The 144179-nt window shown below is 34.9% G+C and overlaps 6 protein-coding genes and 1 long non-coding RNA gene across 9 annotated transcripts in view; 1 reads left to right on the top strand and 6 right to left on the bottom strand.

The window, feature by feature from the left end:
* Nucleotides 1-12598: 12598 nt before the first annotated feature.
* LOC110456443 (organic cation transporter protein-like) lies at nucleotides 12599-22157 on the bottom strand. The gene is made up of 10 exons (XM_021507215.1): nucleotides 22123-22157; nucleotides 19455-19704; nucleotides 19189-19292; nucleotides 18760-18914; nucleotides 17951-18119; nucleotides 17488-17703; nucleotides 17006-17232; nucleotides 16000-16181; nucleotides 15175-15326; nucleotides 12599-12865 (listed from the first exon to the last, which is right to left on the bottom strand). Exons 1-10 carry the CDS (start codon nucleotides 22155-22157, stop codon nucleotides 12766-12768), a joined length of 1590 nt encoding a protein of 529 aa, XP_021362890.1. The 3' UTR covers nucleotides 12599-12765.
* Nucleotides 22158-27410: 5253 nt separating this feature from the next.
* LOC110456493 (organic cation transporter protein-like) lies at nucleotides 27411-41738 on the bottom strand. Its single transcript, XM_021507281.1, has 10 exons — nucleotides 41559-41738; nucleotides 35882-36131; nucleotides 34976-35079; nucleotides 33500-33654; nucleotides 31769-31937; nucleotides 31246-31464; nucleotides 30568-30794; nucleotides 29305-29486; nucleotides 28561-28712; nucleotides 27411-28207 (listed from the first exon to the last, which is right to left on the bottom strand). The coding sequence occupies exons 1-10, from the start codon at nucleotides 41699-41701 to the stop codon at nucleotides 28087-28089; spliced, it is 1722 nt and encodes a 573-aa protein (XP_021362956.1). The 5' UTR covers nucleotides 41702-41738; the 3' UTR covers nucleotides 27411-28086.
* Nucleotides 41739-55641: 13903 nt separating this feature from the next.
* Nucleotides 55642-69879, bottom strand: LOC110456465. 2 transcript variants are annotated; one of them, XR_002463587.1, is made up of 5 exons: nucleotides 69821-69879; nucleotides 69464-69589; nucleotides 63279-63468; nucleotides 57047-57143; nucleotides 55642-56612 (listed from the first exon to the last, which is right to left on the bottom strand). It is a non-coding gene; the product is annotated as an uncharacterized LOC110456465 (long non-coding RNA). The 2 variants fall into 2 exon arrangements; XR_002463586.1 differs by having other exon boundaries at nucleotides 69464-69846.
* Nucleotides 69880-73895: 4016 nt separating this feature from the next.
* LOC110456457 lies at nucleotides 73896-83989 on the bottom strand. 2 transcript variants are annotated; one of them, XM_021507233.1, is made up of 11 exons: nucleotides 83925-83989; nucleotides 83373-83531; nucleotides 82295-82374; nucleotides 81606-81677; nucleotides 80638-81145; nucleotides 80072-80145; nucleotides 78733-78804; nucleotides 77382-77604; nucleotides 76039-76139; nucleotides 74593-74698; nucleotides 73896-74171 (listed from the first exon to the last, which is right to left on the bottom strand). In XM_021507233.1, the coding sequence occupies exons 1-11, from the start codon at nucleotides 83941-83943 to the stop codon at nucleotides 73927-73929; spliced, it is 1659 nt and encodes a 552-aa protein (XP_021362908.1). In that variant the 5' UTR covers nucleotides 83944-83989; the 3' UTR covers nucleotides 73896-73926. The 2 variants fall into 2 exon arrangements, with proteins under 2 accessions (XP_021362908.1, XP_021362909.1); XM_021507234.1 differs by having other exon boundaries at nucleotides 74599-74698.
* Nucleotides 83990-86177: 2188 nt separating this feature from the next.
* LOC110456467 lies at nucleotides 86178-97066 on the bottom strand. The gene is made up of 11 exons (XM_021507245.1): nucleotides 96944-97066; nucleotides 94326-94475; nucleotides 93202-93281; nucleotides 90416-90487; nucleotides 89764-90160; nucleotides 89502-89575; nucleotides 89099-89170; nucleotides 88706-88883; nucleotides 88455-88555; nucleotides 87957-88065; nucleotides 86178-86441 (listed from the first exon to the last, which is right to left on the bottom strand). Exons 1-11 carry the CDS (start codon nucleotides 96960-96962, stop codon nucleotides 86194-86196), a joined length of 1500 nt encoding a protein of 499 aa, XP_021362920.1. The 5' UTR covers nucleotides 96963-97066; the 3' UTR covers nucleotides 86178-86193.
* Nucleotides 97067-100328: 3262 nt separating this feature from the next.
* LOC110456481 lies at nucleotides 100329-112608 on the top strand. The gene is made up of 11 exons (XM_021507264.1): nucleotides 100329-100419; nucleotides 101423-101572; nucleotides 101867-101946; nucleotides 106142-106213; nucleotides 106496-107003; nucleotides 107228-107301; nucleotides 107584-107655; nucleotides 107749-107935; nucleotides 108075-108175; nucleotides 111792-111900; nucleotides 112325-112608. Exons 1-11 carry the CDS (start codon nucleotides 100401-100403, stop codon nucleotides 112564-112566), a joined length of 1614 nt encoding a protein of 537 aa, XP_021362939.1. The 5' UTR covers nucleotides 100329-100400; the 3' UTR covers nucleotides 112567-112608.
* Nucleotides 112609-122582: 9974 nt separating this feature from the next.
* The window catches only part of LOC110456452 (multidrug resistance-associated protein 1-like), a 31695-nt gene continuing 10098 nt past the window's right edge, over nucleotides 122583-144179 (bottom strand). The window contains exons 5-30 of the mRNA XM_021507227.1: nucleotides 144094-144179; nucleotides 143888-143949; nucleotides 143147-143281; nucleotides 142371-142607; nucleotides 141775-141964; nucleotides 140118-140438; nucleotides 139717-139854; nucleotides 139146-139292; nucleotides 138799-138883; nucleotides 136536-136602; nucleotides 135779-135905; nucleotides 135358-135534; nucleotides 134522-134689; nucleotides 133745-133937; nucleotides 132115-132187; nucleotides 131686-131878; nucleotides 131146-131383; nucleotides 130133-130443; nucleotides 129213-129412; nucleotides 127689-127821; nucleotides 127278-127379; nucleotides 126445-126591; nucleotides 125598-125756; nucleotides 125267-125433; nucleotides 123620-123814; nucleotides 122583-123319 (exon numbers count right to left, since the gene is read on the bottom strand). The exon at nucleotides 144094-144179 is cut by the window's right edge and continues 25 nt beyond it. Of these exons, the coding sequence (XP_021362902.1) occupies nucleotides 123208-123319; nucleotides 123620-123814; nucleotides 125267-125433; nucleotides 125598-125756; nucleotides 126445-126591; nucleotides 127278-127379; nucleotides 127689-127821; nucleotides 129213-129412; nucleotides 130133-130443; nucleotides 131146-131383; nucleotides 131686-131878; nucleotides 132115-132187; nucleotides 133745-133937; nucleotides 134522-134689; nucleotides 135358-135534; nucleotides 135779-135905; nucleotides 136536-136602; nucleotides 138799-138883; nucleotides 139146-139292; nucleotides 139717-139854; nucleotides 140118-140438; nucleotides 141775-141964; nucleotides 142371-142607; nucleotides 143147-143281; nucleotides 143888-143949; nucleotides 144094-144179 (4163 nt within the window). The 3' untranslated portion in view covers nucleotides 122583-123207. The remainder of the gene's footprint in view (nucleotides 123320-123619; nucleotides 123815-125266; nucleotides 125434-125597; nucleotides 125757-126444; nucleotides 126592-127277; nucleotides 127380-127688; nucleotides 127822-129212; nucleotides 129413-130132; nucleotides 130444-131145; nucleotides 131384-131685; nucleotides 131879-132114; nucleotides 132188-133744; nucleotides 133938-134521; nucleotides 134690-135357; nucleotides 135535-135778; nucleotides 135906-136535; nucleotides 136603-138798; nucleotides 138884-139145; nucleotides 139293-139716; nucleotides 139855-140117; nucleotides 140439-141774; nucleotides 141965-142370; nucleotides 142608-143146; nucleotides 143282-143887; nucleotides 143950-144093) is intronic.

Raw genomic sequence — 144179 nt, 5'->3', positions numbered from 1 at the left:
GTGCAAGAAGAATGTTACTCCAGGTGTATGACCTCACTGTGACCTATGCTTTGACCTTTGACCTTAACATTTGAAAATGTTTGCCCTGGGGCATATCATCTAAACTATTTCACATGCAGTAACCAGATTTGGTGTGCAAGGTTTAGGTTACTGTGATGTATGACTTGACTTTTGACCTTTACTTTTGAAATTGTTTGTCAGGGACATATGTTCTATACTATTTCACCTGGGGTAGCCAGATTTGGTGTCTTGGGATTGCAGAGTGTACAGAATTAGGTCATTGTGATCAATGACTTGACCTTTGACCTTTGCATTTGAAAATGTTTGTCCGTGGCATATCTTCTATAATATTTCACCCTGAGTAACCTGATTTGATGAACAATGACATCTTGGGATGGAGGAGTGAATTAGATCACTATAACCTCACTGTGACTTATGCTTCCTGACATAAGTGTACTGTTTGTTAAAGATAGCAATTCTTACCGGTCAGGGACTATGGATTGCATTGCAATATTTTGCCTTTTTAACAAATATTTTCTTTGCACAGTAGATCCTATTTCAGTCATTTTTTCTTGACAAATTTTGATGCTAAAAGAGATCAGGCGATATATTGACAAAGGTGTTGATATAATAGTAAATTAGTAACTGGCAGGTTTTCTTGATTAAGATACTATTTTTTATAACCACCATTTATTTCTTTTTTATGTCAGGTTATTCAACGCACCTTTGTCCTAAGGAGTGATTCTGTTCGTTTTGTAACCTTAAAGCCCTTACCTGGGGCGCCGCAGTCGCTCGAGATCTACACTATAATCACAAAGGTTACCGAACTATGTGCGCTCGCTTATAGGCAGTGCCTATTTCATATTAAGGAAATATGATTTTTCTTTGTTTGATTTGAAGGTCGATTTGTTTGTGTCTTTGTTGTCGCTATCTAATTTCTCTGTATAAGGACATGACGTTATTTGGATTGGAGCTAGATGTACATGGCGGGTGTAGTGGATGAAGCAAAAAACGCTTACTCTTCCGGAATACCTGGTCTTACTCTCCTTGTACCTTTGATCCTGGCGCCCACATGAAAGAATCTTTATCAAATCTACAAAAGATGATCTTTTACCTCCTTTGCTCTTCAGTTCCTTTCAGGTGCTATCACTCAGTTCTTTGGAAATTCTAAACGGGAATCTTGCACATCAAATTAACCTGGTAATGTCGTATGCTATTTGCCACCATGGTAAATTTCATTGTATAAGAATTAAAAAATTATATGTAAAAAGTCAACAACAACAAACCAAAAAATTTATTCTTACATAATTGGGAGTGTTGTCAATGAGGTGAATTCTCATATGGCCAGGGTAAATTTTAAAAGTTTATTTTTAAAATGTATTGGCAAATTATTGTTAAAAAGGGGCCAATATTACTTTCCAGTACTTTCTGAGAAATAAAGATAATCAAACTCAACTATCAAACTCCCATCTGCCTTTGCATCATCTATAAAACTAAATTAAACGTTTTACATAGATATTTTAACACTACGACTGAACTGTCATATACACTGTACGTGTACCACTCACATTGGTGTACTGTGACGAATTTAGTTTTAGTTTTGATGCGATGTCATTGCCCAGCTTATTTAATTAGTCTATAATGTACTATATGTAGTGTTCACTTATAAGTATTCTGTAATGTTTCTTTACTCCTTATTCGAATGTGAGGCACTTGTTAATACCTATTAAATATTTCATCTTAGCAATCTACTAAGATACATATTATAAAATATGATTATATATAATTACTAGTGATACATAAAGAATCGTTTTAAATTGCAAGATCGGTTAAATAAATATGATATGAAATATGACATGAATTACTGTTATCAAAAACACGAAATAATACCAAAATGTTTATTCAATAATATTAATCAGAGGAGGAGAAGGCACTTTGTAATAGGAAGTTTTGTAATGTTTTAAAATACATAAGCACTGTTGTGTGTAATATAAGCCTGTATTTGTGTGTCTTATAAGCCTGTATTTGGCTTGGCATAAATGTTTTGTATGATTTAAAAATATTTTAAATTGAAAACTTTTGTGAATGCATAAATGTTTGATAAATAAATAAATAAATAATCTGTTGACACTTTTTTAAGAAAAATACTTTAATCCGTATCAAATTTAAAACAAGCTGTCCGATAGGGAAACAACCGATATCCTGGTATGGAGATTCGCTTTTCAAAGGCCCGTTGTGGAACAAATAATGATAAAACATCAAGTGTCGTCCAGGGTAATGCTTAGTCTAATAAATTTGCATGTGTCACTAACACAGGAAAATGTATATGATGAAAAACATACTCTATAATAATATGACTCTGCAACCTTAGGTTGGTGACCTCTACCGTGTAGATTCTTTCAATTTAAAATATATATGATAGTATGTCCAGGATAACCTTGTTTGGTGGTCTGTTTCTTCAAAGTCCTATTGTCAAAAAGAATGAGGACAAAATTGTCAAGTGTAGGCGAAGGCAATGCTCAATTTTATAAATGTACGTGCGTCACTTACACAGAAAAAAGGCATACGAAGAAAAATAATACCTGTACAATGGTATGACTGCAATGTCATATTGTTAAAAATATTTAGGACAAAAATGTTAATTGTGGGCTAGGACAATGCTCAGGTATGCCTGTGCGCACGTCACTGACACAGAAAATCATAACGCTAAGACGCTCGAGTGATTCATTTCGTCGATGACCCATTTTCGCAAAATATGAGATAAAAATGTCAACTGTAGGCGAGGTCGGTGTCCCGATACATACATTTGTGTATCTTAATACACGGTGAATTGAAATGTGTGTCGAGGAACCTTGGTTACCATTGGCGTCTAAAGTGTCGCATGACTATGCATCTGATTAAGGTAATAATTTACCACACGCCTACTGCGTGTATTGAATAGCATGGCTTGAAATGTAACAGTGTTAACCGATATAATATATAAATACTAAAAGGACGGGTGCAAACTCAGTTTTATTAGGTACTTTTGAAGTCCTTGCCGTATAGAGGGACTATTACAGAGGCTGTTTCAGACTATTATATATAGATAGATAGTAGAAGTACCTGCCTGGTTTAGTATCTACCATATACAGACACTGTTACATACTCTGCTATAAACACGGACTGTAGCAGTCCGTAATATAAATGGACTGCTGCAGAGTCTCAAATATAGAAGATCTGGTTCAGACTTAACCGTAGAGAGACATCTGACGTATATACCAAAACAAAAGGACTATCCTTTGATCTCGATTTTCATTTCTATTTAGGAATGTTTTTGGAGCAATCCATTTTTAACGCAGTCTTATTTTCGAAATCATTAGCACAGTAAGCCATCGATGGCTTTTTCCCCAGTTCACAAGTAACTTCTTTTTGCAGGGAAAAATATAATGATTTTGTTTTCAACGGAACTACATCAATTGTTTTATCTTTTTTTTTTGCACTAGTAATTGATGTGATGTAATGTTTACCTTGCAAATCTGGTTATTCCAACAGGGAAAATATAGCTCTACCTGAATTAGAGACATGGTAGTGTAGTGGTAGGACGCCGGGCTCTTGACCGAAGTGTTGCGGGTTTGAGTCACGTCACGGCACTTTTTTGTATCTTTGAACAAGATACCTTACTCCGCTTTTTCCAGTCTGCTCAGCTGTAAATGAGTACGTGATTGGGCAGTGCTGGAGTTGTACAATGTTAGCTGTGTGCGATGAAATGTCAGCACCGACTATATGCTCCCCGGGGAGTTGAGAAAGATATTGGCTGGTTGTAAAGGCCCTTTTACTACGGATAATAACTTGTGAACCGCTTTGAGACATAAATATTTTGCATAGGTTATGGAAAGTCTACTAAATACGCTCACAGACAAATGTTCCCTATGCAAAATTACTAAGTTTGTTGCAGTGATACGAGTCTCTTTAAGTGTAAATGGTTGTGTATAGGAAACAAAAGAATTTTGAGAATAACACAGTTCTGAAACATGATTGGTGAAAAATAATGCATATATCGCTACACACAACTGATGCTCGGTTATCAAATTGTGTTATACTTTCAGCTTTAAAAGAAGTCTATGAAACGACAATGTATGGGCTCAGGAATAGGGCTGACTCCTTCAACGGAAGCTATTATCATAATACAGCTCTGTTTTATATTGAAAAGAAATCATTTTGTGTAATAGAATGAGGTTGTATTTATCAGTTGACCGTCTGTTGTATACTGTCAGATATATGATGAGACATACATGTTAATATATAGAAAAAATAGGATTAACGTCCGACTAAAAAACTAGCTGCTTTCACCCTTCACAGGGCTCTTCAGGTTTATTCAAAAGGCCCGTTGCGACTTGGTTTTAATATTTTTATTAATTGGTCTTCTTTTCTCTTAAAACAGTGTCTGATGAAAATAGTTGTAACAAAGGTAATGCATTAAATTTTACTCCAGCACATTCATGAATATGTTTGTTAACATATAGATTTCGTAAAGATTCAGTTCTAGTGTGTTGTCTATGTACAGTCATGCGTGTTCTGAGTTCATTACCAGTTTGACCGATATAAAAATCACCACATTTAGAACAAACTATTGCATAATCACATTTTTTTATTTACAATTCATATTTACCTTCACAGTAAATTTCAAACCATTCCTGAAAATAAAAGTATTACATTCGATAATCATAGGGCATATAGAACATCTTGGTGTCTTACATTTGGATACTTCTGGTGTTACACAAGAGTTAATAAACTTAGAACATGTCAACATACGTTTCAAGTTCTTAGGTTGGCGTCTACAATGTAAAATAGCATGTTTATTCAAATATATATATAGCAAATATTTTGTGTATGATTTCACCACTTCAAAGTGTTGTTATTTCGGTTTCTCGAAGGTATCCACTGTTTTGGTAACAAGGTTTCTTAAGCTGCTCATCCAGTCTTCTTGTTTTTGCTTTCCTGATTGGGTGCGCTGACTGCTAATAAAATAATGCATATTACACAGTACAAAACAAAAATAACTCAGCTGAGTCATATGTCCTACAAAAGTTCAATCTTGGACGACACTCGACTGTTTATCATATATTACATGCGTTTTCCTAGAAGTGCTTGATTGATTTTTGTTATTGTTGAAATATAGTGTCTACCGAGAGATTATACCAAACTTAATCATGGTGCGCATAGAAATCACCATGCTGGAATCAGTTTATGATCTGTAAACAAATTATCTATCAATTTTGATAAGCAACGTGTCTTGGCACAAAATGCGATTTTCAGATAAGAACATGCCTTACCCGGCCACTGGTACAAAACATACACGAACCTGTAGCATGCATTATGAAATGTCCTGGTGCATAAAACAGAAGCGATATAATAGCTGTGTATACAATGTTAAGCGGTATCGATATATTAGCTGTGTATACAATGTTAAGCGGTATCGATATATTAGCTGTGTATACAATGTAAATCGGTATCGATATTATAGCTTTGTATACACGATAAAGCGGTATCAATAAAGTAGCTGTGCATACAATGTTGAGCGCTATGAACATTAGCTGTGAATAGATGTTAGCGGTACCCATATACTAGCTATGGATATAATGTAAAGCGGTACCGATATACTAGCTATGGAGATAATGTAAAGCGGTACCGACATACTAGCTATGGATATACTAGCTATGAACATAATGTAAAGCGGTACAGATATACTAGCTATGAATTTAATGTAAAGCGGTACCGACATACTAGCTATGGATATATTGGAAAGCGCTACCGATATACTAGCTATGGACATAATGTAAAGCGGTACCGATATAATAACTATGAATATAATGTAAAGCGGTCCCGATATACTAGCTATGGATATAATTTAAAGCGGTACCGATATAATAACTATGAATATAATGTAAAGAGGTACAGATATAATAGCTATGAATATAATGTAAAGCGGTACCGATATAATAGCTATGAATATAATGTAAAGCGGTACCGATATACTAGCTATGGATATAATGTAAAGCGGTACCGATATAATAGCTATGGATATAATGTAAAGCGGTACCGATATACTAGCTATGAATATAATGTAAAGCAGTACCGATATAATAGCTATGAATATAATGTAAAGCAGTACCGATATAATAGCTTTGCATATAATGTAAAGCAGTACCGATATAATAGCTGTAAATACAATATAGATCAGCATCGTTATAAAAGCTTCGTGTACAATGTAAATATACTAGATTTGTATAAAAGGTTAGCAGTATAGATATATTAGCTGTGCTTACAAAGTCACCGGTATCGATATGATAGTTGTAATTACAATGATAAGCGGTATCGACATAATAGCTGTGTAAAGAATATAAGCTGCATATAGCTATGTATACAATGTAAGTGGTATTGATATACTACCTGTGTATGCAATGTTAAGCGGTAATGATATAATACCTGTGTATACAATGTAAGTGGTATTGATATAATACCTGTGTATACAATGTAAGTGGTATTGATAAAATACATGTGTATACAATGTAAGTGATATTGATATAATACCTGTGTATACAATGTAAGTGGTATTGATAAAATACCTGTGTATACAATGTAAGTGGTATTGATATAATACCTGTGTATACAATGTAAGTGGTATTGATATAATAGCTGTGTATACAATGTAAGTGGTATTGATTTAATAGCTGTGTATACAATGTAAATGGTATTGATATAATAACTGTGTATACAATGTAAGTGGTATTGATATAATAGCTGTGTATACAATGTAAATGGTATTGATATAATACCTGTGTACGCAATGTTAAGCGGTAATGATATACATGTGTATGCAATGTTAAGCGGCAATGATATAATAGCTGGGTATACAGTGTGAGTGGTATTGACATAATAGCTGTGTATACAATGTTAGAAGTACAAAATATATTTATATAATAACTTTGTATACAATATATAGAGAATAGTTCATGCCTTTTTCCATAGCACACCCAGTATCAACCCAAGACTGCAATATCAGCTCCAGGGCTGATATTGGTAGAGGGTTGATACTGGGTGTGATATGGAAAAAGGCGTGTTTCATTCTGTTTATTACATACTTACTAATAAAAGCTTCTATCTTATGATCTATTTTTCTTTTGAAATATTGAAAAACGAAAAAAAATCCAAAAGGGGTGTGATACGGGTTTTGCGGGCTGATACAGGTTTTGGGGTGTGATACGTCGGGGGCTGATACGGGGTTTGGGGTGTGATACGGCGAGGGCTGATATGGGTTAGAGCAATTGTGTCGTATCGCATATAAAAAAAAAAAAAAAAACGTATTTATTGGTAAGTATGTAATAAAAACCGTTACCGATATAATATCTGTGAATACAAAGTCAGCCGTATCAATACACTAGCTGTGTATACAACGCCAGCAATACCGATAAAGTATCCGTATACATAATGTTAAGCGATATAGATAAAATAGCTTTGCAAATAATGTAAAACGATATCAATGTTATAGTTGTGTATACATTGTCAAGCGGAACCAATATAAAAGCCTTGCTTACAAGGTAAAGCAGTACTGATTTAAAAGCCTTGTTTACAATGTAAAGCAGTACTGATTTAAAAGCCTTGTTAACAAGGTGAAGCGGTACGATATAGTAGCTTTGAAAACAAAATCAAACGTTATCTATATAATAGCTAATCGATAAGTCAGCGGTATCAATAAACTATCCGTGTATTCAACGTCAGCATTACCGATATAGTATCCGTATACATAATTTAAAGAGGTATAGATAGAATAGCTGTGCACACAACATAAAGCGATATCACTAACGATCTCCTTGACGTACTGATAAGATTTCGTGCTAGCAAATCACAGTGCTTGGAGATATCGAAACAATGTTCTACCAAGTTAAAGTTCCAGAGGACGCGAGAAACTACTTGAGGTTCTATTGGTGGGAAAATGGTAATACTGAAAACGAACTTAAGATCTTTCGGATGACAGTCCATCTGTTTGGAGCCACATCATCTCCTAGTGTATGTAACTATGCTCTTTAGAGTACTGTGGAAGATAGTGAAGGACAGTTCAAACGGGAAGTTCAGGACATGGTGAAGAAAAATCCCTATGTCGACGACTGTCTTGCATCCGTTCGTACAGAGAAGAAAGATATTAGCTTGGTACACAACGTGTCAAAAATGTGCAATTCAGGATGATTTAGAATTACTAAGTGGATGAACGATAGTCGCAATGTTTTTGAGTCAATACCAGAAGATGATCGAGGGAAGGAAGCTAAAGGTCATGGAGCTTGTATAGTCAACCACCAATTGAGAGAGCTCTCGGAGTTTACTGGTCCATAGAGAATGATTCGCTGGGATTCAAAATCCAAGTACAGAACAAACCAACATCAGACGAGGGATACTTTCGTTACCAGCTCTGTCCATGATCCTTTAGGAATTGTATCTCCCTTTGTCTTAAAAGCCAAGTCGGTATTGCAAAGACTTTTCAAGGATGGGAAAGAATGGGATGAGGAAATCACGGGAATGGATCTAAAGGACTGGCATGACTGTTTAATCAGCTTCAAGAGCTTGAGAACATAACCACTGACCGATGCTACAAGATGAATAAGTCAATGTCTGTTCCTGTCAACTTCATTGATTCGCCTACACAAGTGATGTGGGATTTGGTATGATGATTTCCCTACGACTCGTTGACGACTCAAACTTTTTTGTTCGTTTGTACTCGGAAAGGCCAGAGTCGATCCCCTGAAGACTGCGACTGTACTAGGATGTAGCTTACCGGGTCAGCGTCACTTGTGAGATTGTGCAAGATGGTCACCGAACATTTAAACTACAACGTAGATGAGACGTTCTTCTTGACTGACAGTACTTCGGTTCTTACGTACAATGTAAATAAAAACCTGCGATTTCATACGTTTGTTGCTAATCGTATTGCCCTTATTCATGAAGTAACCACCGACGATCAGTGGCACTACGTGAATACGAAGGATAATCCACCTAATATCGCCTCAAGAGACATGAACATTTCTAAGTTTTTGCAGAATTAGATGTGGCTTAATGGACCTGAATTCCAATGGAAACCTGAATCCGAATAGCCAATCTGTGACCTGTGGAGAACGACCCAGAGTTGAAGAAAACTGTTTGTTCTTCGCCTACACTTTCAGAAAATGCAAATTGTGATGAAATGAAGAGATTGCTTAACCAATTCTCTAACTGGTCAAAACTGCGAAGAGCTACAGGCTGGCTACTGACTGCCTTTGATACTTAAAATGTGCTGTTGAAAAAACCAAAAAGATCAGACAGAGTATCAGCCTTTCAGAAACAGATCTCACTCTACTCCAGCGAAAGATGAAAGAAAGCTCTCAAGACGACTGATCCTGAAACGGTCATCAAAACTGTATAAGTTGGACCCGTTCCTGACAGAAGGTCTAGTTCGAGTGGGAGGCATATTGGAGAGAATCCGCGTTGTCTAAGCTTCTCATAGATGACGCTCACAAAGCATACGGAAATTTAGGATAAATCCTGTGATAAAGATATTGGATTATTGGAGCTCGGACATACATTAAATCTATGATCTCGAAATGTGTGGTCTGCCGGAAATAAAGATATCCATGTAGTCAGCAAAAAATGTCGAACTTGCCGGTTAAGAAACTCAATGCAGATGAGCCTCTATTCAGCAGAATCAGAATGACTTCCTTCGGCCCATTTGAGCTGAAACGTGGAAGAAGTGTCGTGAAAAGGTATGGAGTACTTTACACTTGCCTAACTACCCGCGCAGTCCTCCTCGAGGTTGCTGCTTCGAAGGACACTGAATCATGTATTAACGCAATTCGTAGGTTCATTGCTCGTAGAGGAAAGCCGGTGTTTATCAGATCCGACAACGGAACTAATCTCATGGGAGCTCAAAGAGAGATACAAGAAAACATCCAAAAGTGGGACCGCGATGAGCTTAATCAGAATATGCTTCAAAGTGGTATATATTGGGAATGCAACCCTCCAGCAGGTTCCCACTTTGGCGGAGTCTGGGAAAGACTAATTAGATCTGTCAGGCAAGTGTTATATTCTCTTATGCAAGAACAGAACATCAAACTTGATGATGAAGGACTTCAAACCCTTTTCTGTGAAGTAGAGTCCATCTTAAATGGACGCCCATTGACTGAAGCATCGGACGACGTTAACTGATCTAGAGGTTCTTACTCCAAACAACCTACTACCTCTTCTTCCAGGAGAGTGGTTCCCTCCGGGAACGTTTGACAAAACAGACAACTACTGTAGAAGGAAATGGTGACAAATTCAGTATCTGGCAGATATGTTCTGGAGAAGGTGGACTGCAGAGTACCTACTCTTACAGCAAAAGAGACAGAAATGGATACAAAAGAAGCGAAACATGAAAACAGGAGACTTGGTGATGATTGCGGATAACACTCATTCTTGGGTCATCGGTAGGATTCAGGAGGTTGTGAAGGATAAACACGACGTAGTGCGATTTGTGAAATTAGAACAGCGACAAACGTGTTAACGTGTCCAGTAGCCAAACTTGTTCTTATTCTCGAAGCGGACACTTCCCATTAAGATCAACACAGTTCTGTGAGCGAGTTACAATCAGTCGAGAAGTACTTTGAACAGTTTAATTATATTAAGACTTAGTTACAAAGTATGTTTCCGTCTCTAATATGCTAAGTGAATTTATGATAATCTCGCCTTAAGTCTCGATTAAGGGGCCGGTATGTATTGGCCTATTTCAACGATTCCGGATCCAGGTAGGATCCTGTTCCAAATTTAGTAATTACGGATTTTGTTCTAATTTTACTCTCGCCCTGATTATGGGATGTACGATGGGAACATGGTCGCAAAGCATGCTGAATATAACTGAATATAAACCAGAATACTTGTGATACATCGGACTGTTTAATGACATAAAGTTAAAGATTGTAAACGATACGTGACAATCACTTAAACATTTTCATTACGATAAATTCGCATTTGTGCATGCTAGCTTGTTATATAGTGCAATGCGTTTGTAGGATTCATATGTGTAACTTTATAGTTTGTGTTAATTACAGTCAATCTGTTCAACAACTGAATACGAATTGGCGTCGTTTGTTCCCTTAGAATGATGAGATCTACAGCCGTGACCAATGGTATAAGATGTGTATCATCACACACAATGTTGAACTGCAATTGTAGACACTATGAATAGAATAAGAGAAAAAACATCTTTGTGAATTACTAATACTGACATTATCTTTATAAATTTGACAATAATAAAGACTGTTTTTTATTATTTTTTTGTGTTTATACAAGTAGGATCGGAACCCACTCGAAACAGTTCATAGAAAACACCCCCTAATTTTGACAATTGTAACCAATCAAAACCACGTTTACATAAGCACACAGGTCATCTATCGCGGCCTGGTGAATCATATATAGCGGAAATCTTTGACACAAAATTCGACTACAGATAAGATCAAAATTCACTCGAACCTGACAAACGAAAACACCCCTACTTTTGACATTATGGATTCACAATACTCGTCTACAAATAAAATCGTCTCCCATCCCACAGCGATCATCTAGTCAATCATATTTAGTGAAAGGTTTAACTATTGATAGACCCGAAATTCAATCGAAACCTGCGAGTGAGGCATTAATCGGCCTGATGGAGTTGTCGAACTTGATATTTTCGTTATCAAACGAGTACAGGTGGCACTGGTCATAGCTATGGATGGTATCCTCCGATGAAGGTGATATGTAGTTGTTGACAAGGTCCTGGTGATAGATACTTTGTACAGTATACATGTATGTATCATTCTTCAGTCCAAGGAGAACCATGATGTACCAGTAAGTTATTTACATATATTATCATAGAAAACTGTACTTTTTATGTAGGATTATAATGATTGGTCAAGAATGTTATACATTCATTTATTTATTCATTTGTTCTTAGTTTTTTATTTCATCTTTCATAAGTGATTTGGTATGAAATACGACGCTTATTTACAGAGCCATCAAAACGTCAAGACAGCTTAAAATTGATCCTTGAAATAATTAAACCTTAAATAGATACCGATAAATACTAATTAGTTAAATGTCGTTTACCTGTTATCAGGTTAATAAAGTAACATCATTGACATCATTTCATACAGTCCAGCAAACAGGGTGCTCGAACAAATCAAGATATAAACACGTTTCTGGTACAATACCATCTTTTCTATCTTTGTCAAAATGTTGTCCATTTTTATTTTGAGTTCCTGCTTGTATTGTGCGTGTAAAATAACAGGCGAAAAGTGTTACACCTTTAACGTTTAAAAACTAGAATGTACTGATAGTACCACAATAGTAGCAGGTTGTACTTTGATCGGACCTGACGTAGCAAAAGTATGTGCATTTTTTAAAAGGATACACTGTTGCAATTTTAAATGTCAATGACTCACATTGTTTCCAGCTTTTTGGGTAGTTTTTTTTACAGGCAGACTCTATTGTCTGTTTTTTTGTGATTTACCACCCGAATGAAGTAATTGTTATATTAATGATATTTATATATATAATACTATTTATTGTTACATGATAATATAAATTATACCAGATATCAACACAATTAGGTTTGACAATAACCTCTAACTCATGTCTGCACAATGTAACCGTTTCTGATATACACAAAGAGGATTGTTGAATGCCGCTATGCGAAGAAGACAAATGATTTATATATGTTTTCCCGTTAAATGGATACAACTTTTACTAAAGTCGGGTAAGTCCCTCTTCTGAGAGGTATCCATTATTTTCATAGAAAGGTATCTTGTCTTTGCTTCCGTTGTCCTCTAGCGACATGTAGGTAGACCTGCGGGATAGAGAATGGTATGTAGGATAAATATTATGTGAGTCCTATTATTTCAAACAGGACTTAAAATGTCAGTTTATATCAAATGAGCACAGAATTTTCTCATTTCCGAAGTTAAGTTTGGAATGCTTATTTCTACCTCAGCCACATTATGTTTCCTCACTCCCGACTCAATGCATACACCTTCTAGGAGTTGGTAAACATGTTTGCATTCCCACTTGTTGCTAATACCTTGAACGTTATTGCATTGGTCAATCTTTTAGTTATGACGTAAAATAACAATTCTTTGTGACGTCATCTTCCAATGTGACTTCACACTGCATGGCAAATTGTCTCCGAAACAGGTATAATGAGTTTCCAGGGTAACCATGTGGTTTTCTAGATAAAATATCTGAACATAATTGGAGAAAAAAGTCCCCAAACTCGTGATGATTGGTTTTCATGTCTATCTAAATCTCATTTGTTAATTTTAAAATTGTAAGAGACACTCGATAAATCGCATGTCTTTATACTTTTTCAGAATTAACCGATGAGAGTTAGATAAACATGAAAACCAATTTTACCACCAACCATTATCATGATTAATTAATGATTACGGGTTGACAGTATGATAACACTTGAGAAGACGTTTAGAACGATTTGAGAATGGATTTTCTCAAAACGAAAAGGAAATAGTTTCAACACAACGGTGTTCCGCGTAAAAAACCCACCGTCATAAACAAATCATTATAAAATCATGGAAAAAATATTCCGATGATAACAGCACCATATCAATCGTAGCATTGCGTACTGAGATACTTTTGATAGGAATACTGTTTCAAAATATCCCTTTACACAATTTTAAGGTCCTTTGTATTCCTCCGCGTAAAAACTGATCATTAGGCTTAGAAGTCGTATGGATGGATGGAGAAATACACCAGATGGTAGTATATAGATAATAAAACAGTTTATTACAGTATTTTTAGGGTAGGTCGTTCGAGTCTACCTACGGTGGCCTCTCGATTTTATCCACGTGCTCGCAATGAAAAAACAATGTTTTCACGATAAACCCTGAAAATGCAGTGTGCTTATCTATAAATCACTCGTTAGTGAATCCTACATTTATACATGGTAAAAATTGTCAATAGCATCCGAAAATTAGATAGTGTCATGGTTAACTTAAAACAAATAACTGAAGGGTTATCTAGGGAGCTGAACTTTTTAAAAATCGTTTTGCATTCAGGAATTAAATATTTGTATACGTTATCTTAATTAGGACAACCAGTATTAATTATTTTCACTCAATTATACGCATACATATATTCGTGATTTTCTTGTGCTTAAAGATGAATTGATTAATTAAAACTTTAGGGTTAAGATATTTATACATATATATATATTACTCGTTATAGCGTTGAGAACAGTATCATATGTAACACCACAGACACTTACAGTACTAAAAATGTTTAACACACCTTTATAAAACTACACAGGACACAATGATTGGCATTTTGAATATCCAATATAATCATAATCAAGACAAAGCTTCTTTTAAACTTTTTACACAGTTACAATGATTCATGTCGTCAATGCTCCATTATCGACAACCAAATATCCACTGTAAGCGAGGTCGATGTTATACCTTATATATGTGCATTTCTCGTGTTACGGTGAATTGAAAATGTTCAAAGGCATGTGAAGTGGGTCATAAATAGGCATATGATATAGTTTACATACGTCAATAATATGTTAGTACATATAAAATGTAGCCTGCAGTGTCAGGCACGAGAAATGGAAAATACAAGTAACTCCTTTCATCAATACAATCTATTATCCACGATTACACACAGAAATATCTTAAAGTTACCCTCCCATCAACCTTTGCTCTCTTTTGTTATCAGCAGGATAAATCTGGCATTTTTTTTTATCTTTTTTATCTGATATAGTAAAATGATTAATTCTCCGTTGATACAACACTTAAGGTGTGAAACGTGTCGAAGTTATAAATAAAAAAAGGTATCAAGTTTGATACGTGCCATAAGGATTCTATAAGAACAGGGGAAACAAATTAAACTGTGGAATAGGCAAGACAATGGTCAGTTCGAGGAATAATTTAACATTATAAATTGATTTAGTATGACGTGGCAAAGCTTCGAAATATGAATTAAGGTAGTGAGCTGTATTTTACCCAATAATTCCCAAACGTATGTTTCACGTGCAATCACCCCATATTTAATACTATTTTTGTTTATACGTCAGGAGGTTATCTATGAGCAGTAATGAAAACATAACTCACAAATGACTTATGGATACTTAATATGAATACATACTTTCCAAGCAGTTTACTGTCTTCCATTGTTTCCGGTAATGTTTTGTTCAACGTTTCTGGTAAGGTCAAGGATGATAACCCAGCAATGATAGAAAACACTCCAAATAATCCCAAAGGAAATACTTTCCCGAACATGCCACCTATCAAGGCTGCCTGTAACATTCGAAGAAATGCTATGCATAAAGTAAACTAGGCACACATAAAAACAAACATTTTAAAGGTAAAGAATCGCTATGAGAGAATAACAGACAGGAACAGAGGAGACAAGAAATATATCACGAATCGGAACGGACCTGAATTCCTATAATCCGGTAAAAAAAACAACCAACGCTTGATATGCTCCATAGTTAGTACCTTTCCTGATGTGTCTCGTCATAATCTGAGAAGTATGACCGAGGCTTTATAGAAGTTCTGAGCCTAAATCATACAACCGAGGGTAGACTTTCACTATCCCACAAACCTAAACAATGATTGTTTTCTCTAAATTGTTAACCAGGAATTAAGGTACAAAGCAGCAATGATATTGCAAATGAAACAATGAATATCGTAACTTATCTAGATACCCGTCATACATACCAAGAACATATTTTCGAAAAGCAGGAAAAGGTATGGTATGTCAGAGATATACTTTAAAATTAAATGGGTTTCGAAAAGCTTCCCTGTGACTATGTTTAATTACTGAAGACAAAAAGCACTTTGTTAACACAAAAGGACAAATTTTGATCAATCGTTACAATTATAGGATCTGAGAAGACATTTAAAAAGGCATCATAATCCTGAAAGAAACGTTACCAAACACATGATAACTCCTTGTAACATCACTTACCGAGTCTGCGATGTAGGGTGCCACGATTCCTCCAATTCTCGCTGTACAAATACAGGCACCCATCCCTGCATTCCTGATTGCCGTAGGAAACAACTCAGCAGAATAGAGGTATAGCGTGCTGTATGCGGCTGACATACCAAACTTACCAATCATGGCAAGTGTTGTAATAATGGTCTGGTTCTCTAAATGAAATATTAAACAATTATAGAATTCAGGTGAGGTCTATCCCTGGTTTACGGACCTGGTCTGAACAATATTCACTGAGGCCGGTAAATCAGGGATAGACCGACACTAAAGTCAACGATTGTTTTATATGACATTTTACAATGTTTATCATTTTTCAAGTCATTGTCACATGGATGGCATGGACCATTTTCGAATTCGGATTGAAGAACCTCAAAATAACATTCATAACATCAGATTCAATTCATGTAATATTCAAGTTTATGTAAATATCATTTACATAATCGACATCATCAATAGCATCACATATTTCTGAATTTGATGAGATAATTCATTTGTAGTTGAATTCAGAAGTGTGATTTGTAACAGATTTACAGACTGCCTAGGAAATTACCTAATCCTATTTTTCAGTAGCGGTCTAACACTTTTTATAAGTCGAAGTCTGTAACACTTTTCTATTTATAAAACGAGGTCTGTAACAGATTACTTGAGTGTCTGTTAATCGATGGCTGGAGAATTACCTAGGCCTATTTTTAGTAGCGGTTTGTAACACTTTTCTATTTATAGGTCGAGGTCTATAACACTTTTCTATATATAGGTCGAGGTCTGTAACACTTTTCTATTCATAGCACGAGGTATGTAACAGATTTACAGTCTTGTCACATGATGTCGCTCCTCCAATCAGGGCTGGGAATTAGCACCATATCATATAATAAACATGTTTCGAATTAAATATAGCAGATGCAAGACTGTTTACTCAATACCGATAGGATTCCATCAAGATGATATCTTTTACTTTTAAAATTAATACATGTTAACTTACCAATTTCACTATCAGCAATGGGGAATATTGTCGATGCACATGCGCACCCTCCAAGTGTCAAACTGAGACTGTAAACTGTTTTCCTGCCTACTCGACCAATTAAAAGTAGGACCATGGTATGAGCTGGAATTTCTACCAGCCCCGATACAAACATGTTCACGTAGAAATTTCCTTCGAGGTTACCGGCAATTAGAGTCAGTCCGTAGTAGGTCATATACACTGTAAACCTGTAAAGAAAAACTTGCATAAAAATCAACTTTTATTTAAATATTAATTGTGCTCTGTGAGAGTCAGTCTTGGCTATTTTAGACATTGTAACACTAAAGATGTTTAAATGATCTCCATTTTGTCTACCAAACAGTTCTTTTTAACATTCATCATTAAGAACTAGAAAATACAAAAATAAAACAGAGTTAAACAAATATGCATGTCTGATAATTTCGCTTAAAAAAAAAATATACAAAATCATAAAGACAACTTGCCAGTTAAACAAAATAACGAGTGTGCGCAGAAGCATGCCGCTTGAGAACAATTGCCATACGCTTCCAGTTGGTTCAGACACTTTAGTCTCGCCTTCGTTCTCCCAAAGATCACTTTCTATTTTCCTTTTGTTCACCTTGGCCATCCTCTTGATAACCATGTCGGCGTCTTGATATCGGTGTTTATTGATTAGCCAACGAGGGGATTCAGGAATAAACCTGATAAAGAAGCGACAGTATCTCTTTATTCAACTAATTATATCATTTCTCCATAAATCAAAATAACATTTATATATATATCAAGTTCAAAAAGAATGATTTTGAATTGACAGACAGTTGCTGTTACTAAGATATGTTCACAATAAAACATTTTATATTTACTTGTATTTCCTATTTTTTAAAAAGCTACGGGTTTTCGAACTTGGTTCGAAAATAATAATGATAATAATAAAACCAATATACGTACCACCAGTAAAAAATGTACAAAACAGCCGGTGCCGAACAAACAATGTTAATATAGTGCCAATGACGGGCTAAGTAGCTGACACCGGCCAGAATCATCAATCCCACAGAAAAGAAATATTCGATAACTATGCCAGTGTATTTTCGTTTTGACGGACCAACTAGCTCAAGACCTAAAAGTATAGCATAAGATCATACCTAAATCGGTGTAAAAAAAGTGGTTATTCTTCCATTGTGAACTGACGACATAATGAATAATAAGTTAGCCAAAATTGATCCCAAATTACTAAGATATCATAATAGCTTCCAGCTAGTTTTAACAAAATACTGTGTTTCCGATTTGTAAATTTTCTTTTGGGTGAAATATTGATAGCAGATTGTCTCAGATGACATTTATGCAGTTCATTTTCAAATATACTACCGACCAAACAACGTGCAACATTTTGTTCTAATGAGCATTTTTGCTAAATGCATGTAATAATGTGTAAATATTGAATAGGATGTCGGGACATTGTATACTCTACCAAACTATTTCGGGCTGTTATAACACTGTTAGAATGCAAAGGGAACAAACCAACCTTCAGCAATGTGGTAAAGACATGAAAGACATTGTTAAATAAGCAGAAGAGAAATACTTCTAATGCAAGTGAAACTGACCCTTTCTTTTGGTTTAAAACCCCACATGAACAAATTTAACGATGCTATCAATCTCTACTTAACTTCGTCTGATGGGACTATTCTAGGGATTAACATAACAATTAATATTGAATATTAATTTCAAAATCCAACTTCTTATATACACTGTGTATTTACCAAGGACGAACCCGACAGGGAAGATTCCCTGTGTAGTTGCACCTATTGCCGTCATGATGACAGCGAACATGGTGTAGGACGAAGACCAAGACATTCCGAACGTCAGTCCAAACATCATCATAATGGCAACGAAAAATGTTATTTTACGACCAATCCTGAAGCGGCAAATATTATTATTGAATGAATGAATGTTTATTCATTCCATATATAAATATAGGAAATTACTCAATGACATCCTCGAGATTCACGAAAAAAAGGCCTTCCCCCATATTTTGGATGTTTTTTATATGTTTTTATTATTCCTAAATTAAGAATACATATATAAGAAAACTTCAATTTAAGCGATAATTTAAACTGAATTGTACAACATTAAGAAAACCCACTACATCTTCCTCTCTACTTGGAAAAAGACAACCCTATATTACTCACGCATCAGATAGATTACCAAACACACAAGCGCCGACAAACTTCCCGACGATATACATTGACTTTACCAACGGAATAAGGAAGGTATCATTGCACACGATATTGAACTGCAAATGTAAGATTATGTAAAGAATAAAGAATAAAGAACGTCGTTTGGGCATAGCGCTTTGCTTATATATTAATTTTGTTCGTGACAATAAAGGAATTTCTGTTTTCAAATGCAATTTAAAAGAAAAAAGACAAAACTGTTTAATCGTTGTCGGCTATACCTTCGATGTAAACGTTTCTTTGAACACAGAATCACTGTACACCCACTCGTGGCATTTAACGAGTGAAGCATTAATTGGTCTGCTGGGGTTGTCGAACTTGACATTGTTGTTATCAAACGAGTATAGATGGCACTGGTCATAGTCGAGGGTGTCATCATCTGTTGAGGGAGGTATGTAGTTGTTGACAAGGTTCTGCTGATAGGCACTGTGTATGTCGTACGTGTCATTCTCAAGGCCAGGGATTTTGCATCTGCACAAACAAACGCAACTTTAATTGAATGCCTTTTTAATTAATTATTATAACAAATTTCAAACAACGTTGCAGTTTATGTATTAGACTACCGTCGAAAGGTGTTGACAGTATTCCTGCAATTCCACCGTAAATCATTTTAAAACCAGATGTAAATTTAGTACAGCATAGTAACAATAATTCTTATACATTCCCGATTCAGTAGATGAACTTGTCTTCCAAGTACATCTGAAAATATCCTTCACATAAACTTCTACATACCGATGGCTCTAAGATCGATGACAAGGACCAGCAGCGTGTGTTATAAGTGTCACATACCGACATTTTAAAATACTATATCATGTGGTACATATTATAAGCATGATTGACCATGAAATAGCACTAGTGGGTATATAATCTTGTATTTTGTATTTCATGGGTTAAACTTACGTTTCCCTAAGTACGCACACAATTGTTTTGACAGATGTGTAAGACAGCCGTAATGGCGTGTCCCGTATTTTTATTACTACTTCTATCAATATGGAGTATTTGGGTGTAAGCGTGAAACACAGCTTACGGTAAGTTATTTTTCAATCATAGATAGATCTGTTTTTTTCTTGTGATTTTGATCGTTGACTCTGTGTAGGCTTGGCCGTGTAATAAACGGTATTTCTTACATTAAAAACAGATACAAAAATGTACATTGCACGGTAAGAGCGAATGCATTTGTGTGGTATCTGTTTATGTATTGAACTAGGTTCACTTTACCTATTTATACACAATATACATAGTAAGATAATGTTATGTAAATGCAGTTATATATCAATGTGAGTGTTGTAAGTGTATACAATTGAGCATAGAAGTGCATGCAGTCATTAGTGTTAATTGTGTTTTAAAGCTTATTTTCCTATCGAGAGGGTTGTCAGTTTTTGTCCGAGGAAAAATGACGGAAACCCCTAAAGACCGACGGTATTAGTTGATTACTTCTCACATCTACGGTTCCATTGAGGCTGCAGTTTATATAAACTGACTCATGTATGGATACGATTATCCAGAGAGGGAAATGCTTTGTTATTTATATCTTCCTTGTGAATAGAGACTCAGTACTCTTATATGGAGGCCAGGAGCATGATGATAGCATACTGTGATATGGAGGCCCGGTAGTAACCACTGAGTTGAATCCTGACAAAGCAACTAAGACTTCAGCGTCTAATATACAGTTCATTCGTACATGTCATCTGTCAGTTGACAAGAAGTTAATTTCTATTGTGCTTTGTAGACTGATTTGTGTTTGCCAGAGAACAGGAAGAAAGTTAACCTTAGCGGAACTTTGTAATATGTTCAGTGTGGACAAGCTACGAGACTGTTTATTGTTAAAATAGGTTTAGGTGCATTATAACATATATGTTTATTTGTAAGCGTAAGTAGATTATATATGCATTCCCCAATTATAATTGTATGAGAGTTATTCGTGAGTGTAAACAAGTATGCCGATATAAATTTTGAATATTGTATATATGTAAATATTTGCAGAACCTCCTCTTCTTATCAATTGAAAAAGCTGTAGTTCGGCAGCGGTGGGATGATTTCGTTTGCAGTTGTGGGAGGATTTGTGTATTGTATACTCTGAGAGCAGAGATTTTTTTATAAATCGAACCTCTTTTGTATCAACATGATTTTAATGTTCTATCATTTAATCTTAATTTGGATACCCGGTGATGACGGAATAACCGTTATTAAAAGAGTCAATAGGGATGCAAAAATAGCCATCAACCTACATACAAAAATGTATCATATCATATATATTGAACTGTTTACACTGATTCAAATCTTATATAGCAAATGATATTAATAGGAGTTGGCATCATAACAAATTAGAAGAAATAAGTTAGATATTAGCAATTCACCCTAGTGTGGGTTCATGTACAACAAGTAAAAGTTGACTGCTGATAGAAAGTTGTCCTCTCGCGACTACGAAAAGGTCATACCTACATTGCACATGGTTACATTTTACGTAAGGGAGATCAACTTTATTGTCATGCTTGTAGTTAACCATTTTTTAAAAAGCAAACTAAGACTTGGAACTCATAAAAGATATGTTTATAATGCAATAAATATAAACGTTTGTTTGGTACAGTTCTTGTGCCATTAACATAGGATTACAGTATTTAATTTCAATTAATCTGTGAGGTAAGATTCCATATTTTATAGCCAATCGGGTTGCATTGATTTTATCTTTTTTAAAACATTTTGGCGTTTATGTTTAAGTTTGATTTTTTTGTGAACTTTTTATTTTTAGTGTTGTTTAGTTCTAAATGACTCAAAATGCCGTAATCATAGAAAAAAAAGTAAACAAGTACGATGTTGAGAAATTCATATTTGCACATTCTGCAAATTGTAATGCAATCAAAATAATATTAAAAAAAAATTGGAACATACCTGTGCTCAGGTGAATTCAGAAATATCACCGACATTGTTTCATACAATCCACAAAACAGGGTACTCAAGCAAATTAATGTGAACACACATTTCTGGTATAAACCGAATTCTCCTACTTTTAGTAGAATGTTATCCATGTCTGTTTCCCCCTTTTCCACTCACAACTAACTCAAATGTATATCGGTTTTTGTAGCTGATATCAAATAATGTACTACTTATGACATTGAATACAAATGTTGTCCAATTTTTTAGAGTTTCAATATGTATTGCTCTCACTCATTTACATATTAACGCTGTTGCTCAAATATCATGGCGGTTTTCGAAGTTATCATTTCATGATGCATTATTACTGACAATGCATATACATATCAAATCTGAAATTCTCATTGGCTACTATAACCAGTTTTTTAAGGTTCAGAAATGGTGACAGTGCATCTTTTAAAATAACGTTAAATACGCAATACAGTATCGGCGATGCATAAAATACCATTTGAACGCTAAAATTATGCAAAAACATTCTGAGGATAAATCAATCGTGTTTAAATGCTTATTTTGACACCTGTATTTTAAGGAATACAGGTGCCTCAAAAATTATATATGTACTGAGATGTTATGCATGGACATGGTGTAGATTGATGTGTTGTGCCATGCATAGCAATACATGTTGATAAAGGCTATAGTGAACTCAAGGTTATGTTTTGTGACGTTATTCGATAATTGCCTAGAGATGACCAGGAAGTCGTATATAGAGATTCAATGCTGAAAAAAACTACTTATTTTAAGGGGGGTGTCGTTATAAATGTGGTATAAGATAAGACACATGACAGCTTTTTATCTGACGCGATTTACTGTAATGAAATTCCGTTTCATATTAACCTAAAATCATCCTGCCAGTGTTTAAATATTGCTCAGGTTGTTGACTTTTCTAAAAGCAAACAGTGTGCTGAAAAGTAATCTACTAAAGTTACTAACAGTAGTTAGGTATAACACCGATATTAATTTCATGATATTTGATAATCGTCATATTACTGCTTTCACTAGCTGGTACATGTTGTTGGGCCCAGTTCAGATACGTGCTGTTACATACAGTAGCATCATAGTTATGACAGGATAAGTATTGTGAATTGAACATATCACTGCGGGGAGGGTAGTCGGTCGAATGTGATGAGGCTTCTAAATGCATTCATGAGCCTAAGTAATGATTCAACAAAACGTTATATGAACGATTAACTTATTATAACATGGCTTTGTTATAACAGTAGCATGTGTATATGAAGATATCGAACTGTTAAAGAAGTATCTATTGGAAAATATCTCTTGCATACTCAATAATATTTGCCTTTAAAATCTGTCCCACCCTCCATCCCTCCCCAAGTGATGACAATAAGATCAGAAAAATAGATAAGACATTAAGGATGTACTCTTCTGAGGTTTAAATCACGTTCAAGTCTCGTTTTGATCTGGTGTAACGTGTTTTTGTAATATTTAACAAATTATGATCAAGTTTAATAGCAAACACGCATCTGAAAAATATGTAAAAAAAACTATATGCCTGTTGTTTGTAAAACTTTTAAAAAGAATTTTAAAAAATGACGAATTCAGCGGCCATTTTGAAAATGTGTATTAATGTATATTTCTTGCGCTTTACAAAAGGCCAAAATTTCAACTTTATAACGTTCAATATGATAAAAATAATATGCAACAAAGTGGAAAATTATACATTATTAGTATCTTATTTTTACATATTTAGTGTAGCTGAAGCACTTTTGATTTTGACCCCGAAAAAGGTGAAAAATAACACAAATAATAATGGGATAAAATAGAAGCACACCTCCATAATTTAAAAGAAAATATTATTTTTATCAATTGTACAGACATTCATACATATCTGATAACGACTTGGAAGAAATTGTATGAATTTGTTCTGCAAATGGTCAAAACCAAACAAATCACATAAAATCACATACAAAATGAAATTCGAACACTATGAAGTAGAGGATGTTATGATTCTGGATTAACGCTATTGAAACCAATATTACTTCGAGGTATCGGAGTTTTTCGACTTTTCAGGGTTCAAATTATCAGAGTTTTATTTACTAAGATAAAAAAGAGATTTGGCTGGGACCGGAGAAATACTTCGAGATAAACGAGGTCTTCGAGTTAAAAGAGTTCGAGATTACGAGGTTCGACTGTTTTGTGTTAAATTGGTATCTTTGACCGATCATCGTACAAAAACGAAAACACGGACATTAATTTGTTTTTGCATTTTCTACTATGCCATTAACTGCCTTTTCCAAAAATTCATTAAAGAAAAAAAAGTTTAATACAGGATTTTATTTACTTCTCAGAGGTGTACATCATTAAGTCCATTTGTTTTCGATAATTCTAAACCCCGTTTTTATTTTAAAGATTTCTCAATGCCATCCTCTGACTTGAATGTCAGATGCTCTTTATGAAATTGACATTTTAAATGAGCTGAAAGGTACCGAATACGACCACAGTTTGGGAAAATAACAAAAATAAGCAACTATTTAAGTATTTCTAGAAAGACGTTTAGGGAGGAAACAAAAAATGAAACAAAAATCATCAAAAGATTCATAAAATGTCAATATAGAGAAAAATCAATAACAATGGTATAAATAGGAACTAAACACCGTTATCTTACACTAAATATAACATGTCACGCTGAACCTCGATGATTCAGCAACATAATTCGTTGACGTGTTCAAACAGACATGTATAGTATTTTATTTGGTGAATCGAAAGCAAAAGGTAGAAGTAGACGACAGCATAGGTGCTACAGGAAAAGCTACATTTAAACTTCCCTGTGTTTTGGTTTGACCTCTCATGATTTTGTAGCAGAGAGACTTAACGATCTCTTTCCATTTGTTTCTTGTTTTCTCTACCGCTCTCCTACTCTTATGGTGATGGACGATGTGATTAACTTGTGTATCTGTTGACGCTCAAGTGCAATGAGTTGATTTTCCTTTTTTGCGTGTTGACAATATCGTATGTATATTTTTCTTTTGTGTTATATAGGGATTGAATTGATTTGTTTTCATGTACATTGCGGCAATGAAAAACAGTAGCTGATCTATATATATCCTGTGGATCACGTTAGCGCTCCTCAGAAGATTATGCAGATCAGCTAATGCTATTCATTGCCGCAATGTACATTAAAAAAAAATCAATTAATTTATTTGCGTTACGATGAATTACAATAAAAAAGTACAACTCTTTTTGTAAATTTAATATTTTTAATATTAGTATCGGATAGAAAACCATAAAAAAGGAACAGCCAGAACTCCAGCCTTCACACAAACTTCAAATGTTTGACTTCCGCCGATCACCTGATTTTGTTGAAACAAAAATATATGTCTAGAATCTAATAGTAACCAAAACTTGATATTTCTTTCGTTTTTGAAAGATGATCTTATTTTGCATTAAATACCGCATATTATATATATATTTGAAAAGTGTATGTTCGCACTATTTCAAATCATCTGTCACCATAGTTACCATCAAGAACACCAATCGGCAGTAGGCATAGAGCTCATTTGAAGGTAAATGTACAGCCGTTGAATATGCTGTATGCCAAAAACCCAGCATTTTAAAACATGATAAGTTGATGGATGAAGTGCCCTGTGTCTTTATAAAGTTATCTAGGTTTAATGTGCATGTTGATGTCACGGACGTTTGGGTGTTAGAAAGTTCGTGACCACGAGGAACCGATTGCGAGTCGGAAGTCAGTATTTGATATGACAATGTTATAAATAAAAAATAAAAAAATAAATTTAAAAGAATAATAATAATAGTACAATGGTGCAACATTTATGACTTTTGTTATATTTATTAGAAGTTCTCGCAACTACGTTATCTCGGAGAAGGGGATATAACTCTTTTCAGAAACGGTACTATGCGTATTAATATGAAGTTATGATTCTAATTCACTACGTTCCATATAAAGCATTTATCATATAAAACTCAACACCTATGCATGGTAGAGGCCATCGACGATCAACCATTTTATTAAAGGAAAGAGTATCAAATACAAAAGGCACGTGCCCGATCCTTCTTCCCTTCTCTCCGTCCTGAATCTGGATCCTGGCAGACACTAGAAAAATCGTGCCTGTCTCAAGGAAATTTCATAATTCTATGATTAAACAAAAAGAAATATTATTTCTTGAAGTGAACAGTTGAACCGTCAAGACTCGAATGACTATGTAACCCTCAAACTACATTTATTACTCTATAGACACCCGTGTCGCACCTGTAACACGTTCGGTTACACGTTACCCGTCCCGCCTCACGCGGCTACCTGTGTCACCTTGGCCTCATTTCCGGACGCTAGTACACCTGTACTACATGTATACGTACTACATACATTACAGTATACCGTGACTATAATACATATATTATTCATTGTGTGTGAAATCAGCTGAATGGTTGCAAGAGAATCGTTGTATTCATAGTGTATTCCTGGTCTAATGGCAGTTGTTTTTACTTGGCAGATTCATTTAGAATGTAAATATAAAGCTATGAATGCCATTTCCATTTCTTCATTTGTTAACCAAACAACACATATCGAGACTAAGTGCGTTCATTCATATTTCAAGTGAACCAAAACTCGGACAGTTATTACTTTGTTCTTGTGTTTACCAAAACAATTACTCCGAAAGGCAAAATATTCCCCCGAGCAGCATGATAATTATTTATTTATGAGCCCTAAATTTTGAAACAAGAATGGACATTTCAAATGGACAGCCTGAGATAGCGGACTACTAGCATTACGTCTAGTGCAACTATTTCTTTACGCAAGAAAATATTCTTCTGCCAATATATTAAAATAAAAAAATAAACGCTTATCCATTGACTGAGACAGCATGTAATATGAAACACAAATATGTGTTATGAATAATAATCGATTAGAATTCAAGCCAATATATTGCCTTGTATATTTCCTTCTAGTAAGAAACATTAAGTGAAATTCTGAAGCTGATAGTCGTAATACCCTAAATAAGGCTTTGGAACTGTGTTGTATATTTTTTTAGTAAAACCATATGAATAAAGAAATCAAATACCAACTACATAATGATATGATTGTTTTGCATTTCCTCTCATTTCAAAACAAATCATATTGTCACAAAGAAATAACAGATAATTACTGTAATTCTCTAATTTAGACATAGTATTTAATAACTGAAACGCAAACACAATTAATTGAATTTCAAACAACTCTTTTATTGCAGTAGAGAAATATTTCCAATTGATGGAACAGCATGCGATTAACAAAAGGAACACATATAACGATATAACATAGAAAAGGATGAATTCTTTTTAAGACAAAACATATCACATAACATAACGAGTAGGCATGAGTAATCACTAATATAAATGAACCTCAGATTATACTAGTTAAATATCAATCATGCTATATTTTAATATCACGAAACCATATAGCTTTGCTTTCTGTAATATAACTCGTGTCGTTCCTCAGTGCGAAATGGCATAAATGTGCGTTTTTATCTAGGATGTTCCACAATTGTATACTTTTCACGAAAAAATACAAAAAAAAAATAATCATAAAATGTATACATCATGAGAGTTGCAAAGTACACACACTGCCTCTGTTGTTACCGGTACAACTTCTTCTTATGCTTTCGCTACAGTTGTTGCTGACAGCGACTTCGTCGTTTTTATTGTTGCTGTTATTCACATTATCACTGCTGTTGCTTCTATTGCTAGCTTCTACAATATACATAATTTTACCAAAGCCAGGAAAATAAAATGAAATGTCATCTCTTTGTGGAAGATGGTTTTTACAAAACATTTGGAAAATTGATATATTTCATTGTGAAAGATGAATTTCCTATTTTGGTTTTGCTATAATGCCCGAGCAAAAACTTCAAGTTCTAATTGAATAAATGATTATTGAAGTTGCTAATATAATTCCATAATTAGCTTTCAAAGTTTGGTCATTTCTTTTTCTGCAATAAAACCACCGTTTTCATAGTAAGACTGCTTATGACCCATGTGTGCCATGTTTTCCTTGATTTCTTTCTTCTTTTGAGATATATCGGCGGACCTGTGAGAATGAGGATGGAGTTATAAGATAATATAAACCAAATGCTCATTTCCTTTCATACAGATAAATACATATTATATTCAATATGTCGGCCTGCTCCGTAAAAGTTAAAATAGTCATCGATGACAAAATGAAATGTTGACTAATATTTTACTTATTTATACATTTTCGAATCATGATTGGAACATAGACAAATTAGTGACGTTGTCGAGGAGCACCTGTTTTCATTGTTAATAGAGGACAGATGTGTAACAAAAGATTGATGCTAAATTTCTATCAACCAAATATTATATAAAACATGATAAGTTATATATGCTATCAATAATCCGAAGAGTATAAAAGGGTAAAGATACCTTCCAAATCGTTTCCCATCTTCAATAGTCTCTGGTAATGCTTTATTCAGAGTTTCCGGTAAATACAAGGACGACAACCCCGCTAAGATTGCCAACACTCCAAACAATCCTAACGGAAACACCTTGCCGACCATTCCACCTATTAACGCTGCCTGTAATAGTATATACGGCTTACTTTAAGGCATCGGAACAAAAACTTGATTTTTTTTTTTTTTCAATGAACTTTCCCCATGCACATACAATGATTTCATACATCAACGTTAATGTGTCCGTAAGAGTACGTGAACATGTGTTATTGTGAATTTCAACCCTTCTTTCTATCTAAAACTGACACCAAGCATGCAATGATTGAGGTTTATATAGTCTTGTTTACAGAACAAACGAAAGTTCTTCCGCATTTGCTCGTTAATTTTAACGACCTTGTGTAAGTTAATTACACGGAACGGATTTGAGCACATAGCAATTTTGAATAAAAATATCTCCGAAACGTGTTTTGCAGAAGGCTGCGGTATTTTTATGGAGATTTTTGTTTTGTGTCTCTTCAAGTTCTGTAGTGTTGTTTTGAATAATTTAATAGTTTCACGCCTACTCTTTGCTTTTGATGATGACTTCTCAAGTCTTTTACAATCAATTTTTGTCGTTTTTGCATCGACTTCGAATTTGACGTGCTTCTTCTGTGTTGGTGACAATTTCATATGAAATCATGCTATGAAGAAGTGTTCTGAGCTAATAATTTATACTTACGGAATCTGCAATGTATGGTGCAACGATTCCTCCAGCTCTAGCCGCGCACGAACTCGCACCCATCCCAGCATTCCGTACTACGGTAGGGAACAGCTCCGCAGAATAGAAGTAGATCGTATTGAATGCAGCAGTCGCACCAAACTTACCTAACATGGCGAGGACTATTATAATAGTCTGGTTTTCTGAAAGCAATTTCGCATTATTTACACATTAATTTATTTCAAAGGGTTAAATAAAATATGATACAAAATATCATTACATCTGACTTCCGAATATTCATGAGTGAAATTTCAGCAGCGGATCTTGATGGCAAAAACGAAAAAGCCGACACAGTTCTGCTGAGTCATTATTGTATACCAACGGTGCTTCCGACCCAAGATTATATACTAACCGCAGTCGTTCTATAAAGCCATAGTCACTCTAGAGACCGAATGAGCCGGAATGTCGTCGGAATGAAAATGTTTGGTATATTCCTGGATATTCGAATTGTATTATACAACGTCTGCCTGCATTCTGAAAGCATTACAAATAGTCTGGTCCATTCTTGTTGCCAGTCCTAATGTTTTGCTCATGCTCAAACCTTTTGAGGTGCATTCGTAGAGGAGAAATATTGAACAGCATTCGAAGTGTATTCAAACTTCATTCTGATTACATTCTAAATAGGCTTACGGCATTCTGACAGCATTCGAAACATTTTGATCGCATTCGAAGGAAAAACCAAACGGTGCGTTCTGACTGCATTTGAAGTGAATTCGTACAGCGTTTTGGGCGGTATTCGGGCAACAATCCAACCGTATTCGTACAGCGATTTGGGCGGTATTCGGGCAACAATCCAACCGTATTCGTACAGCGATTTGGGCGGTATTCAGGCAACAATCCAACCGTATTCGTACAGCGATTTGGGCGGTATTCAGGCAACAATCCAACCGTATTCGTACAGCGGTTGAAGTGCATTCTAAATATTTTGACTAAATTCTTAACAGCATTCTACATATTCCTTCTGTGTTCTAACTACATTCGAGCTGCATTCAGAAGCTAAGACACCCGGAATGTGTTAGAATGTAGGCCAATTTGATTTTTCCTCCCGAATGTGGCACGAATTTTAATTTTCGTTTTTCTTTCCGGCTTGTTACGCCTCATTCCTGCTGATTCTGAATAGTGTGACTAGGGCTTACGACTAGTAAGCAATGCCGACATAGAAACAAACATTGACAATGTGCATTGAATGATTAGTACATGTGCTCGAGGCTCCAGTACACCTACCTATTTCACCTTTCAGGATGGGAAATGTTGTCGAGGCACATGCTAACCCTCCTAATATCATACTGAGACAGTAGACTTTTTTCCTACCAACACGATCTACTAACAGTAGGACCATGGTATTAGCTGGAATTTCTACCAGTCCAGATAAAAACATGTTCAGATAAAAGTTTCCTCCGAGGTTCCCTGCATTTAGAGACAGGCCGTAGTAGATCATGCTTACTATGCACCTGTGAAAATAAGAAAAACTAATTTTAAAATCGTCATTTGTGTTTTGTCAATTTTCTTTCGGATTTTCCTATCGATAATCTAAACACGACAATGAGTTTCGGAAGTGATCGCGACTTGATCTCGATTTTTCCAAAATTCTTTTGAATCATTAACTAGATATGATTTTTGAAGTTTATCACTGGAACAATAAATAGGGCTTAAGCACATCATCTGAGTTTGAGCATGAGTACTGTTTTGTGAATACGGTCCCAGATATATTGAAACTTAATATGAATACCTGACGCCATGTGTCATACAATGTAGCTTATTCGTCCGCATCGCCTAAAACGTATTTAAATAAGATAAACGTCGTAGTTTTCAATATATATTATCATAACACATTTTTGATTAGCGACAACAATCACACAGATGATAACCTCACACATATTTCAGTATTAACACACTACTTGCCAGTTGAAGAGGATGACAAGTGTGCGCAGTAGCATGACCCGTGTAGAGAACAACTGCCACACCCTTCCAGTTGGTTGTGACGTTTTATTTTCTATCTCCTTTTCAAATAGGTTCTTTTCGATTTCCACCTTGTTGACCTTAGCTGCCTTCTGAAGAACTTTGTTTGCCTCTTCGTATCGCTGTCTACTTATCAACCAGCGTGGTGATTCCGAAATAAGCCTTATAATGAAAATCAGGTAGTTGAATCACATACTTCTATCAAACAAACTTCTACTTCATATTAATTTGCGATCGATTTAACAAAATAATTGACTGTTTTTAAAGAGTAAAAAACACCTATTTTTAGGTCGTATGATGTGGATCTTCAGTTAAGGAAACAAAACTTATTTGATTATAATACCACTTTCACCAGTGAAAGAAACAAACATGTTTTTGATAATAGATTAAGTTAAACAAGGAGAGAAAATAAGCAATTGACTGACCAAATAATATGTAATGCTACAGAGAAAAGAGTGACACCTACCACCAGTAAAGAATGAATAGAACTGCTGGTGCTGAACAGATGATGTTTATGTAGTACCAATGCCTGGCAAAGTAGCTGACACCGGCAAGCGTCATCAATCCAATGGAAAAGAAATATTCGATTACCATGCCAGCGTATTTCCGTTTTGATGGACCAACTAACTCAACACCTGGAAGCATGATATAAAAACTACTTTGCAAGGATCGTCATCATAGAATAATCAAAATAGATAAAACATATCAAAATCACAATTTAGTCTTCAACATGCTAAAAAGTAATATAATTTGACCAAAGGTTGTATAATGAACTCCTCCTACGCAGATCCATTTAGATTTTGGTCAAATTTACAACGACATAAATCAAGAAATGTGTTCCTTATCTATTCGTACGGTACTGACCGAAATATCACGTAAGCAATTTTGCAAACAGGTATGCTGTCAATCACCGGTACAATAGAAGTTGTTTTTGAGAGTTATATACATAGCATTTCCGATACACATATTTTCTCTGCACACTTAGAATATGTTATGCCAGAATCGAATGCTCGTTTCAAACCTCTGAAAACACCGACACCACGCTAGACTTACTTGTTCTTTAACAAATACTGAGGAGCCTCACTGAAATCATGGACCTTTTATCTGTTCGTTATGTTGCTGCTCGATCCCCTTTATCTGGTATCACAGAGGTCTCTTTATGAAGAAATACCTTACAGATTTCACCGAACGACAAAGGAATACGTAACAGATTCCAAACAAATGAACAAGGAATACGTAACAGATTCCAAACATATTAACAAGGAATACGTAACAGATTCCACACAAATGAACAAAGAATATGTAACAGATTCCACACAAATGAACAAAGAATACGTAACAGATTCCAAACAAATGAACAAGGAATACGTAACAGATTCCAAACATATTAACAAGGAATATGTAACAGATTCCACACAAATGCACAAAGAATACGTAACAGATTCCAAACATATAAACAAGGAATATGTAACAGATTCCACACAAATGAACAAGGACTACGTAACAGATTCCAAACATATTAACAAGGAATACGTAACAGATTCCAACAAATGAACAAGGAATACGTAACAGATTCCAAACAAATGAACAGGGACTACGTAACAGATTCAAAACAAAAGAACAAGGAATACGTAACAGATTCCAAACAAATGAACAAGGAATACGTAACAGATTCCAACAAATGAACAAGGAATACGTAACAGATTCCACACAAATGAACAAGGAATATGTAACAGATTCCACACAAATGAACAAGGAGTACGTAACAGATTCCACACAAATGAACAAGGAGTACGTAACAGATTCCGAACAAATGAACAAGGAATACGTAACAGATTCCACACAAATGAACAAGGAATACGTTACATATTCCACACAAATGAACAAGGAGTACGTAACAGATTCCACACAAATGAACAAGGAATACGTAACAGATTCCACACAAATGAACTTTCAAATTATCCACTTAGTGGAGTGTACAGAGCACTCGAGTTTGTCTTCACATATTTAAAGAAAGAAGAGTAAACATGAATAACAAAAAACGAAACCCTTAAGGTTTAAAAATGTGGTTGTTCGTTTTGGAAAATCATTGCATATTTCCCTCTATTGCTGTTATAACGGCCTGCAAACCGGAATGTAATAGGTATATCAAGTTAAGTTTTCTTGGGTATTTGAGAAATTCTCATTTCATACAAACCAAGGACAAATCCGACAGGAAAGACCCCTTGAGTAGAGGCACCAATGCCCGTCATGATGACAGCGTACACGATGTAGGAGGAAGACCAAGACATTCCGAACGTCAATCCAAACATCATCATAAGCGAAGCACAAAACGTGATTTTACGTCCTAGTCTAATAAAAAGACGAGAAAGTACCGAAGTGTAAAGGGAGTATTTCCGAGTTAAATGTCAATGACACTAGGGCTAATAAAACAATGGAAGATTGAACATATATTACCTATAAAATAACCAGGGATATAAGACCTAGTGTTCGGGAAGGGTAAAGAGTCTAATGATTCATCGACGCCACCAACAATGTTAATTCAGGCTATCTCCAAGTAATGGAACGGACTCGAAGTGAGATTTTGGAAGTGACAACTTAACAATATGGAGCGCTGGATGAGCAGAACACAAAAAGCATCGGACAGAATTTTGAAATCAAATAGTTTTGGTCTAGAAAAACATAATGCTCTACACATGAAGTCATGACAAGATCCAAGGTTCTAGCAGATGTCTTTGATCAATATGCATATTGAAAGCAATCAGTCAACTTATTGTGAGCCTTAGGTTTTGTCATGATATGTTCAAAGAGATAACAGAGGAGTCGATCATGAAAGCCTTGGATTTTGATGATGATCCGACAAGAAATAAGTATCTTTTCCTATCAGATAATGATGAAGATGGCAATACACTTAGCCCATATTCAACACCAGCATCGCTTGCAACATTGAACATTTGTTAGTGAGCAGTCTGCATAATCCAGGTTATTGTGACATGTCAGCACTGTAGTCGAGGGAATCAAGACTGTTACTGTCAAAAAAGGGTAATTTTATGGTTGGAAAAAATACATCGTAACGTTTATTATAATGCTTAGTAGTAAACCATCCCGTTCGGCCATGATGCAAGTAAAGTTAAAAAAAAAAAAAGGATAATGCAAAGGAGTCTGTATGATCCTTAATTTCAATTTCAGAAGGGTATAAACGATAAACGTTTAACGACACACTTTCGTGGCTTTCAAATTTGTTGGTGAGTAGCATCTGAAGGATCCAGTTAAACGAGGCAATCTGTTGGTCATTTCCTAAATTTGCTGCTTTAAAAATGTTAGACAAAAATCCTACAGCCATAACATAATTATCGTTATTGCGGGGCGATAAACATAATCTTCGTCATGTCAGCCCTTTTTATTATTGTCGTTTCGGGGCTAATATTTACGTTTTAATGAAAATTAGGGAAGGTGGAGGACAGAGAGGGCGACATACATGTAACAATAATTATTTGGTCGTTACAGCTCATAAATTGTACGGACAGTTTATTTTCCTTTGATTTGAAGCTATTTCTATTGAGATGTTAAACGTGTTTCTTTGTAAATAATAATCCATTAACTCAATCAACACAGAACAACATCATCAGTAAGTCGCATGGCTGTGATTTTTAACTATGTATTAAGTACTCACAAATCTGAAAGATTGCCAAAAAGAATGGCGCCGACGAGCTTCCCAGCGAAGAAGAGAGACTTGACTAAAGATGTTAGATGTTTATCCCCGCACACAATGTTGAACTGCATTAAAAATAAGTACATTAATGAACGTCCTTCATTGTACTCTTCCGCAAAGTATGACTTCTTTAACGTATTGAACTACTAACAGTAAAGACGTAGGCACATCATGTAAAACGCTACTTTAAACAAGTTCTGAAAACTTTTTGTTATTTTAAACGTTTGCTCTGATAGGAAACCAATATAACTGTTTCTTTTTAATGTTTTACAACATTTCCTAAATGTTTGTAGGACAATTTGAGTATATCATTTAAAAAAGGAATTTGCTTTGTTTGAAATGTTCGAGTATCTGCAACAAGTGTTATCTTACTACCTAGTAGACTATCAGTTTTTGAAAATGATAAATTTATTCTGCAACTGTTTACATGAATTTGAATTACATTATCTGCTGATCCCAAAAACTATACATTTGGGATGTCAAAAAAATTGTAGCCACAAGCTTTAAGTTTATTACACTGTAAAGGGTCTTAAGGCACATTATTCGTGTTTCTGTGTTTTAATGTATGCTTTGAAACACTTTGGACACGGATATTCAATAATTTGACCTTTAATACGACGGATGGGCTCTATATCGGTCAAAGTAATGCTGTTTTGGTTTGGAATTCTGTAGCGATATGTCTTCAATTTGTGCTTTTTTCTTATAACTTAATAAGGTTTTATAGAATGCTTTCCAATGATGAGTTCCTAACCGACAAGTTACCTATCAGTTGTAGTTAATTATAACTTCCTTCGGCTTTCTGTATGGTCTCACTCAATGCTTCAATAAACGTTTTCTAAGGAAACTTTATGATATATAATGCCATACCTTCGACGTAAATGTTTCTTCAAATACAGAATCACTGTATACCCACTCGTGGCATTTTACAAGTGAAGCATTAATTGGTCTGCTGGAGTTGTCGAACTTGACATTGTTGTAATCAAACGAGTACAGGTGGCACTGGTCATAGTCGAAAGTGTCATCATCTGTTGAGGGAGGTATGTAGTTGTTGACAAGGTTCTGCTGATAGGCACTGTGTATGTCGTACGTATCATTCTCAAGACCTGGTATTTTACATCTGCATCATAAAGAAAATAAATACACTTTATGAGCCGTAATCAACGTTAAATTGATATTCACACATATTCAAATGTTTCGAACGAGCATGTTTTTTGATAGTTAGATATATACATGTGAATACGACTTTAGCTCTCAATAACATTTATTCATGGTAGTAATTAGTGAAATAACGCTACTTCAATTACAAATGTTAATGTCGATCTGGTATTTATCATTTAACAGATATTGTATCTGTGTTGAAATATACTTTGATTACAAAAACAAAAAACACTTGCATTTACCTTCGCTTTGGTAGATAAGTTTAAGAGTAATCGATATAAGCTCTCTTTTTAACAAAACTTACAACATATCAAGATATATGAAAAACATTATGAGATCAATTCAAACTTTCATGTATTACATGTAGGTATTAGTGCACGAAACGTGTATAAAACTGTAGTAAATCATAGTATGTTAATTTATGACTGGCCAGCTTTATGAATTAGCCTGTCTAATGTATAAACTTATATAGCATGGATGTGACTGAGATAATATTCGGCTTGATGTTAAGTTATGATATAGCGCACTCTACAATTGTAACTATACTGCTGTGACTCAGTTTCACTTCCGCTGTAAGTGGCTGTTTACATTTCAAATAAACTTAAGCACAAAGCTGCTGTTGATCCATTTGATGCTCGATGTAGTATATGAAAAACGAAGGATGACTGTTTTTTGGTAGTCAAGATAGGGCAGAAGGTAACACTTACAAACGTGAGCGTCTCAATATATAAATGTAGGAAAATAAAATTTTAAAATATGTTCAAGTGATTTTTTTTTTAAATAAATAATTAATTGTCATGAAGTATTTTTTTTAATGTTTAATCGTTCTTTGTCTATTGTAAAAGCTATGAGGCAATACTTTTAATATTATACGTAGTGTGATAACGATTAATTACGTGTCGATAGCAACAACATGATTACTGCACTTTAATTCAATGTCCCGTCTTTTTGTTTTTTTGTTTATGTTTGAGGTTTACTACCACGCACGAAATACGTTTCTTTGCGAAAAGCAGTGAGTGTATATTATATAAATTAATACCGTCAGGACGGTAAAACGTATCGTACTTTAAATATCACACGTGAAATCATTATCTATCAATCTGGATACAAAAGATCAGTATCTAGGTCACCTGATCTCTTAAATCCAATCGATCATCAATACCGATTAATATGCCAACCCTTTCATTTATGAATATTTTAATGCTATTTTAAAAAATAGATCAACACATCTGAAATCTGAAATCGACCATCAAGATTAATCAATATTGCATAATAAAAAGGACAATATATAGGTCAATAAAATGGTTAATATCAACAAATATGACAAATACTTCATTTGCATATCTCATAAATTAATTACATTAGATAAAACGAAAGATCAATATACTTTAGGCCACCATATAAAGTATAAGTCACCAATATCAATCAATTTGACATTCTGTTTATCTTCACACGGCTTTTAAAAAGGAAATATAAGATTGTCTAATATCATGTAACTTATTTTATATTCAATAGACTGTGTATTTAGCTATATTTCGCTCTTGTTAATAGACAGCCCTGTTTGTCATTCAAGGATTAACTATTTTTAGTTATTTTAGTTAGAGTGCCTGGGAAATGTGTTTAAGGGCACACGTTCCAAAACCAGGATGAAAATAGTCGATACAGAGCCGAAACACAAGTTCATTTGTTATAATATGATATATGATGTAGTGTATAGAAAATAATATATATCTGGTAGGATAATGTTGGGTGAAGTATCATAAAAAACGATAAAGGAATGACGATATTAAGTGATATTTTATCATAAAGACTGACCATTTACAACAAGATGTGCAGATTATCAGTGGAGTCTCTATGTCAGAGTTGCCGAGCTACAGAGAGATACTATAATATCATCACTGAAACCTAATTATTTCAAACCCCCTGTTCCGACCAGCAGGCGATAACATTGATACCTGTACGCCGTTTGCCAGATAGTATAAGATAATGGACTGTTCACTTTATGAAGACAAAAGGTCAATCAATGACCACGTATCTTCATAGATAAAACCTAATAAAGCAAAGGCCTAATCTGACCATCAATATCGAGTCAATATGACCATTAGCATATTTTGTAAGAATGTAAACTAATCAAACGTAATATGTCAATCAGAACATATGTATCGATATTAAGGCAAACTTTTCAATTGTATATCCCAGGATATTCATGATCAATCAATGTAGCATACCGCTTATTTCCACATCTTATATCAATGTAGGGATAAAACAAAGGTCAACATATTCCCAAAGACTTTGGGTAAAATATATTTAATATCTATCAATATACTAATTCGTTAGATTATTTTTCTTTTAACGACATTTGCTGAACCATAGGTAAATTTGCCGGCACCACAGGTCAAAGGAAAAATGTATCTCCGTTATCGATGGCTAGGCTGAATCTAGCCTTTCAGACATTTGTAAAATTGTATCGGCCGTCAATTTGACTTCTTTCTGTCAAGACAGATTAAATAAAAGGACTTTACAATACTGAAACAATGTGTTTATATCAGTATGCGGAGGATCTATGTTCTTACAGTTTTATAAATAATCCCTCTGCTATTTTCTGCCTATGTCTTTGTCGATTTACATTAATTTATGACAAAACTTAACATCTTTTGTTTAGCGGATGGTAACGCTCATGGGGTTTTGTTGTGAAGATGAAACCAGTGTAACCGGAGAAATCATTAGGGATTTGGTAGGTTACCAAATAATGTCTTGCATGCGATCTGAAATCACACCCAGGTCACCTTAGTGAAAGGTAAATGCGTTGTTCATAGTACCACCTACCCCTCTTCCTTTCCTATACATTTGTAGTGATACGGTTAAAGTGGCAAACATATATGAAATCTAAGATAAAAATCAGGAATCAGCTGAAGATGAAAAACATATGTATGCATTTACTGACATAGCTTTGTTATTAGACGAGCTTTTACGATAATGTAGTTAGTATGCGAGATGAATAAGATGTATGTATGCCATGAGAATATGTGTGTTAGGAAAATCAGTAGAATCTATTAGGTATGTTGTCTGCATATGTGTAAGGAAATGAGAGATAGTATGTATGTGTGTTAAGTAATGATTATATTTTATCACGGTAGAGCGTTGGGTGAATCTCCTCCTGCGAGTGGACAACCTATTGTACGGAGACGGACCCCAGGGACCCAAACCATCCATATCGTGTCAAGTGCTGGGAAATAAAAACTTACGTAAAAAAAGCATAGCTTTGTCACAGTTTTCTTACAATAAATTCATTTAACTTCGCTTTTTACAATTTTACGACATCAAACCGACCGAATTGTATGTATATATATTTCTTATATCTACTCCATTGACGCTAATCCATCACCCCAATAGTTTTTACAAACTTATGTACATTTATCTTTGTTGTTTTTAGTATAATTGATCAAAGCACCACACATGTTGAAGCCTTAGACACTCGTTGTGTGACCGTTGACTTTCCGACACATTTATCTGTACCGTCTAACTTCTGAAGTCACAGAGACTCGCTACGCTATGGGGTGTTTTAATCCGAAAGATCTTCGTCTGATCAATATTTATATATATATAAATGTAATATATTTGTTGAATATTATATATGCGCGGAGAGATTGTTAATCGGCATTATGACACAGCAATGCAGCTTTTTATTTATTTATTTATTTTTATTTATTTTTTTAGATTCACATCAGTTGTTGTTTATGTGTAATCCGACAGACCCAAATACATATTAATCCTATCATTTGATAAATTGTAGCTTTCCCTGATAATCGCATACTGGACAACTAAGAATCAATTTATCAACTCTACGGAAACAAGTAGAAACCATAGGAAAGCTTCAATATAAGTGATATAATAAGTAAAAAAATGATAAAGTGACTAACTGAAAGAGGTAACGGCAATAATTAAGTCGCCAGCCATTCAAATCGAGCTCTAAGATACCAAACAATAGCGTTGTGTTTCGGGATGAACTTATATAATAATACTGACCTGTGATCTGGTGAATCGAGAAATACCACTGACATTACCGCATACAGCCCATTATAGAATATACTTAAACATATTAAAAAATAAACATATTTCTGGTAAAGTCCAAATTCTCCAATCTTGGAAAAAATTAAATCTAAATTCATTTTGTATCAAATGATGACCCAGTATCTACAGACAGTATCCCTTGCACTAAAGCTCATATAATCTATATATCAAACCAATATCTTACCTAAAGTATGTTTACCCACTAGATAACCAATGATAAAAGCTGTTCTAGATAGTAATCATATGTGGTCCAACCCTTCGTTCATGTCCTGTTGATTTTCTGTTATAGGATGAATTTGTTTTGATATATAAACCTACATCAATTTTAATTTAGCCATATGGATACGGAATATATTATGTGAGCTACCATATATGCAGTAGTCGTTACACGTTCAATCGAACTCAAAGTTAAGAAACCTATAGCTGAACATTAACTTAGGATATAACGTCTTGGGGTCCTCCGAAAACAAAGACAATATTTTATGTAAAGTTAACCGGCTTCATAAACGATATCAGTTATGTAAATGTATGACAAAGCCAACTAATATATTTCATGAGAGAAATGGTTGGTGACAACGAGACTGTACTGCACTGCATTGCACTGATGAGTTTAAAACAAACAATTCGGCCATCATATCACAGTGTTGTACATAACACTTGCCATCAACCTCCCTCGAAACGATGTATTGTTAGTTTGTCCGTCAGCAGTCTTAATATATCTGTAATCACTGGAAATATATACTCCTATCAATCAGGAATACCGTAGTTACCATCATAACAACACACTCCGACTGTTTTGCCTTCGTACAGCAATGACGCATTTTTTAAATGTTGATGTAAGTATTGACCTTAATTTTGACGGCGGATGTTGTATAATGAACGCAGTTGACAACGAACATACTCTTTATGGAGCGGAGGGTCGGAAAAACAGGCTATTAATGGGTAAATTAACAGATCAACGAACGAACAATAGTACTGCTAAAGTCTCCCTGTATCTTACTGTGTATGAGGCTATAACATAGGAGATTAGTCAAAAATGGCTGAAAGAAGTAGTATATCTTAACGATGACATCAAATATTGTAGTACGGGTTTATGTTTTAGGTGTGCTATCTAACTTTGACATCAGTGGTAAATGTGAGTCATTTATATTGAATATTTACGATGAACATTTAAATTTAGGATTATGTCGATTGATACTACTTACATAAAAACATAGCCATGAAAGTTTGATACTGTAATGCATTCTGCACACCTTTTTCATTAATTATACATACAGGTATTTAACGGTTTATATTGTGTAACTTGGTAACATACCTGTGATCAGGCGCGTTGAGAAATATCACCGACATCAAAGCATATATTCCGGTATAAAGGGATGTCCAACAAATCATCGAATACATATATTTCTGATATAATCCAAATTCTCCCAGCTGTATCATAATGTTGTCCAACTTCATTTTGATTGTTCATATATCATACCATGAGTTAGGAGTTGTTGCTCGTTCACATTAGCATGTAGTCAACTCCTTAAGATGTGAGTCTATGCTTTATATATTAACTGTGTTGACATTAGGCCAAAATAATGCAAATAAATTATGTTCTAGCCAGTCGCAACGTTGGAAAGCGTAAGCAGGTTATTCACAAAGATTAACAACGACCATGCGGCGCACACACAAAACCTCTTGAAAAAATTGATTGGGTTTACCTTTTGAAATGAAGTTGGTATAAAAGTGATCGTGACGTTTAATAATGAGCCACTCCAACCAGCTTTTTCATTACAGAGGCTTCATCCTGACTTTTATATTCCCCTATCCTGCACATGATGTTCTGAAAAAAACATAATGCTTTGTGTTCATCAATGTGCTATACGACTTTCATTTAGATTGATCATTTGATTAAACAGTGGTGTTTTGTATTCAAACAATGATTCCTAGTTCAAAGAGTTTTCGTAATTTATTTAAACCAGATGACAAGAAAAAAATTCATTGGTAACTTGACTGAAAGATCTTCCTGTTTCTTTGTTATTATCATTGTTTATAGATATTTTGAGAAAAAAGGCAAACAATGTTAATTCATAAAACTTCAGGAAATGTGCGGATTTAAACTTTAAATGCAATCATGAGTTAATATATAATAGGACACCAGATTGAAAACATATCGGGTTTGTCTTCGGTGGTACCCCATGTTACAATGTTAAGAGTTGGATTTATTAACAAAATTGGCAAGGTACTTGATGATGATACCAGGAACATTGTTCCTTTTTTATTCACTTAATTGTTTAGGTACAGATACCTCCAGGAACCATCATCTATAAGGAAACACTGATAGATATTAATAAAAGATGGGATAAAAAGGTAGATACTATTTTGTTAACCTTTCTACTCATTGTATACCCTTTCTGATGATAGAAAAATGTGTTCAATAAAAAGCATGTTACCACAGTCCAATGCACAGCTGAATTCTATTCATTGGCAATCATGGGGACATGGTTATGAGAAACGTAACGCTGAATATTTGCGGGAAAACAGATAACATTCAAAGTAACAAATACAGTAGAGAGATTATTTTATTGATTAATTTATAACAATATTATTGTCTTTTCCATTTCTTTTTGTGTCAACACAACGTTTCCCTCAACACAAGTTCCGAAATCGTTCTCGTCCTTGATCATCACATCACATCACCTAGGGGTTTACAATATTAACGGTTAAAATGCTTTTGTATTCATTATTGAGTACGGAAGTTTTCTTTCTGTTGATAACTGAGAATACATGTAAATGGGTTTAGCGAATATTTTCACATGAAACTCTTAATATATATTTCACTATAAGAAACATTGTTTTGTTTTTCCACGTGTACATTTTGGTTTTGGTTTTAAGCAAAACAATAAGATTGCAATACAACAGAAACTCAAGAATCCATCTATCTATTAACCAGTAAAAGAAGCCGGGTTGTGATACGTCTAGATTAGTGGGACACTTTCTATACAAAAAGGGCACTCTAGTGTCTGGAGTATTTGATTTGATAGTGGCTCTATCAGATGTAGTTGTTTATTATCTGTTTATATAACTTTTAAAAATGTCATTTTCAAATTGATTTATAATCGTATTTCAAATATTGTAGATGGAATTTGCTTGCAGCAGGTGTCTTCAAAGAAACAATTTTACATAATAATCCCTTGTGATAACATTGCAAATTATGATAATATTAGTTTTACCTGTGGCTGGTTGTTGACATTACCTACTTCATATTTAACATTGATTAAATTACCATATATATATAGGGCATTGTCACCGCAGTGTTTATTGAACATTGACATAAGATTGTACATCTTATTTTGGTTCAAGGCTATCTATCATCGTTTTATGAAACTGAAGTACAGATGCATGCAGTAGCATAATCAAGATTTATAAAAACATCATGTTGATGACTTGACATCAATTGAACAATCAAACCCTTACCAGGTGATAGTTTTTGTTATCACTACCTTCAAAACTTCTGGTTTACGTGCATACATTATAGGTAATGGTTGTTTGTTGAACAATGTCAAAGAGACCACTTGTTAACAAAATTTCTTACTTTAGTAATTTCCATGGAAATGAACATGTGTTAAGAGGTTAATAAACACTTTTGAATATGTCATGGGTTGTGCTCTCTTAAAACAGGTTTGTAAAAACTATGCATATTAACAAACTGAGAGAAAAAATAATTATCACGATTACAAACAACGATCCAGTATGACTACTCTACATGAGTGAAGTATAATGCACAAAACAAAAACGCAAAGGATTTTACAAAATGAATTGGACAGACATCGGTATTTTCCCTTTCACATCAGTGATTCCGAAACGGACTAAGCGTGAAATCAATATAGAGTGCGCTTTGCTCTACAAGTAGAGGGATACTGGTTAATATTTCATTCAATATTACATCACTTATGAAGTCTACAGGTGATTGACAATATCTTCGATTGTCTACATCCCAAACCCTAGTAACAATGTTATACGATGAAAAAAGAAACCATATGTCAGTCACTGGTGTTGAAGACGGAGGTGATTGACAACATCTTCGATTGTTTGGATGGCGTTTTATTCAAATTCGAAACAGATTGTAAACTAAAATGCATGCATTCATATTAAAGCAAGCCCTCACGCCCTACCACGCACACCCATTTACATATGAATATAACAGTTTTGTTTTGTGATCTAATATTAATTTTAAAATGAAAACAAAAATCACACACACACAAAACAAAACCAACCGAATTAATCATCACAACACTTTTAACACTGTCGAATTTATGTTTCATACTTATTTATGTCATTTTATTATAGAACCGTGATGGCGAAGTTTGTAACCAGGTGATTTGATCAAATGATACATTGTAAACATTTTGCTATCAGTGTCAGCATTACGCAATATACACAAGGGACCATGTCTTGTTCGGTTAGAATTTAAAACTATACTAATCCAAGTATTTATTATTTTGTTTCTATGACATGATTAATATACATTAAAATATTTAAAACTCCAAATCAAGGTTTAAAATTCACTGTTTTATCATGGTAATCAAGTTCATATAGGTTGAAAGACGATAAAGTGTTCTCAGTGTTTCCGTCATGTCATCGTTCCTAGCCAGGGGTTACGTTCCGGTCTACTTTCTCTGCTCTGAAGAGTAGATAGACCGGATCTTAACCCTTGGCAAGAGAAGATATCATCATGTCACAGTATATATTACGCAACACGTATGAGTTATGGGTGGTCGGTGGTGCAGTGGACAGCGCACCCGTCTTTCACCAAAGCGACCAGGGTTTGATTCCCCGTTCGGACGTGCAAAGGTATAGGGTCACCTGGCCGGCCACGTGGGATTTCCCCGGGTACTCCGGTTTCCACCCACATTAAGACCCTACGCCAACAAGAGTGATTAAAATAAGTTGAACTTACTTGTTTCATAATTGTTGTAAAGTAAATAACGTTTATATTCACATGAATTAAATTGTAATTGATTTTATAAGATCTTATGTCACTATAACAAAACACATCTTAAATCTGGTTTAGTGTGTTTGCACATATTTTTGCTTTTTGTGCATATCAACTTGCAAATCATATGTGCATTTATCAAAATCATTTGCACTGTCAATCTGAAATCTCCATTCTAAATTCCTGGGAAGAAGCCCATTCAAGTTGTTCATGACATGTGACATATAACATGATTTCTAGATTTCTTAGACTATACAAAAATTGAAATGAATATTTGGCAGATTCGACTGCTAATGACCTTGTGAGTTGTTATCGGTAATTCTGATAGCATTTCACCCACGCAAAATATGGATGAATGTTATTTTCTAACACAATATGGTTCACTAGATGAAGTCTAGTTGTAGATCATCTAATTGTCAGGTTTTACGCCAGGTAAGCTTATTCATAATACACTTTATTTATGCTTTGTCTTATGCAGAATGAGTCTTTGCATTAAGTATTGATGTTGATTATTTAAATAAAATACGTAATACGGGGATAATTCATGACAAAAATGCTGACATTTATTCATGGCAAGTTTACTCTTCCAAGGACTTAACATCAATCATAATGTAATCGCTCTGATAAACATAGTCAGTACCTTTGACCCCAGGACAAATAAATAAAATATTCACTGTTGAGGAGAAATAGTCGGACGATATACATATATATATACTTGGCAATCTCTAACTATACGTAGTCAGCATACGCAGATCTCTGTACATTTGCTCCAATTACTGTTATGGTACCGTAAATAACATTAACAAAACCCTCCTTTTAATATTAAAAGATAAGCAACGACCTATGCACAGAACAAACTTAAATCTCAAGTTCCTTGTATGACATAAACTGATCTAAGTCAAAGCGAACGACTTTGTGTTGTCAAGATGTCCAGAACAGTTTCATGATCGAAATTCTAGTTTAACTCATTGAAATTCACATAAATCCATGGAAACACGCAAGCGCTTTATGTTGAATTCGCCAACTTCCATTTGTCATTGACATTGACTGTAAAGGCTGTCTCATACTAATATTCACCATTTAAACCACTTTAATCTCGTAGACAATTTAATTTATTTAAAGAAAGTAAGCGTATGTATGATTTTTTTTTATTTATTATGTGTGTTTCTTTAATAAATAAAAGAAATATTTTAATTGGAGAAACAGTGTTATTCAACATAAAAATTATGACGTCATAATAATGATGTCATCAACACGTTGGCCATGGCATTCAAAGTCAATATGAATACCATTCGAACTTGCTGGGGTTATCAAGTTACAATGTCATATAATGGTAATCATCCCTGTTTAAATAATATATGTTTTCAAGACATTGGAACGTTTATCGCTAAATTGTTGACAATGTTTGTCTTCTCTGTCATCAGAATAACGATGTGTAATTGATAATTAAGGAGAGAAGCCTAGGATGTTTTTAATGTATTTCCTCTCCGTCTATATAATAGTTTTCGACGATAAGGTACATTTATCCCAGCTAATTATTTTATTTTCGGAATAGTTAAAGCCTGAGGGTCAACATTTCTAGGTACCAAGCTTAGTTGGAGAAGTTCTGGATAGTCATGTTTGTAATAGACTTTTCTTGATCCTTAAACATTTTGGATAAATTAATTTGAGGTTTTTGAAGTAAAACCAATTTTCATGATGTGATACTTACCATAACTTTAGTGTGCATATACAATACCTACACCCATCTTTGGAGCCCAAATACAAAAGATTCAAATATCCCTACCTCCCTACCTTGACCTAACCCATATCTCGACGACAGAGCCACGGAGTGATCTCCCTTCCTCAAACCCCTTTTATGGAGCCTAAAGGCAGCCGGGATGAGGAGGCAAGGGGAGGAATACAGGATGGGACTCCATAAAGTTTGTTTTACTTCAAAAACCTCAATTTCATTTCAGTAATAATTACCATAACTTTAGTATGCGAACTCGTCTTACCCTAACGACCGTGGCTGTGGGTTTAGGCTTAGTAGCCAAAACCCTACCCTTGGACCCAGAGACCAACGAGCCTGCCCGAGAGGCAGAAGTCCTAAAGGTCCGACACAGCTTCTTAGGAGCGGCCGATAAGGCCCCCGAAGTAGCAGAATGTTTGGTTGGGGGGGGGGGGGGGCCAACAGAACTACTAACACGTCTCCGCGAGGGAGAGACCAAACCCCAAGGATTCCACGACGGAAAAGCAATGGGGTTAAACCCATAACCCATATCCCGGAGGATAAGGGAAAGGTCCCGCGGGCTGTGAGTGATCCCAGAACTGGCCAAACTGGCCTGCCTGTGACTGGAGCTGGCCAACTTGCCAAAAGGGCGAAGGTGGACCGCCACTCCCTCCAGGTAGAAACCCGGACATGTACGGGCTAAGCCCGTAACTGCCGGGATGCTGCAGCATCCCAAAACCATCCGCAGGCTGGTAAGGGCGGCCGAGGATGGTTGCTTACAGGCACCTGTATACCCTAAGCCAGAGGGAAACGGAGGCCGGAAACCGGCCCCCTGTCCAGCAAACCCCCAAGGTTCCCGGAAGAATGAAACTCAGGACCGGACCGGGTCCGGGTAACTGACCGGGAGGGTAAGCCTGACCAGCATTGGTGCCGGGATTAGTGAGCTGCGCTTCACTTATCCCGGTAGACACAGACAATCCCGAAAGAAAGTCTGTAGTCACACCAGGACCTGAACCCGAAAGAACAGGCCCGGCACCTACCCGAAGGCAAGCGCGAAAGCTTACGGGCGTTCCCGGCCAATTAGACCCTGGGCTGTGCCAAGCCAGTGTTGGCGATTTGTCGGAGGTGCACGCCACTGACTATGTCACACATGATAGCCTGTTTGCCCCTCAACCAGCTAAGCTGGATTCGAGGGAATTTGCAGCCTGGCCCGGTTACGTCACGGTAGGGAGGTAGGTATATTTGAATCTTTTGTTTTTGGGCTACACAGATGGGTGTAGGTATTGTATATTTATTATTACTGAAATGAAAATGGATGTTTAAAACAATCATCGAAGGATGACTAACGTTAAATCGAACTGTTATATCATCTCTAGAGTGTAATTTAAGATGTATCAGTAAGTTGCCGATTGATGACCATTATGCCTTTGTTTTGATTTACCATCCGCGCAGACTACCTCTGGTTTGAACTGAGAGCAACTTCACCATTGTCCATGTGGGTGGCCTTCGCTTCACACGATATGTTCTATGGCTTTGAATACTAGGTCTTTGTGACCTTGATCTCTGGAAAGATGGACGCGACTTAGTAGATGATATGGACCTTCCAAGGTGTCCAGAACTCACAGATTACCTCCACCTGTTGAGATCACGAGAGATTGGTGCTTAATTACACAATCTGTCTTTCCTGAACATGCTTTATCTTGAACAGCTCATATAGCAAAAGGGCCACAAGTGCGGTGACATATTATTCGTAAAAATACAGATTTGACTTAAATTTATCTAGGTCTCTCACACACTTTTGACTATCGCCCGTGTGAACTTAGACACACTTTCAACGCAAACATTTTCAACCAAAGTTTGAATTTCCTGTTGATGTGCAATGCACAAGGAATGAGCCATTTTTTCTGACACTCACTGTATGTTGTGCACGTGTATGAACCTACATCAGCACGGATGTCATCATATCGTCTAGATATTTGGATTACATTTTCTCGTGCTGGAGGCCCATTAAAGACTAGATAAGACTAACTTTTAACAATAGAGGATTTACTCAAATTACATCGATCGTCATTAGACATGGAATTAGGGTTTAGCTCCATATGCAGACATGATGTGAAGGAGATATTTGCTTAGTGCCAAATTTTGATGATCGCCTGCGAATCCATGCAATCTTGCTATCCTGTTTTCCATCCAATAGCCATGTTCACATCTGTTTGAAAAAATTTCGTCGTTTCATTAGTTGGTCGCAATCATAATCTCCTTGAGAAATGTTGTAAGAAATATTTGCAAAAAATGAGAAAAAAATGCCCGTTAACGAGCAGATGTGCTGAAAGTGTTGATATGAAGTATCAATACAAGTAGCATCATAAGTGATATGTTGACAGGTGCTCAGGAGATGTGTTCGAATATATGATAGGCGCAGTACACTTGGAGATATATGAGTTTAACAAATGAAAACTTTTTATGGTTTAATATAATATCATTTATAGAAATTTACATATGAAGTGAATTGTACCTTTTTGATGCTTCGTTTATGAATGTTAAACTTGATTTTTTTATGCAAAGAGGTCTTTAACGGCTTTGTGAGGGTAAATATTGGCATTTTTTTACATTTGGTTAATGATGATTGTATAACCGTATTTTCAGGGATAAAAACATTAATTAACATCAAATCTTATAGTGCCAGAGTATCCAATATAGAACACATTTCAAGGAAAATGTTAAAATTTTACTATATGGTTATTAAAACACGCTTTTTTAACATTGTTCAACAAAAGATGTATTTTTTTTGGTATTTCTTATATACACACAATGTGTTCATCTATTAACAGTGCTTATTTAGTTGAGTAAGGTTCAATTTGATGTTTTAACAGGAGGGTCACCCCAATCGAACATGTCATTAATTAGTGTCAATTGATGAAATAACTGACAAAATTTAAACGTTTTTCTTTCAAAGATAACATTCTGATAAATTCTAGTCATTTCTTATTAAAATATACATTTGAACAGTTTTTTCCTTTTTTAGAGATCTGATACTGTCGTTATACATTTCGTAAAAGACTTATATCTTCCTCTTTTTACGTATTGTGATAGGTCAATATTGTGTTTTGTTATAATTTTGAATATCCAGATATTCTTTAATTTGTTTGTGAACATTTATGAACATCCATCCTTAAAGACAGCTAAACAGCAAATACATTTCTTTAATCTTTGTATTTTACCTTTCGAGTTTTAGGGTTTGTATTCTGCATTCCTTTCATATTTCTTGGCATTAGATTACTGTAAGTTATATTCTAGTAGTTCGATTGTAAATATCTATTGTTTATGAATATGGTTATTATTTGGTTCGACTTCAGGCTGTTTGTTATTCATAGGAAATGACTATGTATGTGTGCTGGCTCGAGCCATAAATAACAGTATTAGACAATGAAAAGTTGATTTTGTACCTTTAACTCAGTATTATAGATTTCTAAATTACCTCATGTTAATGTCATTGTGAAAGAGTAAAAATGTCCATATAGACAGACATTATAAAGGATTCCTATGCGATGCGTACGTATGTGTGTTGGAGTTATCACCCTTTATTGGATTACTGCAAATTGCCAAAGGTTTGTGATTTGAGTTATTCTCCTTGAATGGTACAGCACATTTCCGTCCAAGTAAGTACATGACGAATGCATGCATGTTTCAGAGGAATTTGAGGAACTTGTGAAGTTCATAATGCCCCAAACAATGTAAGTTTCGTTGGTTCTGAGTGTTTTATATGATTCTCCCTTAGATTAATAAGCAGGTTTATTTAAGTGTCATTCTTAATATCCATCGTAAATGGTAAATTTACTTTTGGCAGCAATCTAGGTCAAGTCTTCGATGACTGATTTTAACATTATGTGTAGACATTTACTCTTTTATTTTCTTTGCTGCTTTAAGATATTATTTACGCTAAATCTGTTATTTGGCATGGATGTTTATAAACATCTCGTTTACCTGAAGTCGGTTTGTATTTACATTTAATAACTGTCTAATAATTCACAGACACATTATGTTTGTCCTTTATGTCCGTCCAGTACGTCTGTCTGACATTCCTATGTTTGCTTACGTCATATCTATTTTTAGTAAGGATCATTTATAGAGTGTCCAACATTATTTCTCTCTACTGTGTATCATGTATAAATTGGTGTAAGAATTCCATTTAAAGGCCTATTTTTAATAGAAATGCAATTGTCGGATGTATATTGTAGGCACTTAACTTTGTAACTTACTGTTGAAAGTGGTATTCTTAAAATTCTTGGCATATTTTGTGTAAGAACCTAGGCGTGTAGGTAAACATTCACGTTAGTATTTTTACATTATGATAGTGTATTTTCCTATCAGTAACTGAATTATTTTAAATCACAAAAGAAAAGTGCAGCAATTTGAATATTTGTCATTTTTGTATTTTTCAGCATTTACTATATGTATTTAATCTACTGAAATAAATATTTGGAAATTGGAAGGATCTTACTCATGTTTCAGTACAGTATGTTTAATCTTATTCACATGAAATTGTAATGCTTAAAATAATTGGAGGATGGAAATGCATCATTTTATTCGTTATGATGTTATAAAACATAGTTCCTTTCAGACATGTTTCATGATGTGCAGAGAATATCTTTGATCGGAATTGAGTTCATTTGAGTATGTTTAATCTTATTCACATGAAATTGTAATGCTTAAAATAATTGGAGGATGGAAATGCATAATTTATTCGTTATGATGTCATAAAACATAGTTCCTTTCAGACATGTTTCATGATGTGCAAAGAATATCTTTGAACGGAATTGAGTTCAGTACAGTATGTTTAAACTTATTCACATGAAATTGTAATGCTTAAAATAATTGGAGGATGGAAATGCATCATTTTATTCGTTATGATGTTATAAAACATAGTTCCTTTCAAACATGTTTCATGATGTGCAGAGAATATCTTTGATCGGAATTCAGTTTCACAACATCACTAATGTTTATAGGATATATTTAAATCTTTTAATTAGGTTAAATCAACAACGGCAATATCGATATTTGGTTCCTTGTTTTTGTTATTTGATTATATATATACATCTAAACAAACTGTTTTAACAAATGTCGGAACAGCCATTTATGCACAAACAAAACCGTGTGTTTATTATAGTTTTCAGTAAGGTCAGACGGCAAACAGAAATCGGAAACTATTTCGGATTTCTGTTATAATTTGAATTTGACGTCACGTCTCTGAACAGTTTCCAGTTAGAAAACATTCACGTGAAATAATTCTTGCTTTTCTTTGACTATAACAATATTTTAGGTCTGCATGTTTATGGACTGAACACCAGAAATGTAAATATATTTAAATGATTAAGTTGTAACGGGGACATTTAACAAACCTTGTATATCTATTAATGTTAAAGAAAGTACATTTTTTTATATAAATCATTTTACCTTTTCAAAAACAATGAAGGGAGATCATTTTTCCTGCTGTATACAGATAAAACGTTTATGAACATTGTAATAATGTTGTGTTCGTATGAAAAGTTTCGTACTTTACCATTTGAATGTTTTCTTGCAGAAAGTTTACGTACATGGTATTAATCATTAGATAGGAGACCATTACATAAGTCCTCCAAACTGCCCCCCATATTTGCATTTGTCGTTTGCACACACCCAGACCCTAACGTACACTTGTGTAAAATTTCATTATATTCCGTCCAATAGTTGTTGAGAAATGTATCGGACGAAATTTAGGCGGAACAAGAATAATAATGATAATAATAATAGGAAACGGAGTAAAAACAGTAAGTCCCCCACTATTTTGGGGGGGATTTATTAATAAGAAACGGAGCACACAACATGATGATAAAGCATATCCCTTTGGCCGGCAAGTAGTCTAATACTCCAAGAAAACCGATGTAAAACGATAAGAAAATCATCTTGAATACTGTTTTTTATGTAATAGACTCACACACTGCGAATCAAACAAACAAAATAGAGAAAACACAACGCTAGCCAATTTGATAAGAAAACAGCAAACAGTGCTCGGTAACAGGCATAATTCTTAAATCTAGTGATCCGAATTACAAATACGCCGATACCGAACGAAAACCATACTTCTTTACATGATAATTAATGATCACGTCTCAATCAATCATGCAGAAATCATGCAGAATACAAAACCATGCAAGCAAACACTTGAGACATATCACTTCAGACATATCACTTGAGACATATCACGCCTACAAAGCATTTGTATCCATAGACAATCACCGTATGTCTCTGTAAACGGCTATATGGTACTGTACCTAATTGTGACTTCTCGTAATGCCTACATCACAGACTAATCACATAATCATGGAACACTCGAAATTAAAGAAATATTGGGAAACAAAATAACAAAAAGAAACTTTTGAAAGGTACGTTACGGTCAATTCTAATATTATTCGATAAAGGAATGGACAGCATGTTCTTAACACATATTATGCTAATGAAAGTGTATATAGAATACAACAGACAACATATCCGACTGAAACTAAGATCAAACAATAGGATCCATAGAAAGGCAAAAACAATACCACCGGACTTAATATAGAAATATTAGAAAGGAACCATTGAAATCATAAGGAGAAAGACAAAAACTTACCGGAAAAATCTTCTGAGATTACAGAGTGATACATTTTTACCACCATCGAAGTGATGAAAAAAAAAAGTCTTTATCAATTTTTAATTTTTCAATTCCTTTTCCTTTTCCTATTGGTAAAGCTCCTATCGATAGAGCTATTACAATAAATGCGTACCTCATCCCATAGCTGCAACCTACTGTAAACCCTATCCTTTTCAATTAGGTAGTATTAATATTTTGAAAAAGGTGTAATCCATCCTTTTAAACTAATAAATGATTTGACATCAGAAGGATCATATGAAATAGTAATTAAAAAAACTAACACCCTCATTGGCATATCCACTCACATTACTATTAACAAAACGATGGCACTTGGTCACATCCCTGCATCATGGAAACATACTAATGTTAATGCTAAATGTATGGGAAAGAGGTCGGAGAATGATGTCAGTAAGTACAGGTCAATCTCAATGACATCCTGTTGCAGTTAATTAATCTAAGAAATGTTTTACTTGCCTGTAAAATTACCTTAAAGCATCTGAAACTATCATTGAGCATCAGTCAGGGAAAATGACACTAACTATCCAACAATATTCTTCTCTTACCAACCACTAACTGACAGGACTACCCATAAACATTCTTATGTCAGTGAACATATGCAAAGTATTTATGATACATTTATAAAAAACAAATATATTATGAAACATTAAAACCTCACTTGGCAGAAGTACACTTAATACTATATCTTATGTCAGACCGATTTTAGAATATGCAAATATTGTTTAGGATAATTGCACTAAGCAATCATAACTAAATGCTGCTACAGTAGTGATAGGGCTACGTAGAGACGTACAACTCACCTTGACTTATAGATAGAATTCAGAGGAGAACCTAAGATGACAGGAGGGAAAATAAATTAACTTTTCTTTATAAACTATTGCATAACACAGCACTTAAGTACCTGAATGATTTATTTATTTTTCATTTTTCATTTTTATTTTCCATTCACAGTCATATTACAGCATTATCATTCATGACATACACGTATGTACTAGGTAGTGTGAGATGGACATCAATATTTCTCATACAAAGATAAAAGTACATAATTTGGCTTTCAAATTATCGCTATATTGTTATTAAATATCTGTACTAAATTATTGCCATAATTTTTGGTGCTTCAAAATTTAAAGATCTACAATGTATACGTGTGAGTTACTGACAGTACACCATATTGCTCATTTTGTCACGATGAAACTGAAACATACAGTCATTTTCTTTAGTGCGATTATGTCAGAAACATTTAATGAATGTTGGAGAAATGGATAAATGAAAAAGTAAAATTACCGATCACATTTAGTGCCGGTGGAATTCTTTTTGTATACATTGGTAAACAGAAAGAGTTGTTTAATTTTTTGATCCTGAAGACTAGGCAATACATTTATTAATGATATAGTTGATCCTTTTAAAATGAATAAAAAATGTGAGATATCAGTTAAGATAAAAATGATTTTCAACCCTCCGACATGCCAAACTGAGAGCTACTTTTCCCTCAATTGTCAACATTATAATCCATTAGACCAAATTATAGTAAATGCTTAATCTATTTCCCAATATAACAAACTGAGTGAAAAACTAGAAGCTTATCAAATAGTTATACCCATGCAGTGGTAAAAGAACACGGATGAAAGAAGAATCTATATTATACTATTTCAAATTAGAAATAATGCTACCAACTTCAATTTTGATCTGTATAATGACCATATATTAGAATCTACTACATGTGCATGTTGAAAAAAGCAGGAAACAAATATTACAAAATTATTGCTGTGTTTTAAATACAACAGTCACAGAAAACTATTTCCATCACCTCTTCCTAGTGATAATCACTCACACTATACACAGTATACTATACTCAATGATTGCAAGCGATGTGATCATGCCACTTAAAAAAAACATCATAGAAATTATTTCAACCTTTATCGAAAACTCAAAACGGTTTATTTATATAGAATTACACATTGATTAGTTACAATGTACTAATATTTTAAATATGAATATACAAGTTAAGAGTTCTTCATAGAAAATGTTGAGTGATCTAAAACTGGATGTTAATATCATTAAACACTTAAACTAGCTGATGTATAATTGTTAAGTGATGTTTTGACTGCATGTCATTTGTGTGGATTTTGAATTCCAAGGGAAGAAAGACTTAGTGAAAGATGATGAACATTATCCATTTCCCTTGTGAAGTAAACATCCCTAGCCAGCTGACCTGTAATTATTAAAATCAATTTGATTTATCTCCCCTATACCATTGACTTGCACATTGATATCTGTTTGTATATAAGTTTTTGTTTTTCTATTTTTCATTTCATTATAAATTACAATACTGTAGCATAAGACTGCATGCAGGAGACACTGATATAGGCATAGCCTTTTGTTCAATCCTATTGGTTTACCATCAGGAATACAATATGTTGAAATGAAATGAACAGAACCACAGTATTTATTTTATTGGACTCAATTAAGTGTTGTATATTCTAAAACCATATCAACATATCAAATAATGTTTCTGCAATTGATTGGAATACTTTTGTGGGGTTTTTGTCAGAAGTAAGAATGAAGTTCCTATTTCGAACATTTCTATTACATTATTTGATAAGTTATGTAACATGATTTTAGAATAGATTACAATAACTATAAATGTATTCTTTGTATGTAATGAAATTCATGTCACAATTTACCTCGAAAACAATATGTGTAATATAATGGACAACTGATTATCATTGTAAAAGAAGATGACACATTACGTCTTCAATCACTTTTCTCCAGCCCCCAAAAGTCATGGCAGTTGTGGCTATATCTAATTTGTTACACTGGATCAGTCAGTTAGAGAGATACCCCAACAAATTGCAGGCTCCTCAACTACTTCATGCATGACTATTAGATGATATTTGTTTGTACATTAGCCCCTGGAAGCAGATTGGTTTGACAAACCCATGTGGTAAAATAAAGCAGAAAACGGCGTTTAGATCTTATTTCCATCCACCTACAAAGAGAAATGAAAATACTACTTATTATTCAAACGGTTTTGGAAATATAGTTTATCTTAACTGTTGTTACAATAGTTTAATTAATATGAAAATATTAGTGGATCAAATTCTTTTTATATTACATACGTGGGTCCAATAACGTTTCTCTGATACTGCATACAGAGCAAGTGTTCGAGGCAGTTATATTTGTATGGCTTTGCCGAAGGCGAATCCACAAATTTTAAATGACTGTGATAAAAATTATCTTATCAAATTACAATCCATACATTTGATTTCCAAATCGACAATTAGCACAGTGATATTTTGACATTACTTCACATTTTTTCGAGAAAATAACCCGCTTTGAATATAAAAAAATAAATTGTGAATATTTGTTACATTTAATTAATGAAAAGAAATAAAATTCACATAAAAACATCTTACCACTTACCAACTGATGTATCAGCAGCGTGTTCGGACCCGAATTATTCGTATTCGGCAACGAATATGATGAAGGGACAGAAGTTCCGCTTCAGACAATCTTCCCTCTGAAGATGAGATAAACAAAATCGTAAGTAAGAATCTTTATTTGAGCTCCGATTTCCACATTGTATAATGAAATAAAAGTAAATTCGTAAATTATACTTAACATTAGCGACCTTCCGTGTACTATGTTGTTTGAATAACTATTATTATTACAACATGTGTTTATATCTTCGCTAGGCTCTTCAGGTTTGTTGAAAACGAACAGCTTCGTAATAATTACGTGACAGCAGACTACATGGTAACGTGACATTACATTGTACATAAGATTAGTGGACGAACTAGCGCAAAATGTCACTGTCACTTGTTAGGCGAGTTGTAAAACTAAGCATACTATATGTTTATACAATAATAAATCCCCCACATGTATCCACCCAGCATCAGGATCTTCACGCATATTGACCTAACATTTTGTCTATTCTGTGTTCATTTAGATTATAACTGGTCCGTGAATGATGACCTCTGCAGAAATGAAAATTTTCCAATCTTTCTAAGGAATATTGGTTCTTCTATTGATGACATCACTGTACGCTGACCCTACTAAAACATTTACCGAAATTAGTTTGAATAATGTCTTTCAAAGTTATCGTAAATCTGCTCTTAGAAAGTTTAAAAATTACTCTACCAACTAACTTTAATATGTTTAAAGTCTAAACTGTAAAAGCACGCCGTTTAAATAAAGAAAACAAATGAATCACTTGGCAAGAATTTGTTTCTTAACTTTCCCCAGAAACAATATAAAAAAGGAGTATGATTAGGAAAATCAGTTGCAAGGGAACCACCGTAGCCTCCCCACAGCTTATTTCAGATAATAAAACTGTTTCAGCTAAACATGAAATTGCAAATCAACTTGCAGATGCAAGAAACTCGTCATCAACCATTCAACTTAATTTTTTTTTTAAATAGACCCGACAAGAAAAGACTAAATTGAATTTCAAATCCAATTATACCGAGGATTATAAACAACCGTTTGCAATAACTGAATGACAAGATTTTCTGAATAAGTCACACGACACTGCAACTGGACCTGATGAGGTACATTTCAAACTCCTGAAACATTTACCAGATATATCCCTTCAATGTCTGTTTGATATATTTCACCAAATATACGATACTGGCCGAATTCCCGAAACATGGAAGGAGGCAGCACTGATTCCCATTCCAAAACCAGAAAAAGATACAACTAGTCCTAAATATTATCGTCATAGTTATCTTATAAGTTTGCTTTGTAACACTGTTGATAGAGTGGTTAACTGCAGACTTATGTGGTACTTGGAACCTTAAAATATTCTCTCTCCATGACAGACATAAAAGGAGCACAACTGATCATCTAGTTAAATTTGAAATTCACATTCATGATAGTTTTGCAAAAAAAGAGCATTTAGCTGCTGTCTTTTTTTAACTATAAAAATCATATCATACCACATGGAATCAAATTAACACAAAATATCTCTATCAAGTTGGAATTTGGGGAATCTTGTGGCTTATATTTCTTTATCAAATAGACATTCCCGACATGACCAAGCAGGAAATTGGTATACCCCAAGGGAGCATACTTTTTGTTTCATTTTCGGATTGAAAATCAATTGCATAGCAAAATGGCTTGGACCGTCCACCTTTTGGTTGATGATGGTTGATGATTTCCTACATTGCTACAGATCAAAACATATGAGAGACAATTGCAGCTGTGTCTAAACAAACTTCATACCTGGGCAGTGAAAATGGCTTTAAATGTTCTAGATATTAAACAAACTGGTGTGCAACGTCGAAAAATTCACCTGATCCCTGTTTTACTCTAAACGGAATACTTATTCCAGTTGTTCCGCAAACACCATTTCTAGGACCTATATTCGACTAAAAACTAGCCTTTTTACTTTGCATAAATATTTAAACATAAATGCTCACAGGTTTTGAACCCATGGGTAAATAGCCAGGGTATTCAAAAAAAAACAAGGATCAAAAACTCTCATAGTTTGCGGATGACACCTCAATAAGTTTAGATGGATCTAGAGATTCATTCAATGAAGCTTTGAATGCTTTTGATTGTTTTGGTAAAATTTCAGGTCTAAAAGTTAAAATTTGTAAAACAAAAGTTATTTGGACTAATGGCAACAAAGAATTCAGTGCAAATGTCTTCCATCATAGTTGAAAATTAAAATTTGGGGAAACAAACTTAGAAGAGATTATAACCTTGAATTATGTGAAAGCTCCAAAAACTGTAATTAACAGTATATCCAATGGCCACGTAGGGTTTTAACCCTTTTGGTCGTAATGTAGTATCAAAATCAATAATAATACCAAAACTTAATTCTGTTCATTGCAATTCCTACACCCACCAGCACTTTCATCCAGCAACTGAACATAACATTTTTTCACATTTTTTTTGGAATCTCCTGTTGACAAAATTAAACGAAATACTTTAATCCAAAATCATGAAAATTGAGGCCTTAAAATGATTAACATCACTAATTTCATTTCCAGTTTGAAGTCCACTTCGATACGAATAATGGTAAAAGTTGGATTCATATGTTTGCAGCAGAGCACTTTCAAGTAGAAAATATATCAGATATGTGATGGGATTTTGTCAAAAAATTTACAACTAATAATATCTTCTGGAATGACGTTTTTCAGGCATGGGTAAATGTTTCTGAAGTAACACAAATGAAAGCTATTAAGCAGTTCCTAGCTCTCCCTGTCTGGATAAACAAAATATCACTTTTCGGTATTGGCAATTAGTTTGTTTTGTTCTGTTTGGGTTTTTTGGGGTTTTCTTTTGTTTTTGTCAGAAAATGGTTTGATCGGGGTTTAAAATGTTTGTGACCCATTAGAGCAAAGTAGTGTTTTTTTTTTGCTTTTCTAAATTTTAAAACTGAAATACAATATAAACTCTTTAAACTTCTTGCTTTATCATAGTATATGCCAGTCTATTTTGCAATGCAAAATTAAATTAGTAACTATAGCTGAAAGAAAATGAGTATTGATTTCTTTTTTAGAAATATAGATTTGAAATGTTCATATACAATGTAGTATTGTCTTTGAAATTACAACAGATACAATACTGCGATGGTTTCAATACAGATTACAATTTGTTATCCTCCCAATTAAAAATTATCTAAATACTATTGGGATGTCGAATGACAATATATGTTATACCTGAAAAAACAGAACATCTTTTCTGAGAATGTCCACATTCCTTAAAGCTATGATAAGATTTAAAAGAGAGATTATGCAACAGAATAAAGGAAATCATTGATTTTAAGTTAGAAACAAGACTTTCTTGGAGTTCCTGAAAATTCTATATACCTATTGTTCGTCGAACTTTGTTCAAAAATGACCAATTCGGCAACTATTTGAAAATCCCCATGTGCATTGTATGCAATGCTAAAAATGCGACTTGTTTGACATAAGATTTATCACTTAAAGTGTTCTTGTATTGCCATTTTTAACAGTAGCAAGTTGAGCTTTGCTTTCATCCTTTGAAATGTTCAATATTATTAAAATAATATCCAGCAAAAATCGTCTGTGAAGAAACTAATTGGTATGGCATATCATAAATTCGAATAAGAGTAGAATAAGGTCTCTTACATAAACTTAAAACGTATGGAATTGATGGAAATTTACTTTTATGGTTTGAAAATTATCTCTCTGATAGAGTGCAAAGTGTCACCACTGAAGGTTATCACTCGCAGTTTAAGGGTATAAATGCAGGGGTACCTCAGGGATCTGTTCTGGGACCTTTACTATTTCTCCTTTATATTAATGACATCACTGACAATGTTTCAACTAATATTAAGCTTTTTGCAGATGACACCTCCTTATATGTAATTACAGATGAAAACCCAGCACATGCAGCACAAGTTCTGACAAATGATCTCTCTATCATTGATGAATGGGCAGGTATATGGGACATCAAATTCAACCCTAACAAAACTAAATCTGTAATATTTTCTAGAAAACATAACAAACATCACCCTCCAATAACTTTCCAAAACAGCCAAATCACTGCCTCAACAGCACATACACACTTAGGACTGACTTTAAAAGATGATGCATCTTGGAAACAACACATTCTGAATATATATGAAAAAGCTTATAGTAGATTAAATATTCTTCGTTACATTAAAACTAAAGTCAATCGTAAATCATTAATTAAAATTTATATAGCATGTATTAGGCCAATTTTGGAACATGCAGACATAGTATCGGATAATTGCACTCAACAATCTAAAGAACTTCTAGGTTATCTATTCAATTAGAGGCAGCCAGAATCATTTCTGGACTTCGATCTGGAACATCTCAAAATAAACTTTATAATGAACTTGGTTGGGAAACTCTGTCAACAAGAAGAAATAAACACAAACACATAATGATGTATGAAATAATGCATGGGCTGTCACCTCATTACTTACAAGATGTCTTAAATCCTTTCATTAACAATCAAAACAATAATCCCTATTCCGTCAGGCAAACAAGACTGTTTAATTCACCAATATGCAGAACCAATATGCAGAACTAACAATTATTTTGACATTTTCCTCCCTCTAATGTGCCGCACAACTAACACTACTGATAATGATCTCTTAAACTCCCCAACTCTTGCAACCTTTAAACACAAACTGTATAAAGATATTATTATCGATAATGAATCAACCTTAATTTTTAAAACTGAAGGTGATAGAAGGGCCAATATTATTCTTTGTCAACTTAGAAACTTCTGTAGCAATTTAAATTTTGATTTATTCAATGACCATTTAACTGACTGTCCCTCTTGTGCTTGCTCTTTTGAATATGAAACAGTTTTCCATTACTTTCTTGAATGTCCATTGTATAATGATCTCAGACTTACTTTATTTACTTCTGTTGATAATTATGGAAATCATAACCATATTGATACAAACATTTTTCTACAAGGCTGTCCTGATTGTGATGGACTAACAAACAGACAGTTACTTAATGATGTACAGTTATTTATTGGTAAATCTAGGCGTTTTAATCTCTATATGATCTAACCAGCCATGACCTTATACTTTATACTTTTATACTTTACTATTCCTATTCCAATTATACTCCACAAATAAGTAACTTTACCTACTTTTCTATAAATGTTATTCTTCTACGGACATAGGAGTTTTAAGTTGAGCATGTTTGTTTGTTGTTGTTTGTTGTAAGATTTGTTCAATCTGTCTTGTTTTACAGTTTCCATCTTATACATTGAATTACACATAGACTAGCTATCTGTTTGCATATAAAATTATAATAACTTAACAGTTTTGGCGACTGTGACCTGTGCATATATTTGCACATGGACTTTTGGTCAATGTCTGCCAATATCTGTGTGATTTGATAGCTATACAGCTTATATACATTGTAAAATGTTATAAAATAAATAATACCTGTGGAAGTGTTTTGTGTGTGATGTGAGAAGTGTGAATGTATTTGTATTTCAGTTATGTTAATTAAGAAGGAGTTACATCCCTTTCATTTTTTTGTTTATAATTTTCATTTCAAAATTGATGTATAAATTAAATCAAATAAAAATAACAGAATCCGTTAACTTAGCCATCGCTGGAGAGAATTTATATAGGCTTTGCCTGTTATTCCATCCAATTGAATTGTATCAACTTTGTCAATAAAATTGTTGAAATGAAATGAATAAGAGTAGAAATATAAAAAAATATATAAAACAAGGTGATAAACGCTTCATATATCTTATTACACAAAACAATACATGCATCTATTATGACAAAACGTTATATTAAGAAAATTCAGTATTTCAATCTAAAAATTGCATTTTATAATATTTTCATTTAGATTTCATATACTGTTTTATATCATAATTTTCTGTGATTTCAATTAAATCTTCAATACATCAGCACTTCTTGTGATATTGTTTATTATTTAGTTTACTAAATATCTATATACTGGCTAAGGTGTTCCCTATTTTAGTATATATTTTATTAAAACGTAAAAATATTACAACTTAGTCTAATATCAAGGTAGTGATTTAATCAGTGACTTCCTTCAAAAAGATATAAATCATTGTTACATGTTCCCTAGCAACCACCGTAAGGAATAATGTGCTCAAAGTGACATGTAGTCTTAACCTGTTGAACGTTCGTGAAAATTATGATGTATAATACCTCTATATTCGTTCATTCTGCCACATAATATGCACTCGAAGGTCACTCCATCGTGGTCTACGAAGTACCACCTGGCCAAGTCCAACACCCAGAATCTAGACGATACGTATCGGAATGTAGCTACACGAGCCAATTCCGACATCAGATATCTAATTGTAAATACCTCAATCCATGTCCAAGTCCTTGGCATCTGAATGAAAAAAGAACGGTGACTGCATTTACATGTATTTTCATGGATAAAAAGGTTTGCTTACATGTAACATGTAATGTGTTGTCGATATGCTAAGGATAATTCTAATTGAAAACACATTAGTTTTTTATAAAATTTATATCATAAGGTGATATAATGTTTTACCCTTAAATGAACATTTCAATATTACTAGGAATAATAAGGTATGCTATTGAACACTCTGTTTGATATCACACTGAGCTTAAAAGTTTTGATGACAGAAAAACACCAGAAAATTGACATAATGCACAATTGTCAAAGTCTTAACGATATTCTTAAATATAAACATTTCTGCCATTTGAAATCATGTGCAAATCAGTTCATTTGATTTCAGGTTAAGCTGCCACTTGCCCGACTTTTGTTGTATCCTCTGTTTCCGCCTTAATTTCAAGGAATCTGATAACGAACTACATTATTTACAATTTTTAGCTCCTTTCACAATAACTCAGGACACTCAAGTCTATTAGAGAAATGTTTTTTTTGTCTGTCCCCATTGCTAGTTTCAATTCTGTAAAAATGTTTCTTCATTATGGGTTATGTCTTCGGGTCTAACCACTTGTATTTTTTTGTAAAGTATTTTTTAACCCAGACACAATTTTTTTTTTTATTCAACTCATCATTTGATTCTTCCAAATCCTTTTTTTCGAGCATTTTAATGTTAGACATGCATCAAAGGCAAAATGCCCCCTAAACCATTTTGTTATTTCCAATCGTTATAACTGTTTTTTTCTACACAAAGAATGAAATTATTTGGGTGATTTGGTTTCTTAGACTACCACTCCTTTTTTATTTAGTAATAATTAAAGATACCTCCTTGATTTATAGCTGAATTAGCATGAGTGTAAAGCACTTTTACCCAATATCTAATCGGAGCCTTAAAAAAGTAAATCCAAAATTATGTCAACAAACATCATGAATCGAGTGTCTTCTCGAAAATGATCACTAATAACATTCCTTTATTATTGTTTGATTCAACATTCTGAATAATGCCATTGAAATTCCCGGTATTTTTTCACCTGAGAAAAATACTGTTTGATCTTACACACAGATTTATCCTATATAATGTCTTGGTATCTCCCTTGGAAATGCATGCCATAATACATTGTCCTTGTCTCTGAGTCACAGATAACAAACCGTTCCTTGTTCCATAGCTTATAATTTGTCTTCGCTCCTAATGTCACTATTATCATCGCATAATTTTTTTATAAATAAGCGCACTTCTTAAAGAATGCCTCTTTGCTATGCAGTCATACTTTTTTGCATGTTTGATATTATTTATGAAGTAACATTTCTACGATCTAAACTAAAAGATAAAGTGTTGTCTTTTTCCTTCCTCTTGCCCTTTTTTCCAGATAGTATAATATTACACTTTATCGTCTTTGTTCTCGGTATATTCGGATTTTCACCTCCTTATTGATGTCCTATTGTATGACCAAAGTGGGTTTCTGGGGGTACAAAAATCACAAATATAGTTTTGCTGTTTTCAAAATGAGCTTAAAAACCAAAATAATACCATTTCTGTTTTTGAAACATGTAGAAATTAGACAAGCATATGTAACAGAATGAAAATGACCGAAATTCAATCGTCACTTAAAGATTGTTTATATAAAACGAAGGATTAAGTCAGGGGGGTCTTTTCAGTCAATTGAAAAGTAATTTGTTTTCTCAATAATTTCCTTTCTAATTATTGTTTTTAATTTCACTCATTTAAGTAAACTTACATAAATTGCATATTGACTTCATACTTTCCTTTTGTTTTATACTGAGTTAAAGCTTCTTGACACATCTCAAACTTGGCTTTTTTCAAATATCTCTCAATTTTAAGTAAATTTAAAAGGTGCATACACCCTTTATATGCTACAAGTATAATATATCAATTGTTAGTATTGTTTATTATATATATCATAGAATATTTGCTCAACACCTGTGGCTGAAGTGAGTTCCAGTTCCTGATTTGTTTTTTACTTATAAAAGTTAACTTACAAATCAAAAATGGCATTTGCCACCACAACTACTGTAAAATGTTGATTTAATATATGAAGTTTGATTTGCTGGTAATTTTTAGTCTCCTAGCCTCAAGGAAAGTATCGTTAAAGTTAACCGATTTCATTGTTTTATCAAATGTTCTGCCTATTTTCAATGTTTATCCGCTGATAGTACATGAAAGGCATTTGGGGGGATAGGCATGTAACTTGGCATGGATATTAGTTATATGATGATATTTAATTTGTGAAAGTTTCATACTTATCCCACAATGCTTTTTTACTTAAAAACATCATTTCCTGTGCTTTAGAGTACAAAAACCAAAGTGCATCTACTTGCCTAACACCAAATATTTCCTGACAATACTAGTCTATATGAACGTATGTAGATTAAACAGGCTCAGTAGAGTGTGTATAGTAGTAAGAGGGGCGTTAGACATGCTACACTGACCAAAAGTCAGATAGTTTATGCTTTGAAAATGTAAAGAGAGACTATGTTGTTCGTTCAAGTTAATGCTTGCAATCAACAGTTAATCCTTTTGTTGATTTCATACTGTTTATTTGTTACCTTCAATGCTAGCTGCTACTCATATTATTTCTTTATAGACACTTTTCCTTTCATTATCAAGATGTACATATATGTACAAGTAAAATGTTTTCCCCCTTATTAACCTTAACTTCATTTATTTCATTATACGAAATGCTTCTCTGCTCCCCAAATGTGAGACTAAAAGGACCAAAAAAGCAATCGTAACTCCGCTCATTTCTGATAATACTTGTGGTTTCCCCATGAATTAATGTGTCTTTGGGGCAAAAGATCTATTTGGTTTTCGCTTTTAGATATGAAATAAAACCTGTCTTTTAGTTGTTCCCCGGAGACCCCGACAATCTGCACAGGAATCATTTCAACCCAATCATGTTACAATACCATACATATATATAGTTCATCCCAAGCATAAATAGGTACAAATCATATCAACGTTGTCGATTTCGTAGACTATTGTCAACGTATGCACGAACCTTGCTTATTTCAAAAAAACAAATTCCAAAACCAGTGAAAACGAAAATGAGGCAACCGGAAGTAAACAAAAAAACAATTATTGAGACGACACCGTGGTATTTTTACGGAATAAGGACAGCTCGTAAATACATATTAAATGGTTTCCAAGTTATGTCGTCTCGCCGGCCTCAAAGTTAAAAAAAAAATATGAAAAAACTTCATATTGCAGGTTCACCGGGAACATTAAATCTTCAAAAACAATAAGTACACACACACAGATACGAGCCAAATATTCACAAAAGAATGCACCTGACTGAAAAAATAAAATAAAGTATTTTACAAGGGACGCATTTACGGAAACTTCAAAGATAATACTAACAGATATAATATTCATAAGGTATTATACAAAATATGTTATCTTTAATACTGGTTTCGAACAGAATAATAACATTTCGATACATCGCGGCACATTCGTACACTAACACACACACGCAGGTAAAACGAAAGTAGGCGGAATATAATTTGTATGTTGTTCCAAGTAAGTATGACCATTCCGTATATAATTAACATATTCTAAAATATATGTTGTTTAACAGCGTTCTACAAATCGAGTCAGGGTCTGAAGTTTCATTCTGTATCGGAACAGGGTTTAAGTACAATATGGATAGAAGAAGGTAACGGCTGAGTTGTCTATTTCCTACTCTCCCAATTCTCCATTCTCATACCAAACACTGCTTTGTCCGGGTGCGGTTGGTCCAGTACGACCTTTACATCGTGTTCCTATTTGTCGACAAGCTTGTGCTTGTCTTTGAAGGCTAGAGTTATCACTAGCATACGGTCCCAAATGGAGACAAAGAGATTGTAAAACGTCTATGGTAACCATTATTCTGCTACTGCTAGGATTGGAAGGTTTCTAGAACGATTTGTTGTGTGAATTCTGTAGGAGCTATCCTATCAAACAAACGTGGTGGCCAACACCAGCCCAAGTACTCGGTCAAAGCTGAATCGAGTTCAGCGTCGATAATACCAAACAACTCTAGGTAGGGTAGTTTAGACGAATACTAGTTTCAAGTAGTTCAGGTACTCATTTCCCTTCATCTTCTATGAATCTCAGGTAAGGCAACTATTCACCTCCATTAACCTCAATCTTAAAGACTCCATCATCCGGTCCATACAGTGGTGGATGACTGAAATGACTAAATGGTTAGCCAACCCTTAATAGAGTGGCTGTTATGTCTAAGAGAGCTTTAGTTAGTTCTCCTTTAACGAATTTATCTGCTATGTAACATACACTTATTTGGGCAGATTTTCCCTAACTGGTATGTTGCTGGCTTCCATATTTTGAGGCTGTTTATTATTACAATTGCTATTTGCAACATCGACATTGTCATGTCCGAAATATCCACATAAGCCATTACCATGCTAATATCATTTCCACAAAGGCTATTCCATTTACCCTTCTAGTCCAGTTCTGACTTGTTCAGCGAGTTTTCAGTTCATTCAACATCCCTTTCAGTTCCTCCATATTCGAGCTCCTTAGAATCATGTTTGCCTGGGTATCGTCTTGGTTGACTCTTTGTGCTCTATCCCGCCCCAACGATTAAATGCGTTGCTTCCAACGGCAAGTCGATCAAAACCCTTAGTATAGTCAATTCTTTTACCGCTGACATATTTTACACTCACTCGGGTCTCGTTCACGGAAAATGCAATTGAAACTGGTTACGCTCTATTGTTAGGTTATAGCATGATCACATAGTTTGTGGGCAATTGTTCCTCATAGAAGGCGGATCTGAGCATGTGTGGATACCGTAGCGTAGATCAATATATATTGTCGACTCTTGGCATTCAACTTATGTGGAACTGCTCCAATATCATGCAATCTCTTGAACATGGCTTCCTTCTGCTTGAGCGGCATCTTTATAGGGCACGATGGTATTGGTTAGCTTCCATGACTCCATCATATTCAATTAAATACGTGCAACATTAATGAAAAGATTCGCTAATATTTATTTTAATACTTTTTCTCACCAACTGAAATTTAACCAGAATGTTTGCAATTCCCACATCGATATGAAATTATTAACGATATGGAACCATGAGAAAATGCCGCAAGTTGTTATAACGTCAACATCAAAATACGTAAAGGATAAACCATTTTTGATATGTTGATATATTAAGTACTTATTACAGCGGTAACAAGCAAACAAAAAAATAAAAGAAAGTCACGTGTGTGAGCTTCGTTAAACATTAAAAACAGATAGGCAAAACAATTTAGACAGAAAACAAATAAGTGAAAAATACAGGAATTGGACCTAAATACTTCCAAGCAATGCCTTATTATGTATGTGTACATCGGACTTATGTCTGAATTGTACATATGCAGTAATTTAACCCACCCGTGTTTAACTAGGTAGAATCAAACGACACGCAACAGTCTCATCTATACCAGAGTCTTAACAAGTGACATCGATGTACGGCTTTATATCTATAGTATTTTTTGTGAATGGTTCATAAGGATTTTTTCATTAATCTGATAAGCGGACTTGAATATGATGTTCAAAATATATATTACGTATGATCGGTTAATTTAAGGTAACAACTTGAAATATGCTTCTACTGTTGATGAGTCACACACTCGTGTCTCGTTCGCGGAAAATGCAATTGAAACTGGTTACGCTCTATTGCTATAGCATGATCACACAGTTTGTGGGAACAATTGCTTTTCAGTGCATGTTAGTGTAGACTTTAAATATTTTGTGTTCAAAACCTTACACATCGGTAGTCCCTCTATACTCTACATATAACAAATATATGCTGCCACCTGCAAAATCAATAAGCACACGAATTTGTATAAACATAATGCATCGGACGAGTCATATTATTGCTGATCATCAATTGTATGGTTTGTGTATACATTTGAACCATGTCCTTTCACTGGTGACTTAAATCGTGTATCTTTTTTGTCATTACGTACCTTTCCTGTCCATTGTCAGCCTCTTCATGGTGGAAAATATACCTTCCAACATCCAAATTTCAAAGACATTATACTTTTCCCTGGTGTCCTTGTATCACGTAGAATGTGTATAGGCTACCCTTCTCCCTAAATTAACAGAATGATTAACTTCATTCAACATTCACAGAAACATCCACGGCAACTTGTTAGAGAAAGTTGATCAATTTACAATTCCGTTTGATATCTTCGGTTTGTGTTAAGCATTTAAAACTGCTGCTTTTCACTAATATATGATAGTCTTTTTATCAGAACAAATGTGTATAAAGCAGAATTACTTATCCAACGTCTTTAAGCTATGTAGCAAATTAAACCACCTACGTAATATCCGAAGCATATGACTTGTATGTTGTAATGATTTTGCCGATATTTGGTACGACAGAATCGTATATAACCTACAATGGGTACTACATGACCGTCTGGGTTCACCAAACAAGTCCAATTGCCATTCTCAAATGACTATATTCTGATTATAATAACCTATTTCAATGGTGGTTATATCTATACACACGCACATAGAATCACGTTAGAATGGGTTATTAAAACAGATATTTACATATATTTTAAACACCTTACAATGTTCATGGACATCCGGGTATATGCATTTAATGATAACAATTGACGGAAACATTACTCTTTAATATTACCTAGACTCGAATCCAGATCAATATATTATTAAATTGCTGTCATTATAATGGAAGTCCATAAATATTATTTTGTACTACGACTTCGTGTTTTCAATATACCCTGGTGTGTAATGAGAACCGAAATCAATAGCGTGTACAAAATTAAACCACAAAGGCATATAAACTGATCAATGCTAAAATATCAATTTCAAAAAGATCGCAATAGGTGATATATATATAATTGAACAAATTTTTTCTTATAATCGATTTCAGGTTCGAATTACGTTTTTTTCTGTTTCTTAATTACACCAACAAAACATATGCCAGACACCTGTAAAATGATTGTTATACCATATTAGCGATTATTGTAAAACATTTAAGAGACGAATATATCGTCAGTATTGTTAACTTATACATTTGAATATCACGGATAGACGAGATATTAACATAAATTAAAAACGATGTTTGTTTATGGTTTCGGCGAAAAAGTGCAAAGTAAATATTCTCATATAAATATTAAGAACATAGAACTGTTAAACGTAAGCTCCTGAGTGTGTAAGATTATACTTTATTATATTTTTAATCTGTGCAATTATCAGCCCATACGCTTTTTTTAATTTGCAGTATAAAGGGAATATGCCGAAGTAAATACCACATAAGCATTTAAAGCAAACATTTAAACTCACAAACCCTTAGGAATAATAACCATTGATCTTAACCACTCGACTGCCAATCATAAATGTTTACCAATCATCAGTACTGTGTGTATCAATTATCAGTACTGTGTGTATCAATCATCAGTACTGTGTGTATCAATCATCAGTATTGTGTGTATCAATCATCAGTATTGTCTATATCAATCATCAGTACTGTGTGTATCAATCATCAGTACTGTGTGTATCAATCATCAGTACTGTCTGTATCAATCATCAGTACTGTGTGTATCAATCATCAGTACTGTCAGTATCCATCATCAGTACTGTGTGTATCAATTATCAGTACTGTCTTTACCAATCATCAGTACTGTTTTTCCCAATTATCAACTTTGTCTTTATTAATCATCAGTAATGTCTTCGCTAATCATTATGACTGTCTTTACCAATCATCAGTACTGTTTTTCCCAATTATCAGCTCTGTCTTTATTAATTATCAGTACTAGCTTTATCAAACATCAGTACTGTCTTAACCATTCATCACTACTGTCTTCGCTATTCATTAAAACTGTCTTTACCGAACATTAGTTCTGTCTTAAGCATCCACCAGTACTGTTTTTACCAATCATATGTTCTGTCTTTTCTAATCATCAGTTCTTTTTTTTTGGTCAATCTTCACTGCTGTATTGGCCAATCATCAGTGTCCCCTTTACCAATCATCAGTGGCCCCTTTACCAATCAGTTCTGTTTTTATCAAAACCAGTACTGTCTTTTCCAGTTATTCGTATTGTCTTTGTCAATTATGAGTACTGTCTACATCAATTATTAGTACTGTCTTTATCAATTATGAGGACTGTCTTTTTCAATTATGAGTTCTGTCTTTATACATTATGATTACCGTCTTTATTAATTATAAGTTCTGTCTTTATTAATTATGAGTACTGTTTTGCTAAGCATCAGTGTTGTATACGCCAACAACAATCAGTATTAACCTTTAGCACTGTTTTAGTCGGTAATAAGCTATCTCTTGTATACTACGTATACTAAGATACTAAGATACTCTTTACTACAGTGTTTATTATAGTGTGTACTATTTAGGTTACTCAACCGTGACAGTTCATTCATACATGTGTAGGGCACGTGCTGTCACCAAGGTGAGTTTGAAAACTGGTTTGGCCAGTGTTGGGACTGTAGGTGTCTCAGCTAAATCAGGTAAGGTGAGGAAAACATGCTAGGCATGCAATTACCAGGTATTTTATAAGGCACCCAAGGTAGGGTGGGGTGGTACCGGACAGAACTTTGACAGTGAAGGTTGTGGTCTAGGGCTCAACGATACAATGTATTAGCTGGGTGATAATGATGGCTGTTTGCCTGTATCTCTACATGGATAGCTGGGTGCTGGGAGGGCTGTGTGCCTGAACTCCAATTCCATTGCCAATATGTATTAGCTGGGTGCTAATAATGGCTGTGTGCCTGTATATATAAATTCCAAGCTGTGTGCTTGTATATATGAATTCAAAGCTGTGTGCTTCGAAGCTGTTTTGTGAGGCTGTGTGCCCTGTGTTTGTGTGGACTGTGTCCATGAGGCCTTGTGCTAAAATATTGTGGAGGACTGTGTGTCCGGATGAAGTTACCTGGGAGGTTTTTTTATGTGACCCCGACAATAGATAGACCTTCTGTAGGAGCTGATTTGGCTGTAACCGGATGTAACCCTGGTGTGACCTTGAGTCGACCTTGAATTGGAACTGTGGTTCAACCTTGAATGACTTCACCAATATGGAGAGAAGTATTGAGCTCCGTCTTGAGTGACATATACGTGCCATTCCTGGATACGCGTGAACCATACAAATACGGTGTCTTCTGATACTGTGGAATACATGTGCAGAGACTGTAACATCACTTGATGGACACTATAAAATTATAACTATTGATGTAGAGTGAACTATTTGCAAAGGGTACACCGGGGGTCTATGTATTGTTAGGAGTGGGTGAAAGATTGTTGCACAGTGTGATTGTGTAGTTTGTGGTATTTATGTTGTGTACATTGTATGATTTGTTTGGTTGTTAATAAATGTATATATGTTGGTTATACGTTGGTTATGCTAGTTTGTATTAATTTTGGCCTAATATACCACACCTCGTGACAATACTATCATTGTGTACACATGCAATTTTTGTCTACTTCAAAGAACCCTACTTCTTTCACGTATTGTCCGAGCGTTCAAAATAATATCGCGAGGGCTACACTTATTTTTAATGCTTAGATGAAGAGTATGCGTGCCACATACTTGTACGAGTAATATGTCAAGCGATCGAGATAATCGGTCAAGCGGTCAAGGCTCTGAGGTAGAAATCAATATGTCTATCGTAATTATAGCATCGTACTATTCCCATCGTAAGGACAACACTAATTATATAGTCTTATACTGACTCTCTAATAAACCATGCATTGTCAAAGTTAAAGTAGTAAGAGAGTAGTACAAAGCCCCATATATCTGAATGTCAATTTTTAGTTCTATATAGGGTCAGTAAAAGGATAGAGGAAAAGGAGAAGTACAGGCCATTATATATCTCACTGACAATTTTTGTTCTACAACGGGTTAGTAAACGGTTAAAAGAAAAGGGAGTAGTACTGACCACTCACTGACACTTTTATGTTCTACAAATGGTCAGTAAACAGATAAAGTCGTAAGGGAGTATCACAAGCCCCTATTCATCTCACTTTTTGTTTTACATAGGATCAGAACAATGTTAAGGAGTAAGGCGTTATTGAGAATCCCCTATATATCTTAATGACAATTTCCAGGGTCAGTAACATTCGGTTAGTTATAAATTTTAGGGAGGGGATGGTGGTGATACATTGTTGGCCGATATTTTACTTACAAAAGCATACTTAATTTTATCAGCCCCAAGTAAAAATTGCCACCAACTTTGATTATGAACGTAGAGGGTCACCTCGTTAACTTTTTGTAACAAGTGACAGTCAAGACATTCTTCACCGAGATGCACTGATTGATATGATACCTCCAGAACTTATGTAGATGATGTATTAATTGTTTTTCTCGCGTTCACCTATCCAATACATAATGAAATGATAAGCAAGAGAATATTCGACCTGTTACGTGCCATGATCTTATTTTATTTACATTCATGAGTAAACATGTTTTATTTCACACAAAGGCAGATGCTTGGCACTACAGTCAGTCGGGTCCATGTATCTACTCGATGAGAGACCATGACTAGTCCATTGTGACTGTATGGTAACCAATCCACACTTAGAAGCATCATAATTATGTACATGCTGTTGAAGGGTGTGGTCTGCTTCTTGTCCATCACTCCACTCCCAATCTCCATGCAACGACACACGACCATCCACCCACGCCGTCGTTATTCCTGTCAAATTCAAATGTAAAAGTGGCCGTTTTGTTCAATATGATGTAAATAGTGCAAGTCGTAAACGTAAGACAAATATTAAACATGCTGATATCAGTTTGTTGTTGCTTCAATGATCTCATCTTTTGGATCCGTACTTTAGAAAATAAAACATGAAGTTTGACAATTGTTTAGCAATTATGTTATATGCATCAATATGTCATTTTTTGCTATATCAAATGTATCATTTAAGCGTTTTTTATCACTTAATTCTGCTCTCATATCCAGAATTCCTTTATGGTGCACATATCTTCATGCTGTTCTTTGTATCAAAATGTTTGAAATATCATTTTTAAGGATTTTAACACTTCTGGTACAGATTAGCATATAAATGCATCAAATAGTTCACAGAAGGAAATTATTATGCGTTATCCATATGTACTTAGACCGGCATTTCCGGCTGCAGGGGCGACACTTTGTAGACTGCTATGTAAGCTTGAAGAAGTACTGAAGTCGGCCAATCCGGCGCAGAGTTGTTCACACTTGGCCTACGTGTAGATTTGTAAACAACATAGTTTATTAAAGTGGGACACATGTTGTATATAGCATGCAAATAGCCTTCTGGTAACTTATATTAACAGCAGTGACGATATTGGATGAAAATCATATAATGGATCATTTAGTAAATAATCTGGTAGACCATACTAATGATATATCAGCTAGACAGAGAATGTAGTTATCTGAGTAGTAGGATTTTTGATGCGATAAAGTTGGGAAAATAAACCCATGGATTAAGTTACAATTAAACAATTCACAGAATATGTGTTTTATATCAATCTATTTAACCCTGCCCCTACCAGTGCCGAAAACTGTAACTACCGCCAGTGTTCACAAAACTGGACAGTATTTTATAGAAATCATTCACGCTTATTTCCTATAACAAGATGATATTTCTACAACCTGTCACGATGTGTATACCATATACCACCAAAAAGAAGAAGCCTTATATAGGCTTTAAGCCTGTTGTCCAATCTATTTGATATGTTACCATTGTCCATAAAATTTGTTAAAATTAAAAATTTCGACGTTGGCTCTATCAATAGAAGATATGAAGTTACCCTGAACCGGACAATATAGTTGCTATTGCTGAGGGATCAGCGATCAATATAAGCAGAAGATTACATTTATATATCAAATATTTTAGAGTCAAAATATGTTCTGATTTAATTTCTTCTCTAAGCTTGCTTTGGTTTTACAAAACAACAGGTGTCTGAAAATTGATTTTAATCAATAGCACATAAATTAAAAAAAAAATAATGTTAATTCAACATTTAACATTATAATATTAAGAAAAAGTCTCGTTATTTCCCAAAATGAAATCTCAAGTGAAAAATACACTGTATCATTTTTATCATTGGATTGGTATAAACAGATCTTTTACAATACAATAAAATTGTGTTTGTTAAATAAAGCTGATGTCTTCATTATTTTAGGAAACATAATAAAGACAAAAGGTAGGAGTGGTCGATGTTAGTTCTGAGCATTGACCTTTATTTCCATTATTATTATTATTAGAATTTTAAGTGAAGCGATTGTCAGATTGAATGAATAAATGAAAATGAATGAATGAATGAGACCCCTCTTGCATGAGGACAATTATCATAAGGAAACTGAAACCAGGGCCCAAACCCTGGAGTTATCCCAAAACGTTTTGTGGGTCAATAAAATCAAGAAAACAAATGAAAGAAAAGGAAAGAAAATAGAATCGTGATTTACATTTAGATACACGCAAGCGGTTGTTAATATTGTATGTGTTTTTTAAAAGTTTTATCACTTTAAAAAAAAGAGGTTTTGTGTTTGGACTGGTTATATAATGGCAAAGCCTTACCTTAGCATCGGCCCAGCTTAAATGCGTTAGTGACAAAGCAAAGCATGAACTTTTGTGATGGATCCAGCCTGACGGACATCTACTGTATCGACTAGGACAAGCTAATAATAATAGAATTCTATAAATACACATTAATTCTCCGGCTTCGATACTATTCTTCTTAAATAAAAAGAAATATTCACTATTCTTTTATCAATGAAAATATGTATTCTAATCAGTCACAATCAAGTATTTTACATCAAACACTGCTCTCCTCAAAACGGCATGTTAAACTTTTATATGAACATGATTTAATCTTAATGCTATTCAACATGAAATACACTGAAGCAATAATGATATCGCAACAAAAACATAATTCGAACAGCTCAATGTCTATGAAATGTAGACTAAATATGAACAAAAAGGGATGTTTTATACTGAGACCATTGAAAATCTGGAGTGGTCATTGTTTTCTTCATCGACGCCATCCGTCATGTAAATATAGGTCTAATTAGAGTAACGCCACGTCAACGAGTCGAAAACCGGAAGAAAACCGGGTGGTGAAAACGAAACAACAACACATACTAATTTGAATAATCATAAGCAGAGACAGTATCATAAAAATAAAACGTTTCCCAATGAAAGCATGATTTCGACCATGATAGTGTCCATCAAGCTTTAACTTGCGAAATCCTATGTTATATAATAATAATCAACTTTATTGTCTGAGGATAAAACCTGTTAAGCAAAGCTTATCTTCCACGGGGTCCTCTTGAAACTATGTTTTAAGTTTGTCCATCAGGAGTCGAAATATGTCAATGAAGTCATGAAAATAGCTCTTGAATACTGAAACAATTGTGACATGTTTACAAACACGATGGCCTGAGAAGCGAAAATTTTACAGTCAAGTAAGAAAGGTTTACGATCGCAAAATCGAACATGCTACTCATACAGCTTTACTTTAAGCCACCCTTACTTGTTATGTTAACATATTAAGGTAAGCGGCTGATATAGGAGAGTTTGTCATGTCTTTGATTTCAAGTTCAAGATTATAATTATATACGATCGACGTGGTCAGTAAATATCTTTTATCAACAATTAGCACATCGATGATTGTGTATGCCACACCGTAATCCGGACAACAAAGAATATAATATAGAAAGGGAAAATGATTAAAAGATAAAAGACATATATAGTTATTTTTAAAAGCAAATGCAGAAAAAGTACATTTATTATGACATATACAAAGAGAACTAATTAAGTTCCTTGAAGTAACGTAGATATGTGTTTTAAGAGTTATGATTGAATTATTTGACTATTGTTTATCTTAATGACATGTAGACAACAATTACTTGTTTACAAACCGTTGTGGGCTGTTGTCGGGACGACTGTCGTTGGAACAGTCGTAGTTGTCGGTGGTACAGGAGTCGTTGGAACTGTCGTAGCTGTCGGTGGTACAAAAGTCGTAGGCAGAAGGGCATGGTCATTACAATATTCCCCTCTACAACATCCACCGTGGAGAGACAGCTCAAATTCTTGACGCTTTCCAAAGATGGCGGGAGCGGCTTCACCAAAGGTTGAACACATCTTCGGAAACGAGTAGACACATTATGAACGATTTCCGATCGGTTGTGTTTGAATACTTTCATTTGCTCGATACCGTCAGTAAACCCAAAACGAGACACTTTTGGGATGCGTTGCCAGAAACTTGCAGGCCATGCAAAGATGTATGTTTATGTAAGTCATTTATACAAAATTATATGTTTAATGTACTTTAACTGATATAGCATCTGTGCATTTTCTGTTTATTATGGTAACATGGACTTGAAATGATTTTGCAAATGTACTTTTCGCAACGTTTTATGTCATTTTCAGAAAACCTATTTTTTCGAACCCATTGCTAGTTTGGAGAGAAGAGTAAATCGGAACCTGTCTTGACTTATCATTTATCCTCAAATATGATTTCCAGGGTACAGTTGCATCTTTTCAAATGTCTAATTAACTCCGATATTTCGCGTTCTATCTATAGAACCACGCGCCGAGTATATATCTTCATGTAATAGAAATGAAAATTGGATGATGTTCATTTATGAAAAAGATCAAACGGTTTTGGAATTCATACTATAGTATAAAATACGTTATTAATTCAGTAGAATATATCCCGTTGTGGGTGCACTGATGTTATATGTTGGATACCATTTAAACCATGTTATTTTTTATCACCAACTTCTCAATTGATACGGTATAGCAAACATTTTTGAAATAAAAATCCTTTAAAACTCCATAAAGATAAATAGACTTGTATCATGTATTAGTTACCGAGAAATGTATAGTAAGCTACATTTAGTAAGTACCAACGTTAATCTGATATAGGACACTGCTTTGGTTGAAAATACTTTGACCACATTAATAAAGAAATATGTAGGCATGCGTTTTCTCATTCCAAACCTACCCAATATGAAGCATTCTCTGCCCTTAAAACTATGTTATATTTATTACATACGTACATCTACAGAAACTTGTTATTGCCGACACACAGAAAGAACACAACTGACTCTACCGGATACACACCCGGTCAAGTAACAATCACAAACACACCCGTATATACGGAAAGTTATTTGATGTACGCTTGGTCAACCATACTATCCTATTGATATACATTTTAATCCACGGGATGTGTTTGATGATTTTGATAATTAAAATCATTGTTGCTACCTTTTCGTTTAAACATCCGAGTCTGTATCCCCGTCCAAGTGAAGGTGATATAGTCTCCACGGAGTAACATTGCTATAAGAAAAGAATACCGATCATAAACAAATCCTGAAATAAAACTTGGAACAAAAATAAATTAATGAATACCTTTTAATGTACAGAAAGAAGAAAACTGCATATAACTAAAGGATAAACGTTTTCTGCTTCATTGATAACGTGCAATGTATATTTAAGTCCAAAGTGGGTAATACTACGTCCTCAAAATAAGAACATGGATAAGGACATCGAAACCAAAGGCACAAATAACTTCAATATTGAACACGGACATTGAATATGTCAAAAAGAGAACATGATAGCCACCTTTAAACTTGCCCATATTCTTCATCAATCTACATCATTCGAAACCGAATGAGATATATAATAAAGACAACATATGCACACCGTAGGTGGGGACGCAGGGAAGTAATTATCAAGAAAGGAATAGTTCATGATCAGATAATTGAAATCGTTATTATTAAAGTTAATCTTAGTAATAAGCCGTACATGTCGGTCATGTTTATGTTAAGATATCAGTAAGCGGCAGAGGTATATAGTGTCTTTGATTTCAAGTTCAGAAGAGTATATAAAAGATTAATAAACTTAATCCATACATATAATTTTATTCAAAGAGTTGGAATGTATCTGAATATTGAAATTGGAGAACATTGCAAGGTTATTTTAACCCGTACTGATAAGTTAAAGAGCGAGAAAAGAGAGGTTGCTCAGAAAGGCGATCAAACACACCATTATGACAGATCGGTACACAATAAGTACTATATTTCTTGAACAAAAAATATATTTCATCCAATGAAAGTGTTTTATAACACCATATGTCATAATGCTTTATTATTATATTAGCTGTGTAGATATTCTTCATTCAAACTGTTTATTTTTGTTATTTTTAGCTAAAATATATTCTAAACATCTGAAAGCATCAGACTGACATTCTCGAAGATCTCTTCTGTGTTTCCCTAATTTTGTGTCAACACACATGCTCTTCCCATTTATCTTGCATTGTCATAAAAAACATGTGTAGCAAATGTTTGTGCTTGGTTACAAAGAAAACGAAAAGGAAGCAAATTGTATGCATAAACAGCAATGGACAATAAGATAATAATAATGGCTGTGAAAGTTTTTGCTAAGTAAAATGTTCATATTTTACCTTTGACATGTTTCTCTTTCATTAGGTTCACCTTGGTTAATCTTGATATCTTCGAGACCGAAACAATTATTAACACGATATAATGTGATATATGTGTTGTTTCAAACATCAACAACAAAGCAGTTGATTAACATACGTTACCTCTCCATTCTCACAAACAGTTTTGTGTGTGCAGTTTTCTGGGGCTAACACGTGATTACACTGGTAACATCCCACTGAAGAAATACAATTACCAGGCGAACAATCAGAGATTCATAATTGAATGAAAATTTTAAACTATTTATATTTAAACCACCGGAACGATGACGTTTGCTTGATATTGAGTAAAATTGGTAAAGATTATTCTTAGCAATTGTTTTCAAAGGAATTTTGTTTATTTGTATCTGTTTTTGTTTTAATCTAATTTCAATTTAATTGATAAAGTAAATTGCGCATTGTACTGAAACGTCTCAGTAATGCAAATACATTTGTACAAAAATGGTTTATACTATCTTCATATGAAACAGGAAGTTGCACCAAACAAGTGCTTGTCCATAATTTTGTGTCAATTTATCAAAATAACATTTGTAAGTACAGCTGCATGCAGTAAAAATTGGGAACAAAAAGCAAAGAACCAATTTCTTATTTCGAATTTTAAACGCACACGCTGTTTAAAAACAACATTGACAGAGCAAATAGCTAGTGAAAAAACATTTATACAAACTTACTGCATCTGCCACATTTTCTAGGACAGACTTCATTTGCAATACAGTCAACTGTACACATATCAGGGAAATGTGTTGCTAGGCGGGAACAAATACCGGCATCGACGTCAGCACACAGATTAGACGTCACAACAGGAACTGTTGTCACAACTGGAGGTGTAGTAGTTGCACTAGTATGATAGGCCGTGACAACTGGAGGCGTCGTAGATACATTAGCTACAGGAGCCGGGTTCGTTGTCGGTACATTTGATTGAGTAGATTGATATGCAGATGTGGATGTATTAGTGGCATCGGAAGCGTCACGAACTACAGCAGAAGGTTCACGGACTAGTATCTTCTGTTGCAGAATGTTGGGCTGCATATTTATAGGACCGGAATCAAATGTCGTTACGTTACGAGATTTCACGTTGCATAAGTCGGTACTACAACAAAACCCTTGCAATTGCCCTCGCTTAGACATGTTGTCGTCTTCTCTTCGCCCTATGGGTGCACCGAAATGTGATGCGCATACCTAATAAAAGATGTAAATAATTTTTGGTTTATGGTAGGTACATGTAAATAATTTGCCCTGTAGAATATGAAAAAATGTAAACATCGGATGGACGCTGTAATGCAAAATCCCCTTAACATATCGCGTTACTTGAAAATCAGCAGTGAAACTCAATCATGAAAATGAAGTTCATGTGAAATTTAATTTCAACACTTAAATTAATAAAAAATAAACTTTTGAATAAGAGGTCCGAAATGACAAACATTAGCCCAATCGATATGAAATGATATGAATGTCCAAATAGGACATAACACTAATAGTTATCAAGTACAAAGCATGTTCTACAGTAATCGCATCCACTCAAAATATGTACTATGCCGGGTTTTTAAAATCTTAATCTAGAAAAAGTTAATGGTCACAAACGGCATTAAACTCAGCAATTGTTAAATTTTCCATCTAAGATAAAGAACACTGGACTTACCGCGTTAAGGGCACAACCAAGTTTGTACACCTCCTTGAAATCGTCAGTGAAGGATTGGGTAGTGATGCAAAACTTTTGATATAATGATAAAATAGCAAATTAGCGTACAAAGTCAATCGTTAAGGAAACATGGTAAACATTTTAACTTTATCGTGAATTTTCATCATTTAACCTTTAAGTATATCAAAATTATTAACCTGTAATTACAGCTGACATATTATCCCTTAACTCGTATTTCATGTTCAATCGTGCCAGAATAAGTTCCATCTACGAGACAACGGCAAGTCTCTGGGCAGTCATAGTCAAAGATAAGACTAAATGTTTACCTTCAACAGTAGATAACTGAATGGTTATAAACATATTACCTATCGGTGAGACAATATCGATTTATAAACACTCAGACAACACAGCCAGTCATTCTCCTGAACTGACCAGAAATAGGTATTGGATGATATTGTGTATTTATTCATTTATTTTCCAAAATAACACAAACAAATTCGTTTAAAATTTAACTCTTAATAATTTTTAGATTAAAGGAATATAGATATTCTATTTGAAATAAATAGCTCTAAAATAAATTTCAAAATAAACCACAGAGAAAGGAAAACGGCTTTTATAAAGGTTCAAATTTAATGTCACCTTAGTTTCTTAATAGCTGACTTGGTAAACTAGGATACCACCATACTCACGTGATCTACTGAAGGACATTGCGTTGATGTGTAACACAGGTCTGGACTAGCAACCTCATGACATTGATAACATTTCAGTGCTGTAGCAATAAACATATACTTATCACATGTAAATAATACAGCAATGAATGAACTTACAGACATAACGTACCAGTTGTGTATGAAGCAAACATCTTCCACATGTGATAAGCCAGTGGTGGCCAAAGGGAACTAATGACTCATTTTGAGAGAGAGAAAACAGAAAGTCTCAAACAACGAAACATTTTGTATACAGAGGACCTCAGTGTCATTATGCATAGAGTAAATAGCACTACCACCTTATATACCGACGATTAGCATTACCAAAAGTTCAGTTAAGTAGCAAACGAAACGGCAATTTTTCTTGCTGTATACACGGCATAAGTAAGTATTAGTTAGTGCTACAGCAGGAAAAAAATAAGCGCATTAAATGCTTTAGTCATGGAAACCAATACACACGTAGCTTGACAATACCTGTAAGGTCGTATGTTTGATAATCGTGGACAGCGGGATATGTTTGTGCCCATGTGCAAAAAACTTTACCCTTGCTGCACGACTCCGCTTGTCGATGGTGTATACTGTGGTCACGGTTGATAATTACAATCATGGAGAGATGCTTTTCACATTTCACAGCACTATAATTGAGCCATTGGAAATTAACGATCCATTAAGAAAAATCAAAACCTTAAGTACACTCAAATCCTCACATCCGTAATGGTACAGAAGGGTATCATGAATTATTATTATTATTTGTTTTAAAAACTTATTTTGCATTTAACGTATATGTTTAGATGCTAATGATCATTTAAATTCTAAGACCGGCTTCGCAGTGGATTATACACGAACTACACATACGTTACGTAATACGGCTTGACATTGTATCAATACGCAGTATGAACAGGTTACCTTTGTAATGTACAATATAAATGGCATTTTTGTCAATGAGTCCAGGCATTCAGAACGTAAATATTCATCATTAGATGTTAAGTGTTGATAAAATCATTGATATACGCCTCATCATTTGTTAGATTTTAGAATGATACGACGTAGAAATACGTACGGCATTTCCCACAGAAGCGTGGACAGAGCGCCACAGAGTAACACGCATTTTCACACATGTTAGGGTTGAGGTTATACAAGTCCTGGCACACCATAGAATTAACATCGTCGCAAGTCACACTTGACTGAGCACTGCCCAGTGCCAGACAAACGAGGAAAACTGGAATAAAACATAAATATGTCGGTATTTTTAAACCTCACCAAGATAGGACAACTAGAACGTTTGGATACCATCCATATGTATGATAGCATCAAATATGAAGAGTTCTTTTGCCTTCTTTTTGTTTTGGATGTATTGGTCAATAACTTGTACAATTTAGTATAGGTAACCATACAATTATTTACTCAGCATATTAATATCTTAAATAAATTAATAAGCAATGCAACCAGGTGACATGCATTGATTCAATTTTTTTTATTTATTTCTTCTTATGTTGTAGCATATTTATTATGTTTAGGACGTAAACACACTACTATAGTTTACTTGTAGAACAGTGACGAAAGGCAATCGTGATGTGTTTTAGATAAATCGTTCAGTTGTTTCTATATTTACCTGTAATCGACACCAACATCCTAGAGTGTATGCTAACGTATCAAATGGAATCCGGTTTGAATGTGACAATAGATAAAAAGGGGGTCATGTGTTGAATTCGTTATCAAGAAATTGTCGGTCCATTATGTAGAGTCACATGTACACTGACACCTTCGATTCTGCTATAGAAACGTGATTGGAAATGTGTCATAGATCGAAATAGGGTTTTTGTTATAATATTAACATGTAAATGACAGGTCTGGAAATGAAAAGGTATCATTGTTTTCTTAACGGAATGCTTGATTAAAGAGGTTGATGCTTGAGTTTAAACATGCATTCGAAGTACAAGTTCAGTAGGATCAATAAGCTTAGTATTTATTTTACAAGAAATGTATGAAATTTGATAAGGATTTGAGAGTTACAAATTTTCTCATTTTGACCTATATAATCAATAGAATTTGTATACACACTACATTGGATCTGCAAAAATGTGCCAAATCATTTATGTCAGTTTTTAACAGATTTGAGTAAAACAAAGCTATCTTTACTACATTTTAGCGTATAACATTGGCAAACTGTTTTGTTAAGTCCAACATTTAAAACTTAATGAGACAAACAGGTAGAGACAAGTCTAGGACGTTGGCTGGACCACATTCAGCACTTCAACACAACTTCTTTTGTCAGGTCCAGGACGTTGGCCGTACCACGTTTAGCTTCTTCCACACAGCATCCTATGTCTACTCCAGGACGTTTGCTGGAGCATATTACGTTTCTTCTACACAGCCTCCATTGTCCAGTTTAGGACGTTTGCTGGAGCACACTCAGCTTCTTCAACATAACTTCCACTGTCAAGTCCAGGACGTTTGGTGCAATTCAGCTTCTTCCATACAACCTCCGTTATCTAATCCAGGACGTTTGCTGGACCACATTCAAATTCTTCAACACAGCCTCCTTTGTCCAGTCCAGGATGTTGGTTGTACCACATTCAACTTCTTCCACATGTCATCTCTTGTCAAGTCAAGGACGTTTGCTGGAGCACATACAGCCTCTTCCACACGGCCTCCTTTGTCAAGTCAAGGTCTTGTGCTGGAGCACATTCAGCTTCTTCAATACAGCCTCCTTTGTCTAGTCCATAACGTTTGCTGGAGCACAATTAGCTTCTTCCACAAAGCCTCTTCTGTCCAGTTTAGGACGTTTGCTGGTGCACATTCAGTTTCTTCCACACAGCCTCCTATGTCTACTCCAGGACGTTGGCTGGACCACATTCAGCATCTCAACACATCATCTATTGTCTAGTCAAAGACGTTTTGCTGGAGCACATTCAGCTTCTTCCTCACCGCCTCCGTTGTCTTCTCCAGGACATTTGTTGGACCACATTCAGCATCACATTCAGGTTCGTTTACGCAGCCTCTATATTCTCGTACAGGACGTTTGCTGGATCACATTCAGCATCCTCCATCTAGTTTGTCTTGCCTTGTCCAGGAAAATGTACCACTATAAACATGTTTCAAAAGGTAACTTTTCAAAGATAAAATTAAAAGTCCTCATACTGAAATCACATGGACGATACTCACGACATGAAAAAGACCAAATCATTTATTTATTTTTTACCTCGGAGACCATTCAATCAGTTTCTGTTGTTGAATACATATGAAATGTGAAAGGCCGTGAAGTTGCTTCGTATTTGAAGCGTAAGAATATGGAGAAGAATTATGGTTTAGCGCTGGGTTTGTTTGTTTTGTTTTGTTTTGGTAAATATGGAATTAGGCTGTTGTGACTTTAACACACACACGTATAACGTCCAATAAACTATCAATTCTAACTGGACATTTTTTTACCGATGTTATATTACCTGCGAATAAGCAAATTAATCATTCAAATAAAAAAAATCAACGCATGTGAGCGTATTATTACGGAATATACACCGATGAGGATATAATGAGAAAAATCACTCGTCCCGAGTTAATTATGTTCCCAGTATAATCAAATTCCTATTCATCCACCACTATATACAGCGGGTTGATAACATTCACTCTTATGTAACTAAATGTATTTTCGTGTATATCTTAATGCCTCTAAAACAACGTAACCTAGATGTAAAATGAAAACACATAGGCACCACCTGACGTTGAAAGAGAGCAGCCTAATTTAATAACTAAATGATCAAGATCACTTTGCTTATTACAGGCGTATAGACACATTGGTAGACGCAGAAACATCCCTACATTTTACGTATTCCGTAATTCTAACGCAGAAATATATTCATTTTTTTCTCAATAAGTTTTATTCATCAATTGTTGACATGTTTGATTTCACACAAAGGCAGAAAATCAACACTACACGATTGGCGGTGTAGTGAGGTGCTGGGTAATGCTAACACAGTGTGGCCGCCCGTGTGAGGGACAATGGTTATATAACCACAGTACGTGTTGTGATAGTGGGTATTGTGTTGTAGGGTGGAATGAGCGGCATGTCCGGTTGTGGTCCATTGCCATACACCATGAACTAATTTACCGGCTACCCAAACATGGACACCACCTACAAAGAGTATTCCACAAGTCATTATGCATTAGTTAATAGGAAGATCAAGAAACGTTCATATTTGATACACGGAACATGCTTTATTCTCTTTGTTCTTCCATTGTTACGAGAACCCCTTATCACTATTATAGAATGAGTACAATCGTCTGTTTGTTCTACCTACTAATGTAGGATGTTCATTCTTGTTTTTTATTTCTATAAATATATGTTTTAATGTCATCAGTCTCCAATGTTTCACAATAAATAATTGATTTAAATGAATACATTAGAGTTGAATATGTTTAACTGATATTTTTTTTGAAAAACAAAGTCTTTATTAGCAAATCGTAGCAAACGTTAACTACGTGGGTGAATCCATTTTCGGTAAATACAATGCTCTCATATAAAAAATTGATGTTACAATTTTTCAAATATTGATAGAATTCAAATATATAGAGAATAATACATGCCTTTTTCCATATCAAACCCAGTATCAACCCGAGACTGCAATATCAGCCCAAGGGCCGAAGGCCCGAGGGCAGATATTGGTCGAGGATTGATACTGGGGGTGATATGGAAAAAGGCGTGTTTTATTCTGTTTATAGCATACTTACTAATAAAAACTACTATCTTATGATTTATTTTTGTATTTTTGAAATGTTGAAAAACTATTTATTTTTCAAAAGGGGTGTGTTATGGGTTTTGCGGGCTGATACGGGTTTTTGGGTGTGATACGGCGGGGGCTGACACGGGTTTTGGAGTGTGATACGGCGAGGGCTGATATGGGTTAGAGCAATTGTGTCGTATCGCATATACAAAAAAAAACGTATTTGTTAGTAAGTATGTAATAAATATGTATAATGGCGCATCTTGTAGGAATATTAACTTAACTTTAAAGTCCTTTATGGTCAATTCAAATGCGTATTGTTTGAAATTTTCGATAGAAAAAAAATATATTCAGAAATTGAAGAGATAAACAATATGAAATAATATATCTGTTTATACAAATTGAGTGAACAATCTGATAGAATAAAACTATCTACACAAATTGAGTAAACAATCTGATAGAAACAATCTGTTAACACAAATTCCGTGTATAATCTGATATAATAAGTCTGTTTACATAAAATGAGGGAACAATCTGAAAGAATAAATCTGTTTACACAAATTGAGTGAACATTCTGATAGAATAAAACTATCTACACAAAATGAGTAAACAATCTGATAGAAAAAATCTGTTAACACAATTTCCGTGTACAATCTGATAGAATAAATTTGTTTGCACAAAATGAGTGAACAATTTGATATAATAAGTTTGTTTACACATTTTCAGTGAACAATCTGATAGAATAAGTCTTTCTACACAAATCAAATGGACAATCGGATAGAATGAGTTTTGTACACCAAAAATAATTCTACAATTCAAGTCTGTCAACACATACAAGCATATGGGTCCGTCATGAACCTAGGATTGTATAATAAAGTTCAAAGACGGTAAGTCACTCCTTTTCACTTAATTGAATGTAGCGTTACCGGAACTTGATAGTCCAGCAAAATGATATCCTAGGTCCAGAACGACACTTTGAAGATCTGATGAGGAATCAAAATCGGCAAGCTCGGCACAATGTTTCTCGCACAGAGCCTAAAACCAATACAATGAACATATTTATTGAACTTACCATGTACTTGGTAAATTATATAGCCGAATCGGATACATTATTCACCATTTCTAGTTCGAAGCACAGAGGATACAAATACATATACCGTTCTTCGAAGCACTTTCAACGTTATGTAATATTAAATTCATTACAAAAGATAAATATGGGTTTAATACTTTTAAATTGGTCACTGGTTTCGCTTTGATAAATGCGACAGTAATTTAAGGTCTTGTCAAAATTTGATCACTAGAATGCAAAGCAAGGTAGGCTAGTTCTAAAATAAAAATCATTAGATCGGTATAGGTAGAAAAAGAAAGTAAATATTGGTTTAGACAAGTTGTATGTCACCTTACTGTGATATATCCTAACTTACCGTGGCGTTGCCCCAGTTTGTCGCTGGAGTCCCGATGCTATAACACGAACTGTGATGGTGAAGCCAGCCTTGTGGACACGTCGAAAGGTGAGTAGGACAACCTAAACACAGATCTTTCGATTTTGATGTAACTTCACCACAATTTGTTTTTTTTTCCCTCAAGATTAATTTTCATCATTGCTCTTTCATTATCTATGGGAAAACATCATTCAGAAACATACAATTAATTATCAAGTAAGTGACATGAAAACCTGTCTGTGTTGTAGTCGGTACAGTTGTAGTGCTGGTTGTCGGTGGTACAGTAGATGTCGGCAGTAGGGCGTGGTGGTTACAGAACTCTCCTGTACAACATCCTCCGTGGAGGGACAACTCAAATCCCTGACGTTTTCCGAAAATTCCTGGGGCGGCATGGCCAAACGTTGAGCAAAGCTTAAAAACAAATACATCGATATTATGTAATAAGTGGAGAATTTGAGTTTATACATATGTTTGCAGTTCATCTGTTAATATACAAAACACTTTATATAGTATGTATCATGGAAATAGAAAACTGCTTTCACAGACTTTGAATACAATAGAAAGCTTCAAAACAGTTCATTAACTAATATAATTATCATTATGCAAATATCAGAATGTTATCTTACCCTCTCGTCCATGCATCCAAGTTTAAATCCCTGTTCAAAATTTGTTGATATCGTCTCCACCGAAAAGCATTGCTGAAAGTGACACAACAAATCTAATAAATATTTAAGGATAATAATAACATTCGCGTATCGAACATAGACATAAATGAATCAAAGACGTGACCGACACGTCGTTTAAGTGAACATCTTCTTTTAACTAGCCTACAGTCTTTAAGCGCCGATGTATCCAAAAAAGACAAATAAATTAAGTGTATCAAGGACATCGCTGACAAGTACAGGTAAAACGTTCTCCAAAATGGCCTCAAACGTTTTCTTTATTATCTTCATTGTGCATTGACATGATATATAACGTCATCTTCAAATCAGAATTAGATATCAAGTTGATTGAAACAAAAAGTATTACCTCTCCTCTACCACAGATTGTTTTTTGTGTACAAGTTTCTGGATTGGTCACGTGATTGCATTGGTAGCAGCCCACTATAGTACAAAAGTCAATTAAGTCGATGAGGAATATTTCAGGTATTTATACAGACTTTTGTTTCATCAACAAATCAATAATATCGTGAACAATATGCAAGATGATAGTATCTTTTTTTATGAAGCTCATTTTCCCCAATTTTGATTCATAAAAACGTGTTTTAATACATAAACAAACAAAAACTTACTGCATTTGCCACATTTTCTTGGACACACCTCGTTAGCAATACAGTCAATGCTACACATGCTTGGGAAATGAGTTTCAAGGCGGGTACAAATATCACCATCGATATCATCACACAGACCGGATGTCACAGCAGGAACTGATGTCATTGTTTGGCTTGGTCGGGCAGTCGATAGAATATCAAGAAGATCACGTGGTACATCAGGGAAATTTGAAAAAGATGACTGGCCTGTTGTCGACATCATTGTGGATTGTTGTGTTGGAGGATGACCTGCTATTGTTATATTCCGCGACTTCACGTTGCATAGATCTGTACTGCAACATGATCCTTGAGGTCCGCTGCGCTCTGACAGACTACCATCTCTGCGACCTAATCCTGGACCAAAGTGTGCCGTGCACACCTAATAGAAAAAAAACGACATGTACGTGTTTAATTGATTTGATGTTGGAACAACCTTTCAATAAAAATGTAACATGAAATAGACGAAGAAAATACCCATAAAGATTTGTTCTACAGAAGACAAGCATTTAATAATTTGATTTTTATTGTGGCCGAGATTTTACACTTTTTGTAATTTGAATCTTAAAAAATGCATCTAAACGTCATACGCAATGTGCTTACAGCCTGCGTTTTAATACTTTCGATATATACATACTGAACTTAAGGCGCATCCGAGTTTGTACACGTCCTTAAAATCATCATTGAAACCCTGCGTCACGATGCAAAACTTTGAAAAAGAACGAAAAAGGAAAAGACAACATTTCAACAAGTTTCAACTTCAGGATAATGTTATGTTTGTGTCCTAACTAGCACAAACATATGTCAGCGTATAACTACAACTTTATGATTGTTTACCGATACAAACATGATATTGTTTACCTAAACAAACCTATAATTGTTTACCTATACAAACACATAATTGTTTCCCTATACAAACATGTTATTGTTTACCGATACAAACGTATAATTGTTTACCGATACAAACACATAATAGTTTACCGAAACAAACATATAATTGTTTACCTATAAAAACACATAATTGTTAACCGATACAAACATATAATTGTTTACCGATACAAACATATAATTGTTTACCGATACAAACATATAATTGTTTACCTATAAAAACATATAATTGTTTACCTTTACAAACATGTAATTGTTTACCGGTACAAACACATAATTGTTTAACTATAAAAACATATAATTGTTTACCTTTACAAACATATAATTGTTTACCGATACAAACATATAATTGTTTACCGATACAAACATGTAATTGTTTACCTATACAAACACATAATAGTTTAACTATAAAAACATATAATTGTTTACCGATACAAACATATAATTGTTTACCTATAAAAACATATAATTGTTTACCGAAACAAACATATAATTGTTTACCGATAAAAACATGTAATTGTTTACCGATACAAACATATAATTGTTAACCGATACAAACATATAATTGTTTACCTATACAAACATATACTTGTTTACCGAAACAAACATATAATTGTTTACCGGTAAAAACATATAATTGTTTTCCGATACAAACATATAATTGTTAACCGATACAAACATATAATTGTTTACCTATACAAACACATACTTGTTTAACGATACAAACATATCATTGTTTACCGATAAAAAACATATAATTGTTTACCGATAAAATCATATAATTGTTTACCGATACAAACTCATAATTGTTTACCTATAAAAACATATAATTGTTTACCTATACAAACACATACTTGTTTAACGATACAAACATATCATTGTTTACCGATAAAAAACATATAATTGTTTACCGATAAAAACATATAATTGTTTATCGATACAAACATATAATTGTTTACCGATGCAAACATATAATTGTTTACCTATAAAAACATATAATTGTTTACCTATACAAACACATACTTGTTTAACGATACAAACATATCATTGTTTACCGATAAAAAACATATAATTGTTTACCGATAAAAACATATAATTGTTGACCTATACAATCATATAATTGTTTACCGATACAAACATGTAATTGTTTACCTATACAAACACATAATAGTTTAACTATAAAAACATATAATTGTTTACCTTTACAAACATGTAATTTTTTACCGATACAAACACATAATTGTTTACCGATACAAACATATACTTGTTTACCGATACAAACATGTTATTGTTTACCGATATAAACTTATAATTATTTACCGATACAAATTCATAATTGTTTACCTATACAAACATATACTTGTTTACCGATACAAACATATAATTATTTACCTATACAAACACATAATTGTTTACCTATACAAACATATAATTGTTTACCTATAAAAACATATAATTGTTTACCAATACAAACATATACTTGTTTACCGATACAAACATATAATTATTTACCTATACAAACACATAATTGTTTACCTATACAAACATATACTTGTTTACCGATACAAACATATAATTATTTACCTATACAAACACATAATTGTTTACCTATACAGACATATAATTGTTTACCGATACAAACATATAATTGCTTACCGATACAAACATATAATTGTTTATCGATACAAACATATAATTGTTTACCGATCCAAACATATAATTGTTTACCGATACAAACATATAATTGTTTACCGATGCAAACATATAATTGTTTACCGAAACAAACATATAATTGTTTACCTTTACAAACATATAATTGTTTACGTATACAAACATATAATTGTTTACCGATACAAACATATAATTGTTTACCAATACAAACATATAATTGTTTACCGATACAAACATATTATTGTTTACCGATACAAACATGTTATTGTTTACCTATACAAACATATAATTGTTTACCGATACAAACATATAATTGTTTACCTTTACTCCACTAAAACATTCAGGATGTTCCAAATATTAAAGTGAAAAACTCGATCTATTGCTTTGACTCAACAACCGGCCTGTTGACGCTAAGATAATCTATTTGTCTGGATTTGAAAAAATATATGAAAAATGATTATTTTTAAACAAAACGCTAATTTATAACCTGTGCTATTCAAATTCGAACATTAATACTGAAAGGATATAGAAATTTGAGGTGATTTTATTTTATGTATTTGAATGTTATATACAATATCATTATATAAGTATAACATTATATAAGTGTAAAAAGACATCTTTAATTAACAAATTACCACAATTTCATAAGATTTCGACCGATAATTCTTGAGTAATTGAAGCACATTTGGCAAGAGAAAAAGTGATATTCCGACGCCCCCTTAATTACGTATACCTTCCTGTGCAGTTCGTCCCACAGAGGGTTAATGCTATGGTTTCCTAGAAAGTCTTGACAAACTCTAGCTACATGTGGCCGGGCATTATCATGCTTACAAACATTTACTTGTTACACAGTTAGCTACTCACATGATCCGCGGATGGACATTGTGTGGTTGTGTAACAGAGATCTGGGCTGTCTACCTCGTGACAGGAGTAGCACTTCAATGCTGTTGGCAAAAATATGTTTATCACATAATGTACTGTGTTATCCAGTGTATATACCGATGTCAATTTGTTTTTACTATTAACCCATGTTATATGACCTATCAGCCCTTGGATTGGTTGTAAGTTTCAATTGTTTCAATTTTGACGTCACGTCTAGGATAAGTACATGACTTCACATACTCACGCACTTGGGTCAAAATGGCGGCTTTTTACATTTCAAGGTTGCATGAAAATTGTCGTTTTACACGAACATATGCCACAAGTCTTGAATATATTTCACTCGTTTTCATTTCATAATGTGAAAAGGCAATGCCTAAAAAGAGCGTAGCTTTTGTTAATCTCTGATATTAACTGATTCTGAATGAGATTTACTGATTCAGAATGGGATAACACTGACTCAGAATGAGATAAAATAAGCTTTATTTAATGTCGTGTAGTCGAGGAATAACAAAAACACAAGCTCTAATAAGATTTTAAGACTGACATACCAATTAAGGGAGACCGGAGAAAGTTCGGACAAGCAGTATGTATATGTTATAAAGGCCGAACTTACCCCCGGTATCATTGGCCTAACCTGTCCGGGCCCAAATTGATATTTCAATAAATTCTTATAGTACAGCAATACGATAGAAAGTGCTAGACTGGGCTTTTATGTATATCATTTGATGCTGGGTTTTTTCTACTCTCCCAAAAGTGGAAATTATATATTTGAGTTTTTTCTTGCCTTTTTTTCGTAAGAATGCCCAGCTAACTAAACTTCAAAAATCCTGAAATTTTGAAAATTTAGTAAAAAAAAATACATTTTACAAGTATATATTTGTTCTTGTGCGTAACTTATAGGTTGGGATGGATGGCGCAGTGGATAGCGCGCTCGTCTTCGTCTACTTAGTGTATGAATATTGTTTTTCATAAAAAATGACGTAATTTTCTTTTAAAACAATCATATGGAATTACATGTGGTTTTTTTATTGATATATTCAGTCGTAACATTGAAGTGACATAAAATATACAAGTAAAATTTCATTAAAGCGTAGTAATATACATACGACATTTTCCACAGAAACGGGGACAGAGAGCCACGGAGTAGCATGCACTGGAACAAATGGCGGGATTAATGGCGTACATATCCTGGCAGATAGCGGAATTCACATCCTCACAAGTCTGGGCGTGGCATAACGCCACCAGCACGGACGTTACTACAATACAAGTAATGTCAAAATGTTGATAAATACAATCCTGTAAACTATTTTTAATTGTAAAATTCGTATAATTGAAACACCTCCTTTTTGTTACTTTAGGCCAATAAAGATTTCAACATGTTCGTCACTTAGCATCATCGACGAGTCCTGAAGCTGTATAGTGAAGTTTTAATTATTTTTGGCATGCTGTGTTTATTATTTAATGTACTAGAAGGTGCAATTACTGTGCGTTTAGAGCTAATCTTTCAAAGATAAAAAAAGGTGGTAGACGGTGCTTGTTGGTTTCCTAATCCTCGAAGTTCACCGTGACCTTGGTGGTTGGTTTCCTAATCATCGAAGGCCACCGTGACATTGGTGGTTGGTTTACTAATCCTCGAAGGTCACCACGACTTTGGTGGTTGGTTTCCTAATCCTCAAAATTTACCGTGACCTTGTTGGTTGGTTTCCTTATCCTCGAGGTTCACCATGACCTTGGTGGCCACTGTTATCACATTTGAGTAGTGGCACGGTTCCAAATACTCATTTTATGAATTTGAAATCAATCAGTTCTCTTATGTTTGAATTCATAAAAAAATGGGCTTTACGCATCTCCCTTTCTGTTTCAACAGTAGCTCAAACCAATTTTGATTTCCAACTTTTCGACCCTAGGTTCATCGATTTGTCCCAAAGGTAGAAACAACTGTATGGTGCAGTATAATACATTTATATATATATTACCAAATTTTAAATGTGCGGTTCCATAAGTGTTTCTTTAGTTCATCTTTGTAATTATAATTAAAACAAAAATGTATATAGCAAAGCGCGATCACACATCGGGACAACAAAATCAATTAAACTTTAATATCGTACTTATGTTTACTGTTCAGTAGAGTTTAAAGGTTTAATCTTTCAGCGTAAACACACAAGGACAGCACTTAAAGGGTACGATGTAATATAAATATCACTTGATATATTACATGAATGTTTAACAATCCAATAACGGAAATATATACCACAGCAACTGCATTAAAGGACAATATCGAAACAAAGTCTCTCTGGCACATATATCAAGGAAACCTCTAACAAGTATGTTCGTTACAAACACACGTCTGTGTATGTTGATTTGTGATTTATTGAAATAGCTTTACAATATGACCACATCCCTACGACGTCACATTTGACAAGAACAAATAGAGTGAATAGCAAAACGTGAAGAAAAGCTAAATTTGAATATAAACTCGATGAAGCTAGAGCAGTTGTTGCGGAATGGTAATCGTGTTCTGTTTATAAGTCAAATCCTGGTAACGTCTCGTCCACAAATTGAGAGGCGGGTTATTAATAACTATGATATACAAGGGTTATAAAGCGCCCTATATAATATGCAAAATATCTCTACGGTTTGTTTGGTTTGTGTTTGACGTCCCATTAACAGCTATGGCCATTTAAGGATGTGCCAGGTTTTGGTGGTGAAGGAAAGCCGGAGTTCCAAGGGATAACCCACCGACCTACGACCAGTACCTGATGACTACCCACCGAAGGCCTCGAACTCGCTTCACAATGGTGGAGAGCTAGTGGCAGCAGAATAACTCTAAGGCGCTTTACAATACATAAAAACGAACTAGTGATAACAAATTGAACACATATAGGCATCATTACAAACATCCACATTCATGTTACACAAGTTGATGGAATATTCAAACACCCATGTTTAACAACAATTTTCCCCTTGCGGTTTAATGGAATCGTTTCAACCTTTAGGGTAGGATTTGTTAAAAGTCTAGGCCAATGTTTCATATTTACGTCATTTATGCGAACGAGAAAGTTTAACATTTTTCTGTCTCACCCAAAAAAAAGCGAATAGCTATCTTTACCTTACCTAAAATACAATAGCAAATTCATTGATTAAATGATTTTCTAGTTATTCAAAGATATATTTCTTTCAAGTCATACTGTGGTGACGTGATAATAATTGATGGCTTGCCGTCATTCGGTAGTTTGAACTAATAAACGCATTTTGTTATGAAAGCCAAAGCATTTTTCCCCTAAGGTATGGACAAAGATATTCGCTTACGCCGGAAAGATTTATCAACATTTTTCCTGTGTGCAATATCCAAGTTTCAACAGAAGGTTGAGATGATAGGGATTCATTAACAATTGTTTGACGTCACATCAAAACAGATTGACGTAACGACAACAATGCATTGATCACTTAGCGTAAGCATTGCATTACTTAGAAAAAAATAATCACTCTTCACGTTTGGGAGAGAACGAGGAAAGTTACATAAGTTATCAAACACTAGATCTCCCGCTCTTATCCCCAAGTCAATGCTTGATTCCGTTATTCCCTTCGGGCAGATGGACACACACTGTCTACGGATGAAGAACGTATAAATCACCCAACCAACGGTAAACCCAGCAGCTCGACCGACAATTAAGGATTTGCATCAAACACTTGCTGATATCATATCCACAATAGTAAAATTTACCTGCAAGAAGTATAACCATCTCTCAATATTATGTCGTAAGCGTGTTCATCCAACAGATGTGGTTGTAAAATGTCACCAGATGGACATCTAATAGCTATCGGTGTTTGAGGTAATGGATTCGAGTCAGCAGGTTATCTGTAGAACTATCTGGTTATCTGATCCATTTAGACACATATAATACTGCTACATGTCACCGACTAATCGTTCCTTAAGCGTCACCTATAAAACGTGTCCTTTTAATTCATTTTATCTTACTGAAATGTAAGTTTATTTGATTAATTACACCTGTTTTCCAATAGGTCATTATAAGTATGTAAGTATTCAGTACTATGAGGATTGAGATCACAGTTAAATACCTCTGTGTCCAGGCCACTTAGAAATTCGGTAGAAATGAAAGTATTGTATTTAAAAATTTGCAATACTTCCCTAGAACTTGGTTCTTGTCTACATTTGTGGTGAAAATATACAAAAAGTCTCACTTTTTTTCAATTATCTATAGTGTGCATGTTTTTGTTTTTGTTTATGTTTCTTTTCGGGATTTTTTCTGCAGGATGTTGTGCTGAGAATCCTGTGTTTCCCTCTTCCCTGACCCGAAAGTATACATTTGACGTGGATGACATATGCAGACGATTATCTCCAGGTTTTTTTTTTCTTGGATGACCAGGCTCTTGACCAGGTTTGATTGAATATAAGGAATTTTTTTATGAATGAAACATTGTAAATTTAATTTTGGTCCAAGTCCTATGTAAGTATTGTGATAAGAAATATAAAAAAAATGTTCGGTCTAAGTTTCTTTAACTCTTAGTGATAGTAAAACTTGATTTACCGACGTTGTACAAAAAAACCGGTTCCAAATAATTGCATAAAAGTATTGACTGCTCCGCTTGTAACCATGCTGTAAACTGCACACTTCCATACCTATCCGAATTGTCCTACTTTGGCCTCATATATATAATTTACATAATAGCTTCATATATTTTGTGCGAGTATACTCTGAAAATTTATAAAATAAGAATAGAAGCAATCTTTGCATAAACAATCATAACGGTTACAGTCAAATCAATACAAACTGGGAATAACTCGCAGGATAAACTTAACGGTCTTGTATTTTTCTCTGGTTGGCGTAATGTTAGTGTACATAGAGTACATGTTAAAGAATCAACAGGATATTTGCGTATATACGTCATTCATCGGAGCTGTATGTTTAGATGACCTTCTTATATAGTAATAATATGAGTGATAGTTGTTCTTAAACTTAGTATTGGTCAAGCACAACTTAGTACTGGTCAAGCCAAAACTTAGTATTGGTCAAGCCATTAATACGTCGTCAAAGTGAGCTATGGCGGAGTGACAACGGAATAAAAAGGACGCTAATGAACATTATAACAAAACATACCGCACAAGGGAATATTCTTTTCCATTTTGAGATCATAATGGCGAACAAGAAACTCGCCCATAATTTTCATTAATCTGCATCTCCCGAAATCTAGTTGTGCATACAGGTTTTCCCACCGTTACTTGATTTCAATATTGAAACTCCTGATATCTATAGAAACTATTTGAATACCGAATCAACTACGATATGTGAACACCTTAAACATGGTAACAGACATGTTACTATCAAGAAAGGGACAGTGTCATCATGACCGTAATTCGAACTCGAGATCGATTGAATAAGGAGAAAGCTTTTACAAAGGAGGGATTAATATGGGGAACTTTCACAATATTACAAGAGCAAGAATACCAGATGTTTCGAAAAGGAAGGTGTTCCCACTTCATTGACGACACCCGCCTTGTAAATCTAGGTCAAAGCCAAGCAATGATACATCCACGTAGATAATTGCCGAATGAAAACGATTGCATGTCTCGTGTTCTGACTATGTGGGCTACGAACTCATGAACTACTGCAACCAATCGCTTTGCCTAGAAATATCCGTAGCTTCTACCACAACAAAAACTCACCTTATTAAAAAAAAGTTTCGATTATTAGTGGTCAACAGCCCGATGTCATGTCAACTCTTTAACATGGAATCAAGGTCGTTACAGATTTACATCATCTTACCTCGATCTTTACTTATTACCTGACCAACAGGGATGAATCAGAATAAGCTTACACTTCCGGAACACCTGGTCTAATTTCGAGTTCGAATTATGTTTTTGTTGACACTTCAGTATCCCTTTTGTTGTTGTTGTTGCTGCTGTACCGGAGAGCAGGGTTTCCGATAGCAATGTCCACTTATGACGGAGAGAAATAACACAGTCGATGGATGCAGGTTGATGGTTTTATGGTCGCCATTACGATAAATTGAGGGAACATTCAATTTTCTTGTGCGGTATAATAGTCGATTTATTTTAGTATGAGTCAATGCTCCAGTTTTCACTTTCAGAACGTGAATGTGTTGTATATGACCTGGATGTATATGCCGAGAGTCGCCAATGATGTAGAAGATGCTTATGTATTCAGCCCACATGGCTTTTATCTCATTGTGATTAATAAGGAACTCCTTGTAAATATTCCCTTTGCTCACATTCTGTCCTAGATTTAACGTTTTCAAGCTTGAATTACAGTTTTGTTCTTGTTTCGGCATTTTGCTGCTTTTTTTAGGACAATATCATCAATTATGACATTCTAACAATCCAAGACAACAACGAATGCATTTATATATATTATAATATTAATTAGATTATGTAAATAAATACAACGTTTGAGTAGAATGAGTATCAGTCATACTATAACTATGTTATGAGGTCAATTAAATATATTCGATGGATGACGTAATAACGCGAATAACCAGTCAATTATTTAACATATGTAGATATGTAACACATGTTAGGTATGTACACTGGCATCACGTCTACCAAAAATTTTACAAAATAGTTTAGTTGAGTTTTTCCGGCGAACCTCTAGTTTTGTAATTACGTCATTGTAATTGTAATGTACGTTTACACATAGATCATCATTCTAACTACAGAATGAGGTTATACTCGCACAAAAATAAAAAAAAACACTTTAATGTTAATTATATAAAGGAGGTCAAGGTTAGACAATTTGGAAAAGTTTGGAAGTGTGCACTTCACTGCATGGTAATTGCGAAACAACTTGGTAATACATGCTTGTTTGCTTTCAGTACGATATCGGTAAATCTGGTTTAACTATAATTTATCTTAAAGGAAATAGTTTACACTGTTCATTTCTTTTTTATTTCTGATCACAATACTCAATGCTTAGATAATCATATTAAAATATTGCGAACAAAACTCTCGCAGGAATATTGTAAGTCAGTTTGTGGCACGTTACTGTACCATAAGTTGACGAAATGGCTATCATGGTAGTTAAGTTCTACTGATAACCTACTGACACGAATCCTTTGCCCCAACACCGATAACAGTTGTCCATCTGGTAATATATTAAGGACCACATATGTTGGATGACCTCACTTAAGACATATACAGGGAAATGATTTTACTTCTTGCAGGTAAATTTTACAATTGTATTTTAATCTCAGCATATCCTTATTGCCGGTCAAGCTCTTGAGTTTACATTTGGATGAGTGACTAAAATGTCCTCTAACCATAGACAGGTATGTGACGATCTTTCTGCCGTATGGGAATAATGGAATCTTTCAGCTACTTGTGGGTAAGAGAGGGAGATCTTAAATCGAAAGGATTTTTTTTTAAGTTGACAGAAACAATGCATGCTGGGAGTTTTTCAACTTAATAAATCTTTCCCGGTTACTGCGATCCCACTTTGCCCCCAAAACAAATGTGGGTGATTCTTTTTCTCTTATCCTATTGATTGTGTCCTGTATGTAATGCAATGCCTGACCAATGCAGTGTTGAAGTCAAGTTAACTTGGAAAGTCCTCTTGTCTAAACACTCAGTCCGAAGTGTCGAAACACCTGTCCAGCGTTAGAGAATATTTTGTCCATACCTTAACATATAGACAAGGTGCATTGATTGCTAAACTAAATGGCTTGCAATAATGACGGGACGTCATCAATTACTATGACGCACCATAACATAAACTTGTAAATGTCAAATATAACGCCATACGGATATGGTCATATTAAACGTGGAATATATTTTATGAACACACTGATGAATGATAATAATAATAGCAATTTATATAGCGCCATATCCTTTTGAATATAGCAGCTTTAGCGCACTTCACAATTAATATAAAATACATCGAAAATACGTCGAAAGTACTTAGCCCGATTCCAAAGAATACAGTTCCTGCTCTTTAAGTGAACAAGTATGAAACCCAACCCAACATGTAAAGACGTATGTTTGTATAAACTGAGAGATTTTACTCTTCTAAAGGGTAATGCAAAATAGCATATGTAATGTTCAGTTGATATTGCCGGGTGTTGTCCCGATGTGTGATTGCGCTGTGCTATATACGATGTTTTAACGTTTACAAATGTGGTTTACAGTACTGGTATCATTAACAATAAATTAACGTTACTTATATTGTAGTAACGTCCGTGCTGGTGGCATTATGCCACGCCCAGACTTGTGAGGATGTGGATTCCGCTATCTGCCAGGATATGTACGCCATTAATCCCGACATTTGTTCCAGTACATGCTACTCCGTGGCTCTCTGTCCCCGTTTCTGTGGAAAATGTCGTATGTATTAACGTTATAACGTTAACTTGCTTATATTCTTTTAGCAAAAATATCGCTATTATATTCAAAACAGATACACTGTACATGGTTTAAAAATGTCACTATAATATTACAACTGAATATATCAGTAAAAATCCCCTTGCAATTTTACAAAGAAAATTACGCTGTCCGTTCTTATATTACGTTATACTGCAACAGTTAATATATAACCAATGATCACTCGCATAAACACACCTGATCTGTGTTGTGAAGGCCAATGTCATTCCTGACATCGAAATTTATCTTTGCCAACAGCATTGAAGTGCTACTCCTGTCACGAGGTAGACAGCCCAGATCTCTGTAAAACAACCACGCAATGTCCTTCCGCGGATCACGTGAGTACCGCGCTGTGTTACAAGTAAAAGCCTGCTTTCTAATAATGGGGGTACAGTATTGCATACAACTGGTAGATCCATCCTGTAAACCTAACGTTAGTGCAGAAAAATCCATTACAATAGTAAGGGTTTCGGTTAATAATTTGTCCATTTACACATGTATCAAAATGCCGACAAGCACCAGTACAGAAGAAGATTTGACTGAAATGCCTGTAGATAAACGTTTTTGCCTCCACGCCTGAATGAGGTGTGTGTGTGTGTGTTTGTGTGTGTAACAATGATTAACATTGAAATAAATGGCTATTCTTAGTTTCAGTTGTTAATTTTCGGTAACTTGAAGAAACTGATTAATGCTGTTTAAATAAGATGGCTGATCGGCTGAGATGAGGTCAATTCACATGCATCACAATAAAGACTCAGTCTTGATCAAATATAAACTTCCAAATCGGTGTCCAATTATTATCTTTTAATTGGGTCCAGATGAGAGGGTCCAGGGCTTTCAATGGTCGTCTTTCCTCCTTACTTTTAGATGATTTATCACATGTACATCTCCGATCGTCTTCACGTTAACGGAAAACATCTGACAAATTAAAACGATTATTTGGGCTTGAAAACTTATTCAACAGAGACTGACCCAGGTTTAGTAAATGTACAAGGCTTACTTTTTCATGTATCAATAAGTCTTTGGTAACAATGCTAGTTATAGTTGTCAGTCTTTGGCTGCTTACAATCAACATGCATCATTATTGTACAGCAGAACTTTCAGGCCGTCAACAAACTCTTTTCCAACATAAATCTAGAAAATTTCTAGATGATATATCAACTAAAGTGTTGTTAGATGGCTGAATGTTACACGCAAACATAACGCAAGATAGTAGTTGATTGTGTTCTAAATACACATTGAATGGAAATGGTAAATGAATTTGATATCTTCCGAGCGTCATTTCCATAAACAAGCACTCCAGGTCGTCAGTACATTCTATGTACCAAAAGTTCACTTGTAGAAAAATAATTCACTTGCATTGACGGCTCAGTCGACCACAAAACTGCAATTAGCGTTGATATATGGGTATTTTCAATATGTATGCAATGCATTTGCACTAAATCACAACCAACAGGCCTCATCTAGTCTAGTTGACGAGATGTCCGTCGCACAGACCAAAGTTTTAAGATTCGTTACGTTACAAGATATTTCATAACTGTTTTAATTAATGATTTAACTTTTCCCTTCTTATACCTCTTCATGTCAAAACGTGTGAGGGCTTTAACTGTTTTGAAGCTTACCGTGACGTTAATTACGTCACATCTTATGTTTTGTGACGTCTATGGCATTTTCGTCACAGGGTGGCGAAATTGGGTGCATGGAGAATTTGCCTGCACTAACGTTAACACTCAGTTGCTGACTACTTGAGTAATGTATAGTGCAATTCTTAAGCACCCATCGGTTTTAACGTTCCTGAATAAAATGCAGCACGTAGGCTAATTTTGTCTGTGGTACACAGAAGTACTAAGTTAATACTAAGTTCCTCAGAATGTTTGATTTGATAATATGCATATAAAAATCATAACTTTGCTCTGATTTTTTTTTAAGAAAGACCAAAATTTCGGTCACTACGTTACAAACAAATTAGAAACAGTGTTATGGGCGATATATTAAAAATTATGACCCATTTTTTATAGAGGATCATTTTTATTGATCATATTAAAGAAAATATTAAATTTTCCATCTCTAAAGATAAATTTGCTTTTCCAAGGTATGATGGTCGTCCTTGTATATTGTTGATTTAGCTCATTTCTTTTTATAACCTAATTTTATATGAAAGGACAGTCTTTAGAAGACAAATAGTTTTCTCATCTACATTGCGTTAACCCCTCAATTTGAAAAGCACAGAATACACATTGAAATGTTCTTTTTTAACAATTTTCGTAAGAAAAGAACTATATGATCTGATCTTAATAAACGTTTGTGGAGAGAAAGATTTAGATCACTGTGAGGTATTATCATTAAAACATTTGGAATATCCCTATGCCTATATAAGTAGGTAGAGGACCATTTCAATATAGAACTTGTTTTAATATGATTCCATGCATGTATAGCAAAGGTGGTGATTCAATTTGACAACAATTATTAATAGTCGGGAAGATATGATAATCAATAATCCATATTGTTCTACCGTCAGTTTACCAAAAACGGGACAGCTTTTAGTTAAATATCAAGGATTTTTATACCATAGTTTCAATTCAAAGTAATGTTTATTTTTCATTAATATATACCATCCACTTTTTTTCTTATTATGATTTGATATTTCCTACACGTGCTTTTAAATATAAAACGCAAAATACTATCAGGTCACGTATGTCCTTGAAGAGCTGTAACTGTATCGAGAAAGGGACAGTCTGGTATTTTGGCTATTATTGGGAAATTAACTGCCAATAAAAACAGAATAGTCTACATAGTTCAAAACCTTTACAGTCAGAGGATGAAATTTGTTTACAAACTAGCATAACTTTGGAAAAATAATACTTCTGAAAATGATATCCAAATAAAACGTTGCACAGCAGGAAAATTAAGAAAGTTTTGTTTTCGTTATTATTTTCAACTTTAAACTGACCGTGTAACCATAATTAGCAGCCAATAAAGTAGATATTCTGGTTATTCGACATAATAGTATCATTAAATGAAAGATGCATACATACAAATACTTCTATTCATTACATGTCAATTTCTTGGTCTGTTTCCCCTCAAGTGTCCCGTTTTGGATCCACAGACATTAGTGCGGAACTATAGAAAAGGGGGCATTTACAATATGTATATTGTACATTATGAGTACTTTTGTAAATCGATTCAGGTAGCTGACTGCTGATTTAGTTTTACATAATTTACAGTGTGGTATGCTAATTTTATATAATCACTTTCTATTGGTAAGGACTGCTGGAAATTTGTAAATATATAACAGAACGAGAGATTGTTTAACAAGTGACCATCCTTTATAGAGTAAAACAATGTTACTGTAAACACGCCTACCATTTTTTTTGTACTAGTACTGGTATTATGTCTGTATAGGTACACAAGTATACGCTTTTATGGTATACAATTATATTTTTTGTATAGGTAAGGAATTATACGTTTATAGGTGTACACAACTAAATATTTGTATAGGATTAGAATTATATGTTTGTAAAGGTATACATGTATAAGTTTACACAGGTAAACAATTAAATATGCGTACAGCTATAAAATTATATGTTTGTAAAGGTATACATGTACAAGTTTAAACAGGTAAACAATTAAATATGCGTACAGCTATAAAATTATATGTTTGTAAAGGTATACATGTATAAGTTTACATAAGTAAACAATTAAATATGCGTACAGCTATAAAATTATATGTTTGTATAGGATTACATTGGTATCCTTATATATGTATGTGTTCGTATACAATGACATGTTCGCATGAGTATACCATTATAATCTATATATGAATATATACAAGGTTTTATGTTGGTATAAGTATATAGAGGATATTTAATGATGTCTTCAGCAATAACAAACATATTTTACGAGTGTGGCTATTATATTGATATTTTTCACGAGTGCGCTGCACGAGTGAAAAATATCAAAATATTAGCCACACGGATGAAATATATTTGTTATTACTGAAGAGACACCATTACATTTTCTATTTATTACATTTTTAAAGCATAAAACATGAAAAATGTAATGCATTAAATAAGAGCGGGAATCAGAAGCGTTATAATTAGCGCCGGCACGCTTGACAACAAGACTGCACGCTATTTTGAATGGGATACTCAACGCAATTCCGATATCACTTTTGATATTTGTTACAGTGTGAAAGATATCAGTTTTATCAAGTTGATGGAATCCGATATTTCACTGGCAAAAATGTAATAAACAATGATACTATATGTTTGTTTAAGAATATGTACACACTTTTATGTTTTATGAGTATACTATGTAATATTATACGTGTTTATAGGTACACGTACACAATTATCTGTAGGAACATATGTTTGTATAAGTATACAATGATATTTTGTTTTTATATGAACATGTACACAACTATATATTTGTATTGGTATTCAAATAACTGTAATAGTACGCAATCTCATACAATTGTAGTAGCATACAAAACAATCTTATTCTTATCATTATATTCTTTTGTTCTTTTCAAAGTTCTGCATCGTGACACAGGGTTTTAATGATGATTTCAAGGACGTGTACAAACTCGGATGTGCCTTAAATTCAGTATGTATATATCGATTTAATAATAATAAAAAAATATATAAGTGCATTGCCTATGGTTTATAATTACTTTGTTGAAGTTTCATATTGCAACAAAATAGAATCTCCGTTTTCAAACGAAAAAAAACCCCAATATATCAAAAACCCAACGCTCGTCTTTATGTAGACGTTATATATTTATGAAGGTATATCTTGTAACGATTTTTTTGTCTCTTTCATATTACATTTTGATTGAAAGCTCTTTTCAGACAACACATTAAGTAAGAGTTCCCTTACTTCTGTTAGGTATGCACAGCACACTTTGGTCCAGGATTAGGTCGCAGAGATGGTAGTCCGTCAGAGCGCAGCGGACCTCAAGGATCATGTTGCAGTACAGATTTATGCAACGTGAAGCCACGGATAGCAACAACAGCAGGTCCTCCTTCAACACAACAGCCCACAATAATGCCGACAACTGCAATCCATACATCCGGTCCTCCTTCAACACAACAGCCCACAATAATGCCAACAACTGCAATCCATACATCCGGTCCTCCTTCAACACAACAGCCCACAATGATGCCGACAACTATGTCGCCTGTTTCAGTTTTCCCTGATATACCACGTGATCTTCCCGAAATTCTATCGACAGTCAGGCAAAACCTAACAATGACGTCAGTTCCTTCTGTGACATCCGGCCTTTGTGATGATATCGATGGTGATATCTGTACCCGCCTTGAAACTCATTTCCCCAGCATGTGTAGCATTGACTGTATTGCTAACGAGGTGTGTCCAAGAAAATGTGGCAAATGCAGTAAGTATTCTATGTTATAGTTTTGTGTAAGAATCCAAAAATTATAAAAACAATAACAGCAAAAATCAGATATTTCATTTAAAATTTTAGAAGCAATATATAGTCACACTGGTAATAAAGAAAGATTCAAAATCAAAGATATCATTGACAAGCATGTACAATACACATGACGTAATCAATGTCTGTACATATCCGCACCTACATAATATACTTTTTCTATGTAGTGGGATGTTACCAATGCAATCACGTGACCAATCCAGAAACGTGTACACAAAAAACAATCTGTGGTAGAGGAGAGGTAACACAATTTGTTTAGATCAACTTGATATATAATTTTAATATGACGTAAATTTAGATGTCAACACATAATGATGATACAAAAAGTAGAATCATGAAAAAATATGATAACATAACATTACTGACATTTTTCTTTTATGGATCTTCCAAAAAATTTTGTATTATAGATCAATGCTTAAACATTGTAGGTCATTTACAAGTTAAATCAGCTACATCCCTAAAGGCATTCACTTGTTTGTTAGATACTCGAATAGTATTATTTAACTCACTGTTTCACTTTCAGAAATGTTTTTCGGTGGAGACGATATCAGCAAGTTTTGAACAGGGATTTAGACTTGGATGCATGGACGAGAGGGTAAGATAATACTCTGTTATTTGTATAATGAACATTGTATTACTTCCTGATGCAATTATACATTTACTGTTTATTGATGTATTTGTTTTTAAGCTTTGCTCAACGTTTGGCCATGCCGCTCCAGGAATTTTCGGAAAACGTCAGGGATTTGAGTTGTCCCTTCACGGAGGATGTTGTACAGGAGAGTTCTGTAACCACCACGCCCTACTGCCGACATCCACTGTACCACCGACAGCCAGCACTAGCACTGCACAAACTACAACTACAACACAGACTGCAGGTTAACAATATCTAATGATTTATTACTTATTTCTGTAAGATGTTTTCCATGAATCATAAAAAAAAAAATATAAGAAAAAAATCAACTAATAAATATACAATCCCATCAGAATGCAAAAAGCAACGACTTTCTTTTTCAGGTTGCCCTACGCACCATTCGACTTGTCCACCTGGCTGGCTCCACCATCAGAGTTCATGCTATGCTATCGGGACACCAGCGATGAACTGGGACAGCGCTAAGGTAAGACGAGGAGTCATCACCGTATGTTTATATACCTACTCAGAACAGCGCTAAGGTAAGGCCAGGTGTCATCACCGCAGGTTTATATACCTACTCAGGACAGCGCTAAGGAAGGACCAGGTGTAATCACCGCAGGTTTATATAACTACTCAGGACAGCGCTAAGGTAAGGCCAGGGGTCATCACCGCAGGTTTATATACCTACACAGGACGGCGCTAAGGTAAGACCAGGTGGCATCATCGCAGGTTTATATAACTACTCATGACAGCGCTAAGGAAGGACCAGGTGTAATCACCGCAGGTTTATATACCTACTCAGGACAGCGCAAAGGTAGGACCAGGTGTAATCACCGCAGGTTTATATACCTACTCAGGACAGCGCTAAGGTAAGACCAGGTGTCATCACCGCAGGTGTATATACCTACACAGGACAGCGCTAAGGTAAGGCCAGGTGTCGTCACCGCAGGTTTATATAACTACTCAGGACAGCGCTAAGGTAGGACCAGGTGTAATCACCGCAGGTTTATATACTTACTCAGGACAGCACTAAGGTAAGACCAGGTGTCATCACCGCAGGTTTATAGAACTACTCAGGACAGCGCTAAGGTAAGGCCAGGTGTCATCAGTGCAGGTTTATATACCTACTCAGGACAGCGCTAAGGTAAGACCAGGTGTAATCACCGCAGGTTTATATACCTACTAAGGACAGCGCTAAGGTAAGGCCAGGTGTCGTCACCGCAGGTTTATATAACTACTCAGGACAGCGCTAAGGTAAGGCCAGGTGTCATCAGTGCAGGTTTATATACCTACTCAGGACAGCGCTAAGTTAAGACCAGGTGTCATCACCGCAGGTTTATATACCTACTCAGGACAGCGCTAAGTTAAGACCAGGTGTCGTCACCGCAGGTTTATATAACTACTCAGGACAGCGCTAAGGTAGGACCAGGTGTCATCACCGCAGGTTTATATACCTACTCGGGACAGCGCTAACGTAAGACCAGGTGTAATCCCCGCAGGTTTATATACCTACTCAGGACAGCGCAAAGGTAGGACCAGGTGTAATCACCGCAGGATTATATACTTACTCAGGACAGCACTAAGGTAAGGCCAGGTGTCATCACTGCAGGTTTATATACCTACTCGGGACAGCGCTAAGGTAAGACCAGGTGTAATCACCGCAGGTTTATATACCTACTCAGGACAGCGCTAAGTTAAGGCCAGGTGTAATCACCGCAGGTTTATATACCTACTCAGGACAGCGCTAAGGTAGGACCAGGTGTTATCACGCAGGTTTATATAACTACTCAGGACAGCGCTAAGGTAAGGCCAGGTGTCATCACCGCAGGTTTATATACCTACTCAGGACAGCACTTAGGTAAGGCCAGGTGTCATCATCGCAGGTTTATATAACTACACAGGACAGCGCTAAGGTAAGACCAGGGGCCTGTTCGTTTATGCGGAACAACCGGTTTGACTATTTATAAAAATAACAATTTCGGGTATAAATCTTTGTTTATGCAGGCCTTGCAAGGCTTTGTCAAGGCTCGACTGAAAGCAACATCAGATTACTAGGTCTCATTTTGTTTAATAAACGAGCAACTGTGGTCCGTTTACACGAAAACGGTCCTAGAGTCATCACCGCAGGTTTATATACCTACTCAAACCAGTATTTGGGGATTTTGCTTTGTGCATTGGTTTAAAACAAACAAAATGAAACAAAACGATTCCTTTATCGTATTCACCTAGTAATTAAGCCAATATCACCACATCATGAAAAGTGTGTACATGGAAACAAAGATCACAACAAAGATGCAACTCTAAATAAAGGACAGAGGGTAATGCATACTTGATACTTTTTTATTTCTGATGTTGCTCATAGCAAATATACCTAAATTAGATTTGATCAAGATCAAAACACGGAATTTCCTTCCAAGAAATGATCTTGATGTGTTCTTGAACTTACGGCCGCCGTTATACATTTATCTTCGTTTCTCTTCTTTGACCAACCTTGCACATCATTTTCACCACACTGCTCGAGTTATTCCCCTTATGCCTTAACCATTGCTTTGAGACTGTATGAGGAGGTCCCTCCAGCAATAAGATAATGATTGGTTAGCATCTTGTTATGATTGAAAGTTTTTGATTACAGACACCCCTCCCCTGCCCTTCCCCAATGTGGGAACAGTTTGGTACAGAAAGTAATGATGGTCTTGAGGCAGTGGTAATTGACAGGCTCTTTGTAGATTTCATTTTTTGATAATCTAATAACTAAACCTTGCATGAAGGTCAATGTCAATTATAAGAACATTTGTTGCAGCCTATCCTCCATCTTATTTATGTGTCAAATATCAATTCTGCAGGAAAAGGGTTTTAGTACAATTTTATGATTGTAATAATATTTCTAGATTTAATCGGAAAAATAAACATTTTTCAAATCCCTTACTTTCATCGTGCCCTTCAAAATGTGGTGTCATGTGGGGTGAAATGAACTATTTTTGATATTTTTATTTTGACCTATGTTTGACTCCATATCTGGAGCTTTAACTTGACATTTTCAATACCATGGCATGGGAAAGATATCCCTGACCAAGATTTACAAAAGTAACCCCCGTCCAAACTGTGCGACGAACGCTTTTGGAGTTATTGTCGTAAGAAAAAGTCCGAACATCTTTATTTTAATATTTATCGATGCGTGACCATAACCTTTGATATTGTGTCCTTGACCTTGTTTTGATAAATCCCTGCAGGTAGGGCGTACGAATTGTACCTGCTGCCCCCATTGCATGATCGTAGGGGGCGACTAAATTTGGGATCTGATCTTTTCTCTTCTTTCTAAACAATTTACTTCTTCCTAATGTCTCACTTGACAATGCCTCACTTTTGGCCTTTAGTTGAGCGTTCGCCCCTGTGAGGAAGGCTTTGGGTTTTGTTCCCTGGTCGAGATATACCAGAGTCTGTAAAATGGTAGTTTCTACTCCTGCTTAACGTTCAGCAATTTAGAAATAGGTCGACTGGCTCGCCCGTTGTCAGTTTAATGTGACAGGGTGGGGTGTCCTGCTGGGTGTCTTCGGCAGTATGTTTTAGTGAGGTAGCACTATAAAGTCGGCATCAGTTCCGCTGTTGATAGAACGTTAAACAATACTAAACATAAACATAAACTTGTTCGAATAGCACGAGCTATATGTCCTCTATAACATGCTGGAATTTGAACTTAGTTCCCGTATTCGTTCATAAAATAAAATGTTTACTCGATCTGCGGAAAAGAATGATCGGAATAGTAATAAGAACAAGAATTATGAACATAACGAATAATATAAGGATTTCTTTCCGTGTTTGATATCCGTAATAACTGTTAATGTGCTTTCCTGAACCTTAAACAACTGTCGCAATCGTCACAGCACAACAGGAGACCAAATAAAAGCCATGAACTGAAAAACCATCTTCTCTATAATGTTAAGTTATATACATGAACATGGGACAAGAAAATGTAAATCATGTATCAGATTCCACGATAACATATACAAATGTACGAAGTACAAGATAAGCTCACGAAATATATTTGTTATTACTGAGGAAACCATTGAATATCCTCTGTATATTCATTACATTGGTTTAAGGCTCAATGCGAGAAAAATTGTGGCCAGCTTGCTGACTTTGACTCCTCCTCGGACCTCCATAACGTCGCTCTGGACCTGGGGAAATACTACTCTGGACTTTCAAATTCCGGTAACGCTACGTTCATTCCAATAGTTTGTATGCTCTTAACATAGCCACGTGATCCATACTTATTTGAAAGATTCGGAATACAAAGACAAAGTAATCCACAGCCTGTACAAAAAGACCAAATGTTGGTGACTTAGAATTAATAACACAGTCCTACCTCATCAAGGGGCACATTATCACTCTATATGAGCTAACAGGAATATTGTAACGGATTAAGTGTGTTGATTTATAAACTCATTTATTAATTGTAAACATGAGAGACTAATGTGATCGATCCAATGAGAGAGATAAATAAGATGAGTAAACAACGTATAGTAGTAGGTACAACAAACAGAAAGAATATAACACGTTCTATGATTTAGATATGAACGCTTCTTGATTGTCCTTTTAGCCAACGTAAAATTGATTCCTGAAATACTCTTTGCAGATGGTGTCCATGTTTGGGTGGCTGGTAAACTAGTGCATAATGCATGGCAATGGACCACTACCGGACATGTGGCCTCGTCCACCTTACAACACAACAATTACAGTCGTTTTACGTACTGTGGTTTTATAACCGTAGTCCCCCACTCAAGCCACAGTTCAGCGACAGCTAGCTCCTATCTTCACCCCCAAGCTTGCTCTGTTTCCTATCTGCCGTTGTGTGAAATCAAACATGTAAATAAATGATGAATAAAGCATATTCAAAGAATTTAATACCTTTACGCGTCAGATTTAAAAACGTACACGAAGGAAAACCTTAAGATAACATCGTAATCAGTTTCCAGATTTATATTTTCAAAGTCAACAGAATATTCTTTGATACATTCCACATGACAAGATGGAAGTAAAGTGTACTCATCATCAGAAATGGATTTCCTATAAAAGCGTGACTATATTTGCCCATGGAAATAAACAGTTAGGTTGCTTCACTATCGAGTATATATACATATTTCCTTATTATGACTATGATAGTTACAGTTTTTGTATGCTACATGTGTGTTCTATATATACGGGCTAAAATGTCAATAAGTGGACATTGTTAAACTTTGACTATTTACGATTTGATCTAACCAATGTCCATGTTTAGTAATCATAAAATGTGTTCTCCACAAATGAACGGATGTCAGTAGATAGTAAAAAAGAGGTTCCCTAAAGTGAACATATCCAATGAATCCTCAACTTTATTCTTATAAGTGTTAGAATGCTTGAACGCGCCATTTATATTGCTGAGTCTTGATACTTGATCAAAGCATAAAAAAATATACGCCAAATACACATGAAAGGGGGGGGGGGGGGGGGGGGTAGTTTCGCTATACAGTGTCAAATGCTATATATTATTTTAAATGTTACTGTAAATGTTATTTCGAAATTCAAGCAGATCCCAGTTTTACTCTTGACATTGCATAACAGATCGCATGAAAGGAATATGGGGTGAAGATATTATTTAACACCTGTGTAGGAGGGGCTGCAATCATACTTGTTAAAGTTTTGTTTAATCAGTATATTTATATCGCTGGCCGATTTTAACCGTCTACGAAACACCGCCTTTGTTGTTGTTTTGGTTAGAAAGAAGTGCGTTCTCAGCACGGCCCCTTCTCAGCATTGGAAAGGTTGACAATCACACAGCCGTGCGGTTAAGGCGCCTCGCCCTCTATGACCACTCGCTCTCCACCACTGGGTAGTAGGCTCTCCACCACTGGGTTGTAGGTTCTCCACCACTGGGTTGTAGGCTCTCCACCACCGGGTTGTAGGCTCTCCACCACCGGGTTGTAGGTTCTCCACCACCGGGTTGTAGGTTCTCCACCACTGGGTTGTAGGTTCTCCACCACTGGGTTATAGGTTCTCCACCACTGGGTTGTAGGCTCTCCACCACTGGGTTGTAGGCTCTCCACCACTGGGTTTTAGGTTCTCCACCACTGGGTTGTAGGCTCTCCACCACTGGGTTGTAGGTTCGAGACCTACGCAGTCAACAGGTACTGACGGCAGGTAGGTGGTTTTTCTCCGAACCTAGCTCGTCCTTAACTCATTCACCCCTGAAGACACATTTAAACTCTTCCAATTCAAAGGTTGGAATAGTTCATTATGAAATGTCAGGGGTGAATGAGTTAAATGATAGGACGTAAAACACAAAGTAACCCAACCCAACCAAACTTCCTTGGAAGGCGAAACCTCATTATTCTGAGTATAATTGGAGAAAGAATTTAGATCGCTTCGAGAATATGTGTCATGGACATAGTTCGGAGCTATGGCAGACCAAACGGAGGTTTATTACTATAAACAAAGAACAAAAACATCAACAGCGACTGGAACTCCCGTTAGAACAGCACACTACCAAAGCTTGGTACTATTGAAAATGACAGTTTTTTGCTTTCAGAAGAAAATGTTTCATGTCGAGAAATCAGTGCTAAAACGCCTCGGTTATATCATTTTTTTAATATTTTGTAAATAAGAAAGAAATACCAGAACAACTTAAGTGCAAATGTGCAAAATATTTACGCTTAAGAAAATAAACTTGTCTTAATGGTAAAATCTCACATAATAGCAAAAACTTTTCACTTAAGTGCAAAAAACATATAATACCAAAAACGTTTCATTGTCATTATGTAGTAATATTTCTACATTATGTACCTTTGCACTTCAGCTCAAAAAAATCCTCAAACCCCTTTCAACAAAATGGATGGCTCCAGTACCTATTTTGAAACGTTGTAAACACTTAACGGAAAATGGTTTTGCACTTTTTTGTACTTAAGTGCAAAAGAACAAATTAGTTAGAAATTATTAAAAGGTAACTACATGTACATAATGACAAGTTTTTGTCATTATGTCAAGTTTTAAGAGCAAAAACGACATTTTCACTTTAGTGTTAAAAACGATTTTTACGCTAAGTGCAAAAGAACAAATAGTGAAAGATTTAAACGTAATGAAAAAAAATGTTGCCATTATGTCAAGTCGTTTTACACTTCTGTGTTAAAAAAACGTATTTTACACGTAGGTGCAAAAGAACAAATAGTTTAAGATTACTGCATAATGACAAAAATATTTGCAATTATGTTAAGTTGCACCTAAGTACAAAAACAAATTTACATAATGGTGAGCACTTTGTGTCATTATTTAAGGATTAACTTGAATATATTTTTCATGTTATGGAGCTATAACACAAAAAACCGGAGTGTACTCTCATCATAAACCGCTTCGCTGTTTATTTAGAGTACACTCCATAACGAGAAATATATTCAGGTCAAACCTTATAATTTAATCTACTATACACAATCCATGCGGAAATCCTATTTCATTGATGGACTCTTTTGTCTTAGAAATTACTACGCCGCTGTATTGGCCAATCAAAAGCGACGTTACAAACGGCGACGTCATTTTTTATGTTATTGGCTGATAACATCATTTTTAAGCCAATGAAAATGCTGATTAAATTATGTATTAATATCTTTACCTCAAACACTTTTGCATTTCAGTTATGAAATTCAAATATCAAAGTTTAAATAATTTGAATTTTACTTTACTGCATCGCTAGGGCACACCACAATAGTAACGACACTGTACCCAAATCGGGACACTTTTTGTATATAATATCTAATGATCAATATCGGCCGAAAAATATGCATTGTTGAAATATTTCAACGAGGGTTCTGATTAATATTTTTTTCCAAACTAGCATTGGTTTTGAAAAAATAGATTTTTGAAATTGAAATCCAAATAGCGCGGCACGTAAATCAGGAAAGTTTTGTTTTCGTAATTATTATTACCTTTGAATATGTTAATGTAACGATAATCAGCAGCCAATAAAGCTTATATACAGTTGAATTGTCATAAAAGTATCGCCAAGTGAAAACTGCATACATACAAATACTTCATTGTATTGCATGACAGTTTCTTAGGCCGTTTTCCCACAAGTGTCCCGTTTTTGGTTCAGTGGCGTTATGCGTGATTGGATTGCCGATACTACATCACTCATGGGTTAATCAATCCTAGAGCTTCACGTTTGAACAGTCGAAAAATACTTTGGTGGGGGAATTTCTTGTTGGAAGTCTCTTCCTGTTTACTGCACTTAAGTGCAAATAATGTTTTTTACATTTATGTGCAAAACTTTTACACTAAAGTTAAAAAAAGCACATAACGACCTTTACGGTTTTTTCACCTAAGTAGTTTTGGTATTTTATCGTCAAACGGCTGTCCATACTCTTTTGCGTTCTCGGCCTCTCCCGGAGGCAAACATTCCACACTTCTAAGTATAATTGGAAAGAGAGTTCAAATCGCTTCTAGAAATAGACATGTATGTGCATATTTTAAAGCTATAATATATAAAGTTTTGAGTTGTTATACACATTAGAAGGATACCTTTTTCTATAAAAGGCAAAGATACAGATCAGATGAATTCAGATACAGGTATACATTCAGTCATACTAGCAATGTTAAATATATGGGTAGACTTGAAAGGGATACAAATATTGGCAGCTGGAACATCAGGCATTTTTACCTAATGGTTGTATTGGTTACATTACTAGATAAACAGTTAACCAGTTTCCTGTTTGGGATCTTTCTCTTACGAGTACACAAACTCATGAACAAATATATAGTTCCATTACAGAAGCGTGTTTCATTTTGTTGTTTCACATATATTTTTTAACAAATTATAGTATTAAACTGATTGACACATTTGATTATAATTGTGATCATGTTTTTGTCACATCTCTTTTGTGAGTCCTTGGGTTTTTACTCACAGCATTTATGTTTTTGACCATACCCTTCACAAGAGTAGCGCTGTATACTTTTGCTGTGCCTGCATAGGATATAAGACCATTTTCACCATGAAATGAAAAATACCAACATAAGTTCATGTTTTTCTTCAAAGTTCTGGTATTTTTCCAGGAAAACTTATGTGTCCTATTTTTTGAGGTGTATGCCATCTCGTTTGTAGAGTCCATTTATTTGATAATTGTCCTCATTAACAAACACTCCAATGTTTGGGATGACCTCTGATATTACCGACATATATCCTCAATGAATAAGTTATAATTAGTGTACATGTGAGTCACTTCACAGTCTGTCCTAGGAGTGACAGAAACACACTTAATCCTGATACCTTTGTTTGAGAATATGGTGTACCATGTACCAAGTTATCTATGTCAATCTGTATGTATCTGTCTCCATGACCATAGCACATACATGTATGCTATTTTCTCCAACATGAACTAACTTTAAACTCTGCTGTAAAGTCAGTTTATATCACAAATTGAAATCTTTTGAGTATGGTTATAATACTGGCCCCATGATATGTCCTCATATCCCTTATATCACAAGAGATAGAAGAAATAAAAGTTTGAAGTCAGTATCAATAATTTCAGTAACAAGCAATGGTTTTGATTTTCAACCTATTATTAACACAATACAACAAACCATAGGATATTAAAAGATAATGAGGACTTTATTGATCATGTACATCCTACATGGTATAGTAGTTAACAAAGTGTATATATATATCAATGGTTACAAACAAATATACACCATGACAATTATGTACTGTAAACATACCTACATGTCATATGGTAACTATATTATCACTAATTCCTGCCTGCTATAATCTGCCAACGCTGGTACACATGTAAATCCAACAAATTTTCAAAATAATACTGCTTTTTGCACCCCATGGTCCACAACTCAAGGCCCTGTCCTGGACCCACTCCTAAATGAATCCACTCAAAACAGGGGCTAGCTACAGCCTGACATTCTTGACTGATGTAATTTGAAAATACATGGAAAAACTTGTGTATTGATATAAGTATGTTTACAGTCAATACCGGTTCTCCTTTATATCAGCCTGTTAATATAGCAATAAAACTATGTCTTACTGAAAATACTAATAAAATTACAACTTAAAAATGACCTTGCTGTGTATTATAACAAATACACTCACAACATCAGTCTCAATGGTGGTTAAGTGCAGCTCGTTCTTTCAGACTTTAATTATCTCGTAAAATGTCTCTACAGATTCTTACTCAACATTGAATTACTGCTTAATGATAATTGCAGTTGGATTGTTCGCGAAACTTTGACAATTAAAACTTATTTTCTGTGCATCATGCCATTATCATAATCATTTGGGCTAATTTTGACTGAGTGCAAGTTATTTTATATACATGTAGGTGGTTGCTACACATATTGAGCCAACATAAAATTAGTGAGAAGCTCTTTAGCTTACATACTACTGAGTAGCAAATACAGATGTCCCAAATATGAAATGTCCGGAAAATAAATAAAATTGCGATTGTCATTTAGTCAGCCCCAGGTTCTCGTAGCTTAATTTAATAGCTAACATGTCATTAACAGAAAAATTGCTTTAAAAGGCAGACAATTCTAGTATAAATTCACTTGGATTTGTGTTTTCAGTCAATGAATCAACAACTTATCATAGATCTTCAATATAATTTGTGGAATCAAAAATATATTATTTTGTTCCAGTCTTGTTGAGTATATGTTATGTACATGTATTATGCCATTGGCACCGGAAGAGACTGCACGTTTTGTTCTATGTAAAAACATTACACCATAAGCTTTAGAGAATCAAGCTATATGTATAGACACATCTACCTTTTCAATCGATGAAGAGAAGGGCAATATAAGCCAAAGCCGATAGCTGTTACAAATAACAGTTTTAGGAATCATTTTACAACAAACCATCAACAAAGCTAAATCACAGAAATTTGCAAAATAATATAAACTGAAGGTCAAGCATAAATGGCATCGATACACATGTACAGCACACACACAAAAACATATAAACTACAAACATAAATACAAAAATTAGGTCTTGGTTAATATTTTCCGCCCAACAAACCTGTAAATTGGTCATTATAAGTTCGGATTAGAGATAAATTCTGTGTAAATAATCTGTTATAGACAACATCTGTTTAATACAATCCTAAACTCATTCATCTCTGAAAGACACATTTGAACTCTTCCAATTCAAAGTTTGGAATATACAGTTCATTATTAAAATGTTCAGGGATGAATGAGCTAAATGTATGTACAAATGTGATAAACAGGATCTGAGATTATGAAAAGGTTGTAGATTTACAGTAATTTCACATATTTCGATCAAGTTGATACCCATTGAAATATAGCCAAACCTGGTGTTTAAAATTATACATTATAACACCAGATTATGATGTTCACTGAATCATTCTGAGGCCTCATCATTATTCTAAGACATACAGGTGAACTTAAATGATCTTTTTCTTCCTATAATATTAAAATAATAATTTCAGGTTCTTATATATCGCTTTATCATAACCTAGTTCGTAGGTCGTCTTAAAGCGGTTCACAAATTATTATCTGTGGTTATAGGGCCTTTGCAACCTGCCAATATATATCTTTCTCAACTCCCTGGGGAGCATACAGCCAGTGCTGCCATTTCAGCGCTCACAGCTAGCAGTCAACAATTCTAGCACTGCCCAACCACATACTCATTTACAGCTGAGTAGACTGGAACAAGCGGAGTGAAGTACCTTGCTCAAAGATACAACACAGTGCAGTGCCGTGACGTGACTCGAACCTGCAACCCTTCAGTCATGCGTATGGCGTCCTACCACTAGACTACCGTGCCTCCATTCTCTTCCTAGAGAGTTGACGTAAAAAGCCTGAACTCGAGGGGTAAGATCCTTGAATGTCCATACCGAAGGATCGCCACAGATTACCATACAAGAATAGTACCCAAGGGTTGAGATTTCTGTGTCATTCCAAAAACTTTTTTTCTCACATTTTATTGCTAAATTGAAAATTCCCATTATCTCTTTAAACAGAAATACGTGGGTTACATGTGAATAAATATAACTATCACTGTCTATTAGATATGCAACAAAATATAGTTCTGAAATAAATCCAACAAAAAGTTATGAATAGACTAAAACATGTCATCACCAGTAGTTATACATTAGGGGTTGACTGAGAAATCAATAACATACAACATTCTGATAACATGATATTTATACTTCTCAACTACTCATCCAGGTACGGAAAAAAGGGACAAACAAACAAAAACGGTTGCATATTTAAGTTTATATTTTATATGTATTTTTAGTCAACAATACACCAATCAACATACCTTTGCACTTTTTTGAAAACAGTAATATAGGAAAACATACATAACCATATTGGTTGCTAAGTCACAGATCTGATTTACATTTTGTAAATAAGGTTAATCACTCATTAGTCCGCATAGTAGTACGCAGGTGGTAGTGCGGGAGGAAACTGGAGTACTTGATGTTACTCACATGGTCAGTCAGGTGACCCAATACCCAAACCCTGGCTGTCTTAGTGAAAAGCTAGTGACTATATTACTGAGACAAAAATCTAATTGTTCTAAAAAACACTGGCGTCACGCGTTTAGTGGGACAACCAAATTAGTGGTGGTAGGAAAGTGGGACAACAATATTAGTGGTGTTGGGATAGTCGGACAATCAGGTTAGTGGTGTTGGGATAGTGGGACAATCAGGCTAGTGGTGTTGGGATAGTGGGACAATCAGATTAGTGGTGTTGGGGTAGTGGGACAATCAGGTTAGTGGTGTTGGGATAGCGGGACAATCAGGTTAGTGGTGTTGGGATAGTGGTACAATCAGGTTAGTGGTGTTGGGATAGGGGGACAATCAGGTTAGTGGTGTTGGGATAGCGGGACAATCAGGTTAGTGGTGTTGGGACAGTGGGACAATCAGGTTAGTGGTTGTGGGATAGTGGGACAATCAGGCTAGTGGGGTTGGGATAGTGGGACAATCAAGTTAGTGGTATTGGGATAGTGGGACAATAAGGTTAGAGGTGTTGGGATAGTGGGACAATCCGGTTAGTGGTGTTGGGATAGTGGTACAATCAGGTTAGTGGTGTTGGGATAGTGGTACAATCAGGTTAGTGGTGTTGGGATAGTGGTACAATCAGGTTAGTGGTGTTGGGACAGTGGGACAATCAGGTTAGTGGTGTTGGGATAGGGGGACAATCAGGTTAGTGGTGTTGGGATAGTGGGACAATCAAGTTAGTGGTGTTGGGATAGTGGGACAATAAGGTTAGTGGGACAATCAGGTTAGTGGTGTTGGGATAGTGGGACAATCAGCTTAGTGCGTGGTGGTTCAGAATTAATGAGGATCAATATGCTTTTGTATAAAAAAAAGTCATAATATTGTATACATGTATCCATGAACCTCTAAAGAGGTGAAGTGCTAGGGAGGTACTAAGAAACTCTTTGTATTTGTTTTTTATATACATATATCTTATATACATATCATATGCAAAGACATATATTGTTACACAAAATAGCAGTTTAACAATTGCTTATTCCATATATCAGGTATATTTTAATTTCCAAGAGCGGCAATTGTTTATCAAGTTCAACCATTTTAACCTGTTGAAATTAAAAAGATAACAACACACATAGGGACAATGACTGATTCTATTGTTACAATACACAGGGGCACACAGAATTCCTGTTCTACTGCGCATGCTATCTGGACCGTTTCAACTGGATACTGAAATTAACCCTGGTATAAAAATATAAATAATCACTCACCGGAACTTGCTTTTGTATTAAAACAGTCATAATATTACATATGCTTATAGTAGTGGATGATCTTGTAATAATTATATATACAATATTACATTGATGCCATAATTACAGAAAGACAAATCCCATGAATTTGTATTGTCATGGGCAACTGTTATGGGAATGATTTGATGTAAAAAAACAAAGGTTAATTCAAACTAAAAAAGAACAAAATGGAGAGAGAAAACAAAGCAAAAAAAAAAAAATTTACATCAACAAAAAAAGACATTAAAAAAGGACCGCAAAAGGGAGTAAATTATTGAGGACCATAAATAATATGAAACCATTAATTTAAAGGAACCGATTTTTGTATGCAAAGAATACCCTGCAATCTTTCCCTGGATTTTATGGCTATTTTGGTGGTAAAAGGCATTTTAATACAAATTGATATGAACAACTATTCCCTGACAGATCAACACATCAAGCTTACAAAAGGATGGCTGAACTAGTGTCAGTGGATTTACAAATTGAGTTTTAACATCTTTCATCTAGAATGTCCTGATCTGCAGTCATTTTCGCAGCCTCTCTTTGATTTTAATATCTTAACATTGTGTTGAACTGTTTTAATTGCAGAAAATGAAAACAGTCAACTATTTCATTTTTTTTTCTTTCGAAATGATAATTTTTTATACAGGTTTTAAAAAGAGGACAAAACAGCTACAGAAAAAAGCAAACAGCTTTTAAATTAAACCAATATTCTTACTGAAATTATAACAATCGTTTGTGATCCAATCATAATATTTTGGTTGAATTTTTTTTTTATTATTATGCACTCTTAAAAACATGCAAGATTGTTTATGAGGTAATTGTCTCTTTTGATAAGACATTTGATACACTTTTTTTTTTCTTTTTTGAAGAGAACAATTTCATCTTCTCAAAAGTATCCCTATCCCTGCTCTTAAGTTACTGTTATTTCACGTACACACAAGTACATGTAACACATATGTACATGAACCACTCCAAACATGTACATGTAATACTACACGTATGTACATCTCCACACATGTACATGTAATACTACACAAATGTACATTTAACACTATACATATGTACATGTAACACTACACGCATGTACATGTAACACTACACACATGTACATCTCCACACATGTACATGTAACACTACATACATGTACATCTCCACACATGTACATGTAACACATATGTGCATGTACCACTCCATGTTTGTAATTGTACCACTCTACACATGTGCATGTACCACTCCACGTTTGTACATGTACCACAACACACATGTACATGTACCACTCCACTGATGTACACAAAATATTTGTATAGGCCCCCATTTTACATTTAAATGTGAAGTTTACGTGTATAAATCCTGGTGGACCTGCAAATGTCTATGCAGGCCTTGCAAGGCTTTAATTTGTCAAGGCTCACCTGAAAGTAACATCAGATTACTAGATCTGACCTAATATCATAAAGGAACAAGTCTGGTCTAACCGGTTCAACCATTTGGATTGTGATAAACAAATGCGGCCTAGATAAGACATCTCCACACTAATAGACATATCCCAAAGATAATCCTTCTATTTTTAAACACTTTTTTTATTTGCCATTTATTTGCAACAGTTAAATGCATTCATTTGAATCTACTTAATGGTCTACATGAGTATCCCCCTTACGGGGTCTGTATACAGGGACCCATCTCCAACTTTTGTACCTATAGCTGCACTTACTTTCACACAAGTCATTTGGCATTATATGCCAGGATCACACAATCCCAGCATCCTTTGCGAGTTGGTAGAAGACACTGCTGGTGTTTTTAAGGAGACTGTTAGGAGAGTCAAACTCACAGATTTCTCCTTTGTCCAGTACCATGATTCTAAAATACCAAATAAAAAGGATAATAAGGTCATTTGTAATTAAGTAGGGCGTATAAATCTAAAATTAGTGAATTGTAATTTTCTATGTACATGAACATGTAAAATGTTATAACACTACCCAAAATCAATATTGTAAACAGTAAATTAAATATAAACATAAACCTTAACAATATATTGTACAAAAGATAATATAGGATGAGCAAAAAAAAGAAGTGGAAAGGCTATGAGGAGAATAGATATACCATTTATTAATATCCAGTAACTAATACTTTGAAGCAGAGTACCTAGCAGTAACATACCTGTCATAATCCATTATTGTGTTGAGACGGTGAGCGATGGTCAGGACGGTACTATCCTTGAATTCTGTACGGATTGTCTGCTGTATAAGGTCATCCGTTTCCATGTCAACTGCAGCGGTGGCTTCGTCCAGAACCAGAATCTTAGTTTTACGCAAGAGACTCCGAGCCAGACATACCAGTTGTCTTTGTCCAACACTGCAACAACATCATTATACAAGAGCTGTTGGAGAACAGCGTAGCTCGCCTATTGATGATATATGTTGTAAGATAGCAAATATCAATAGAAACAAATGTACAGTAAAACCTTGATATAATGCCCATTATTTCATTTGCCACCTCGCTTACCGCCAACATATTTTCAGGTCCCTTAATTGTGTTTTTCTGAAGAATTCCTTATACATTTCCCTCAATTTATTGCAAAACCCATTTATAAGGCCAACATTTCTTTGAACATATGATGGCAATATAACAAAGGTTTTGCTGTACTTAAACATGTAAGAATAGATGACCAGCCAACGTGAAATAGTCAACAGCCTATTGATGGTGACGACTGATCCAACACTACACAAAATAACTTGCTCAAAAACTTTAACCAAGTCCAACTTTTAAACTAATTTTGGCCCCTAAAATAATGAAATTATAATTCAGAACATTGCTTACTCTCCATATAAATACTCCAACCTTATAATAGGCAATGCAACAGCCTATATTGATGGTGGGTTATCCAACACTTCACAAAAACATTGCCAAAAAACAGGTTCAGCATATTGCTTACACTCCAAATAAATACTTCAACCTTAAAATAGACAACAGCCTATTGATGGTGGTGATCCAACACTTCACAAAAGACCTTGCCCAAAAACTTTAACCTCAAGCTTACCAAAAAACTTTAACTTCAAGTCAAATTAAGCTGTTTTTGGCCTCTAAAATATGAAGATATGGTCCAGAACATTGCTAAAACTCAATATAAATGCCTTAATCTCATAATAGACAACTGTGTATTGAGTGTGATGATCCAACACTGTCTGGAAAACTTGGCCAAAAACGTTAACCTCAGAAGGTGGGACGCCGACACTGACACCGAAGCCGGGGTGACTACATTATATATAATTAGTCCCTCTATTCTCCGAATAGGCGAGCTAATAAGGTATAACAAAATGTAACGCTTTCCTGTCTGGAACAAATTCTAATATTGTGTTTGATATGTTGAAATACTTGATGAATAGAATAGCTCTTGACACATTGGTGGTTCATGAATGAATTTGTATTTTCTTATATTCTTTTATAAGAAAAAACGAAGTCAATGTCTGACATTACTTTTTTTATTGGAAGGTTGACATGACATGAATACCTAGCTTAATCAGTGATATTGGTTGGGAGATGGCACATCACTCAGAGTACCCTGACCATGTTTAACTAAACTCGACACTTGGCAGACTGAGTGCCCCTTGCCTGTATACAATCACTGAGCACCCCACTATGTATACGTATACCTACCTTTACCGAATGGCAGACTATGTGCCCCAAACACATATACATACCTACTTCAGTGGCAGAAAACACAAAAGTCAATGAGTGCCCTGCATATATGCATACCTACCGCAATGGTGGACAATATTAGTATTACCTCTTGTCATGTACATTTACCTCAAGTTTTGTCCTCCTTCCCCACAGTCATATTCAAGACCTGTTGCCAATGACTGGGCAAATGTTTTCAGATGTGCATGCTCAAGGGCATCCCAAAGGTCATTGTCCATATACTCATCTAAGGGGTCAAGGTTCATCCTCAAAGACCCAGAAAATATCACAGGATCCTGCAACGAAATGACACAATGAAATTTATCACTTAATATATAAAAAGATAAATTCTATGATAGCATAAGTGTCAAAAAGCAGAGAGTCAAACCCAAGCCAACCAGCACACCTGATCAAACACTCTGAAATGCTTGGCCTCACTGTTAACTGACATACATCTTACCTGTGGTAGGATTGTCAGTCTGGAGCGACTGTCATGGAGTCCCATGCGATTCAGATTTTCCCCGTCGATGATGATGCTGCCACTGGCTGGTTCAATCAAGCGGAACAAAGCTAAGGTTAGGGAAGACTTTCCTGCCCCTGTCCTTCCAACAATCCCCACCTACCAATGAAAGACAATTATCAGTACCTATTGCTTACCATAATTCCCGGCTATCGCAATTGAGCTGATAAAACAACAGCCAGAAATAGATTCAAGTGTTTTCAATTCACATGTATATGTAGTGTGTCTGGTACAGGAACACTTTACTTCATCCTAGTAATATATGGAACATCATATCTGTCAATCAATACAAATAACATCTCTATTGCAGGTGGCTTGTCACTCATTTCAGCATAATTTGGACTTTGTTGAAAGGCACGTCGAAGTTGAGCTTTGAGATGACTACCTGGTAATAAAATCTTCTTCTACCCTAATTGTATAATGTAGAAATCTCAACCCTGGACTGATATTCTTAATTTTCTAACCTGAGATTTCCTAAAAGTCGAGAGCTAGACATTCAAGAAACTCTCCTGGAGGGTTGAGATTCTTGCATACCGTAAGGGATAATTCTTTTACTCCCAATCGCTTCAATACTAGATGAATACCATGGTTTTCAGCATTTGTAATATTTCTTTTTCATTCTTATTTGCACCTCTCTTGTCGGAAGCTGTTTATAATGCTATATTTTATTGTTCCTGTTACATCGTAGAATAATTTCTTTACACATGCTATCTGTCAAATAAAAATGGTTGATAGAGGAATCCTGTACAGGAAAAACACAATTCTGTAATTGATCAAAACTTCCTACCTTTTCACCAGGTTGGATTGTGACATCAATGTTCTTGAGGACAAGATCGAGTCCTGTCCTGTAGCGGGTGGAGTAGTTCTTAAACTTGACCTCTCCGTTCTCTGGCCAGAGGGAAGGTGGACGATGACTCTTGTACACCAATTTATCCTATGGAATATAATTATATAAAGAAACTCTAACCAATTGTCAAGTAACTATAAATATCACCAGTTCCTTGGCTGAACGCAGACCGGTTTGTCAAGGAAGTAAAGCTGCTAGCACATCCAGACAAACAATTTACAATAGAAATATTACTCTCACTCAGTTAATCAGAAAATATCATTTGTTCCACTCAGTCATTATGCAGAGAATAATCAATCTATTAAATGCCTGGCATTTTTTACAAGTATAGTGGTAAAGATGAAGTAGGAAATGACATGAAAGCATCATCACACATACTGTATAAAGAATCAAAGATATACATATATAGCCAGTGATCATACCATGATGTTTATAGTTAGTTTCTTGTAAGAATAATTATAAATGTGACTGGGTCAAGTATCATACATATCATTTATCCTAGTTTTGACATTTCAGTATGACAGCACTATATATAAAGTGACTACATTATCTGTAGACACCATCATCATGTCTTTAAAATGTAGCCATTGCAAAGATGTAACATCTGAACTTACAAATAACTGCTTTTTATTGATGAAGGTTTAAAAAAAAAAAGGAACACTATTCATACAAAATATACATGAATCACTTGAATATCTATACGTAATAATAGTTCCTAAGACAGTTATTATATAAAAGAGTTAGAATGATAATAACAGGAAGTTGACTGTTACCTCATGTGGTATTTCTGCATACTCTTTGACTCTCTCGACGGAGACCACTTTGGTCTCAAGTTCACTGGACATACGCACCATCCAGTTCAAATTCTCTGTGATCTGTAAACCAAGTTTTCACATGTATTATACATCATTATTAACATGCACAATACTTTTAACATCAAAATGTTGTTTGATTACTTGGAAATCAAGGTTAATTTAACTGTTTTAAATGACAGAAAAGTTACAACAAGAATCAGAAAACAAGTTGACTTTCTTTTTCTAAAACATGTTGCGAAATCTTTTCACAAAAAGATCTGCTAGTGTTTCCTTTAATGCCTAAATTTTCTTACTGTAATAAAAAAAAAAAATGCTCCTGAAAAAGTTCCATCTCTGATGGAGATTTTGATAACTAAGCGCCATACAAACCTGTAAAGCGTATGTGACGGACAGGCCGACAATGGAACCTGTAATGCCACTCCCATCTCTACTAATTACTGTCAACAGCGCAGCTGCCACAATGATTAAATTTCCCAGGAACTCTAATCGGAAACCAAGCCACCTGTAATACAAACAGTCTGTTACCCAGAGAAATNTGGTAGGACGCCGGGCTGCAGGAGGCACGGTAGTCTAGTGGTAGGACGCCGGGCTACAGGAGGCACAGTAGTCTAGTGGTAGGACACCGGGCTACAGGAGGCATGGTAGTCTAGTGGTAGGACGCCGGGCTCATGACCAAAGAGTTGTCAAGTCACGTCACAGCACTGTGTTGGCTGGTTGCAAAGGCCCAATAACCACAGATAGTAATTTGTGAATCACTTTGAGACGACCTTCGAACTTAAGGGTTGTGATAAAGAGGTATAAAAGAACCTCAAAGTATCATTATCATTTTAGAAATGCTATTTTGATCTATTTAAGATAACTGCAGCACAGTTTCATAAAATACAGTGTGGTCAGCAGGTTGGTGTAAATAAGCTGTACATTTATTTGTGCTTCCACTGTAAACAAGGCAACCTTGAACATTAATACACAGCCAAAGTTTCATATTACACAGCATCACTCAAAGTCATGTTCATCAATGTGGTGTTGGATTTAGACAGAAAATTTGCCGAATAAAACAAATTGTTGTGGGGCCGACACAGATATATCCACCCCTCTCCCCTCCACTCCCATGACATAGCATCTTACTTTGAGAGTAATACATGCGACAGACTGCCTAGGTATAATATATGCATGTAGAGACCCTTTACATGTTGCTTTGACCTAATCCTGGTAAAAACATTTCTGTGTGATTCTGTGGTATGCAACATGCTGTCTGTTCATGATACAATAATCTCCATGGTTTATCACATGATGTTAGAAAGTTCATAGTTACGAACAGGTAATGGACTCTTGTGCTTATATCCCTTATCTTTTTGGAGGGAGCTCGAGACTCCCTCGAAACTCTCTCATTTTGACCAAAATTTACCAATCTCCCTCGAAACTCCCTCATTCAAGTCTAAACACACACAAACTCAAAATCTACATATTGTGGCCAAATGATCTCCTAGTTACTCCAGGGTGTGTGTAATGATCACAACAGGTGTGTCTGAATCAAATGAATGATCTTTGGAGTTATTTTGATACATAAAAGGGAATGATAAATTGACCAAAGCAGTTTTAGTCTCATTTCATGCACTTTCTCCCTCATTGGAAATGTTTAATGAGGGAGATCTGGAGATTTCAGAGGTTGACACCTATGCATTTGTATTATTCATATTACAGATAATATACATGTATGTTGTAAGTAAGATATAATTAAAAGGTACCTTCCTGAACATCCTTTAATTTGTTTTTATGTATATATATATCTGCATTCATTTTCGATTATAATGACCTCAAAGCTAAGTTCTTACTGAATAAGCCTATCTATTTACATCTGTACTGGTTTAAAGGTTAACATTTCTGTCTGATTACCTGTTTGACGAAAAACTAGCAAAAGAGTATTTTTGGTTCAAGTCGACCCTCTCCTCTGACTGAGTGATGAACTTGTGCTGGACGCTGTAGGCGCGGATGACACTAGCTCCTGCCAGAGTTTCACTGAAGTGATTATATATAGGTGAACGTGTCTTAGACTCCACCCTCTTTAGCTGGCGTGATGATGGGATGTAAAATCTCTGTTGATATAATAATGATATTTATTTTTATCACATAATCGGCCTGTTATCCAGTAAATTCGCCTGTGTAATATTTTTACATATGTCACTAGTGTAATATACCCTGGAGCATTTTTCATTGGCTCGCAAAAATAAAAACTCCTAAGACTCGTTTCATAAAATCTCATATGAAATGAAAACTCATTTAAGATCCTATTTGTATACATGAGGTTTAACTATCCTTGGGCGTTCCTATGAAAGATTAGATTATATATAGAATCATCTATCACAATTATCAAGGTTTTTGAAAGGTTGGACTGTTCCTCTTTAAACCAGTCTTTCAGATTCCAGAACAATGAGAATTTTGAAAAGTAGCACCTAGTAAAATTATCTTTTATAAATATTATGAATGGTTACATGATTTCTGAATTACTATTTTGAAGGATAAATGAGAACAATGAGAAAAATCACTTCTTTTACAATGACATGATCACTTACCTGTACAATGGAGTAGAGGAACCCTACTCGAAAAAGGTGATCTCCATAAACACATGTTCTCTACAATATGAACACTTCAATATAACTGTATGAGGAAGTAGAGGAACCCTACTGGGAGGATGATGATCATAAAGAAAGGTGTGCTGTAGGATATGATAACTTACCTGTACGAGGAAGTAGAGGAACCCTACTGGGAGGATGATGAACATAAAGAAAGGTGTGCAGTAGGTTAGGATAACTTACCTGTACGAGGAAGTAGAGGAACCCTACTGGGAGGATGATGACCATAAAGAAAGGTGTGCTGTAGGATATGACAAACAGTGAACCAATCACCATGAATAAGCAATCAAGGAACATCTGAACTGTCATTGGTAGTTCCCGGTCAATGATATCCATATCCTGGGAGAAGCGATTGACAATTCGGCCAATAGGTGTGGTATCAAAGAAGGACATAGGTGATCGTAGTATGCCGTGGAGCATCTGACCATGTAGCACTTTAGAAGCTTTCACTGTTCTAAATACCAGCACAAGTGAAAACACTGTGATAAAGATAGCTGAAATGATATCATCATTTGAAATTAGAACAGTTACTCTAAGCTACAGGCATCCAATGCAGTCCACTTCCATATTGAGAAACAGGTACACTGACAGGTCAGCTTAGTTTATTTTTAGCAACAGTTGACCTTTACCTTCAAAACTAAAAACCCTTATTGAATATCTTCATATCACAGTATATCAACATTTCAAATTTAAAAAATAAACAGTAATTGTTCAGATTCTGAATTAATCCCTCGAAACAAAAGTGTGAACAGACATGCTGAAATTTGATCTTTTAAGAGTTAAATTTGCTGCATTCAAATAGATAATTAACTCCATTAAATTTTATTGAATATCGAATGTTAGCACAGCTAGGTAGAAAGACAGACTTAATAATATAGACACTGTGATTACTACAGCGTACCCACATCTCCAATGCAGGGCCCTAAACTAGGAATGGTGTTAAAAGAACAATCTCTGGTTTAGAACCTGCAATTCTTACCCAAGGGAGGCCCCACCTTGCAATAATAAATAACATACATTGACCCAAAGATGCTCTATATAAAATTTTGTCAAAATGTCTGAAGCTGTTCAGAAATATATTCTCTTGCAGAAATGGTTGGTGAAGAACTTAATATGACATGCAACATTTCCTTGGGCCTGGTTTGCTAAAATTATGACAAAGTAAAGACCTATATATATATATCATCCTTTCTTACATTGTCCCGCTCCAAGTGCTCCATAGATGCCCAGGTAATACTTGTTTTTATCCATGTAAATAGAGCTGTCTGGTGGTCCTAAGGTACGGTTATTGAGGGTGGCATCACCAGTCCAATTACTGAGCCACATGTTGCTGAGAACGCCCATAGCCTGGAAGCCTGCACTTAGCAATACAAGCGCGATTGCATATGGTAGGCCCAATGATCGAGCGTAGGCAAAAAACACAGCAAGTTTAACCTAGGGAAGATACAAGCTCATCAAAAGATAGTACACACCAAATATAGACACCAACGTTTAAACTGCAGTCAAATATCATCTCTACATGTTAGGGGATTAACTATTAACTTCATAATAGAAACCATGTTAGAAATTCACAACTTCGGTCCACAGAAATGCATTTTCAATTCTATCAATTTTCAGAATTTTATTTCAGTCTTTTTGGCTAAACATTTACCCTCTTTCTTTGTGTTATCACCAGTAAATACTAGGGTACATCCATGGCCACTAATGTCACTTTATTTACATCAGTAAATACATACACTGCCTGTTTCTGACTGTTCTTCCTCTATCAGTTTGTCGTCTGTCTTTTTCTCCACTGCTGCTTCCTTAGACAGAGCCCTATCCAGCCCTTTTTTCTTCTCACCGTCATCTCGAGACATTCCCCTATCCAGCCCTTTAGACTTCCTTCTCCTGAGTGTCTTGTCATCTGTTCCACTCTCTGACTCGGAGGCCCTACAAGTTCAAGCGTTTAAACCTTTTTACACCTATAGCTACATTTCCCTTATTGTGTTTGTACACGTATAATCTTCAAAACAAGGCATAGATATGTCTTTCTATTATGGACTTTTCAATATTAATACACACATAACCTTAAGGCACTCTAAGGTTATATAGGGTAAGGAATTCAAAACAGTTTTTCAATCTACACCAGGACTTGAACATTGTTTTATTACAAGTTGTACTGGTACCTTAAAAGTTCACCTCCCTCTTCTGAATTGATTGAAGTGAGTCTCTGCAAAATCCTTGCTTTGGTTGCCGCAACTGGAAGATATTAGGAAGGTCTTAATTGCACAATATTGTGTGTAACGTTGTACAATCCCACAACTGTACCTGTGACATGATGCTACCTAACCCTGTCAAGTGTAGGTTGAATGTGGCAAAACAAGTAAGACATGACTTTAACCTAAATACACCTGAACACTTAACACATTAACCTTAATAACACCTGAGCACTTAACACATTGACCTTAATAACACCTGAGCATATAACAGTTTGACCTTAATAACACCAGAGCAGATAACAGTTTGACCATAATAACACCTGAGCACTTAACACATTAACCTTAATAACACCTGAGCATATAACAGTTTGACCTTAATAACACCTGAGTATATAACAGTTTGACCTTAATAACACCTGAGCAGATAACAGTTTGACCTTAATAACAACTGAGCATATAATAGTTTGACCGTAATAACACCTGAGTATATAACAGTTTGACCTTAATAACACCTGAGCATATAACCGTTTGACCTTAATAACACCAGAGCAGATAACAGTTTGACCATAATAACACCTGAGCACTTAACACATTAACCTTAATAACGCCTGAGCATATAACAGTTTGACCTTAATAACTCCTGAGCATATAACAGTTTGACCTTAATAACAACTGAGCATATAATAGTTTGACCGTAATAACACCTGAGTATATAACAGTTTGACCTTAAAAACACCTGGGCATATAACAGTTTTACCTTAATAACACCTGAGCATATAACAGTTTGACCGTAATAACTCCTGAGCACTTAACACATTAACCTTAATAACACCTGAGCATATAACAGTTTGACCTTAATAACAACTGAGCATATAATAGTTTGACCTTAATAACACCTGAGTATATAACAGTTTGACCTTAATAACACCTGAGCATATAACAGTTTGACCTTAAAAACACCTGAGCATATAACAGTTTGACCTTAAAAACACCTGAGCATATAACAGTTTGACCTTAATAAAACCTGAGCATATAACAGTTTGACCTTAATAAAACCTGAGCATATAACAGTTTGACCTTAATAAAACCTGAGCATATAACAGTTTGACCTTAATAAAACCTGAGCATATAACAGTTTGACCTTAAAAACACCTGAGCATATAACAGTTTGACCGTAATAACCCCTGAGCTCTTAACACATTAACCTTAATAACACCTGATCATATAACACATTGACCTTAATAACACGTGAGCATATAACACATTGACCTTAATAACACCTGAACATATAACACATTAACCTTAATAACACCTGAGCTTATAACAGTTTGACCTTAATAACACCTGAGCATATAACACATTGACCTTAATAACACCTGAACACATAACACCTGAGCATATAACAGTTTGACCTTAATAACATTAATAATTCTTAATTATCTGGCATCTTTCTATGATTTGACTTGATTCAGTACATGCCTTTAAAACCTTTCAACAAAATTGATCTGATGAAGATCAAGAAAACTATCTTCTGCTGCTCTATGATCAGGAATTTTCATTGTTTTGCTAACTTGATAATCTTAATTGTCTCCCTTACTTTCAGGATCTTCTTCCTCATCAGAATCTTCTTCATTCTGGACAAAGTATGTTTGGAGAAACTTGGCAAATGCCCCTGCGTGACTGAGTAACTCATCATAAGATCCGATCTCTGTGACTCGGCCGTTATCCATCACCACAATGGTGTCAACATGGGGCAGCCACTGGACTCCATGTGTTATCAGCACTCTGGTCTATAACACAGAATATATTTTCAAAAAAATGTCAAAACATAGGTTTCTTGGCCAGTTTGTCAAGAAATGTTTCTAATATTTATGTAAACCCTTAGGTATGTCTTATATTGTGTAACACAATACATTGTCTGTGCACTTTTAATTGGGGGCCGCAGTGGCCAAGTGGTTAAGGCATCTGACATTCTGCTACCAATAGCCCTCCAAAACTATGTCGCAAGTTCGAGGCCTATGTGGGGCAGTCCCAAGGTACTGGCCTTAAGTCTGTGTTTTTTCTCCGGGAACTCCGGCTTTCCTCCACCCCCAAAACCTGGTACGTCCTTAAATGACCATAGCTGTTAATAGGGCTTAAAACACAAACAAACCTAACAAAAGCACTTTTAAGTGAGGTTTCCATGGTTACAACAGTACTGTAAATATCAGAACAGTGAATTATAGTGTAAAACTTCAATGAATGAAATCTACAAGCATCAAAACAATTATTTGTAAATATGAAAGGATAAAGATGTAATTATCCACTGATGTTTCATGGTATACAGTACCTTGTATCCCTGAAACATCTAGATATAGGTCACAAATGTACATACCTTGTCCTTTAACAGTCCTTTACGACCTATGACCCGATCAAAGATATGCTTGCCTACATGGGAGTCAACAGCACTGAGAGGGTCGTCCAGTAGATAGATGTCCGAGTTAAAGTGCACTGCTCGAGCCAAACTGACCCTTTGTTTCTGACCTCCACTCAGATTGATACCCTGAAATGAAATGAAATCTTTATTTGATTTACTCTGACTTCTTATATTTTATCTATATAATTATTTTGAACAATGATGTTTTTTTAATATATATCATATATATACTTTTTTTTGGTTGGTACAAACCATTTTCATATAAATTTGTTTGTTTGATTGAATGTTGAATCAAAGAGGGTAATACGCAACAGCTATCTTTTGTATTCCTTCAAACTTTAAATTTAATCTTACTCACATTATCTTCTATGATTGTAATATTTCATACATACTAGGTACCTATTAAAATTGATTCTTTTTTTTGCAAATGTCAGTTCATCTTGCAATTCTCTCTCCTATGTTTTATTAAGACCTTTTGCAAGTGATAAACTATTAATATGACAGTCACAGAACTCTAGCCATCTTTTTTTCAGTGTGAGGTCAATCTGAAACTAGACACATGCCTTACCTAAACACGTGTGTCAAAACTTTTCCTTGTCAACATTTAAATGATATCTTATGAGGTTTTATTTACAATTTCAAATATACCAAATAAAGACTTCTTATGCCAAAAACAAATAAAACTTTGTACTAAGAATTTGAACCCATTATCCACAGATACATGTATACTCTACATGTGTATTTGATATAAGTAAAAGACAAAAGGACTTGACAGTCTTCCTCATATCCCTGACCTTTTCACCGATTTCTGTCTGGTCTCCAGCTGGCAGCATGTCCATATCAGAGACGAGCGCACAGGAATCCAAAATCTCGTCGTAACGCTGCTGTTGTAGTTTCTCACCGAACAGGATGTTGTCCTGAAGTGTTGCATTCTGGATCCATGCTTGTTGTGGTATGTACGATAGTGATCCCTGTATAGAATTCAAATAATCATAATCAGGCTGTTTGGATAGTCAACTTCAAATGATTCAATTGATACACCAACAATTTATCAAATACAGATCTCCATAGTTACAGTATTCAAAAGCACTTTTAAAACATTAAAAAAAAAACACCATCTTTAAAGTATCTCTTACAGTCAGATTTAAAACAAAACACGGTCAATCACCTTAGAGTACTACAGAATATAGAGTGACTTTATATATTATTACTGACCTTGACATTGACCTGACCTTTCACTTTCGTCATCTCCCCTAAAATGGCTGATATCAAAGAGGACTTCCCTGCTCCAACCTGTCCAACGACAGCCACCAGGCCTCCCTCTGGGACTCGTACATTGATACTGAATATAGATTTTAACAGGTACATATGATCTATCTATCTAAAGTATTTTTTTCAGCCATAAAGCAGACAACTGATCTAAGTCACCTTCTTTTGACAATTCAATATGTAGCTCAATTGACTGTGTTAACAAGAATCATCCAGATTTAATAGAAGATTTTAGAAACCGTACGAAGTTATATATATGAGAAATATAAATGTCAGTAAATACCAATGGATATGAGGAAGAGACTTTTCTTAAACAATTTAAATATGTTTAATTGATTTCAAAACCAACTGCAGGAATTGAAAGAAAAATATTATTGAATGAATTAACAGGAAGATACTACTATTACCATGTAAATGTACTAAATATTGGAAATAAATAGCATTTGAAGTGTAACAATTTCATTTGATACATACAGTTTTGAAACTCACTACTCCTTTTAAGGATGGAAAAATACTAATTTAAAAGTATCTTCCGAGATTTACTCAAAGTGTATATGTATCTTTATCTTCATGGTCTCAACCCCTAAATCTATGAAATATCATTAATAAGTGCAGTACAAAGTGGTAATGTACCCGGTACATTGTATTTATATTAATTTGTCATCAGTCTTATAAGAAACCTATAGGCCTGTGGTTAACCTACTCTGATAATGTAGTTCCAACCTCTTCATCCCACAAAAATTCTCCATCCCTGATCACCACTGCATCACCTGGATTTACATAAATTATAGGAACATATGATACATATTTAAAAATATCTCAGATAATTTCTTATAATCCTAACAAGGCAATCAAAGCACTGCAAGTCATCCATAATCTCAAAACCTACGAACAAACTTCATTGCTTAAATAGAACAACGGCCATAGCTAGGTGCATAAATGGGGATAAGATCCGAAGTCTGCGACACTTCGCCATCCCAAAATGTATCCACAAACAAACTTCTGTATGGTGAACAAAGGACAATAACTCTGTATGGTGAACAAAGGACAATAACTCTGTATGGTGAACTAATGACAATAACTCTGTATGGTGAAAAAAGGACAATAACTCTGTATGGTGAAAAAAGGACAATAAGTCTGTATGGTGAAAAAAGGACAATAAGTCTGTATGGTGAAAAAAGGACAATAAGTCTGTATGGTGAAAAAAGGACAATAAGTCTGTATGGTGAAAAAAGGACAACAAGTCTGTATGGTGAACAAAGGACAATAACTCAGTATGGTGAACAAAGGACAATAACTCTGTATGGTAAACAAAGGACAATAACTCTGTATGGTGAACAACGGACAATAACTCTGTATGGTGAACAAAGGACAGTAACTCTGTATGGTGAACAAAGGACAATAAGTCTGTGTGGTGACCAAGGACAATAACTCTGTATGGTGAACAAAGAACAATAACTCTGTATGGTAAACAAAGGACAATAACTCTGTATGGTAAACAAAGGACAATAACTCTGTATGGTAAACAAAGGACAATAACTCTGTATGGTAAACAAAGGACAATAACTCTGTATGGTGAACAAAGAACAATAACTCTGTATGGTAAACAAAGGACAATAACTCTGTATGGTGAACTAATGACATTCAATAACTCTGTATGGTTAACAAAGGACAATAACTCTGTATGGTGAACTAATGACAATAACTCTGTATGGTGAAAAAAGGACAATAAGTCTGTATGGTGAACAAAGGACAATAACTCAGTATGGTGAACAAAGGACAATAACTCTGTACGGTGAACAAAGGACAATAACTCTGTATGGAGAACAAAGGACAATAACTCTGTATGGTGAACTAATGACAATAACTCTGTATGGTGAAAAAAGGACAATAAGTCTGTATGGTGAAAAAAGGACAATAAGTCTGTATGGTGAAAAAAGGACAACAAGTCTGTATGGTGAACAAAGGACAATAACTCAGTATGGTGAACAAAGGACAATAACTCTGTACGGTGAACAAAGGACAATAACTCTGTATGGTAAACAAAGGACAATAACTCTGTATGGTAAACAAAGGGCAATAACTCTGTATGGTAAACAAAGGACAATAACTCTGTATGGTGAAAAAAGGACAATAAGTCTGTATGGTGAACAAAGGACAATAAGTCTGTATGGTGACCAAGGACAATAACTCTGTATGGTGAACAAAGGACAATAACTCTGTATGGTAAACAAAGGACAATAACTCTGTATGGTGAACTAATGACAATAACTCTGTATGGTGAAAAAAGGACAATAAGTCTGTATGGTGAACAAAGGACAATAACTCTGTATGGTGACAAAAGGACAATAACTCTGTATGGTGAACAAAGGACAATAACTCTGTATGGTGAACAAAGGACAATAACTCTGTATGGTGAACAAAGGACAATATCTCTGTATGGTGAACAAAAGACAATATCTCTGTATGGTGAACTAAGGTCCATAACTCCGTATGGTGAACAAAGGACCATAACTCTGTATGGTGAACAAAGGACAATAACTCTGTTTGGTGAACAAAGGACAATAACTCTGTATGGTGAACAAAGGACAATTCTGTATACAGTTGAGAATGAGACCTGACCTAATTGATACTCCTTTCCAAGAGGTACTCACTAACAAAATTTAATAATTGAAGGTGTCAGGCTATGACCTGGAGACAGTATGGCTTGTACACATAGAACAAAGTGAAATGTCTCAGCGTACATGTAGTTTGCCATTAAAAAGCAATTGTATTAATGTTGCTCTTATAAAATTTGATATGCGTAATGACGGACCATGCGCAAACTACATGTGAAATTTTAGAAATACCACTCCAGTACTTTCTGAGAAATAGTGCTAACAAACCTCAACTCTCAGAAATTCAAAATGGCCCTCTGACTGCCATCTTGGTTTTTCAATCAGTCCCAAAAATACGGGAATACTTACGCTCCAAGGAGCTGTGAGATACACACTTTGCATCAAGATCCTCACTGTTCAGAAATTTACTCAACCGCTTCATCGAGACATTGGCCTAGAATTATAAAATTCAATCACATGATCCACACAATGAAATTTATACTTGAATCTTAAACATGGCTTTAATTTGTGTATCAAAATATCAAGTGTAATTTTTGACTATTTAACCTTGACAAGGTTGATTTCTTGTACAAAAACGTTTTCACTACAGCTGTAAAAGTGGACCAAAGATCACATACATGCAAGCATGCACAGATATTCCAAGCACAAAAATATGATAATCCGTTGACCTGGCGACCATATCAGGTAGTCCTTACCGTGACCACTTCTGTGATGACAGCCGGAGCAATGTTAACAGCAAACCTCAGTATGTTGAATAGGGAAATGGCCACAAACGCTGTCTGAGGGTCCAGAAAATGATTATCTGATGCAAAGATGAAGGTCGCAAAGGTTGCCAGGGACACCTGATTAAAGCAAGTCAAAATTGGATCAAATGCCACATAAATATTAATTCAGATTTAAGTGAAATATTTACATTTTTAGGAGATTAGTCTAATTATACATGTTACTGGGGCCATCATTAGTGTGAATTCTTTAAAAGATGTTAGTGACCATTTATGATGGTATAGGTTGTTTATGTACATTGTATAAGGTTAAAATGCAGAAATATAACAGTTACCATTGACCCAATGTTTTTATTTTGCTAGGTAATGTCAATGAGGTATTGTCCTTGAAAACTTGAGTATGTGTGTTAATATTTGTAATGACATTAAGACTAGACACAATCTGAAAGATAATACTAGCTGGGTACAAAAGAATTTAGTTGTGCGAGTCCTATATATACAGATGAAGTTATTCAGTAGCTCAAAAACCACATGAAATGCTTACAAGGTAGGGAGCTATGTACCAGGAGAACATGAAACCACAGCCAAATATGCCAGCCTTCCAGATATATTTCAGCTCCAGTTTTCTCACAGCAGCAATCTTTTCCTTAAATGACATCTCCCAAGCATAGAGTTTGAGAATCTATAAAGTAAAAAAATTACTATGAAGCAGTCAATACATTTAAAATATCGTTGTAGACCTCTGTTGTGACCTTAAAGTTTACTTTTATTTAATTGTTGCCCTCTTCAGTGACCTTGGCTCATTTTTTTTTCATGTTTGTCATCTGCAGTCATTTTGACTCAGTTTCAATCAATTTGTAACTTCTGTTGTGACCTTAGTTCTGTTTTATCCAATCCTTGACCTTTGTTGTGACCTTGCAATTGGCTGTTGTGACCTTGGCTCACCTTTATTCCATTAAGAACCTCGTTAATGACTTTGATCCTAATGTCCTTCTGCTTCATTTGTTGCTCCTGTAACTTTTGCAATTTGTACATGAGGTAGCCATTGAGAGGGAACATGAGTATAAGTGATCCAAATCCAGCAAACATGGAAGGGCCCATGGTCCCATATAGGAAGTAGAGTGCCACAGCCATCTGAAGGGGTGAGGACCAGATGCCCCACAGATACTGCAGTGTTGAAACTATGCGTTCAGTGTCAACAGACATGAGATTCACTATTTCACCAGTCGTTGATTCCTTTCTGGATGCACTGCTCATTGATAGTGCCTGTTAGAGAAGAAATATGATGTAAAGTAACATACCCATTTGTGGTAGAGAATCTCAACCTGAAATAGAAACCTGTACTGTGGGTTTAAGGTATGGCTATTTCAAATCAAATGTTACCAGGTATATAACAGATTTATATTCTAATTGCATAATCAAATCAATAATACATATACCATACAGTCCTAACGCTGACACAACACAATGAGTACATCACATATGGTAATCAGCTAAATACCTCCAGGTAAACATGTTACTAGCACTGACACAATACAATGATTACATCACATATGGTAATCAGCTAAATACCTCCAGGTAAAGATGTAAGAGAGATCAAATGTGTTTTTCATCAGGATGATCTGAGCTGGGTCTAAGTTATGGCCGTAGTAAGTCCAAGCTCATAACAGAATTATAAGTGCATCATAAAGTTAAGGTAATTATACCTATACCTCAAATACTAACGTTAGTGCAGGCAAATTCGTCACATTAGTAAGGGTTTCGGTTAATTATTCGTCCAAAAACACATGTATCAAAATGCCGACGAGCACCAATACAGAAGAAGATTTGACTGAAATGCCTATAAATAAACATTGTTGTTAACACGCATGAATGACGTCACGTGACGTCATCAGGCCTTCCGTGGTTTTGCTCAAAGGTGCAGGCAGATTCGTCACCTTTAAACATTTTACTAATTTACAAATAATCTAAGTGTTTAAATGTAAACTTTTGTATGTTTATGTTACACAAGTCGTATTGATACGAACAGCTCCAAATTATTAATGTGTGTGTGTAACAAAGATAAACATTGAAATAAATGGCTTTTCTTAGCTGTGATAGTTAATTTTCGGTAACTTGAAGATACTGATTAATGCTGTTTGAAAAAGATGGCTGGTATCGGCTGAGATGATGTCAATTTACATGATACGCAATAAAGACTCAGCACTGCACAAATATAAACTTCCAAATTGCTGCCCTGCCATGAATATCATATTTTTCATCGGGTCCTGATGAGGGTCCAGGGCTTTCAACGATCACCCCCCACCCCCCACCCCGACTTTTGGATAATTTGTCACGTGCATATACATCTCCGATCATCTTGCACGTCAACGGGAAACATCTTACAAAGTAGAACAATTTTTTGGGCTTAAAAACTTCAATAAAGACTGCCCGGCCAGTTGTAAATGTGCTTATCTTTTCGTGTAAAAATCAGTCTTTGGTACCTGTCAGTCTCTACATACAATCAGCATGCGATTGAACAGCAGTAACCCCAGGCCGACAACAAATTCTTTTCTAGATGGTATTTTGATTTAAGTGTTGTACATTTAACAAACTGGCTCACCTTCTTGTAGACTGCGGATATAATTACTGCGCGGACTCTCAAGCCAAGGGTGGTACTCATGTGGAATACCTGGTGAAACAGGAAGGACTGCATGATGGTGGTGAGGAAGAATCCCGCAGTCAGGACATAACCCCTCCAGGACTGCTGATAAACACCGTCTGGGCCAGGCACAGTGAAATCTATCAGAAAGCTGCAGGGAAAGAATAAACATACATCATAGTTTCAGAATTAAAAATTCCTTAGTCACGTTTTTGATTTTTAAAACATAAATTAGAAATGTACCAGGAAATATGTAACACAGTATTGGTTATATGGGCAGTTGTTATGTGTTAAATGAACTTAAATGAAACTATACATCCAAAATATTTCAACTTACAGGTACCAAGTATGAACTTATAAAACTAAACACTAGGTACAGTTTTACAGGACTAAGTATACCTTTACTGACACACTGTTAAGTATCATTGCTTACAGAAAGAGTAATACTAATGTGGATTTAACAATACATTAGGATAGGAAACAATGATTTATTTAGTAAACTATTATTTTAACAAGTCTATTTTAAAGCTGCTTCATATATCAACCTACAAACTTACCGTAAAAGAAAAGGATTCGCAAAATTTAATGCATCATAAAATAATTTGAATATATGGGCATTCAATAGCTCCAATCCAAACGTCTTAAAAAGCACTTTAGTCAGGCTAGGTTTTCCCACCAGTTTTTTGGGTGAGTCCTTTTTCGAGTCTGGGGGACTGCTCGCCAACAATGGTGTTCTCTCAGTGGAATTCTCAAAAGAACTTGCAGGTATTTCTGTAATTCTTGAGGTTTGAGCTCTAGAAAGGAAATTGATTACAAAATTTAACTAAGTTGATGCAGTATCATTAACTAATGTGAGATTTACGCCGTCAGACAAAAACATTATTGATATTTACAACAGATGTCAGTAGAATGAATTAAAAATCATATAAAATTGCTCTAGATTTGAGAAAACCACATCATGACTAGAAATGGATTATTTTGTCTGTTATTTAAAATAGCATGATTAATGTTAAACATCTTAATTATCATGCAATATATGTAGTGAAACATGAAGTTTCACGTGTCTTAATCTTTTGTTTTCATCAACAAAAGTATTCAAACTAACACCCAATTTCCCTGTAATTTAAACTAATACCCTCAATCACTACTTTTTGTCAATAGGTAAATCTAAGATTGCCATCAATGTCTGCAAGATGCTTTAAAAACGTAATTTTTCAAGTACTTAGACTCACAGATTTTGACATTTGACCTCCAAAATTATTTGTGTTATGAATCGATGAAATGGCATTTTTATAAAACACAAAGAAAGTATATCAAATAACAGTATTCTTACTTAATTTTCTGTTTGGCAGACTCCCTTTGCCAGTTTCTCTCAAATCTTGGTACAACGTTCTGTGACAGCTCTGAAGGACCCAGGTTAAAAACATCTTCCTCTGTGAGAGTCTTTCTGTACCCTGTCACCATTAGCCTAGAACAGAAATATTTTTGTCAGTAAATTATAATAAATATTTTCTTAAAGTCTCCAGTCTGCAGTAAGTGAGTTAAGACATAAAGAATGTCTGGAAAATTGTATAACTTTAAGTCTATAGGCAAGCTAGAAAATTACATTATACATGTATTTTCTTTTTAACATTTTCTTTATTTCTAAATAGAGATATAATTGACATTGTTCCTAACACTGGTCAGTGACCCATTGTAAAAATGCCACCTGCTCCACATGATGATGATGATGATGATGATGATGAAGACACTGTCACTTTAGTCCAGCTCAAAACATTTGGAGGGTTAAAGATAAAAAGATGACCATTCCTTCTTATATCTTGAGCATCCAGAACTAGACTACTGTCACTGAAGATGACAAAGACGTGGAGCAGGTCGAATGATTTACAATGTTCTTTGGTCAGTGTTCAATGTTATCCAATATGATCAAAATCATTGTTTTGTAATAATAATAAATTATTTAGACTATAACATCTTAGTTGTCATAGTAATCTCTTTAGGCATAGGTGTTAAAATGTACATATGACGGAAAGTAACTGATGATAACTCTTTGACAACTCATCTTAACTCTTACCCGTCTAGCCATGTAAAGGACATCCTCGACAGAAAAGATGCTTTAATTTCTGGAGAAATGAGCTGGAAAAAAGGAAGAGAATAACATAGATTATAAAACACTGTTTGGCAAAAGATGAAAAATACTAATGCCTGATTGGCACTCGGTTAGAAATGACAAATGAATATTTGGCACTAACCTTCCACAGTGTGGTGTTCGATACTTACCTTGTCAGTGTGGGGTAATTCCTCTGCCACGCAATGAACTAACACTTGTATTAGAACAAGTCCAGTGGAAACCATGAAGATGACAA

Source organism: Mizuhopecten yessoensis, unplaced genomic scaffold, assembly GCF_002113885.1.
Source record: "Mizuhopecten yessoensis strain PY_sf001 unplaced genomic scaffold, ASM211388v2 scaffold8745, whole genome shotgun sequence".
Lineage (NCBI taxonomy): Eukaryota > Metazoa > Mollusca > Bivalvia > Pectinida > Pectinidae > Mizuhopecten > Mizuhopecten yessoensis.
This window is presented reverse-complemented; position numbering and strand designations above follow the sequence as displayed.

What these genes read in the sequence shown, in the direction of transcription:
- LOC110456443 (XM_021507215.1), bottom strand. Translation starts at nt 22,157, where the DNA reads ATGTCGGTGATATTTCTGAATTCACCTGAGCACAG. An exon ending in TTGTACATTTTTTACTGGTG is followed by an intron (nt 17,704 to 17,950) that starts GTACGTATATTG and finishes CTTCTTTATCAG; the next exon opens with GTTTATTCCTGAATCCCCTC. An exon ending in GACAGTAAACTGCTTGGAAA is followed by an intron (nt 12,866 to 15,174) that starts GTATGTATTCAT and finishes TCTATCCCGCAG; the next exon opens with GTCTACCTACATGTCGCTAG.
- LOC110456493 (XM_021507281.1), bottom strand. Translation starts at nt 41,701, where the DNA reads ATGAAGTTGGACAACATTATGATACAGCTGGGAGAATTTGGATTATAT. An exon ending in AAGAAACATTTACGTCGAAG is followed by an intron (nt 35,080 to 35,881) that starts GTATGGCATTAT and finishes TTTTTAATGCAG; the next exon opens with TTCAACATTGTGTGCGGGGA. An exon ending in CATCCTGAAAGGTGAAATAG is followed by an intron (nt 29,487 to 30,567) that starts GTAGGTGTACTG and finishes AATTGCTTTCAG; the next exon opens with AAAACCAGACTATTATAATA.
- LOC110456457 (XM_021507233.1), bottom strand. An exon ending in ACGCTTCTGTGGGAAATGCC is followed by an intron (nt 82,375 to 83,372) that starts GTACGTATTTCT and finishes TTATTGCTACAG; the next exon opens with CACTGAAATGTTATCAATGT. An exon ending in AATGTCCTTCAGTAGATCAC is followed by an intron (nt 81,678 to 82,294) that starts GTGAGTATGGTG and finishes TTATATCAAAAG; the next exon opens with TTTTGCATCACTACCCAATC.
- LOC110456467 (XM_021507245.1), bottom strand. An exon ending in CCGTTTCTGTGGAAAATGTC is followed by an intron (nt 93,282 to 94,325) that starts GTATGTATATTA and finishes TTTTGCCAACAG; the next exon opens with CATTGAAGTGCTACTCCTGT. An exon ending in TGCTGGACTATCAAGTTCCG is followed by an intron (nt 86,442 to 87,956) that starts GTAACGCTACAT and finishes TACTCTTTGTAG; the next exon opens with GTGGTGTCCATGTTTGGGTA.
- LOC110456481 (XM_021507264.1), top strand. An exon ending in TCGGATGTGCCTTAAATTCA is followed by an intron (nt 106,214 to 106,495) that starts GTATGTATATAT and finishes TACTTCTGTTAG; the next exon opens with GTATGCACAGCACACTTTGG. An exon ending in CAATCTGTGGTAGAGGAGAG is followed by an intron (nt 107,302 to 107,583) that starts GTAACACAATTT and finishes TTTCACTTTCAG; the next exon opens with AAATGTTTTTCGGTGGAGAC.